The sequence below is a fragment of the Microchirus variegatus genome (assembly GCF_963457635.1).
Source record: "Microchirus variegatus genome assembly, chromosome: 7".
NCBI lineage: Eukaryota > Metazoa > Chordata > Actinopteri > Pleuronectiformes > Soleidae > Microchirus > Microchirus variegatus.
Genome location: NC_139808.1, coordinates 10,344,132 through 10,447,738, shown reverse-complemented (window position 1 = coordinate 10,447,738; position 103,607 = coordinate 10,344,132). Strand labels below are relative to the sequence as shown.

At 41.0% G+C, this 103,607-nt stretch overlaps 4 protein-coding genes across 4 annotated transcripts in view; 2 read left to right on the top strand and 2 right to left on the bottom strand.

Moving 5' to 3' along the window:
• Window positions 1-7,978: 7,978 nt before the first annotated feature.
• anks1ab (ankyrin repeat and sterile alpha motif domain containing 1Ab) lies at window positions 7,979-29,620 on the top strand (the record flags this gene model as incomplete). The annotated part of the gene is made up of 11 exons (XM_083892649.1): window positions 7,979-8,185; window positions 15,269-15,367; window positions 17,502-17,648; window positions 20,448-20,555; window positions 21,093-21,263; window positions 24,037-24,174; window positions 24,366-24,437; window positions 24,528-24,611; window positions 24,798-24,935; window positions 25,485-25,661; window positions 29,501-29,620. The coding sequence occupies 11 exons, from the start codon at window positions 7,979-7,981 to the stop codon at window positions 29,618-29,620; spliced, it is 1,461 nt and encodes a 486-aa protein (XP_083748775.1).
• Window positions 29,621-32,682: 3,062 nt separating this feature from the next.
• LOC310930051 (T-complex protein 11-like protein 2) lies at window positions 32,683-42,777 on the bottom strand. Its single transcript, XM_083892945.1, has 10 exons — window positions 42,734-42,777; window positions 42,566-42,656; window positions 41,667-41,796; window positions 41,438-41,558; window positions 39,322-39,542; window positions 38,990-39,126; window positions 38,569-38,750; window positions 37,717-37,898; window positions 37,121-37,293; window positions 32,683-35,753 (listed from the first exon to the last, which is right to left on the bottom strand). The coding sequence occupies exons 2-10, from the start codon at window positions 42,642-42,644 to the stop codon at window positions 35,515-35,517; spliced, it is 1,464 nt and encodes a 487-aa protein (XP_083749071.1). The 5' UTR covers window positions 42,645-42,656; window positions 42,734-42,777; the 3' UTR covers window positions 32,683-35,514.
• A 2,090-nt stretch (window positions 42,778-44,867) lies between these two features.
• phc2b (polyhomeotic homolog 2b) lies at window positions 44,868-72,137 on the bottom strand. Its single transcript, XM_083892340.1, has 15 exons — window positions 72,007-72,137; window positions 62,857-63,202; window positions 61,121-61,282; window positions 60,912-60,986; window positions 60,350-60,511; window positions 59,558-59,689; window positions 58,726-59,023; window positions 53,350-53,657; window positions 52,332-52,725; window positions 49,905-50,116; window positions 49,032-49,161; window positions 48,465-48,570; window positions 48,263-48,377; window positions 47,251-47,578; window positions 44,868-46,933 (listed from the first exon to the last, which is right to left on the bottom strand). The coding sequence occupies exons 2-15, from the start codon at window positions 63,142-63,144 to the stop codon at window positions 46,779-46,781; spliced, it is 2,865 nt and encodes a 954-aa protein (XP_083748466.1). The 5' UTR covers window positions 63,145-63,202; window positions 72,007-72,137; the 3' UTR covers window positions 44,868-46,778.
• Window positions 72,138-95,743: 23,606 nt separating this feature from the next.
• slc2a1b (solute carrier family 2 member 1b) overlaps window positions 95,744-103,607 on the top strand; it is a 19,219-nt gene continuing 11,355 nt past the window's right edge. Inside the window, exon 1 of the mRNA XM_083893079.1 lies at window positions 95,744-96,167. Coding sequence (XP_083749205.1) covers window positions 96,153-96,167 — 15 coding nt within the window. The 5' untranslated portion in view covers window positions 95,744-96,152. The remainder of the gene's footprint in view (window positions 96,168-103,607) is intronic.

The following is a 103,607-nucleotide window of genomic DNA, read 5'->3' as shown; positions in this document are numbered from 1 at the left end:
GTTCACACCAAAGTTTTGAAGTATGTGACGTCACACGCTCTATGAACTATGAAAGAAGAAAGATAGGCCACCTTTTTGACACCAAAATTAGCAGGGATACACAGGTTTTTCATGGGCATGGGACGATGCCACTTCTTTGTGTCCAATACCGATATCACAAACTAATTTTTAGAACATTTATGAACGATGAAGCTGTGAACAACACATTTGTGCTAAGTCATGTCAAAGACATAATTCTCAGATTGTGTACCAAATATTGTGCTCCTAAAAAGAAGAAAAAAACAGCCTGAACATGACTCAGCTGATTTTTATTTACATTTTTCTTTTACCAGCTAAAAAGGTATAGGTCTCGGAAAGGTCTAAGGAAAAGGATCAGGATTATAATTGAAGGTGGGTTTGATTCAGATTATGATTAAAATGCAGTAGTTTTCATGCATTTTCTAAATCAAACACTAATCATTGCATTGACCACCATCTTCATGTGCTGCTACTCAGTTATCCAGCAAAAATAATCAGAAGCAAGCAACGTGGAAATGTCTTTTGGCTTTTCCTGGAAACACAGGAAGCCCCGTGAACAAGTTCCTTTATAATCTCCAGCATGCAGCATTGTGCTCACTTAACCTTGCAGTGCACTGCTTCTTTATTCTGAGAAGCTTAAATAATACAGGTCTGAAAGGGCAACTGAATGGTCACTAACAGATCTGAATCTTTTGTGACTTGTGCAGCCCAGACTTCCTCCTACGGGCCCTCAATAATTTGGGGCTTTCAAAAGCATCTAGATTGTAATTCAACTTCTCACCCCGCTGTGTGTTTTCGCTGAGTGTTGGGTAAAGGCATTGGATTGTTGTCCGCGTCGGACTGTTGCTTGTAATCCATCATTGCAAAGGAGCCCACTGCTGTCCCAACACTCCCAGCAGCAGTTCTCTGTAGTAATTCTTCACCCAGTGCCATTATTACAGCCTTTTCTGCAGTAAAGTCTGGATACAAGTTTAAAGCACATTTTACAAAAAACACTGAAAACACATTTCTAGTTGATTGTATCTGAGTGCCGTCCATTTTTATTCTCTGAAACAGATTGAGAAGATCATGAACTTGATTGGAGCTGGCATCGAGACGTCCAAAAGGAAACAGCCCACAAGAAGCTCAGGTAATGCTTCCTCGTCCCCATGATAGACAATGATTGATTTAAATTGTAATGTATTTGTTGTTTAATGCAAAGTAGAGCTTAGATCGGGCCAAAAAAATCAAGCCTGACCCGAGCCTGTGCACGTTGTTTCCGAGCCCAGCCCGGCCCAACACATTAACTGTAAGCCCAAGCCCGATTTAAAGGTCACATAGAGTGGTGTAGCACATATGGAGGTCTACTTACATATATTAACTTGTTTTTATGGTCAAAAACCTCCTAGTTGCTGGAAATGAGTCCTTTTTGAAGCACTTTTCAGCCACGCTATTTCAGACATAAATCTCGCCTGAGAAGACTGTGTTGTGATTGGCCCGTACCCAGGAAGTGACATTCGGCACACCCGTTCTCAGAAGCGCAGCTCCCCCTTCTGGAACGGTGAATGCACTGCTCCTCATTATCAAAACATTGTTTTAGCGACTCCCCGCCGCAGTCCCTTTTATGACTTTGACCCGGAATCAGACCCCATGAATCTCGCGGACGAACTGACACACAGAGAACTGGAGAACTGTGGCTGAGGACATGAATCTTGTTCGCGCTGTCACTCACTCAATGACCCGCGGCGCGAACGTACTGCACTCAGGGAGGACGTGAGTCACGTAGCAGGGCACTGGGCTTCTGCTAAGCACTGAACGATTCTGTGAACGAATCTTTTGAACGAATCATTTTAACGAACTGATTCAAGTGATTCAGTACACTCAAATGAACTGCCGATCCCATCACTAAGCAAAGTAAGAATGAGATACTTAACCATTAGTGACGTTCTACATCCACAGTACTGTGCTGCAAGGCTTTGTGGGGCAGAATGTTGAATGCAAAAGTTCCTACTTTGACTTCCACCCCTGTTGTCACTCTTATTACAAACATCCTTGCTCTTACTTTTTCGCCGTTGTTGTCTCTCGTCACCTGGTATAATGTTGATATGTGGCATGTTTTCAAAGGAAACACGGATACGCGAACAGAAACAGAACGGCCCTGGTTGAACAGGGATTTGAACCCAGAATGTGAAACACCTGCTGTCATCCTCTGACTCTGCCTGTGAAATTCACCAGACAGAAATATTTTCACTCCCTGCGAATATTCCATTCATGTGCTCGCCTGCTGAGAAGATGGAGGCCATGTTGTCCCTATGTGTCACAGAGATACAGGCTGACGTGTGTTTGGCATATCAATGTTACTTGTTTCTCTGCTTTAGTGAAAAATCTAATTGTACATTCCCCTCACTGTCATATTTTCATTAGTTTCCGACGTTACTGTATCTCGTTGCCGGGGCTGGACTGACAGTGTGCCTCCTCATCAAGAAAGCCCGAGGCAGTGCAGAGGGGGAAGCCAGCTGGCATCGTTTCACTTTGTTTAGATAACACTCCTGAGTTGATGCAGCGTACACTTACCTCCATTTGATGCTCTGCCATAAGGCGGGTTTCATCATACATGATTGTGTAAGAGCTTTTTCCTGGCTCCTTACATGATGCATTTAAATAAAGTTCTCAATCTGCTAACCTCAGCGTGGTGTAACACCACTCAGGCTGCTTTCAGAGCAGGGACAGAAAAACGTGTGACTGTGATGATTTAAAGAAAGGATGCTGGGAAATGGAAAAGGAAACGACATTGGGATTTGTAATTAAGGGTGCAGCGTGTATCACAGCGTGTGATAATAAAACAATTATATATTATAAAGGCTGACAGTGTCCTTAATTAAAGAAAAATCACCATTCGAAGCGATTAATTAAATTAAACACTGAGTAAGGACATCTACACATTTAATCACTGATACATTTTACTTTAACACTTAAGGAGAAATGTAGATGAGTAACATAACTATGGCCATTCTCCAAGTTGAATATTACTATAATAAAAGTGTGCGTATACTGTACTACATGAGACAGAGTGCCTTTCAAAATAAAAGACAAAGTAAATCAAGTTTAAAGGTACCTTTTATTTGTTGTCCAGCCAGTAGTAAACACACAAGGTCAAACGATACAATAAAAATCTAAATGACTTACTTTTTATAAGTAAGATGTTACTCATCAGCAGTCCCATAATTATAATACACAAAATACACACTATCACTAATAGAAAAGCAAAAAACAACGTGCAGAGTCACGCCGTGGAAAAGCGGCAATATCAAGCGTAAAAGAGGTTCGGGTGAATAGTGGAAGTTGCGGCGTTCTCCCCATTACAATTTCCCCCATTATTAAAATAAAACCTTTCATAGTGAAGTTGCATAGTGTTGTTTTAAAATCGCCACTGGCAGCAGGGCTGAATAAATAACCTTCAAAATGTGTTAGTTCCACATCTTGGCAGATTGTATCTGTGGCCAGAAGGAAGCAAGAACAATGTTGAATTATCCACGATTTGGCCTTTTTTGAGCTCCTGACCACGTATCATTTACATTTACTTACATAACAGCCTGTAGCTGATTTTCATGTGGAGGACAAAATGCGGTGGACGATGAGTGAATGAACGTAGCATTAAAACAATGGAATAAAATGAATAAATGTCTAATTATGTATTTCAAAATAATTCAAGGATTCTTTGATGATATAGCAAAGCAGTGAAGCCAGTTTCCATGGCAATCGCTCAATGTAATGTTCTTAGATTAATTGCCATGTTAACAATATTATGACCTGAAGTCACGTTGCATAAAAGGGAAATATGTTGTTTGTTTTTCACATTTAAGCGAGCGAGCTATTCATAGACCTCATCTGAAGGAAAGTGTCCCGGATCGAGCTGAGTCACACCGTCGGAGGGTTGAGATTCTATTCGCAGATTGTGTGCACAAAATAGTTTCCGGGGGTTACAAGGCTACATTCGTCGCCGTCTTTGTTTGCGTACATGTTGGCAAATAAACGAACAGGTACCATTCGGAATCATCAGCGGCGGGGGCGAGGGAGGGGAATGAAACAGGGATGAAAAACCAATTTGTAGCTCTTCAACCGACAGTCTATTGTGAAAGAAATCTCCCCCCACCCCCCTCCTGTTGTCTGTTCCTCTCTTATCAGGAGCCAAGGACACCACTCATCCTCAGGAAACAGGTTCCTCACCATCACATTTTTGTGACACCACAAAAAAAAAGTGAGGTTGAGTTAATCTTTGTGCCATTTTTTGTATGGTCACGGACGAGACTGTTTGTGCCGCGCGTGCCCATCACTTGTGCCTCGATTGTGTGTGAAAAGAGGTGCCGAGTAAATTGGCTTAAAAAGGGAGAGGCAGAGGAGAGAGAGAGAGAGAGAGAGAGCTCACAGCACACAGGAGGCATCAGCTCGGTTTGTGTACCAGCACAGGTTGATGTTCAAAGGAAAAGAGTCCGCTTTCAGTTTCCCTGAATAAATTCAGCTTTGCGGCTCATTTTCTCTAGTGCTTGGGTGTGCTGACAAGGTGCTCGTGGCTTTTCTCCTCGCTCCGATAAAGAGGCGCACTTTTATCCAGGCGCAACCTCAACCTCTTCCTCTGCAAATAGGTGTTTCTCTGCGACCACGTCTAGACCTACAGCAGCACTTCAGTGGTTGAACTAATCCACCTTGACGTAATTTGACGGCTTGGCCTGTTTAACAGGGGGGATAAGACAGTGACCCAGTTGTGTTGGATGTTCTGACCGTCAGTAATGAGGTCCTACTAACTGTGGGAGGTGTTGCTCTCCCAAATGTATACTAGTAATTGGATATGGTGGCTGGTATTTTATTTTTAAATAGTCTTTGGATTTTGTGACATAAGCGCAGAGGCCCAGGAGTGAAAACGAGTGAAGGAGGAGTCGGAGTCGTAGTGAATCATAATTAGTCCACTCCTCATTTCCTGGAGATAAGGTTGTAAATTTTATCGCGTCCATACGTTTCATCGCCTTCGCCTCCATTAGTCGTCTTATCTGTCTCCACGCTCTCTCCTCTCCTCCGTCTTCCCCATCGTTCTTCTGTTCACTCGGAGCGAGTCTTGACAGCAACGTCTCTTCCTGTTAGCGAATGATGAGCACCTATCGCTGCCGATGACTGACGGGTCACGGAGAACCCGACCTGGCCTTTTACCTGATCGTTAGCGCCACAGAGCAACAGAGGTTGCAGGCAGGCAATTACGGAGGAGGTTTAATCAATAGCCCTTCACTTTGCCTCCCTTCTGTTGGCACGGCTTTGCCCTTACTGGCTGGCTGACTACCCGTTTGGGAGTGTGTGAGGTGATTGCAAGTAGCTTGAAAGTCTGCATAATTAGCAGCCGTGAGAGTGAGCAACTCTCTGCACAGGTAGAATGCATGGCATGTATGGCAATTCTTTTAAAGTCAAACTGCAGTGTACGCCCTTTACCCGAAAATGTATTCAAGTTTTACATCATTGCACTTGTTTATATGGGATTTTTTTTTTTTAATCCCCGCAAGCGAATTGTGCTGTGCTCTAAAAATGGTTGATGTGACACGAGCATCTGGAAGTACAGTACATAATGGAATTAGCCTCTTTTCTGTCATGCTCTATGACTGTGAGAGATGGAGATGGATTTGAAGTGTCTCTTCCTCTTCTCTTCTCCTCTTCTCTTGTGCAAGTGCATCAGAGACTTCTGCTCGCTTGAATCAATGCTGCCCCCCCTCGTTCTCTCATCAAAGTAATGTGTAAATGAAGTAAAGCTATCTACTAATAAGCAGGGGCTTTGTTTCAATATTATGTCAGGCTAAAAAAAAATCCTCCTGCAGAGCAGTACGCTTCTCTGTCACTCTTCCCTTTACATTCTAGTCATTCGCTGCAGAGGGACTGTGATTTTGGGCTCTAGGCTCAAGTTGCTTGTGTCTGATAGTGGTGTCCTTACTGCACTGTGAGTGCCGCTGTGCAATTCTAATCAGTGCAGCAGTCGAGGAGGGGGTTGGTGGTGTTTTTGGTGGTCAGGGTGGAAGGTTAGAGACAGACAAACACGGAGGATCGAGTATGAGTGCATTTGAGGGGACCAAGAGTGTCGGGGAAAGAGGTAGAGAGGCTAACGGCGAGGAAAGAGACAGAGTGTGTTTGCGTCTGTCTGTGTGTTTGAGAGCGAGAGGCGAGGAGCGAGACAGAGTGAGGGAGAGCGCTAAGGCAGAGGGAGGGGAATCAAGATAGTGGGAGAGAGTGAGGGAGAGGTGGTTACGTGGAGCAGCACCCCACTTCATCAGGCAGCATACGGCAGCCCTGCAGTGCGATCAGAGTGTGGGAATAGGGCTATGAGATTGAGAGTGAGAGAAAGAAAGAAAGCACAGAGGGATGAGAGAGAGCGAGGAGGGGGGGTTGGTGGGTGAAAAGAAGAGAGCTTGAGGGATTTGCACAGATGAGAAGGGGTGAGTCTGTTGGCTGTCGTGGACGTGGGGAGGACGTGGCAGCAGTGGCTGAGGTTGAGGCAGATCTGAGGTCTCCTGTGTAGAAGTAGCCGGCGTCAGGACGTTATGCCGTGTGAGCACTGAGGGGGTAGCGTGTGTGAGCCAGGAGCAGCTGCTGTGACTGCATCTGCACTGCCTGCATGTCTCAGACAGGCAGGGGATGCAGCAAACCTCTGCCCTGAGCACAGAGGCTGCTAGCTGCACCCAGCAAGAAGAAGGACCAGGTGGACTAGGGCGGGAGCAGGGGGCGCCTGCTTTGGGAAGGAGCTGGCTTAACCTGCACCGTGGTCCTGCAGTGATCTTTGCTTCAAGTGCAAGAGGCTGCACCTGCCATTGGATGGATCTGATCCTGGATTTACTGCTTTATGAGATGAGAGGCACATTTTCTGGCAGAGCCGCACAGCCAGCAGCCTGCTGAAGAGCGTGAATGCTGGGAAGCACTGGCACCACCAAGGACACCAAGCCTTTTCCCCCTGGCAGTCAGCTTATCTGGAGATCTGTCCTGGAATCTTTACCTGGATTTGATCATAATTTGAGGAGTTTGGAATCAGCACACTGTGGAAATTCTTAGCCAACATTTCTTCTTCTTTCCCCTCCCTTTCGATATAGGATTTACAATATGTCCACCTGACTGTACTTCATGCAGTGGCTCTGGAGTAAGACGGAAACATGATTTAAACAAATGTGTATTCCTTGATCATAAATAACACAAGTACCTCAACAGTGTATTAGAATGCTGCTACCTTCGTTGTATGAGCCGCATCCTAGCTCTCAAAGAGGTTGACCAATGAAGCCATGGGACTCAGCCAGAGCTTTACAAGTATGTGGTGAAAACGCTAACAAATTCATTTTGGGGGTAACTGAATATTTCTGTTTGACGCCCGGATGGAGTAAGAGCTGAATTTTTAAGATTAATTAAAATAAAGGGGGTGGTTTAAAGACAGAGTAAATGATGTGTGATGTGTGAAATGAAAATGTGTCATCTGTTGATAATTAACTTTCATTTTACCTCAGCCTAAAACAATGCCTATAGTCTGATGACTTGTTCAGCATCGTTGTATTTAAGGACTAGCTTTTCCCACTTGTTTCTACACTCGCTTATCTGTTTACTGAAGGAATGTTTAGTGCACCCTGTTTGTTGGAGGATGCTGTAGTGGCTCGGTCCAACATCACTCACAGCACCAGTCTTGAGATGGGCTTCCTTCCCTGCACTACCTCCACCCTCACCTGAAATTCCAAGTCAGTCACACTAACACTTGTGGGTGTATATTAGCCTAGAGTCAGTCCCCCCCCCCCTGCAGGGCTTGAGCTGGCCCTGCACCACTTCCCCCCTTCCTCCTCCTCCTCCTCCTCTGTTTGAGTTTAGCCGGGCCCCCGCCTGTACCGTGGGAGCCCCTCACCCCCCGGCCTGGACCCTGTCTCCCCCCCACCCCGCCTGGTGCTGCTGCACTCGGCTCTGCCTCTGCTGGCCGAGGATGATGTGGCAATGCCATGTGTCGTCCTCCGAGTGCCGCTGCTACCGGCTGAACGGCTTCTCACTGCTGAAGCGCTTCCCTCTCTCGGCAGATGGGGCCTGTGGTAAAGCCCTGGACCAGCCGGTGGGAGAGTGGCTGGAGCACGTGGGGCTGCCGCAGTACGAGAGCAAGTTCCTGCTCAATGGTTTTGACGACCTACGATTTATGGTGAGTCACCTGCAGCATGTCATCCCAGGGGTCACTTCCACTCTACATCACTCCGCCTCCGCTGATGTCAACAGAGCTGCATTTGTCTTTTTATGTCATCACACTGCTCTCTCTGCCCCCCCCCCCCCCCCCAACCACGCTTGTCTCTCACTTCCTCCCCTCCTTTCCTCACCCTCACTCATTCACCTCTGTGTGATACATGACCCTGCCAACATTTATGGCCCCCCTCACTGAATCCCTTTAAAAGAATATGGGCTGCAACCAAAACCCATTCACTTTCCCACCTCAGCATTCCCAATCATGCCACGTCATTCAGTGTGCAGTCACTCACCCCTCTTCTTGTACTGATTTACAGCTACTGGACTTTAACTTTGTGTAGAAACATTCAGATAATCCAGACAAACAAACCCTTAATCTGAATACACTTTGCATGGTTGCTCATGAAATCTGCAGCCCCCATTGTCTTTGGCCTGCCTGAGATGCTGCAGTAGCATGCTCTTGTTGTATAATATATACTGTGTGATGACTGTGTTTGGATTCCCATTACATGCAGATATTCATTTTGGCGACAGATTTATTATTAAATGTAAAAGTAGAGGGAAAACTACTACGAAAAAACCTGATTTGTCGACTTTTGCAAAGAAAATTAGACAGATTAGTGACTCTGGGAATGATAGAAAATAATTGGCATGAATGGTTTGCATTTTTTTTTTAAACACCTCACTGTCAGATATTGATAAAGGGATTTAAGTGCAGCTCGAAGGATGTTTGCTATTGGACTGAAGGCATTATCATGTTCCACTGAAATGAGCATTACAAGGAAACTTGATACAGCCTTTTTGGCGATGATTGTCGTCAACATCATCTATGTTTTCCAGTTCCCGGACTTGTGAGTCTCTAAATAACCATCCTCAGAGGCTAAACTTCGACATTTGGCACGATGAGTTACGTGTTACACCAGTTTGTCACAGCTGAGCTCAGATAAATGGGACCAGCAGGCTCAGAGGGAACGAGGGTCGCGTTCGCAAAGGGATGGCGTGGATTCATGCTCCCTCACTATGATGCAGTGTGTGCACATAGAAGCCCGGTTTGCATTTGCTTAAAAGGTGACCCTAAGCTTAAAGGTGCACTGTAACACTATATAACACCATCTATAACAGCAGATTTGCACTCATTTCCATATTGCACATAATGTTAGACAACAGTTAACAAAACAAGATAGTGAGCATCGTGGTGACAGTAGTGTTTTTAAATGTATGTACAACTAAGGGTGAATTTCAATTCCTTGCTTAACTCTCAATCTTAACCCTCAATCTCAAAAATGCACGCTCCCTCTACTGCAAGTGCTGCCCTGATTCTCAGAAAAATTAAGTTGAGGGGTAAGTTTAAGGGCTGTATCACCCTCAATATTGAGATTTTCCGAGACCACCCTTGGGAGCAAGGGCTACCCAGAATGCATTGCGTGTTTTCCCATAAGAAAGATGGCGTCGAAAGCATCGAAGCGAGTGCGATACAAATGAAGTATTTTCTTTGTTAATAGAGATATAAAAATGATGAAAACCATTGTATTATCTTAGTTTAGGCCCATATTATGGATTACTGACGTCATCGTTGCGTAACATTTATTTTCATTTTACGATCTTTTGTCAATAGCCGGCCGGTGCGGACAAGTGATCGTTTGCGATCGTTTACTTTTCAATAAACTGTGGTGTGTGGTAACTGTCAGCTGAATATGTCCATGGTTGTGGTATTTGTATGAGTATCATCTTATAACTAACTGACAACCTAATAACTTGACTGACAAACGGATCGTTATAAATAATCGTGACGTAAATGTGTTCTTCTTCTTCTTTTTTGGAGTTGACAGACTGGACGCAGCTTTCGCGTTATTCTGCCCCCTGCAGTCTGAAGACGTATCTGCATTTAAGGGGTGTCCTATTTCTAAGTGACAGAATAACCCTCAACACTTGGTTTTGAGGGCCAGTTAAGATTAAGGGTTGAGCTTGAGGGTTAAGACTGAGGGTTAAGATAGGAATTGGAATTGGCCCTAAGTGAGACGATCACAGAAGGCAACAGACACAGAAAAGAAAGAAGTTAATCATCAAGATATAAACAAACAAGGTCATTTTCTGAACTAATATTCAGAATTCATTTGAAAATAGAACCAGAATGGTGTTAAACTGATCACATAAAAGTGGCGAGTTGTCTGCAGCGATCCAGTTTTACCGTCGACACGAGGACCGGTTCTGTAATGCACTAATTGTGTGGGCAATTCAGAGAACCACTAACTGCCAGGATGGAGTTTATTTTCGGTACTTTCTCAAGCTGTCTCAATTTAGGGTCTGCCTCCTTCAGAGTGTGCATGTGAAGCCTGATTCAGGTACAGTGGCCATCCCACTTCACAGGCTGCTACAAAACAAACAGGGCTTTCAAACCCACAGCAAAGAACTATGCAGTGGGTGTTTTGTTCCTGACCCAACTGAAGTGACAAATGTTTTCGAAAGAAGACAGAAATATCCGGAGAACACATTCAGTTCAATTAACTCGCGAAAACTTGATTTTGTACTCATATTTGCAACCTAGCAGATCAGTTGCATCAGATCCAGCAAAGACCAAAGCTCAGTCTCATCGCGGTTCAGCCTCTGTGGTCCTCTGTTAGACCGTGACCTCAGAAGGAGGCAGCCTCTGAATCGAGACACGGCTGATAAGTGTTCATTACGAATGTTTACAATAACATGTTGTGTGCTACGCGTGCAAAACTAAAGCCACATCATCTAATAATACACTTAAGAAAAAAATCACCCCCCAGAGGCATACACATTATATGTGTGTGTGTGTGTGTTTGTTGAACAGCATTTGCACACGGCAGTGTGATGAGGACTATGGGTCATTAGACATTTTGATGTTCATTTCCATGCTGCGGCTAATGTGTCAGCTGGACTTGATGGATCAAGGAGATAAATCATTAGCTTCACAAGGCAAATTACCCACGGATATTTACAAGGATGTGGAGGTTACAAACAAGGGAAAGGTCAGCGTAGTCAGCCCAGACATTGTGAATGTTTAATATTGTGCCCTTTGAGATTCCGCTATAGCCTCGCTTCACATGTGATCAATCTGACTCCAACTTGAACATTAAACATTAGTTGTGGGATCCACTGCACAAAGGTCAGTAGAGGCAGTGTACTGAGACTTAGTGTGTGAATAAACCATATTTTAAGCACATTTAACTTGTTTTACATATCAACCAAAGTTTGAAAAGCGATAATTTCTTATAATACTTGCTTAGAGATTTCATGAGTGTCATACCCCATGCAGACCTGGTATTAACTTAGAAAGATACACATTCAATGTATCTTTATTGATCCCAAAAACTGGAAAATGTCCTGCCAAGGCTGCAAAATTCGTCCTCTGAAAAACACATTTGGAGGTGGTTTCAGGCCACATTCCAGAGCATGCATGAGCACAATCCATACCCAGGATGCATTAGAGACACAGAGTCTCCTCAGCTGCCACTGCAGTTAATCACCACCCATATGTTAATTTATGTGTAGCCACTGCCACAATAGTAAGACTGATCACCGTATGATTTATTTATTTTCGCAAGAGTTAAATCCTATTTAACGTTAGAGCAGCCAGAGTAGAGCTTTGATTCACTCAGCGGCCTGTTGTCTCTTTTCTCTCTCACTGTCACTCACGTAGAAACACACACACACACACACCCACACACGCACGGACAAAAATATACACATGATGACATTAGACACATCTCATTAAACATCGTTTTGTTCTTGCGAGCAGTGGCAGTACTATCCACATGGGATTGGATCACTGAGGGCAGATGTTTACATCAGGTCTGAACAGGACCTCAGCGTCAGGGTCTGCAAATACAAGTATGGCGCTTTTCCACGATACAGTTCTCGCGCGACTCGACTCGGCTCGGCTCGACTCTATGCGTTTATATAGTCCCTGGTACCTGCTCTGACAAAGTTACAAGTGAGCTAAGCCGATACTAAAACCTGACATCGACAGATTATCATGACACTGGAGGAGCCATGAGCGCAAAGTCTGACACAAGAATCAAACCAAACAATGCCGAACTGTAGATGTTCATTAAAAAGACTTAAAAGTCCCAATAACAGGTTTTAAAGATGCCATATGTAAGATTGTGGCCAAAAATGGTTACTACATTCAAATTCAAAATACCAAGGTCTTTTAGTTTTCGTTTTCTGACGTAACTGGCAACCCGTGGTTGCTCGGCAGCTGAGACTCTACTGACTGCAATGATTGGTAGACGGAGGTAGTAGGTGGCGCCACATGCCAAAACATGATTTCAAAACATAAACATGATTTGCAGTCTGCAAAATATTTTTTTTTAATGCAAATATTTTGGTTGTACTGTTGTTGTTGGTGAGTTCAGTTTGTTATATGAACATTATTCCTGAGTCTCTGTGACATATTAGGAGGATTTTTATGGCCAGTTTAGATTTATTACATAATGCACCTTTAATCTCCGACATTTAGCGAAGACAATCTCAATAGTCTGCTAGCGACAGCACTCACCAGATCGCAACCCTTTCCGCCATATTTTAGTTCAGTGACAGGAAGTCATGCAGGAAGTACTGAACTAATCATTTTTTAATTCACTGATTCTAATGAGTCAGTTCACCGAAAACAACTGCTTTGTTCGGCACAGCAGTTCCGTGCAGCCGCGCTGACGACGTGCTACGACTTTATTGTGGAAAAGGGCCATTAGAATAACTTTCTGACTCACACAGCACTTCATCCAATCAGGAGCCCTCAAATAGGTGGTCCTTGCTGCTCATAAGGTAATGCATGCTGTGTGTTGGTAAATAAATAAACCAATTACAATGAGGTTTCCCTACCGACAACAAAAAAGATAGGGTGCATCACATAGCATTTATTCCAAATTCTCAGTCCCTAACTTTCAAATAAAATACAAGGAAGATAGAAATTGCCGGGGGGAAGCAAACATTGAAATATGTAGCCACATCTATTATCCGTCTTTTCACTGTGGAGATATGAAAACCCTCCACAGTCTAATTCTGCAGAGGCAGGAATATGGTGCACACAGGGCCATACTGTACCTGCACCACCACCGCTGCTGTCCTGTCACTAGCCGAAGATCTACAGTGCAGCTTGGAAAGTTTCCTCCGTCCCGCCTCTAAGAGCAAGAGAGCGGGCACACTCGCAGGAGTTGGCACGGCTCTCTCTGCGTGCGATGATTGCTCTGAGATGCAGCTTTTTGAGGGATCATAAATTATGCGCAGCTGTGAGCCCATTCTCACCGATTTTACACGATGATTATCGTTTTTGAGCTTCTTACATTCTGCCACATTTGGGGGCACCCATATGGCTTTTCGTTACACTGGCCCTCATGCCCACACATTTAATTTTATCACCATTTGTTTTGGGGCTTTTTTTGCCGCTCTGATGACCAAACTAATGTGGCAATGAGCCATATTGTCAAGCAACATCCCAGAACTGCTCCATCATACATTTACATCGCTCCTGCATGAATATTGCATCCGATTCTGCAGACCCCCCCTTTTTCTCAGATGCTATGTTTTCTATTTGGAACAGAAAGAACATACTGTAGCACTTGAAATACGTACAGTATATATATATATATATATATTTGTTTTTTTTGACAGATTACTGTTATGTCAGATAACACAATTCGATTTTCCCATCAAATGCAATTCACTGTTGCATTAACTGAGTGCATTAAACGAGATAAAGGACTTATGCCATGGCTGCATCTGCAAGTCATTCCAGATTAAATCAAACTTCCATAGCTCATAAGCTATTTAAGAACTGAACCATGCATCCCTGTCACATGTTTTAAATGCAGCATGAAATAATAACTTTACAAGGGCTCCCGGTGCATACTTAAAAACTTCAAACTGTTTTAATAAAAATGAAGAATCTCTTTCGGGCCTCCTGCCTCATATCAGACCGCAGCTTTATTTTGACCTTTATTCGAGCAATCAGCAATCTCAACCTCACCCTGACACAGGCCTGAAGAATTCTGCTGCATCGTGCTCTGAAGCCAGTCCAGTGAGAGCCGACTGACTAAAGACAGCCGAGCATTTTTTAACCATCTCGGCCAGAGAGAATTAATCTGCAGCGCTCCACCGAGGGGAGAAAAAAAAATACGCTTAGCTCCACATTTTCAAGGCTCTCCGCGTGTCTTTATTACCGCCGTTAAATTGGAATGAGACGTCAAAGACGGGAGCTGCGAACATGAAACAGACAAGAATCTGCTCATCGGTCACGATTACAGGAGGAGGGGAAATCGATGATTGTGCTTTGTTTCTGTTTCCTAAGTTGAGAGAAATGTCAGCGCCTTCTTGGAGTTTATGCCGTTTCCTTTTGGTGGAAACGCAGAAGCAGAAGGGGTTGTGTGTGTGTGTGTGTGTGTGTGTGTGTGTGTGTGTGTGTAGATGCTGCTGCAGCTATCAAGGCTTTGTTCACGTGGAGTCACACCACATCAGATTGATAACTCTTGGCAGGCACAATTCATTTGACTTCATTGTCCTCCCACTCTGCCGTTACTGCATGTGTCAGATATCTGTGGGGCTGTGCGGGGGTGCATGTCCTGTGCTTCATGTGTTTTATGCAAACTGGACGTTGCGTTGCATGTCGTACTATGTTGTATCCTTTGACGTCGTTGTGTGTCCATTCAGTGTCTTTCGCGAATACTTTGTTCGTGCCAGTGTGAATTAAAAACTAGGGATAAAATGGCATTAAATGCAGGCACTGATGATTATCTTGGCTACGTGAACTCTAAAACTCTAAAGTATTGCAAGTTATATATGATTGCATTTTTGATTTTTTTTCAAAGATTTAAAACAAACTGATATCTGTGTCAGCCAAATATTGGTGCATCATTACTAAATGACTTCATTATTGTCCTCTGTTGCATTGTTCTATGTCCATATTGTATATCTGTATATGGCTGTGTGTGTGTGCGTGTTTGTCTGGGTGTGTGTGTGTGTGTGTGTGTGTGTGTGTGAATGTGTTTATTTGTACTTGTCTCCTGTGTTTGTGCACACGCAGGGAAGTAACGTGATGGAGGACCAAGACCTCAGAGACCTTGGGATCACCGACCCAGGACACAGAAAGAAGATCCTCCACGCAGCACGCGGTTTGCCAAAGGTAAAGAGGATGCAAAGTTACTGAAAGTAGTTTGTTTGATAAGCCAAAAACATTTGGTAGGTAGGTATAGATATAATATGCACACACTTTCTTAGGTATTACGTATAACAAAATGACTGGTGTGGTCTTCTGCTGCCGTAGCTCATCTGTTTCTAGGTTCGTTACCTGACATCATCTCCTCTGACCTCTGGCATCCACAAGGCCAGAGGCGCAGCTTGTGAACAGGCAAGGCAGGCAACTTGCTTGGGGCCCCGAGCTGATAGGGGCCCCCCCCCCCCCGACACTCGGAGCTTGAGGGCTGTTTTTACTGAAATGTGCAGTGAGCAGCCGCCTCCCCGTCCCCCTTAAACAACAATGGGGGCAGTTTGCAATGACATCTCAGTAGGAAACCTCCCTAAAGGGGCCCCACCTCACTTTAACCTGTGTGAAGTTATCGTTCTGCAAGTTTTTCAGTTATTTACAGTATTTTATTGTTCTATATATTTCTATTGTCTTATAATGTGGGTTCTTTACAGTGTAATGTATTTTTTTTTTACTAAGTTTATATAGTTTCTGAAAAGTTATTTACAGTATTTTATTGTTCTTTACATTTTATATTTTCACATACTTTTTAATTACAAGGTTTTTCCATGTTATTTCATTCATTTTGAAAAAAAAAACAATTTTGAACTCATACATTTTTAGATTATTTGTAACATAAGGGTGATGAACACTGGTTGGAAGGGCCCCCTGGGAATTTTTGCTTAGGGCCCCCTACAGACTCTAGAATCGCCTCTGCACAAGGCATTCTCACCCAGAGAACTGCCACTCACCGGATATTTCCTCTATTCTTCTCTGTAACACCGAGATATAGTTGTGTGTTAAAAAATTCCCGCAGATCAGCAGTTCCTGCAATACCACGCCAAATTCAAAGTCGCTTCAATTCCTTTTCTTCCACATTCTCGTGCTCGGTTTGAACTTCAGCAGATTGTGCCTGACATGCCTGAATGCACTGAGTTGCTGCCATGTAATTGGTTGATTAGATATTTGCATTAACTTGTAGTCGCACCAAAATAAGGGGGCCAGCGAGTGGAAACAGCAGAAGTTCACGTGGAGTGCATCACAGCTAAAGTAGCAAACTTCTGCAACACAGAGTAAATGTAAAATCCTTTTGCTGTAGAATTAAGTCACAAACACATTACACTATACTGGGATAATATTTCCACATGGACAAAAGCGAGATTCAAGGACAATAATTACAGTTATCAAACCTGGTAATGTGTTGGAAAGCCCATCCGTTCATTAGCTATATTTACTGCTAATACTGCTAACACAGATAACAGAGGGGTCAAAGGTGGAGCAGGTTCATGGACTGTATATCGGTAAATTATGGCTCACTCATGCTCACAGTCACACACAATGATGATGTAGTGTCTATCAACTGTATTTCTGTTTTATTGCGAGGGGAAATTATGTTGTTGAATAGTTAGGGCTGTGGGAAAACCGCTGCTTTAGCCTGTTAGCATGCTAATAACCTGATGGTTTCTCTATAGATAAGCTAGGCCAGGAATATATTTAATATATTTATAGACTTAAAATATCTGTAGTGAATTTCCAATACAGCAGCAGTACTCAAATAGCAGTGCACAGACTGTTTTTTTTTTTTCTCCACGCTGCCATCATGACCTTTTCTTCTTCCTCATCTTCTTTCGGCTTCTCCCTTTAGGAGTCACCATAGCGGATCATTTGCCTATCTATCATGACCTTTTAAGTTTTTTAAAATACAGAAAATATGTGTGCAATATTAAAGTAACTACTTCTACAGGCTAGGTCACTTGAACAATAACAGGAGCATGGCTCTGTTACACCTGGAGTGGAACCCTCATTGAAACCTGTTTGTTCTAATCTTTAAAGCTGAAAATGGCTGCTGTAAATCACTGGACATAGATGTGTGTGACGGACTTAAAATCATACTTTTACATCAGCACAGTCAACAGCAGAGCTTGTGCTGCCTTAAGACGTTTGCACATGTACTGTAGATCTAAAGCTACAATTACAAAAAAAGAGAATTCCGTACGCCGTTTGTTCCTACTTGAAGTTATTATCTTTGTACAAATACCTGGTCCTCTTACATTAGCTCTTTTCCTCTCCGCAGGTAAAAGCACTGGGCTGTGACGGCAGCACGTCTCTCGCCTCGTGGCTGGATGGCCTTGGCCTGCATGAATACCTGCCCAACTTCCTTTCAAGTGGCTACCGCACACTCGAGTGTGTGAAGAACCTGTGGGAGCTGGAGATCATCAATGTAAGAAGCAACACCTTGCATTATTGATCTAATACATTTACTTTTATCTTATTATTCTGGGCTCGTGCATGAGACGATTATTGCCCTGATGCATGGGCACTGGCAGATTTGCTTGACTTCTATACGAACAATCATTTTTCTGCATTGTTTTCTGTATTTATGTGTGGAGCATTGACTGTGGATGTAGTCTTCTGGTTGCAGAAGAACCCTATTGTGAATCCTCGACAATTGCGATGTGACCAGTGCGACATTCACAGACATGACCTGCAGCAGGCGCCTATTGGACAATACCAGCTGTGATTCAACGTGTTTACATGCTTGTCGGACTAAGACAATAATTCTGTTTTCTTAATGTCATGTGTCAGTTAGTCTGACTCAAATCGAGCTCGTCTTATTCGGACTAACACGCCTGGACAATGCGATTCATAGTCCAGTTACTCTGCATGTATACGCTTATGGTGCGTTCCAGAGCCCATCCAAACCAGTTGGACGTGGGACTTATCCTACCTCCAACTTCAAAAAGTGCACTGGAATGCCTGTCGAAGTGGGTCCTCCTACCAGCGAAGTCGGGGCTGATCAAACTACCCCCCACATCACCAAAATTAAGTCGGAGTATAATGGCGGCGCCCATGGAGTCACACGAATAAGCTATAAATTTTACTTGTCTGCGTGTAGAGTTGTTTTAAACACAGCAATTTTATCACAACTTGATTTTCATGTTATGGTGTGATATTATGTCGTTGTTATCTGTTAGCATGAAGATATGTAGGGCTACGGTAAAAGTATACTTACATATAGATATGTATCGCTTTTACATAGACGGCTCGCTTGTGTTTGTACGTAGACTGAATTGCTGACAGTCAAAATGCCTCTTCAAATATAAAGCGAAAAGCGCCGCAATCGCCCATTTTTTCTAACATTCGACTTCAATTGCCTGGAAACGCTTTGGAGTAGGAGCTAGTACAATTGAAGTAGGATAAGTCCCACATCCCATTTGGGCTCTGGAACGCACCATTAGTCGGACTGTAGTCGGACTTCTGTGCATGCACCAAAATTTTCTCCCCGATCTTTGAATCCTGACGTACAAGGAGACGGCGTATAAACTGCAGTACTGTAGCCGCAAAAGAACAAACAACACAAGCGCAAAAGCTACAGAGAAGACCCACTTTTGGTCTGACGGAGAGACCAGATTTACGCTTTAGAACCACAGCACTGTTTGTTTTTCCTCAACAGGAAACGGATTCGATACGCGTTAGCTTATAGAGGGAAATACAGCGCCACCTACTGAGGCGGAGTCAGTAAGTCAGACTCGACAAGTAGTCCGATTGACTGTCTTAGTCTGACTACGGCCTTAGCTCGATTAAACTGTGCATGTAAACAACACTCGTATGTGCCTCTATTTAACTCTAAGGGGGAACATCATTAGTTGCAAATCAAGTGAGAAATGAGTTAAGACCACATCCATTCTTTTATAAAGAGCCTTTGCTGTGCAATACAGTTAAAAAAAATGGATGTTTACTATTCTCATATTTTCCCCTCCATATCCATGTGTGCTTGGTTGTGAGTAGTGCAAATGGAGGAGGAACCGGCTTCAGCCGCAGTAGCATGAGCAGCTGCAGGAGAGCAGCAGCCAAACATACTGTAGTGTATATGCAGTGTTTGAGCGATGTTGTTCAGCAGACTGCGATGCAGCACAGAGAGAGAGAGAGAGAGAGAGAGAGAGAGAGAGAGATGGGTGTGAGTGCAGGGCACGTTACTTTCAGTGTGCAGAGTAGCAGAACTCTTGCCTCTGAGCGTCTTGGCAGAACTCACTTTGCCCATTACATTTCCTACATCCTTTTCAGCATCTTTTAGCGAAGAGTGTCAAACATCAGGAGGATCTACGAGCTGGTTTTCATTCCTGTACATTCCCAAGGCTCTTTATTACAATTCAGAGCTTCTTGGTTTTTTGTTTTTTTTTAACACAGCTCAAGCTTCCTGGTCTCTCTGGGATTTTTGTACGTGAGAATAATGAAAGTGGCATGAGGAATCCAGAACACAGACCAGTTGCCTCTTCTGCCTCTCACTGGAATAAATAATTGAAGCCGTCATACAAAGAAGCACATGAGCCCCGTTGTAGGAATATTTTTGTACCAGCAAAGTAATTGTAAATTCAACATTTATCACTCGATGTCCACCTTTACAGGACGAGTACGGCTGTTAATAGCCAATTATGCAAATGTACAGTAGCGAGATAATGAGTTTTGTCCGCATAAAATTGAGCTGCGTGTCTCCGTCCCTCTGAGGATTTTAGCCACGCCACATGAAAAGACATTTGTGGAAAGGTTTAGACACCGACACCACAGATCAGTGTGCAGCAGGTGTTGAAACACTGCCAATTTAAAGCATACATTTAAACAGTGTTTCCTGCAGATCATTTATTTGTTTTTCTCACCTACTACGGACCCTCTTGTTAGTCTTTAATGAAAAATCACTTGCTTATTTCAATTTGATTGTAAACCAGTGTTATTTAAGCATTATATATATGTATATATATATATATATGTATATATATAGCTTCTTTTAAAGTGGATTGTGAATTATGCAATGACCTGGGACGAAGACACTGAAGTACTTTAAGCTTATGGTTCAACAGATTGAAGCTGAATTATTGACATTTTTTGTTGGCTCGTGGACGGCGGCGGCTGCCTCCGAGCGCTGCATGATACCGACTCTTTGCCAGTGCGTGTTGTACTCATATAATATTGCACAGAGGAGAGTTTGCATCATCATAATGTGCTCTGATGCTTTGCTCCTCAGGTTATTAAGGTAACCGCTCTGGGCCACAGGAAGAGGATCATTGCATCTTTAGCAGAGAGACCTTATGAAGAAGCTCCCACCAAGTCCCGACGTATGTCCCCAATCATGGTAAGATTGTGAATAAGTGCACTTCACTTTTCTTCGACTATTTATTTACTATTTACTATAGTGTAGTACTATTTATGTTATTTCTAGTCTCTTTTGTAGGCAGTAATAGTGTTTTCAAATAGAATTTTAGCAAAAAGTGGCAGTATAATGACATTTAATACCCGATATATAAATATAAATTCTGTGTTTATGTGTGTTGCAACACAGTTCCATTGTTCAGTGCAAACAGAGCTTAAAATGGAAGTTAAACAGCATCACGTGGCACTCTGCATTCATATGCCAAAAATGGATCCTTTTCTTTCTGCCGCAGATTTTTTTTAATTTGGAATGAATACTACGATGCTCACAACGGTGAGATGCTGATTTACCAGGCAGATTAAACTGGGCTTTAAAAAAAAAAAAAAAAAAAAATCTCCATGGAAGAAGCTCTTTGTCGAGGATTAAGCTTGGATGTAGATCAGGGAAAGCGGCCAGTGAAGACAATGCCGTACCAATCGTTCATCTGTACTGTGTTTGTGTCCTTTTGTGTGTTTTCAGTTCCACGACCTCCTGTCCCAGACCACGTCCCCCCTCAGTCAGATGGACCCCTACACCAGTCGCTCCATGGACATGCTCCTGCCCCTGACTGAGTCGGACCGGAGGCGGCGAGGAGCGGACCAGGACTGTAGCGTGTCTCTGCGGTCGTACAGTGAAAGGCCGCGCTCTGTCGTGAGTTCCTCGTTTCACTTTTAACAACTTCAGGGAAACTTTGTTCCCAGTGCTTGTCAGTGAGCGACGACATGGAAAACAGTCCTGTGGCTCCATCACAAACTTACTGGTTGAGTTCAGATTTTATTGGGCAGAGCCAAAAAAGTATATCAAGAAAAGCATTGGACTGGACTGGAGGCAGGAGACAATAACAACAAGCAATAATTTACTGTTGAATGACCTTGTGAAACAATATGATTTTGTCAACCAATCCGAGATTTTTCTGTATCTTTTGTACTTTTTATCTCTTTTGTTGTATCGTAGGAATGACTTTGGTTTAATGAAATACATTTAAACGTACATTTAAAGAGGTCATTGATATTCTAGAACCTATTAGCATTACCCCTGATTAAAAAAGTACATTGTTCAAGAGACATTTTAGATTAGGGGTCTCAAACTCAAATGACTTTGGTGCCATGGAGCCTCTAGTCTGGCCAGTAGGGGGCCAGTCAAGTGTAAGAAATTACCAATATGAGCTATAAGTGTCTGCACTGATACAGAACAATATATAGTTTACAATACAAATGTATTTGAGATGCAAAATTAATTTATTACATAAAACCAGTCAGTTGTAATGTAACAAAGTACAAATACTCCAGTACGAAATGTATGTATTTGTATTTTACTTTGTTATTTATATTTCTTGCAAGTTTTACTTTTACTCCACTACTTAGTCGTTACTACCAAATAAAATCAGAAGAAGAAGAGTTGGCAATCGTCTGTATTTATATAGAGCTTTCCTAGTCTTGCTCAAGGACACACATTGACTAGCAGAGCCAGAAATTGAACCCACAACCTTCCAGTTGAAAGAAAACGTGCCCTACATCTGAGCGACCATGCCTAAATCCTAACTCTTAATACATTTTATGTCAGAAAATTACTTTAGATATTTAAGTACAGTAAATATATATATTTGTAATATTTAATATATTTTAAAGACTTTTACTTAAGTAATAAAAAAAAGTGTCTCGCACGTGTACCAAAGTCATTTTCTGGTAAGATACTTGATACAAGACTGAAAAAACCCCATACAGAAATAACTTTTATCTTGCTATAAGGGCTACGGGGCTGTGAGTTTGAGACCTCTGTTTTTGATGTTTAGCTAGTTAGCCTAGCTAACGACCCGAGGACAAAATATACAATATATGCAAATTACCGACATTCAGTTCAAGTGAAACTGAACTTTTGCATTCATGTTCAATACTTTATCAGTTAATGAAGTTTTACAAGAAACACTGATATACGAGTGGATTTTAAACCTCAGCGAAATAACACAATGACGTGTGACGAATGGTAAACATAAAACTGTGTCATGCAGTCGTCTTTCACTGACATTAATCCGCTTCTTGTGCGTCTCGCTTTGTCTGTAAAAGCAAATGAACTTGGCGCGTCTGAATGATTACATTTTGCTTTTCGCTGAAGGTCATGCACACAAACAGTGAAGTGATCGCAATGGCGGCGGCTTCCTGATTCACTGAGGCCAAAGAGAAAACACAAATGTTGTACGAGCTGCCCTCCAGCATCCAGGATACTGCATATAAAATCAATACTTATCAGGTTTTATTTCTAAACGTTGGCGGATTGTTGTAATCATTATATTTTACTCTGACAAGTGATTTATGGTACAGCTGAGCACAGTGTACATTGACCTGAAGGCACCAAACCGCAGCATGAATATTTATGTGTGTATCAGCAGATGACACACAGGGCTAATAGAAAATTGCCGAGCAGGCGGACTTCACTTACATTCATGCTAATTTACAGCAGTCACAAGTCTTTTACTGCGCAGGCTCGACTGGAGCGAGACTCCTTTCCAGTTCTGGTCCAACGTAAAATATACTGAGGAAAGTCTCTCTTTGAGGTCATGTAGTGACCGAGCTGTAAAAGCTTTGACAGAGAGGAGATCTGACACATATAAATCAGTTCTCTGTTGCTCTGTAGAAGAATTTAAAGCGGACCTGGACCGGATGTTCCAATTAATGCTGTTTTTTTAGTGCGTCATCACCTTGTTTACAAAGTCCTGAAGTTTCGAAACAAACAAAAACCCGGTCCGGTTACTTAAACAGCGGTTCTCCTGAACAGCACTAGGAGAAGTGCTCCGGGCACTAGTCCGTGAACATCCGGTTGCGTACATTGAAGCGCAGAAGAAGAATAACGTCCGTTGTGGAGGTGTTTCACGAGCGACAGTGTCTTCTGACTCTGGGTCTGACTCCGGGTCAAAGTCATAAAAGGGACTGCAGCGGGAAGTCGTGAATAAGCTATTTTTAAACATTGTTAAAACAATGTTTTGATAATGAGTAGCAGTGCATCCACTGCTCCAGAGGGGGGAGCTGTGTGCTTCTGAGAGCTGGTGTGCTGATTATGTCACTTCCAGGTATTGGCCAATCACAAGACAGTTGGGAAGGCTCTATGCTGGCTGGCCAATCACAACAGAGACTGAGATTTCAGTCTGAAAATGTGCGACTGACGAGAGCTTCAGTGAGGAGAGATTTCTATCGGCTAATTTTCAGCAACTAGGAGGTTTTTTTTTACCATAAAAACAAGTTAATGTATGTAAGTAGACCTCCATAACTCACATATATGAGCGATAGGACCACTCTATGGGAGCATTAAGTGCGTTTTCAGCGCAAGGAGCATGAGCAGGGTCTGTCATTTAGAGTTAAAGAGTTAGAGAAGAAACCGGACATCTGCAAGTGCTGCTGTTCACCACACAAATGATTTTACTCCTCTGCAGGACAGACAGAGCGAGCGACACAAAGACTCTCGTCTAAACCTCCGGCCGCCGAGCCAGTCCGCTACCTATGCCACGGTGTCTGCCTGGCATCACCAGCCTGAGAAACTCATCATGGACTCCTGTGGATACGAGGCCACAGTAAGTCACGCTTGACTCTTTTTTTTTTTTTTTATTACATTAGACTGTTTAAAATGGACAGTGACAGTGCTGCTAGATATTTAGCATGAATCAAATGTCAGGTCAGGTTACTTTTATTTATACCTGTAGGTACATCCAGTTTGTCCTTCCAGTTTGACACAAGCCTGGTGTGTATTGTCTCTTTCTCCCAGTACCTCGGATCAATGATCATCAGGGATCTACGAGGGATTGAATCCACACAAGATGCCTGCGCTAAAATTAGGGTAAATATTGCCCTCATCAGTTCCAGTGTAGGTAAGAGTCTTCTTTCTAAACTGCAGTGCACTGTGCTAATTGTATTGTCTCCACTCCAGAAATCGAAGGATTCAAGAAAGGGTCCAGTTGTCATCCTGTCCATAACGTACAGAGGAGTTAAGTTCATTGATGCAGCCACAAAGGTAAAGGGAAAGTATGTTTGTGTGTGTGTGTGTGTGTGTGTGTGTGTGTGTATGTGTGTATGTGTGTGTGTGTGTGTGTGTGTGTCTCTGCCTTTATTGTTCTTGAACGTCCCCAGTGACTCTGTCGGCCTCCGTTAGCGGTCTCACATTCCGGTCAGCAACTCACTTCCTGCCTTTGTCCGTCAGACCATCGTTGCAGAGCATGAGATCAGGAACATCTCGTGCGCTGCCCAGGACCCAGATGACCTCTGTACTTTTGCTTACATAACGAAGGATCTAAAGAGTGGCCACCACTTCTGCCATGTTTTCAGCACTGTGGAAGTGGTGAGTGATGTTTCGTTTTGCAAAACTGAACGAGAACCTTGTCATGGAAATCCTTTATATAACCGTAAAGACTTGCAGTCCTGCAGTCAAAACTGCATGGCGCCTCAGACAGACGTCTTCTCCTTGATTGGCTTGATGAAATGGTTTCACTCCCCTCCTGCTATGCATGGCATTTCCATGTGCAGGCCACAGATCATGTAGTCATTTGCAGCTCAGCTTCCGTAAAAGGTTGATTACAGCGTTTCGTCTCTGACGGATTGGACGGCTGTGGAGACACAATTAACTGCAGGGAAACTTTGCTATAACTGAGCAGTCGACAAAAACAGTCGCTTCAGGAGGAGGAGGATGAGGTCTTTTCTATCTTTTCCTGGATAATTGTAAGTAATTATCCAGACAACAAGATCAGTACTGTACGTTCATATGAAAATTGTAATTATTGACATCAGCTGAAATATAAGGAAGTGGTTAAATGTTTGCTTCCGTGATTCTAATGAAGTGTTTTGTATTTATTTTAACAGTAACACACTCTTCTACTTCATCTTCAAACAGACTCAGACCTATGAGATCATCCTCACCCTGGGACAGGCTTTTGAGGTGGCCTATCAGATGGCGATGCAGTCCAGGGCCAGACACTTTGTCCCGCCTTCGTCGATGGTGTCGGAGGTCGTGGAGACCAAAGCCAGCCGCCCGGTGTCTCAGTCGTGGAACAGCATGCGGAGATCAGCAGTGAGTACCACCCTGCAAACAACCACAACACACACACACACACACACACACACACACACACACACACACACACACACACACACATGGTGACAGTAAGGACAGGAGAAACACAGCACTGTGCAACTCCCATTCAGAAAGTGATGAGTCAATACTGAGCTGCACATTTCATCTTGCCCACACCCTCCAACTCTCTTTTTTGTACATATGCATTAATGTGATGATGAATGAATTGCTGCTCACACTCAGGTGTGTGATTTCCTCTGGGACTTTTTTTTCCCTCTGAGCTCCGTCCCCACTGGACCCATCCGCCACTGATCGAGTGCGTCGCGTTGGATGTTCACGTTTACCCTGAGCTACGCGTTAATGCATTGACCTCTCGGGCTGCATGTAATGAACGTTCACTGCTCACTGTCACCAGAGAAAAGCTGCACAGCCGGGAGCTTGCCTGCCTTGCTCCAGGACCACATGCTTATGCAGAGGCACAAATCACTTTGTTTTACTACCTGCCTGTGAGAATAATATATGGAGTAATCACAGAGCGGCATAATGACTGTGGCTGTTTGTCAAGGTTTCAGATGAGATGCGGGGAGACATATCTGCTGCAATTTGTTTCACTGCTTATTAGCGCTTTGCGAATGCCACCAAATCCTCTAGTTTTTTGGTTATTTTTTTTTTTTTTATAAATAGGGAGCTTCACTAAAGTTTCCACAGTTTATTGACTCTTCACTGAGCCCTCAACTCCACACCTTATAGTTACACCTGTTGAGCTTTGAAATCTCGTCTTTTCGTTTAAAGTGATGTGGCAGATTTCCTATACTCTTACTCTCTTCCTAAACTTTTTTTTTTTTTTTTGTATTTCAGGCACAAGTAGACACAAACAGGCTAATCAATATCTCATTTTGAGGCCCAAAATGAAAACTGTTGCAGTCGTTTGATCAGCCCACCATGAGGTGGAAAGGGTACTGAGGTATTCTACTCAAGTAAAAGTGGCACTATTTTCAAAAAATTTACTCAAGTTAAAGTAGGGGAAAGTAGCTTGTTTAAAATGTCCTCAAAGTAAAAGTTCAAATTAAAGCGCTGACAAAATAAAATATGTAAACCATCCATAAGTAAAAGTAAAATTAGTACACAAACAAACCTACTCAATTACAGTAACGCAAGTAAATGCAATTCATTACTTTCCACGTCTGGATATCGTCCAGTGGTTTGTGAACTTGCTGCTTTGAAGTCTTGAGCTCGGGATTTTGGTCATTTAGGGTTTAGAGAGCAGTAGTAACCATATTTGGAAGAGAGGGGGTGGAGCCTGATCAAGAGCTCATGATGAAACATGCAACCATGTAAATCAGTGGTGTCCAAACATTTTTTTTTTTTAACCAGGATTATTAGAGTTGATAATGTGAAGATTTAAAAAACAAGTTTTTATTTTTTTTGCAAGGAAACGGTCTATCTTCACAGGAGTGATCCTAGCTGGAGAAAGACCCAGAGCAAAGTGAGCCCTCCACATTTATACCTAAGCAACTCCCCTTTCGCATTCCTCTAATAGGCAAGGAGTCTACCTTTCCATGCCATGTTTTTACACCTCTTTGTCCACTGTAGACACATCGGGGATCCAACTCCCTGCGGATGCTGCAGGAAGGTGCAAGTTCAGGCCAGACATGCTAATTACACAATATACAATACACAAAAGGACCTGTGCTGGGCAGGTATAGGGTGATGAGCTGATGAGTCAGAGAAATTGAATTTACCATTACAGCCAATGGTCCATTCAGACCCCTTTTTCACACTAAAAGTTGCATACAAATGCACTGTTTTATAATTATTTTATTCTCATTGTCACAATTGTCATTTTTATATGGCAATGTAGCCAAATCTGAGCCACACTGGGGTGAAAAAATCAGGTCGACAGATATGTTCACAGTCTTTGGCTGTACATCATAATTTATAAAATGGGCATCACACTGTACATACAACCTGACAATTTTTTGGAAACCAGTGGAACCGCCATCCTGACGGGCAAACCAGAATCTCTCTTTTATTAGTAATCCACTTGCTAATCCAGCTTGTGGTTTTCACATACATGCAAATTGCAGTTAATCTTTCAGCGTTCACTTCAGGTCCAAATCCTGACTCGATGCTCTACAACACCATGTTTACCCACAATCCAAGCGAGGGCAGAAAATACTCCACAGGCAACAAGGGAAGCTTATGTTGGAGCAGATAAAGATGCAGTTAAATCTCCTCCTCACACTTTGTGTGTATTTATGCATCTGCACCTGCGACAGTCGTGGCTGGAGGCGTTATACGCGCTACGGTCGCTCGTCCATATGTTCTTTTGTAGTGAACGCGATATCTCAGGAACATCTTGAGGTAATCCTTTATAGGGATTCAAGGATGAAGTGGGTAGATTTTGGGGGGTCAAAGGTCAAGGTTGCTGCGATATCAAAAACTAATTTTTCATTGTGAATGTTTCCTTAAGGCCTTGGATGAATTAACTGCTTACATTTTGGTTTCCACAGGTCTAAGTGGCCTTTTCTGTGGTCTCTTCAACGTTATATTCCTTTAAAGTCAACGTGCACATGTTATACGAGGAAAATGACACTCTGAATCTCCCGCCTTGTCGTAGCTAAGGTTGCTAAGCTACATTCGGACAATCAGTAAAGGTTAGTTGTAAACACCAGAAGATAGAATGAATTCCCCCCCCCAGAATAATTCACCCTCGGATCGCTTTGAGCTGGTGAAAACAATCGCTGCCGCAGATATTGTGTCCGTGCAATGACTTTAAAATGCCTCTGTCCCCTCTCTCCCTTCTCTCATTTTTTTTAACATGTCTTTGTTCTTGTCTTCTTGGTCCTCCTCCTTCCCAGGGTGCACCTCTGCTCGAATGCCGCTGCTGTCACTGTCACACGTGTACTACCCACCGTCCTTCCTTCCTACCGTTGCACTCTGTTAGCCCTGGAGTCCAGGTCCTTCTCTTTCCTTTCCTCTATTTATCCCTCGATCATCACACATCTGCTTACACACCACTCCCCCCCTCCCCCTCCCCCCACCTTTCCCCACCCACCCCCTTCCTTCTTATCCGTCTTATCCGGGTGCTGCTAAGCCCTTTCTCCTCCCGATCTTTTGTGGATCTTAATATTTCAGCCATGAACGTTCTCCTCATCCCTTTACTTTCCCCATCTCTCATCTTCATCTTCCATATATATTTTTTTTAACCTTTTAAGATGCAGTTAGTTTGAGTTCTGTGGTTAAACACTTTTGGGAAAGAGTGATTAACATTCTCGTTATGAGGACTGTTGGCTAAATTGAGCCAGTGAGGTTTATTCCATGAATAAGATGGTTTAAGTGGTCTTTGTTGGGTTGTTTTAAATCTTCTCCTTTTACCTGATGTAATCACTGTTAACTTTTGTTTAAATACATGCTGAAGCAAAGGTGTCATATTCATGCAGGGAATGTCAAATGTTAGCCTTTAGTCTAAACCTTACGTACAACAATCAGCGTAAGTGGTGTGAATCGACTGCTCATGTTCTGTCACTTGCTGTAGTTTTGTGTTGTTTTTGAACAACAGTACTAATCAGTATCACGTTAAGATGGCGTTAGCTTTGGTTTCACTGCTGCGTACGTGTGTGTGTGTATTTCCTGTCAGACATCATCCATGTTGTGGGTTAAACCCCCCCGTGATTATGCCATGATCACTGGAGTGTTGCCTCTAATCCACATGCACGTGTGTGAGCTGAGGACGTGTCCGTGTGGCGCGATGTGGCCTCCACTGCTGCCCGTCTCACGTCCTCCTCTCGTCCCCCCCCCCCCCTCCTACCCTACCTCCCCCCCCTCCTCGGCAGATCGACCCCCTGGAGATGGACGCAGACATGCAGTCCCTGGGCAGCACCACCTGGCTCTTGGACCACCGGGACTCCAACAGGCGCCCAGTCAGCACCAAGTACGAGACCACCATATTCTGAGGCCGGAACCCCTACCCACCCCCTTTTACCGCTGCCCCTTTGCACCCCACTCATACTGCCATCTTTACCCTGGTTCTTCATTTATCTCTCTTTTACACACACACACACACACACACACACACACACCTACATAGAGTATATGTATACATGCAAGCCCCGTGCCTTCTCACTGTGATGGTATAGCATCCCTCAGGGCTGCCCACTCCCCGTACCCTCTCCTCTGTCCCCGCCCAGCAATCCACGCCAAAAACCTCCCACCCACCATGACAGAACACTCCTGCGGCTCCCCCCCCCCCCGTGCCTCCCCCAACAACCCCCGCCCCCCCACGGCAGCCTCTCTCACCTGTTGCTGCTGCAGCCAATGGCAGAGCACTGGAACGGATGATCTCGGACCGATCTCATTTTACAGTGGCCATGCTCTCTCAACCAAGCTGCCTCTTCTTCCTCCTCCTCATCTTTCTCCTCCTCCTCCTGACAGCTTGCATCTGCCTCAAAAACCTCAAAACCTTTTTTTTTTTTTAACATTAATACATTAATTTGATTGGGATTTTGAACAGGCAAAACAAGCATGATCTTTTTTTTTTTTTTTTTTGCTCTGTATCTTAACTATCTGAAGCTTTTGCTTTTGCTTCCCTGCAGAGAGTTAAAGAGAATGTTGATACCACAGTCAAGTCTGTGCAGCATAAAGCAGCTGCCGTCTAAAAAGGTCAATAAATAAAAGTAAAGATGACAAAATTGTCTTTATATGGAGGTTTATGCTCGGAGCCATTTGTGAGATTGCAGCTCTCCGAGGCTGCATATTCCTATATTTTTCAGAGTCAACGCTATATAACCTCCTGTAAAATTACGACTTTTCATAGACTGTGTCTAAAAAGTGAATTCTCATTGCTGATTTGACTGGCACCATGTCAGCTTTCAAAACCAGAAATTCAAAGACATCAACTGAAAACGGGCACTTACTAGACGATACTACGCGTCAGTCACACTAGCGTCCACTCTTATACGCCGTTTTATCGTTCGGTGATATCACGTCACGTGCTCCTGAAACTAAAGACTGAGACCAATAACTCCACAGTAGAATGTTTACTCTATATCAAGTGAGACGTGGGCTCATTTTCCCATAGACTTCAATTGAATTCGAGTTTTTTTGTTAGCTGCCTGCGGTGTCGCCCCCCAGTGGCTAGCTGTTACTCTCGTCTTACTGCGAGGGCTTTACTTTTCAAACCAGAAGACTAATACACGGTCTATGCAATTTTAGGAGCTCAGATTCAAGAGAATTAAGTTAATTGTCGAGTTTTGCAGGTTTTTTGTGAATATTTTTGTTACTTTGCTAAGTTAGCTAGCTAGCTACAAACTAGCTGTAGTTTCATATCCGTGGTGTAAGTGTGCATTGGTTATTAAAAGTTTCCTTTAATTTTGTGCAAGAAAGCAAATTAGCATTCCCCCCCCAAAATGATCAAATCATAAGCCTTAGCAGACCTTCATAGACCTGTGTTTTAAAGCTTCATCTTTTCTTTTTATTTATTTACTGGTTTACTTGATTTTTTAGGGGCAGGTTTTTTTTTTTGCCTCAAGACATGATTTTCCCCCCCTCCCTTTCTCCATCTGTAGCCTGTCCTGTCTTACCAGGCATCTACCACTGTGAGGCTCTGTGAGGAGGCTGCTTTGCTAGCATGGGAAAGATTGCACGACAAGGACAAAACTATCAGTCAAGGACAATTCAGCAACATGCAGCAAAACGACCCTTTCTTTTTTTTCTCCCCAATTTTTTTTTTTTTTTTTTAAACGCATTTGTACAGAACTCATGATCACGACACGACGGACGGGTCGTGAATTTATCACTGATGTCTGAACTCAAACAAATCCAAGAATTACTGAACACTGCTACCAACAAACACACACACACACACACACACACACACAAGGAGGACGACAACACTTTACCAAGGACAACAGCAGCCTTACTTCATTACGGTTTATCTATAATCCAAAACAAAAAAAAAGAGAGAAACAAGCCTCCACCTTCCCCTTCTTCTAAACTGCACGCCTTCCCCTTCTTCTACAAGACTTTGAAAAAAAACAAAAAACTGCTGATTTCCTGGTGTATTACAGTGACAATGACTGACTGGGACCACGTTTCTCTCTTTTGATGGTAAAGTCTGTGGCTCCGGTCTTCGTTCTGCCCTGTGCCTCTCAGCATTCACGGTAGCACCGAGAGACTGCAAATCACAATCTGCTTCTTCTTCTATTTGTCTATTTGAAAGAAAACACTGTGTTAAAACATGGCACTAACCCTTTTAATACTTTCTGTTTTTTCTCCCCCCCTTCTTCTTCTTAAGACGCAAATAGGAAAAATAGTGGATTTTGTGATACTTTTTGATAGATGGGGGGGGGGGGGGGGGTCACGCAGGGCATGAATGCAACCATAGGAAAAAAAGTGTATTAAAGGTGCCATATGTAAGAATGTGGCCAAAAACGGTTACTACATTCAAAGTCAAAATACCTGTGGTTGCTCGGCAGCAGAAACTCTACTGACTGCAATGATTGGTAGACGGCGGTAGGTGGCGCCACATGCCAAAACATGATTTCAAAACATAAACATGATTTGCAGTCTGCAAAATATTTTTCTTAATGCAAATATTTTGGCTGTACTGTTGTTGGTGAGTTCAGTTTGTTATATGAACATTATTCCTGAGTCTCTGTGACATATTAGGAGGATTTTATGGCCAGTTGCTTTAGATTTATGACATAATGCACCTTTAACATTTCACAACTTAGATTATCTAAATAACGAACTAAAAAAAAACACATCCTCAATAAGATTTTATTCAACCCAAGTGTAATAACAAGCCTCGAGCCCAATTTAGCGCACACTTCCCAACACTGCATCCTATTATAGTGATTACACGGGGAGCTATCCTGCTTCACGCCAATTCCGAATTAGACACACGCACACGCAAAAGTATGTCACATGGAAATAAATAAAAAAAAGAAGGCGGACGAGCAGATTTTAATTCCACGACATATAAAGAGTAGAGTCTAAACGTTGCTCTGGTGTGATGTTAATGCCAATGGATTTGTTATGCTGAGAACGTGACACTATTTTAATTTGATTCATTTTGTTTTATTCTGTTGAAGAATCTTCCACTGCACTGTGACTGAGAAATGCTGGTTGTGGTAGTCCATGCATATCTGTGCGTGCCGTTTGCCTTGTTTCTCGTCTGTCCTCATGGGAGTTTTTTTGTGGGACTGTTGCCGTTCCATCACTGGGGCCACTTGTCCTTGTCTGTGTGTGTGCGCTATAGCTGTAGGAGACACGAGGGTTTTTTTTGCGTTCGCCTGCCGCGTCTGTGGAGACTGTTGAGATGTGTACCGGTGTGTGTGGCTGAATCACCGCCACTCTGTTTCCGACTGTTAGCTTCCACTGACGATGCATGTTTGGCAGTTGTGTTTCCTCGTACCTTTTCGATGCACTCGGCCTGAGCAGTCGTTGTATGTACTGTAGCAGTGTCTCGTCTTCCGCTCACTCATCTGCTTTTTGTGTTCTCCCCCTCTACGTTACACACAAGGACACAGCACTTTCATCATCATCATCATCATCATCATGCCTCGCCCACCGTCATTCCACTTTTGTCACTTGTACTGTATGTTCTTCCATTCTGTGTGTCACCAAGACGACGTGCTCTCGTACGGATGCACAATGGAAAAGCATTACACTTTAATGAGGAGCAGCTATTTTTAAAAGCAAGTTTTGGTGGCATGATATTGGCTGTGCATGTGTCGTTCTATTTTTTTTTTTAACATTGGTGTTTTCCTTGTGTAGCTCACCCCAGCGTTCAAGTTTCCGGATACCAAGCTGTGAGTTGAAGGGGAGCAGCCCATGTGAGTGTGTTTGCGTGTCTTGAGTTAGTGGGCAGAGCAGTGGATTCAGACAAAAAAAAGAAAAAAAAAGATAAAGAGAGGTAAGACTTTTGCAACGTGCAAGGCAAACATTTAGATCTCTGTTTAAAACCCTGCTCCTCCACTGCCCCCCCGATACAAACCCCAACACACAAGGCCGACCTGTTGTCCGACATCACTGGTCAAGTGTATTTCCCTGGCCTCCATGAGACTCTACAGATCTTGCCATGTAGGTACTGTAATGTTTAGACCATTTAATTGAGCATTTCTATTGATTCCGGTCTATCAAAGAAAGAGAAAGGTCACAAAAACAACGCAGAAAGTCGGGGGAGGGAAAGAAACTGTACCAGCATACGATGCTTTGCCTATGTTTGTGGACAAAGTGTGGTTCGTCAATGAGAAATGTGATCCTGTCTCAAATTTCAAAGCAATATTCTATATTAATGATATTAAATAATACAATGACAAAAAAAAAGAACCCCTTCTCGCGTCTGTTGTCAGCGCTGATTTTGTTTTATGGTTGAGTGATTAAAAAAAAAGAAAGAAAAGAAATATTACACCAGCTGTTTTCAAAAATGAAAGTGACAAATGTAACAATATAGTGTACGGTTATTATATACTCGTCTTGTTTCCCGCTTTAAATAGAGATCAGTGAGGCTCGGACCAGTGTTATGTTACAGTCAAGACACGGAGCTAAGTTTGCAGAATCCACAAAAACTAAATCTAAATATGAAAATATGTTTTACATCACCTAAACTTGCATATTAGACTCCCAATATATGCTTATGTCGAATATCAATATTTATATTGAGAATGAATCCAATTTATACAGATTTTTCCAGCAATTCTGCTCACAGGTGATGCTGATAACAGGAATCGGGGACATTTTGTATCCTTCAGATATACAGATTAATGATGATGATTTTGCCATATATTGATTGTCACAGAATTGCATTGTCATGGTTTTGCTGTATCATCATATTGAGTTGCCCTGAAATAGCTAGTTCTGTTCCATTTATGAAACGAGGAACACGGAGATGAAGACATGCAGTTTTTTAAAAATGCTTAGCTCTGTAAAAGTTAAGTTTTTTTCCCTGTATGAAAGAACACATTTTGCCTCGAGTTAAAGGAAACCACTGGTGACCGACTCCATTTCAGTACAATGTGAAAACAATTCAGGGTGAAACTAAAGGAGCGTTAATAACGACTCTCCGTCACAGCGACTCTGCATCAACTGTCCGACGCAGAGCAGACACTTCTTATATGTTTGTAACAACAGGCAGCGGACGACAAAAGTGTAAATATAAATGTTCTCTGCGATGATTTTAAAACGTACGGCACCTGGGTCAAGTCCAGTTTATATATATGTAAATGACTCCTGAGAATTTTTCACATTGTATCAGAAATTAATGGAAACCAGTTCTTTAAAACATTCACTTAGCCTTGCTGATGATGACTATTGTGAGGGGGAAACAAAAGAGTATATTTTTGGTTTGTGGGGAAGAAAAAAACAAAAAAACAAAACGTAAACCGAGAGCAAAAAAGTGCATAATGTGTTGGTTTAAGTTCTACAGCATGAAGATTAGAATGCAGCTACATATAACATCTTCAGTATTATTTACAAAGTGAAGTCTTTGGAAACCTGACAAACCCAGACAAACAATTCCAGATTTGTTCCCACTCCTGCGGCATTTTTTTTTTTCTTATTCACTGTTCCTCCTTGTCTTTGCTTTCACACAATCTAATGTTTGGTTGTTCAAATGTTCTGTAATACTTCTGATAATTAAGTACCTGTGTTTTACCAAACTGTAATAATAATAATAATAATATATATCTATAATAATCTGCCTTTTTTTTGGTGTTGTCGCCTGTAACATCTCACCACTGGGTTTGCTTTCCACATTCTCACTCACTGTATTTACATTCAAGTTCCATGTTTGATGCCGCACACGGCAGCTTATGTAAAAGGACACTTGAGGTTCGGCATCGTCACCCTAGCGTGAGTCGTCGCCGGGCGCCGTCGCCTCTTCTGGCGAGAACATGAGTTTCCTGAGGATCGGTGCGTAGAAGGGTCCGAAGACGGATCGATTGAAGTGGACAATTCTCTCGAAGGCTGTCGCCAGCTCAGCGAGCTCGGTGCTCACCAGCCTCAGAGGACCGGCCAACTGTACACTCCCTTTAGCAGCAGAGCCTCCTTGCAGCGTCGCCCGGAAGAAGCCCTCTGCCCTTTCTCCTGTGTTTGATCGAGAGGAAGAGGAGCAGATAGAAAAGGGGAGGAGAAGTCAGCTTTCTGCAGCAGCACGCTTTTGATTAAAAAAAAAAAAAAACAACCACGTGTGGACAGAGATAAACCAAAACTCAATGACATTATAACATGTGTTTATTCGGACGGAAATGAGAAAAATCTTGATGTGAATGAAGCTGCACAAAATAAAATACACTATTTCTAACCAAAATTACTTTTAAGCTTAAGTTTTTTTTTGTTTTTTTTGGCAATTAACCTGAATTTGTGTCATCTTAAAACTGTAGTACGTAACTTTTAGTCTGCTCAGTTTAGACAAAGGATGCAGAATATGGTAACACTTTAGATTAGGGAACACATATTCACCATAAACTAGGTGCTTACTAACATATATAAGTTACACACTAGCCCTTTATTAGTAATCATTAAGCATGTATAACACCTTATTCTACCTCTATTACGACATGAATTAAGATTTTTCCTACATAAGGAGTTAATATGTGCTTAATATTTAAAAGGGCTAGTATGCTACTTATATGCATGTTAGTAAGCACCTAGTTAATGGAGAATATATGGGCCTTAATATAAAGTGTTAGCCAGAATACAGAGGGTTAGGGAAGCTTGAATACATGCAAGACAGTGGGGTGCTCAGGACCAGGATTGAGAAAGCCTGATCTAAAGGCAAATATTAAAGTTAAAGGTCCCATATTATGCAAAATCAACTTTTTGTTATCATTTAAATCCATTTTGTGGTTCTCCTCAGTCTAAGTACAGGAGATAAAACACGCGAAGTTGACTTCCACTTTGTCTGTTAAACACGCGAGAGTGCTGGCGAGGGCAACGGTATCCGGAAACTGGAAGTCCGCAAAAAGTTCTATTCTTGGCTGCACAGTGCAGCACAGAGTTCTACACAAACTTCCAGCTTCAGAGGATTTATCTGTCCAGTGGATACATGTTATTTATGATGGCAATGTGCCTGCTAGAGCCTGCAAATCATCACTTTTGTAGCTGATGTCATTTCCTGTGCCTTAAGTTTACTTTTCTTTTTTTTAAGGTGGACCTAAAGAGATACTACTTAACCGAGCTTTCTGAACAGGGCTGTTTTGTCAGGGTGATTGAACTGCTGTGGTGCTTCATCCTTATGGTATTTTGACCAAAGCATGTCACAGACATGTTCATTAGGACACCAGGGAGCTAGGTTAACTTGGAGAAATAGGGTATAATATGGGACATTTAAATACATGCAGAGACAACACGTAGAATAGCTCAGAAATAAACACATGGGAATCTGAATGTAAAAAGTGGATTTGTAGCTTGAGTGAATCATTTGTGGAGCCTGGTTGCTCTCCTCTCCTGACCTATGAGTGTGCGGACAGTGTTGTTGTGCCTCCACAGGTCCGATATTTGTCCCCTCAGCAGATCTTGTCTCTGCAGCGACAGCGCCGCTTCTCCCCGGCTGCTCAGCGCCTCGTTCACCTGCTGCACCACCGTCTCCCCGAGCCCCAGCAGCGCCCCCTTCAGGTCAGCCTCCCTGCAAGCACCAGAAAATGCCATTAAGACAAATTACCCCTTCATTAGAAGTAGATTAGGTCACAGGCAATTTGTCAGCCACGTTGAGTTTTGGTACTCACAGAAGTCAATAAAAAAGGTTCTAATAACATCCAGAGGTGTAGATGAAATAAAATCACATTTTAATAAAGGTGATTAGGGAAGAAATGACCTGTGCGCCATTATATAGCAGTTCTGATCAGAAGTGTGAAGAGACGTTGAATATCACAAGCTGCTGTCTCACTCGCATCTCTCCACTAATCATGACTGGGCTTCTCTCGTACAGAAAGAATGAGGTTAGCTGGAAGCCGCTCTGACAGGCTTCTTGGCTCCTGTCACCTCCCTTCTCCCCAATCACCTGTTCTCCTTGACAGCCAGTACACGCATCAGCACGTCCTCCTCTTACCTGGTGTGACTGCCCTCCAGCAGGGCAGCGACGGTCTGCCTGAGTTTACCTACAAACCCCCGCAGGGAGAAAACCACGTCCCCGCACTGAGCGTGGGTCAGGAGCAACACGGACACCTCCAGCACCAGCACGCCGAGCCGCTGACACAGAGCGTCCAGGCGGGATCGGTCCATCAGGGCAGTCTGTGGAGAAGATAGATCCGGGTCAAAGGTCACACGGTTAATCCTGGCGAACAACTCTCCAAAGATAAAAAAAACAATGGTAACCCTTTCTTTTACCAGGTTTTTACCTGGTAAATTCATAGTAACACAAAAGTGTTATTAGGTAATAAAGCATTATTGGTAATAACTACTGGTGATAAGTAGGAAAATAAAGCGAATCTACAGCGGAAATACTAGGTATTCATCTGGTAAATTATATTATTGTGTATTAAATTGTATAATACAGGGGTTCTCAAAGTTTTGGTACCTGAGGGCCAATTTAGGAACCCAACATTAGACTGAGGGCAGCCAAAGGGAAAAAAAGGGGAAAATAAGATAAATAAATACCATTTGTAATAATTCTAATGACCATATTGCAGTTCTACAGTTTACACTTATTGGTCTGTATCCAGTAATGTCCAATAAACATTTAACAAGCTTAGTAGCTCCTGGGTTAAAACGATCAACTGTGATTCATTGCGGGCCTCCAGAAATGTTTCTGCGGGCCGCCATTGGCCTGGGGGCCGCACTTTGAAAACCCCTGGTATAATAAGTACACACTATTAGCATTAGTTAAGAATGAATAAATATTGAATTCATCATTGAAATATCAGTCAAATCCTAAAAAGTGTGGTGTGTTGATGCAGCCGACCTCTGGATATTTCTGGTCCTGTGCGTCCCAGTTTAGCAGACGCATGTAGGCGCGGTTGAGGACAGCTGTGACGCTGACGACACTTCGGCTTTCAGGAGCAGAATATTCACACTGAGCTCTGGTGACAGACGCCTCCTCTGCCACTGCTGCATCAAGCCAGGCAGAGGTTTTATCCAGAAAATCTGAGTAAAAAAGGAAAATAACAAAGCCAGAAGACAGTAAATGAAAACCAATATGATAAACAACTTTATTGCACCACTATAATAATTCTGGATTAAATTCTGGGTTAAATTCTGATTGAAATGAAAAGTGGAATGCTCATCAGTCATACATTTACAAATTCACATGTATTATCACTCACACATGAGCAGTCAGGACAGAGATTTAAACACACCAAAGTGACATTGTTGTTCACACTCACCCGGCTGCTTGTCCAGAATCTGCTGGAATTTCACCCTCTCATAGTGCACGGCCTGCTGCAGCAGGTGAGGCCTCAAACTCTGGATGGTGAAGTTAACCATGTCGGTCTTCATCAGCTCCAAGACGCGGAAGATGTTCCTGAAGGAAGAGACAGAGCAGACTACTCATACACAGAGAAATAGAACGTGAAAAGAAAGTAAACATTTTGAGCAATAAACTTCTTTTCATGATAGGTTTGAGCATGAAGACCGGAAATATAAAGAGAACTTTACATGACAAAGATCTGACACGGGTGAAATAACCTGATCGTCAGACATCTGATCTGCTCCTCACCTCAGGAGCTCCACAGGCTCCTTGAGTTCTCGGAGCGCTCTGACCTCCGCGTCACGCACTGGCGCACACAAAGACCCCATGGTGTTGATGATGTACCCGGCCAGTCTGTGAAGGTCCAGAATGCCATGGTTGACCTCCTGGTTGATCAGATCCATGTCAAGGACTTCGTCCAACTGGGATTTCAGTCTGACGTGACCAGGCAGGAGCAGGGACTGAAGCATCTGATGATAGGACACATGAACATACAGGAAGTTCCAGTTTGTTCTTCTTGGATTATAGAGTCATTATTAGAGTCCATCTTATACCGCTTCACACAAAGAGACAGGAAGATGTTTAGTCTAATGATATGGTACTTACTTAAACTTACTAAATTGCTGTCAATTAAATACTTGCAGTACTTACAATAATATGAGCAGTAGTGGAATAGGGTGTTTTGATGCTTCAGCTGAGAATTTCATCAATACATTTTTCAGATCTTGTGCTTCCTCAAATTGGAGTCCCGAATTCATGTATAAAGTTTGGTTTCGATACATGAAAGCATTCCTGATATATGAGCTAACATCCTGTTTGGTGGCTGTGACCGCAGGGTCTCTGCAGGTTTCAACAAGTCAAATTTAGTTACTACTTTAGTTCCGTGTTGTATTTATGTTATCGCATCCTCAAAATAGAAACATTTTAAAGCGAGACTGAAGATGATGCCTGTTTAAAATAAAAGTAACGTTAATAGATTTTTTTGCCTTTCAGCAAGCACACTTATTAAACTCTCGGAAAATGACATTACTATCCCAAAATTTTTTTTTTATTTATCGTCCGATTCACTCAAATCGGAAGTGGCGAGATGCAATTAAAATGGCCGACCTGCGAGGAAGAGCAGGAGGATACAACAGAGAAAATAAGAAGATTGCAAAGATAAGTGGGGAAATTAATATATCCGTAGGTGGAATTGCGTGAGGGATAACGACTGCTGGGAAATTGCATCGTCTGCCGCCGTGTTTTCTGTGCTGGGCACGGCAGAGTCTATGATCTCAAACAGCACGACTCCGGAAGAAAACCGCATGAGGGACGAGAGGCTGTGGAGAACACGGAGAGGGAGCCCCTCCTAAAGATCCTTCATTATTGCTGTTTTGCACAGTTTGAAGTGAAGTTTGCACACAGAGAAGATTATTTGTATTTAAAAAGGTTTGCTCTCCTTTCAAAACACTGAATCGTAGCGGAGTTGACAACATTTCTGCAACACAGAAGCTAAGTCTATACGCACATACAGTTCATGAACATACATGAACATTGTCCAACCACCTGTGTTATTTGGCTAATTTTGCATTGTCGGTGAACAGAAAGTGAAAGTGAAGATGTGTCTGCTTTAGAGCAGCAGCGAAGAGTCTTCACACGATGTGAGGAGAAGACAAGCTGACAATAACTGGCTGCAAAAACATTTCAATATCAATCAATGATATGTATGAGAGAGAGAGAGCATTAGCTATCGTTGGCTGTTTTATCCAAAAATCTATATTTTAATGCATCACCACTATAGAGCCTTGATTATTTTCTCCTCTGGTTGAGATGCTTTTGAGAGGCATACTGAGGCTTTTGTAGGTTTCTAAATAATAGTTGAAGCTCGCTGTGCTTGAGTAACCACTCCGGCAACCCATGAGTCGCAGCCCTCAGGTGAAAATGTATTTTGTGAATATACTGGCTGCACCATATTACCTAACCCAGTATCAACTATAATGTCAGAACCATTTTGATTTTGATCAGATTGTTGGAATACAAAAGATACTCTGCAACTCACGACTATTTTCTCGATTAATCATTTGGTCCATAAAATGATTCAGTTTTAATGATTTCTTTGTTATGTGGAGCAAAGAAATTAAGAAAATATTCACATTTAAGAAGCTCAAACAATCTGTTTTAATCATGAAAAAAGCTTCAAACTGATTATCGAAATAGATGACGATTAATTGTTTCAGCTCCATTTTCAATAAAAGAATAATGGAAAGTCATAATGAAGTTGTGTGCTGGTTATTCAACATATTATTCAAGTGTTCAAAGCATCAACTTGTGTTTTTAGACTTTTTAGTGCCATCTAAGGTTCTGTGTGATTGAAAGCCTGACTTACTGTCTTGACCTCCTGTAGCAGAACAACAGCCTGAGTGTAGTTGGGAGGGTGACTGTTCAGCTGCTCCTGGAGACTGTCCCAGAACGCTCTGTGAACGATCTGCGTCACTCTGCCCTCCAGACTACGGAGAGGAAGGAAAAAAAGAAAAAGAAAAGGTGACTGAACCAACAAATTATTTTGGACACAATCACGACCATTAAGTTGTGGCGGACAGTTTTATTTTCCTTGCCTGTCTGTGCGAGGCATCTTGGGGGTGAAGCAGAGGTCACCGTTCACTATTATCTCGTGTGCCAGGCTCAAGTTGGAAACACAATTTCCCAGCTCCATCAGACTGGATAATGAGGCCGTGGGTGGGCTCCCTGACACCACAGAGAGGACACAGACACAGACACACACACACACACACACACACACATACAAATAATTAAAAGTGCCACAGTGGTAATAATTCAATCACTACTGGTTTGTGAACATGCACCAAAACAGTAACAGACACTGGAAAAACATAGGAAATGTATTGTTGGACATGCCTCTAATAAGATAAGATATTCCTTTATTAGTCCCACAGCAGCAAAGCCAGTAAATATAAAGAATATAAATAATAATAATAATAACATGCATTTCGACATGTGTGAAAGTACAATATAAAGATATTAACAATTCACAAGAAATAATCCATTATTCTCACACAAGTATGCGAGTTCTGCTTGCCGCTCTAGTTCTCCTTAATTATTCCTTTTCCACTCCACCTCTTTTTCTAATACGTTTCTTAAAGAACACTTTACATGACATGACATTAAAATCAAAGGGCTTCGTCACATAAAATAGCAAGGCTTGGAGCGCCATCACACACACTGTAACATAAAGCAACACACACACAAAGGGAAAAAAGCTTGTACCTAATTTACTTAGCTCCTTAAAGCCAGGGTAATTAGCCGTGTTAATAAATGACATTTATACAGAAACGCAATCACAAAGCAGTCACTAATTTACTCAAAGGTCCTGTGTGAACACACTCTTTAGGTTCCAGTCTAAGTCTTTAAGCATCAGGTGGCAATTATACAATCATAATGGTTCCTGAGTGAGCCAAAGAACAATAACGTTCACAATAATAAGGCTCCTTCATACCTGTAGGAGAGTCCAGTTTTTCCAGACAGGGCAGGTCAGCGGGGAAATCATCAGACACCTTGTCTCCTTGTTGTGACATGACTATAAATATCTAAACATTTTAAACACACAGTGGTTAATAAACACAAAAACACTTAATAAAATGTATCATTTTCTGTTAAAAGTTACCTTGAAAAGGAACCAATAATCTTACTTAATTATCATTCAACCCTTGGCAATCAGAACCAAAACAGCAAAAGAATTACACATATTATGATTTTTTAAGTCGTTTGTTCAGCAAAATTAGATATATATATATATATATATATATAAACACACACACACACACACACATACATATATACGTATATTATATATATTTATAAACATATATTATATTATAATTATATTATCAAACAAAAAAAGAAAAAACATACCTGTGTCGAAATATGAAGAATTAAACGCACATACATATATATGTTTTTTACATAAATACATACACACATATACGTATATTGTATACACATATATACATACGTATATTATATATATTTATAAACATATATTATATTATAATTATATTATTAAACAAAAAAAGAAAGAACATACCTGTGTTCAAATATGAAGAAATTAAACGCAGCGTACGAAAATAACAAGTCACTGTAAAATTGTACGGTTTAAAATCCACAAACATGAAGGTGAAGTTTTAAACCCGGGCTAAACCATTCTCGCGGACACGCGGGGGGAAATGTAGGAAGACCAAGAAATAAACAATTAGACAACTTTCCAGCATATAGTAGAATCGGTTATTGCTCGGCACACATCGGGTGAAGTGCTAACACGCGTAATAACGGGAAGTTTGCGCGTTTGTGAGAACAAAACACTTACAAATGTGGTAGTTTGCGGTGGTCCGCTCCGTTCTTTGAATCAAAACAATGGCCGCGTCAGAGTCAGCTCCTGTTCGCCCCGCCCTCACCGTGTCACTCACTGATTTTGAAAAACTCAGCTGTTCTAGATCATTCTTCGTGTGTTTCCGGGTAAGTAAAGTAAGTATGAGACACAATGCTGCGTCTATGTTAACTCCAACAAACTAGTAACTTCTAGAAGCAACAGAACCGAAAATCGTTGTACAGGGCCGGCCCAAGCCTCCATGGGGTCCTAAGCAAATTTAGATTTTGGGGCCCTCTGTTACTGACAATAATAACGATTATTGATCATTCACACACCTACTTTAATAAAGGTATTCTACTTATTCTACTCTGTCACGAATACAAATACACTTGTAAAACTAAATGTGAGAACTTTTTGTTTGACACAAGATTTGCAAATTTACAGAAAAATCTTTCTATTAATGTTTGGCAAAATCAGCAACTCCCCCTACTGGCGACACAGAGAATCAATACATAAAACCAAAGGGTTTATAAATAAAATAATAAGATATTAAGGTCTGAAAATGTAAAAATGTGCACAATCTCTGGAGGGAATTCAAAATACACTCCTGTAATACAAAGATTTGACTTATATACGTAAAAAACACAGCATTAAATAAAATAAACAAATACTTCAATAATAATCTAAATCAATAAAGGCACCCGGAACAAGGTCATAAAAATGGTTTATAAATAAAATATAAAGTTAAATAATCACATCTGTGAAAAAGCTTTGGTAAAAATGGGTAGAAAAATTCTCAATATACTACAGCAATCCAAACTTTTTTTTTTTGAGTTAATTGCTCTTGGGGGCCCTCTAGTGGTCAGGGGGCCCTAAGAAGCGGCTTAGTTCGCGTATGCCTTGGGCCGGCCTGTGGTGGTCAGTATGGATATTAAAGCCGTTCATACTTCACTTACCTACATGTTCTTTCACGGCATCTGCAAAAGCATTTGTGTTATACATCTCTGAAATACAGTCCTCGTGCAATACGATAATCAATACACCAGGTCATATATAGATATTTTACTGATCAAATTAAGGTGCTCTAAACTGGCAGGGCGTCAAAGTTACCTGACCAAAGAAGAGGGAGTTCACAGCAGGATAATAATGGAGAAAACTGTCCCACCCCATCCTGCACTTTTTAACTTTTCACAGACGTGATGTATCGCTGTATGTTGTCTTGCAATATATTGACCATCACAGAATCGCGATATTATTGGTATCATGGACCATGGTATCGTATCTTGAGATACCCTGCGATTCTCATCCCTAATCCAAACACACGCACACACACACAGACTGACAAAAAATGTCCAGAGACATAAATGCACTGCAAATTATTTATAATTGCAAAATGTTGTGTACAAACTGTTTTGTTAAATATGAGCATTGAACAAAGCATGATCTAAAAAAATGACCTTTCATCACAAACACAAATAGATATGATCATATTTTCATTAGAAAAAAAAAACCTTTAAAAAAAATTCCCCTGGCCATATTTATATATTTGCATATTTCAACATATTAAACACCATTCAATTTATGTTTTAAAATGACAAGGATAACTTAAAAAAAAAGAAGAAGTAATTTTAACACTTACCATATCTCTCCTTACTTAAGCTGCTATGTACATATAAACTTTATTGAATTACTGCATGCAGGAGCACAGAGGTGCCTCAAGACATTAAAGGAAATGGAAAAGAAAAAATAAGTGCCAAAAGCAGAGTTCTGCAGAGGGAAGCAAAGCTGCTCCCAAGATAATTTAGTGTCCTGTGAAACCCAGACAAGAAATCAATGTCATGTCTTCGTAAATCATAAAAAAAAAAAATATGTAAGTGAATCTGCAGGTGAAAAATTTCATGTTTCTCATGAAAGACAAATGGATGTCACAAACGTGCTGCTTCAATCGTTTCTCTTCAGTCGAGCTTTGTATTCGAGTCTTATTGTGAAAAAAGGCAAAGGGGGCATCTACTGAATTCACAGCCATGTCTCCCAACAACACCGTCTAATAATAAAATCACAAATCCAGATTTCACTCGTGTGTTTCAATGCCGCAGTTCACCGATGACTGTGCTGCAGCATGACCCAACCCCATCACAACAGCTAATGTATTTTGGCACTGCTTGTTCTTTCAGTCTGTTTTCTCCAGTGAGTTAAAATTACACCTACTAGTACCATGGTAACCTAACCTTCACCTGTTCTATAGCCTCTGCTGCCTGCATCCACACTTGTGTGCTGCTCTCATCCTAATTCTGCCTCTTTTATGGTCCAATATAAAAATGTAAAAAGAGTATACAGCAAGGCACTTGAAAGCAACGCTGTTGAAGGAGTTTTGCTCATTCTTTTTAAGAGTTTAACTTTGTTAAAAGGTCCAGCGAGAGTCAAATTTAGGTGAAATTACTTTCAATTGCTAGAAATTTAAAATAATTGTTATTTTGATAATATGAATGGTTCATTTCCACTTCCCCAAAATTAGCCTTTTATATTTAGATCGGATTAGATCAGGAGCCAGGTCAGCTGCAGAGGTCGCCATTTCAAACCACCATGTTTTTCAATAGCCCAGAATAAACAACTTCAACATCTCTGAGTTGTGATGCTAACTGAAGGCTAACACCTGGAGGGAAAGGTTGAGGTGAGGCATGTTCAGCTGCTTCTCCAATAAATGTTATTAAATGTTTACAAACTGTACCTTGTTTCCACATTAATACATAAGAGAAGCACTGCGACTATTGCTAAAGTTTTCTATAATTTTTACATTATATTTTAACTTTTTAACTGTAAAAACTTGTTGCAAGATGTAATACGCTATGTGCATCGTACCATAAGCAACGCGTTGGAAGAGATGTGTATCTACTGTGACTACAGTGATTAGGCAACACTAGAAAATAAAGGGCAGGACGACATGGTGGACACAGATTTGTTTTAGCCCTAGATGCTGGTGTTTCTGCGACATTTACTAGCAATTAATATTGTACTTATAACCGTTTAACCATAGAAAAAGGTAACGTTTTTCAAGTGCTCATTGTGAGACCGCCATCAGTTCCAGTAGCCAAGTTTAAATAATAACATGGTTTATTGAGCTGAACATGTGGGTCAAGTCCAGTTAAAGGGGATCCTGGATATAAGGGACCAGAGAAGACAGGGTCATAGTGCAGTCAATACTCTGTGCCGTCAGTGCTACAATGAAGATTTTTACACGCCGATCTTTGCACATACGCATACACATAGGCGCGCGCACACACACACACACACACACACACACACTCGCACACACAAAGACAAAAACACACACACACAAGAGCTGCTATGAGTCTTTAAGCATGTTGATGCGTGCAAAGATCTTGAGTGCAGGCCCCAGTTTAATGTTCATGGTGCTCATGAGGTGGTCCTCCTTTAAAAGGAGCAGGGCCTGTCCGTCAATCTCCTGAGACCGAAATTCATCTGCTATCTCCTGACAACCTGCACGAACACGGGAGAAAGAAGTATACACTGCAGTTAATGGGTAAAAAGGATACACAATAGACATAAAATGTGGCTGAGAGAATTAAGCAGTGTACTACACTTAGAAGAACAGCGATATCAAGCAAGCAAAAAGACAAGGACATTACCCCCAAGACCTGTATGGTCAATATGGACCTCTAATTTTTGACTTTCTGAGTATGATATAAAGTCTATGTTCATTATCAGTGGTGCAGTGGTTACACATTCAAATTACAAATAAACACATTCTAATAATAATAATAAAAAAAGGATAATGTGAAGTTTTCTCCGCTGACCTTGCAGTGAACGGATGAACTCATAAACTTCCTCCACATTCCACCTGGCAGGGTCATTTGATATGAAATGATGCTGACTGAGTGAGGGGGCATCTCTCCCACCGGAGCCCTCCTGGTCCGAGGCTCTGCTGGGCTGCCTGCGGACAGGGACCTGAGCTGGGGCTGGGGTAGGAGCTGGAGGACCTGAGCTGGCAGCTGACATAGGAGACGGTGGCTCCTCATAGCTGGACATGTCCGAACACGGACTGGACTCCTCCTGACTTGGCTGTGAGGGATGCGGTGAGGACACGGAGCCAGCTTGAGTCTGCTGCGGGCAGGGGGACAGCTTCTGAAAAAGGGAAAACGTTCAAAGTTCATCATTTGAGTATTGATGGCTGATCACTGCTGACTCGATGGGATGTTGGATTGATAACAAAGCCTGTACTATTTATCTGTCATAACACTGAACCATCTGGATAATAAATCTCACTATTGATCCAATCGTAAAACCCCCCCCCCCGACTGGAGATTTTACACCCAACCTTTGGGCCATTATATAACTCAACTAAAAGATTGTTCTTGAGGCAAAAAAAATTATTCATTTCATATTGTAGTGTGTCATGTCAGGCTTTACTAATACAATATAGGGGGAAATTACATTCAGAGATAATCCACCAGTTTTGCTGGTCATCAATATAGGTTGACAAGCATCATGGAGCACGTAATGATGACCCTTTAAAAGCAGAGGGAGATCATCAGGCATTAAAAGGCATGAGGCATGAAAAGTGCAGTAGAAGCAGAACGTAATGGAAGATAAAATGTTGATGAGGATGTTTTAGTCGCGAAGGTTTTGTGTGTGTGTGTGTGTACTCTATATAAGTATGCTTGTTTTTTCCATCTCAGTAGGGACTTCAAGCAGAGTATACACAACTAATGGGGACTTGCATACAAGAAGCTCTTTGAGGGTTATAATAAGGTTTAAGTTAAGGTGAGGGCTGAGGTTAGGATGATTCACGTGTGTGTTTGTGTGTACCTGCTTCTTTGCTTCTATACTGGAACGAGCCTGAGATTTCCTTCGCCAGCGATTGGTTGGTTTACTCCTCTCTGGACGGAAAAGTCCTATCCTCTTTGTGCAACCCACATTGTACCTGTTCACAAAGGTCCATTGTTAGGGCTGTTATTTACAGGGGGTAGCTAAGCTGTTTAAATAAAAAAAAAACTAAAATGTGATTCACCTCTTTGCACAAACCATGGAGCAGAATCTTTTCGAGGCCTTGAAGGTGTAGGCAAAGTCGACCCAGCCACAGTATTCACAAGTCAGCTTTGGTTCTAGTTCTTTTTCTGTTAAAGAGGAAACGGCATAAACGTTACACAAACACTAACACCACACGTCATCATGTGGATGCTAATGACAACATTAAATGTTGCTTTCTGTATCATATAAGTTGTATTACGTTACACATAATCAACCAAGAATGTTTGTGTTTGATCCATTCTGCATGTGTTCTACTTCAATGTGAAAAACAAAGTGGTGTGAATCATGCAGACTCTTCCTTAATACTTATAAATTACGCATATATAGTTAATCAGATACGTCTCTTAAATCAAATGCAATCCATGAGTCATGAGAACAGAACAGTGTGCTTGTCACTGTGTTGTGATACACTGCCGTTTAGCATTAATGATAAATGATAATACAAATAAATGATTACATTTGCAGTGGAGTATCCTTGCCTTCTTTACGACCGTCATAATCTGACATAAAACAACCAATTGAACGAGTCACATTTGTTTTGGCCCACCTGTCAGGTTCATGTCCTCCGTCTCAGAGTCGCTGTTTGCTGCATTGCTGACTGGAGTTTTGTCAGGATCTGAGGAGAGCTGACGGTCCAGTTTCTTTGGGCTGTCGATGAGAACGGGCAGACGCTCCACCTGACGTCGGGTAGAAAACACACAAATGTGTCAACATGCGACAACAAGAGTACAAGAAAAAAACCACAAAAGCAACAAAGATGAACTGTAATGTAGCTGGACCACATCCATCTGAGCAACATTACAGCAACAAAACTAATCATTCATATTTTTTAGTGTACATTTTTTTAAACATTGATATTATTTTTTTATTTTTTTACAGATAATTTACCATTCATGTTAAAAAATAATTAAATTTGTCCAGCCATTAAAAACAAGTATATAGTCAGCATTTACACAAAATGTCCAGAGGGAGGCAGAAGGAGGCTAGAAATAATTATGCCATAGGTTAACAAAACATTTAATTGAAAAGTCTTGATTTTAATGGCTAATGATGATGGTGCAAAGACAGCAGGCATACAGATACACTGTCGTATATTTTGTTAATACAGAAACATATAAGATTAAAGGGGGATGACAGATTAAACAGATATTTTGATGCCTTGAAATGGCATAACTGATACACTGAAATTAGGCTCATTACACACACATTCACCCATTTTTTACAGCCTCAGCTCGACCTCACTATAACTAATGACTGAATCATGTGAGCACAGTGTGAGCCATCACTACTGGTAGTAACAGAGGGGTTTGTATTTGCCAGCTGACAGCTCCCTATGGGCATGTACACGGTGGAGACGTGCGGCAGACCTCGGTTGTTTATCACGTTTCTCTGCTGGGTAAAGCTGAGATCAGGCACTTACACAGACTGGGAAAGGCTCGGCTCCCTCCTGGATGACAAAGCCTTCGATGAGATGCGTGAGGACCTGAGGCTTGACAATGGCCTGGGGCGGTTTGTTCTCCCCGTTCTGCGGCACGCTGCCTGTCACGCTGGGCACTTCGCTCTCATTTCCTGAGGTCATGGCTGGAGGTGGAGTCACAGGTGCAGCAGTCGGACTCTTGGTTGCGCTCCCTCCTGACCAAGAAATGAAAACCTCAGCATTATGACATGAACACAAATCCAGACAGTATCTGAGAGCATGTTCTCTGTGACAAAGGGTCACTGCTGGGATCAGTTATAATGACATTAGGGATTATTTCACAATCACAACGTGTCATTTTAAAATTAAAACCCTTATCTTTCAATTTCCCTAGATTCATATGAAGTAAATATTGTCTTTTAGACTGTTAGTGGGCAATCGGTCAATAAAGCCTCCTGAGGTCAGCATCCTGAGATAAACTGTCTGAGTCATTTATGAAAATGATACCAAACATATCCAGTTTCACCAGGATTTGACTTTTTCCCCAGAGTTCCCAGTTTCTTCTGTTGTGGCTGCTAAACAGGTCCAATGTCATACTGTGAAAGAGACTCAAAGATGGCTGTGAGATGACTTTTTCTCCAGTTAGACAATATATCGATTATCACAGAACCGTCATGATAACATTGTTATCGTATCGTGAGATACCCTGTGATTCTCACTACTAACATGTATCTACGATTATTGAGGTATCAATTAAGAAATAAATTATTAAATTAACAGTTTAGTACATTTGAGACAAGACATTACCAGCATGTAGGAAGTGCTAGTTCACTCATTTCAACTATTTTATTTAGTTTATCCTCATACTTGAACTGGTAAAAACATAAACCTCTGAGAGCCCAATCGGATAAACAAAGCTACAATATAGCACAAAAGCATAAAACAAAACAGGTACAACATTAAAAAAAAGGAAACAAAAATGACACCGACATCGTAATAATAATATCCACGTGTCGCTGATGATCTAACGAATAACTCACTTATAATTACCATCAGGATCACTGCCGTCTCACCAAAGTCACAACAACGGTAAAACAATCACAAAGCGAAAGTAAACATCCCGTCGCCATGCTGCGTCTCCGCCGCTCAAAGACACGTTTTCTTACCGCAACAACTAGCGCTCCGTTCACAATCAAAACATGTGCGGTTCGACTCGATTCTGGGCGCTGAGACAATCTGACAGAAACACACACACCGACCACAAGATAGTGTGTGTGTGTGTGTGTGTGTGTGTGTGTGTGTGTGTGTTGGCGCCTGCCCCGTTTTCCTCCGCACGCGCGCGCGCACACACACACGCGCCAGGCTGCTGCAGCTTGTTTACAAACGTAAACACCACACAGCTGAAATGTTTTCTTTATGTCCCAACGACCGTAACCACGTTTCCTTTGACGTCACGTCAACGCAGTGGCGTAGCACAAAAATGTGGGGCCCGCGAGCAGACAGTTTGAAGAGAGTTTTGGGATCTTACACGCGCACATGAGTTCAGAAGAATCGACGTATCAGCTTTTTATCCATGTGGAACCTTTTGGGAGCACTGAAACCCTATTTTTGGAAAACCTCAAAAGGCCACCCTTGTATTTTTGTTTGCTACCTGATGTGGTTCATTCTGTTTCTGTGATTGTATACATCAGAGGTGTATATTTGTTCAAGGAGGACCAGCTTTGATAATGTGAAGATTCCCGGGGGCCAATGGAGAAAATGGATTGTTTTATAATAATTATATTTTCATTGTCACAAATTATCATCATTATCATCTAAGCCACACAGGAGTGAACAAATGAAAACACTGCACATGCTCAACATCTCCTTTTTTTCCCATTTCCATTTTTGGTGTATTTCTGCAGCAACATTACAGCGCCACATACAGGCCTGGCATATACTACAGTGTTTAGAGCCTTTTTGGGGGGGTTACGCTCAAGGAAAGATGACATGGTCAAAACCAAATCAAAGAAAGAGGGGTCCAAATATTAGTGTACATTGCTACCTGTGTGTGTGCAGCAGTCATTAGAAAAGCAACAAACATGATGCAGAAGGGATTCAAGAAGATGAGAACTAGACAGGTACAGCCCATGTGTAGTCTACATGAAATGCAGGTACATGATATGTATCATACAAACTGATATAATCCCAAAAGCCTTACTACTTTCACTAAGCACAGGCAACACATTTAAACAATAATATAAATGATCTGTGTGAAAAAGCTGCAGCATTAACATTATGCTAATATACAACACCAGCGGTGATTTTATTTTTTCCACTGAGGATTGACAAAATCACGAAGAGTAGAGATAAATTAATAGTTTCCACGTCACAATATTTTTACTGCCAAAGAGTCATCTAGCAGATGAAAAAAATATGCTGAATCATTACCTTGTGGCTGAACAGCTGGGGTAGTGGGGTCGACCTTGGGCTGCTCTACAGGCTTGGCAGGTTGTGATGGGAGGGGTGCAGGATGATGCTGCTGCTGCTGTTGCTGCTGCTGTTGTTGTTGTTGTTGCTGCTGCTGCTGCTGCTGCTGCTGTTGTTGTAGCTGTAGTTGCTGCTGTTGTTGTTGTTGTAGTTGTAGTTGTAGTTGTAGTTGCTGCTGCTGCTGCAGCTGTTGTTGTTGTTGTTGTTGTTGTTGTAATTGCTGCTGTTGTTGTAGTTGCTGCTGCTGCTGTTGTAGTTGCTGCTGCTGCTGCTGCTGCATAGAGGGTGTCGGACACGTCTCTCTCACCACCAGTGAGGTTGGCTTGTCTTTACTGTCCTGAACCAGTCGGGAGGCCTTAGATGGATATTAAGGAGAGAAGGCGAAGGGGAAAAATGTGAGAAAGTCTGATAGTCGTGATGAAACGCACCAGGGACTGTTAATCCTTTTAATGTCAGTGACTCACAAACTGAACACCGAAAGTCCGGAAAATAAAACACAAGTAGGAAAATGTTACACCAGAAATCCCAAACCCAGAAGATTCCATTTTAACATGTATGTCTTGGAAGTGAATCCGATTCTGTGGGCGTTGTTGAAACAGTAGTTTTTGTTTTGCTGGTTACTGCTTGTAAAATACAAAATTTTAGGTAGGTGGTCAGGATAATAAGACATGCATCATTAGAGGGCAAAGAAAACGAATGATATTCAGTCATGGAAGCATCTATAATTAACTAAATAAATAGTTTCCTCCCATAGTAACATTAAGGTTATGTGAGGTACTACAGTTCTACATCATCATCAACAAAAAGGATAAATTAATGTTTTCATTTCATTTTACAGCCTTTTTTCTACATAATAGGATCATTGTACTCGGAAGTTCCTGGGAGACTACAAAACATTAACTCTCTAATAATATTCCAACTCCTTGTGTATATTAATACCGCTCCAAAAACACCTGTCTGTGAATGCAACTGTACTCACTGTTGGCTGTATTTGAAGGTTGATCGCAGTGAGCTGGACAGGCTGAGCTTTGGCATGGCTGAGGGAGGAGTGGAGGGCGTGGGGGCTAATGGTGGAGTGGAAGATTGTGGCCTGCTGGCTAGGTGTAGAGGACATGTGTGGAGCCGGTTTGGGCAGCACAGGGACGGGGTGCTGCGACGGCTGAATGGAAGCTGTCTGTAGCAGCTGCCCGGCTGACTTCTGGGAACTTGGACTCTGATGGACCACAAACTGCTGCGGATGTTGTTTATGCTGCTGAACCAGGGATTGTGGCTGAATCTGTGTGTAAGCTGGAATGAAAACAACATAAACATACATTTTTAAAAAGATTTCAGGAAATAACTGTAGAAGGATGAGTTCATTTGTGCTGTAACAATAAAACAACCTGCAATAATGGTACCTGCAACCAGGCTTTTAGCTAGGCAGAGACGTCAGATATTCCACCAATAACGGCGCCAGTCCACGCCGCGTCACGGAAAATTGACCAATGTTATGTGAGATGTGAGCCAAACGCGACTACGCGAGATTTAATCAGAAAACAAACTAACATGGCGGCTAGACTTCTATCTAGCAGGACACCTGGACACCCTGCTAGCTAAAAGCCTGCCTGAAACAAAATAATCACTAGCTTTCACCCTGTGCAGAGCTCATAACCTGCCCTAAAGCCCATGACATCAATCTTTTAAAGCAGGATCTCACTGTGAGCTTGTTTTATGGAAATGACTGACCCCCATGACCTGTAAGGATCTTTAGTGTTCTGTTAAAACCATCTCCCCGATTGTGCATCAAGGGGCACAAGAGCTAGCCACCATCTTCACATTTTATAAATACAATCAGCAAATGTCTGACATATTGCTTGGTGTACAAACATGTCTGTGGATTTGAACAGTGAGAGTTCTTGCCAACACGGTGTTGTTATGAGTCGGACTGTTGCATGACAGTATTGTGGGACCTCTATAGAGCAGCATCTGAGTCGGACGAACATGGAGGTGTGTGCTTGGTGGTGTTCATAAAACATCCAATAAATCCATGCATGGAAAACTGCTGAGTACATCGGCATTTGTCTCACACCCCCATCGTTCCCAGTCCCTCCTCCTATCCCTCGTATTTTCATGATGTTTTGTGTGGGATAGGCTCCATCTGGTTTCAAAGTTTCCCTGTGAGACACTTACCACAGTCTGTGCCCTGCTGTGGAAAATGTAGATGCTTATTTACCCAGCAGAGTTTGTATGTCATTAGTCCCTTACAGGATCTGCTGAAAAATGTTTGCTTTTTCACATGGCAAGACACAGAAAGAACCCACCAACAGAAACTTTGGTTTGCACACACGAGGCCTTCAGATAATATTTACAGTTTGAGGATGAATATGAGATTTGGATGAGTGGGTATAGCCAAGCAGTGGGATAATCTATAAAATGTCTCACAACAGTGGGGTCATAAAAAAAAAATACTGATTACATGTATCATGAATAATCTTTCTTGATATATTCAACATTAATAAGCAATTCTTTAATCATAACTTTAAAGTAAGGCTATGCAACCTGTAAACTGAAAAGTATGCATACTAAATAGCAGTAAATGTTGTTCATGATGACAAGAAGGAAAAAAACACTTCCTTGGCATCAGAAACAAATGACTTGAACTTTGAAATGTACATTTCATGAGACTTGAGCCAAAACCATAACGAAAAGTTATGTGATATTGACATTTGGACTAGAATGTTGAAAGTTGGGCTTATAAATTAGCAAGTTGTCATGGAGTTTAAAATCAAGTGTCAGCACAGGTCACACTTGATACTCGACAACCTGTAGAAGCAGTTATTCTTTTAATCAGCAACTATTATGGCAATTGAATATTTCAGTCATTTTTCTCCCTAATTCATTCGATCGAGAGTGAAATCAAGAAGTTTGAGCACAAGATGAAATGTTTCTAAATAAAGTTACACCCTTAAGCTGTTGCTTTCCACCCTAAATTGGCTGTTTTTTCCAGAACTTTAAACTATATCACATGGTCTTCATCAGTAGTTTGTCAGTTGGCTTCTTTGCTTGCTAACAAAAAAAATCAGCTTGAAAAATAACAAGACCTTGAGTCCACAGCCATGTCAACAGCTGTGAGGTTGTACAAAGCTGCTGCAGCAGTTTGAACAAGTTTGCCCTGTTGTCTATTATCAGTATGAACAAAGTGCAGTGGAGTTGAAGGGGATTTAAGTGTAATTTAACAAGAATGAAGAGAAAACACAAACAACAAAGTCCTGAAAGAGACACAGATGAAATGTCAGACAACAACTAACCAACTACAGAATCTGATTGCAATGCTTAGTTACAAATCCTGAGGACATCTTCTTAGCTTATACTTGTTATTATGATATTCAACGGATTGCACTGTGTTGTGTTGATAGAAAAACAAAGCCATCAATGTTTATATTGATCCCTTATAAGTCTCGATCAAAACATGATCAATATTTTTTTTTTTACAGTATACGGAAACCCCTTATTCTGAAAGCAAAGCTTTAAGCCGTTTACCTGGTTTATATTATTATTATTTCCAATTACGCAAGTTATAGTTTTAAGTATGCATTACACATTGTTACAAAAGCTTGTGCTAGTTCAAACAAAGCAGGGCAGCTTATTCTGAGGAAAAGTATCTGCATCCTCATGCCATCTGGCTACTGTTTTCATTGCAGTGACAAAATAATAATGCACCTGGAATCACTGGCAACACAAACGTTTTCTTTAAGATTGACAGAAAGAATGAATGAATGAATGAATGAATGAATGAATCATGAAATTTAATATGTAAATCCCACTGCTATTCTTTCCCCGTAAACCCATGTTTCTGCTCAGTTATAGCAAACAGTAGTACAGCATAGTGCAAACAAGTACAACTTCACCGCATTGCAATAACACACAGAGAGATCCACAATTGGTTTGTAACTGAACAGCAGCAATGTGAATTAATGTCATTACACTGAGCTAACGAGGGGGGGATTTCTGAATTAGCACACACCAACATACAACCAACCTACTCCTTGAATCCTGACAACTTTCTAAAACCCCTAATGAGGAACAGAGTCTTGGAAGAAGAGGGTGACAGGGGAACTCATGGAACTGCTATTACCCCTAAAGGTCTTGGGATTAAGGACTGGAATGACTCAGACCCCCTCACGCCCACATACATATTATCTGCAGTTACTCCCCCTGTATGTGCAGACATCTCTTTGTGTATAGTTGTGCAACGTTATGAGGCTGAGGACATTATATGCTCCCACGTTTGTAGCACCAGGCCCTGGAAAGTCCCTGAGGTTCCGTGTTCTCACTGGCTGCCGCTTTGGTTGCCTATCATGAAATGCATTCCTGCCTTAAACAACAGAGCAACATCAGTGCTTAGGGTAAAAAAAATCAGGTTAACAGATACAAAATCAAATAGAGATTAACCGAAATAAAACCAACAACATGGTTGATTTTAAGTTGAAGTAAAAAAATTATGTCATACTTCAGTATTTCTCTTGCTTTTCCAGTTTATTTTATAATTACTTAAACGACAACTGATTGTTGCTAACGGTCCCATAGCTTTGCCAAGACCCAGGCATCATGCTCAGACCTGCCCTTTAATTGTGTGAGCCTGGGTCTTCCCTGCTGTGAGTTTTGTAGTAAGAAGGCTCGTTTCTGCTGCCAAGAGGCAGTGATCAAACGCTGAACTGCAACAAGCCAGATTCTAGCCCAATTTCTACTATTCAAGGGAAGTGACTCGCTTTCAATGTTTTGTGACTTCCACTGTAACAGAAACAATGCTCCATAAGAGTCAGCCATCTTTTAAATAGATAGAAGAAAACTACAGAGGACAATTAATAACACCTTCTATATTTTTGGTTCAAGCTAAACCAGTCACTGCTGAATCATGTTAAGTGCGGTTTAAAAAATATATATATATATATATTATGTTGTGTGGTTTGTTACTTGCAGATGTTTATGAGCATCGTCAGTAATGCATCAGCATTTTATTAATTTAGTTTTATTATTTATCCCACACGGTGGTTGTACAGATCCTAATTCAAGCAAATAGTTCTAGACGATAACTGTAGACCAATGGTTTTCTTCCATTCCATTAGCCTCATTTCAACCATGACAGAAGTTTGTGAAATTCTGAATTTAAAAAGGGTCATTGTAAAGTCTGTAGAAACAAAGCAGTGATTCTAGCCTAAAAATCAAAGCGCATATAGACAAAGCCAAGGTGAATCCAAGCATTAATGAAAATCTTATGAGTGAACCATTCTGCCTTTCCTCTTCCTGATCCACAAGTGAGTGTTTTAACTCCATAGCATCTCATATGCACACACCTGTCCCTCATAAAGTGCTGCTATGGCAACACACGTTAATTTTTGCAGCGCACAGCCAGACTTTCTGCTTCCATTCTCGCTTTCATTTTATGTGAACCCATTACTGCAACAAAGCAAGACACAGTTGGGCACCAACACATTCAGATTTCCCCTTCTTTCTCTCTCACACACACACACACACACTTTTCAATGGGTAGACAAAAACAACAGCACACATTTTAAGTATTATGCAATGTATGTGGTTTAAGGTTACGACACCCAGCAGATATGAAGACATACAGATCATTCATACTCATATTTCTAAGCTTATGTACTATCCACTTTATATGAGCTATCTTTTAAAGTGTCTTATCAAGACCCTCCAAGGATGAGATAATGCATCTGAAGGGACGTATCCTGCAAATAAACTGGATGTAATTTAACTTCATAAGCTTGTCCTGCTGGCATACTCTCAACATTTACATAATAGAAAAGAAAAAAAAACAACAGCTGCTGACTAACAGTTAGAATCTTATGTACCATTGAGCCTTTCATGGCTTCTAGTTCAGGAGCTCAACTGTTCCAGACACAACAACATCTTAAATACTGCTGGTTTCACCCCTTTAGAGAATGAATGGGTTTTTGATACAGGCTCTGACATGTCACACTGCCAAACCCCCCAAAAAGCTATTGAAAGTGCAGAGTGTAAAAACTCTTCCCCCATCTAAGCTTTGTGAAAACACAAGAGCACATTTCTATAGTATTTCCATCAGTGGCTTGAAGCCACATGTTTATTTTAAGGTTTGAAAAGTAAATGTGGAGCTGGGGAATGATTGGCAGTTAAAATGTATCTGCCCCTCAAAAATAAAAACATCTTTCTACGGAGCACAGAAGTAAAAAGATGAGGAAAATGAGCAAACCCTCATAGACAATAACTATAGAATGTATCAACTATGCACATTTCAGAAATGGTTGGTCCTGATATTCACAGGGTCAGCTTTGAACTTTCAAGGCAGTGTGTTGTGTTTACAAGCGTCACTTACCTGGAGCAATCAGAGGCTGAGCACTGACAGCTGTGACGCTGCGGCTCATGTTTATCGCTCTGACTTCTGTGACTGCTGCGCCGTCTCCTTTCTTTCCTCCATCAGAGGAAATGTCAGAGGAGAAGCTGGCCTTCCCTCCTGTAGCAACCTGCGTCCCCTGGCTGGGATTCTTAATCAGTGCCGTGGGCTGGATGGGCACGGGACTCTGCTTCAGACTGAGAGCCTGCAGAGTCTGAGTCTGAGAGGAGGATGTGGTCGCCCCCTGCTGGCCACGGATGGCGAGGTTCTGGACCTGATTCTAAATAGATGGCACACACACATTTTTTTTTTAGAATTTGTAATGATCAAATAATAAATAATAAATAATAATGCATTGTATTAATTGTATCCTTTAAGACACCCAAGAACACATTCCAGAGACAAAATATTAAAACAATAACAATAAAACAAAGCAATTACAAACTAAATATCAACAGTTATAACTGTATAAACTGTAAAAGAAAGGCACGTTTTGAGGGGTATTTGAAGGTAGGAAGAAAGACAATGCTATGAAGGTTTGTGGGAGAAAGTTCCAGAGACATGGAGCTGTGCAGGTTAAGGCTCTTGAACCCATAGAGAATGACATACTAATGAAGAACGTAAGGATAATACTGTTAATGTAAAGGCCAGAAGAGCATTAATCTCCTTGTCATTAATTATTGGTCAACTAAATATGTGAAAACACAACACTTCTTCTGGGCAGATCTGCTTCCTGGGTCCAGTCCAAGAAGTTATCACTACACTGAACATCATAATTGCAGTTACAGGTGGAAAATAATACCACCAAGCTTACCTGTGAGGAGGCCTGCGTGCTCTCTGACTGGACAGCCGTCACCGTGGCTGTTGGAGTAAAGATGAGCTGAGGGGACAGAGGAACAGCTCGACCAAGGCTTCTGGCCACCTGTACAAGGTTACTCTGCTGGGCCTGAAGAGGATCAGAGAGGAGAGTTCATGGGTATGAATCTTAAGGTTTAAATTCGATAGCACGTACATGTACATATTTTTTATATATCCTAAAAGGTTTGTTGTAAATCATTCAAAAAGATGAAATGAAAATTCATTTAGCACCTGTTTAACACCTGAAGACTTCACTACAATTAAAAGCCACAACAATAGAAGTGTTTTGCTGCCTTTCAAAATGATGAAACACATCCGACAACGGTGTGCACTCTGTCACGATGAGTTAGCAGGAACAGTCTGTATGCACAGCTGCACAATTGACAGCAAAATAAAACCAGGACATTAACCACAGCCACATTTTCCAATATAGACCAATGAAGATTTAATAGTCATTTAGCAACAACAGGACCTTTAGCTACATCCTAGGGAACACCACATACCCAAGAGAATTGTTCTGTAAAAATGCATCTCCTTTGTGTTTGTAATAAACCCTCGGGGGTCAGACAGATCATCCCAACTATCTACTCTGACTGTAAAATGAGAATAAAGCACACCTATTATAATGACATGCTGAACATTTATGCCAAGCACACCAGTGAGAGAAATCTGTACGGAGTGTTCTTATTCACTGGAATAGTCAGTGTAAATGCGCTAGTGGCTATGCTCCTGGGGTTTGCGGCCTCACCATCTGTGCACGCAGGTACATCTGTGCCTGGCTCGCTGTGAGAGTGGTGTTCGATGGACTGCCCAGCAGGACAGCCTGCTGAGAAATACTGGTGGGGGTTGAACTGATGCTCTGAGCGCGGCTGATCAGCTGAGCGGCTGCCGGGGAGGTGGTCAGGTTGATCTATAGGGTTTTTAAGATGAACAGAATAATTAGATTACACACCTGTACGTGCATGCCGATAGGTATACAAATGTAAATATGTTTCCACACTTCTGCATAAACTTGAAGGAATTTTTCAATGGTCTTTACAAGGCACTGTTTCCTTTTTTCAAATGTACAAACTTTCAATGGACCAGTGGATCCCTGAAATCATTCTTAAAAACACACCTCAAATATTCAATGCTTTTACTTTATTACAAAAAGGCATTTAAGAAAAAAATAAATAACTCGGCACTGCTCTGTGGGAGCTCAGTTTTCCCCCAGTGTCTTGAAGTTAAAATCAACTTAGATGTATGATAATGTTATAAAGACACTTGATGGGCTTTTCGAAGACATGCCATACACTCCAAACTGCACTTACCGTAGCCTGAGTAGATCCTGTTTGAGATGAAGTGCCATTCTGTGAAGAGCTTTGCCGTCCAGCTGCAATACTGGCCTATTACAACACAGGGGAGAGAGAGAGGCAGAAGCAGAAATAAGAGCGAGACATATTTTGCAGCAGGTTGGCACCAACAGCAATGATTTTCTCTCCACCACACAAATGGTTGGTTCATGGTCTGGTTCACTGACTTGTTGTACAGCAGCCAGGCTCTGGAGCTGAGCAGTGCTGAGGTTGTGCTGCTGCTGGAGCGCTGCAGTTTGTAGCATCAGATGCTGCTGCTGGGCTGCATACATCTGCTGCAGGTACTGTGCTGCCGTGTTGGGCTGTCTGTGTAGAGCCTGCTGGAACACCTGAGAGCAAAAAACAGAGAAACACAAGACTGTACTGCAGTCTGCAAAGAGAGAGTTTCCACTACTTGCCCCTTTCTCCTACATTTCCCAGCTATTCACATCACTCTCACACATAACAACTAATGTACCACATGTTCAACACCAGATTATATCGTATTGTATTTGAACTCTTTGAAATGTGCAATATGATATCATAATCACAAATGTCAAGGGAAAATGGGCACTTCCAGTTAAACTATGGCTAGGGAGAGTCAAGACAAGGCAAGTGCCTGTAGCAAGAGAAGCAAATGGAACTATTGATGAATCAAAACTGTTAGTGAAGAAATGTACTGGCTTATTTACAGGAATAAACATGTGCCCACACATTTGTTGTTGTTGACAATACCAAACTATGTACAGCACCAAGTCAGCAGCATTTAAGAGAAAATCAATCCACCCTTTATTAAGGTACCACTGATTATTTCAAATTAAAAACATTATCAAAACAATAACTTGTTTAAAGTCTTAAAACTTCTAAGCATGTATGCAAGTACCACAAATGACCCAACATACCCAACGTACTGTTTTTACTTGCATCACATCAACATAAACAGAAAATGTTTGATGAACACCTGTTATGATATTAGATGTATTAATTACCATTTCTTAAGAGAGTAATCAATAGTTGAATCAATAACAAAATCAAATCATATCATGTCAATCAAACGGTTGAATCACATTGTATTGGTTTATGATTTATTTTATCACCATTGTTTAAGTCAGTATTGGATTAGATTATCCACAGTGAACACATTCTTGCCTCATCTTTAAGACATAACTACTCCAAAATATCTTGTTAGAGTTTATCCCCTCAATCACCATCAGCAAGAAAACTCAGTGGTTCTTTGACCCATGTATAATGAGACTAAAAGTCTGCCATTGGGGATAAGGCCTCACCCTTCACCTTTCAAAGTGCTTCCTGCCTGGTTGCCCGGTAACCAGAAAGGATGGTGACCTGTGGTCTGTGGTGTCAGTGGACCATACAGACCAACAGCTCTTGGAATGAGGCCACAATTAGCCGAGACACACCACATACACACATTTAGCTCCCATATGACCAGCAGTCCCTTAAGTTCAGAGGGCTGGGTTGATGTCAAAAGTATTTGCCTTTTAAATGTCAGCAGGATGAGCGTGAGGAAAGGAGAGTTTAACGGTACAAAAACCCTGCTGTCAAAGCATCAGGACTAAAAGTTGAGAGGACCTCATTCAGGGAGGGTAAGCCTCTGTACAGGCTCATTCTAGGGTCACCGGGTCAAGACCACTAGAACCGAGAGCATTCCATACTTAAACTTGAAAAATGTATTTATTTGAGCTTGAACTGACATCAGAATATTGATCACAAGTAAAATTACTCTAATTTAATTCACCATCTCTGATGAGAAAATGAACAAAACATAGTTTTAGGGGTACATCAGAAATGTACGTGGCCTTGTATTCACCAACAGAGGGCAGCAGAGGAGAGGAAAGTATGCTACATTATTTGCATCATCTTCTGTGGAGTTAATATCAATATGTTTTATTAAAGCCAAACTCACCTGCACTGTTTGTCGGTCAGGTATCCCACTGTAAACTGATATCTGAGGCACTGTCTGTCTTCCTGTTGTAGTACTGCCACTGGCACTACTGCTCTGTGTACTACTACTAATGCTGCTGCTGCTGTTACTATTACTACTGCTGGTGGAAGCAGTCGAAGTAGTAGCAGTAGTGTTAGAGGTACTATTACTACTGCTGGCAGCTGTGGTGGTGGAGGAGCTGGTGGTGGAGGAAGTGGTGGTCCCAGTGTTGCTGGCCGTAGAGGCTGGGGCCCCCGGCTCACTCTCCATGGTGCCCTCTGCTCTTCTCACCTTTGACCCTCGACTCTTCTGAATGGCTCTCCTGTGCCTAGAAGGGAGAAGAAGAAGAGGAAAAAAGACACACTTTTAAAAATTCTTTGTATCCAAACCCAAATGTCTTTTGCACAATCTATCCAACTGCATCAAAATGTGACATGAAAATGTAGTAAGGTTGAAATAAATTTGATCTAATAAATGACAATATAATCATGTGTAATCAATGTAACCAAAAGGACCAAACAAAGTACATTATTAATTAAGATACATTTTTCCAAAGGTGTGTAGGATTTAGCAGTATCTATTGAAGTTGCATGTTGCAGAGGAATATCCCTCACCTCACATCACCATTGCCTTTCAAGCATGAAGGAGAACCTATGGTAGGCTTCAGATATCATTAAAACTCAAAAAAGTATTTAGCTTGTCTATTGAAATCATGGTGGTCCATCATAGTGGCCTCAGTAGAGCTGACCCACTCCTGGTGTAAATATATAATAAAGGGCTCATTCAGGGGTAGTGAAAACAACTATTCATACATTCAGGTGATTGTACTATACTCAAAAAAAGTGAATTAAAGTCAGTATGATTGTTTTATATACCATTCCAAGTGTAATGTCACCAAACTCTTACACACTAGGCCTTTAACAGTAACTATAACAGTTACTTCTTCAGCTAAGCTCGAAGCATGTGTGGTGCAGCAGTGAAAAGGGTCCCCCTGTCGAAAAGTGTTTTGTTCCGTTTTTCATATACTGGTCTTGCAGTATACGAAAATATGTATATCATAAAAAAGAATAATTACAGTATGAACTGGTTTACTGCCCAGCACTACTTCACCCTAACAAATAGTTTGGCAGACAGAGGCACACAATAATGTAATTTGGGCAGCTAATGAGATCCAGTGACTTTGGCATAAAAGGGATACAGCATCGTTAGCCAACATCAGTCACTCAACATTACATATTTAATACTTGAGGGGTTTCACTCTAAGAAGAGCATGCATTTGTTTAAAGCTTAATAAAGGCAGCAGTGGCAAAGTCTGTTCTCAATAACACAAAAAATATAATGAGCCAAACAAAACATCACAACATTGCGGTATAAACCTATTTTTCAAATTACTCTCATTAGACTCTTGTCTTCTTGTCTCTACAAAACTACCACAGCAAAAACATGTACAGGCATTGTCTCAGATTTCTAAATCCTTTTGTTTTAGTCCATTATGGGCATGGACCAAAAAAAAACCAAAAAGCACAAATGATTTAAGCTCTTTCCATAAAAGCCTTTTTAAGGGTTGGTCCCCTGATGGTTTGCCATCCATTAGCATGAAATGAAAAGGTTCAGAGCTCTCCACACAGATGAGACAGAGGGAGAAGTGAGAAGATGCAAAGAGGAGGAAAGTATGTTTCATTAACAGAGCCAGAAAAGCAGAGTACAAAAGGACAACAACACAATTAAGTACAGATAACGCTTTTGAGATTCTGTTAGAGGGTGGGATTAATGCAGGGGGGGGAATTCAAACAACATGACAGCTGATGGAACAGAGCTGTACAAAGTGTCAAAACAAGGAGGAATGAGTTTTTAGTGATTAGAGGTGTTGGAATTTTGAGAGGATGCCTAAAGGGCGGAAAAAAAGAACATGCTGGGGTCAAAGGTTGGGTGAGTATGTCAAGGATTTTAGACGAGCTGGAGTAGGAAGAAGGTGTGATGGAAGTAATTAAATAAGGAGCAATGCTGTCGCCAAGCCGCAATTCTTAAGCTATTTCCTCCCCCTCATTATTCCTTTGAGCGGATTAGGGGCCAAAGCAAAGCTCTATAGCCCACTGTTGCAACAAAGCAGACTTTGAAACAAACTGCAATCTTACTAAACCATATGCTTTTCTTTAAAATTGGCAGAAAATCCCTAAATAGCTGTAACATGTCTAAGTAAACAAACCAGTAACTGAATGAACTGCATGTGTTGAAATGAAAACTAAAGATGACTGCATATCCAAATTTCAATTACAAAAATACAACACAGGAGGAATTCTACATACATTAGTGGAAGAATGTTAGGGGCTTATTTTATTGTATCAGACAAATGTATGAGATGTAATTCACTATTCATTTTACACAACTAAAAAATCTCATGTAAATTCTATAATTGCACAACACAAAACAACCATCAGTCAAAGACAATTCAAATCTACATATTTGGGGTTGGTGAAAAAGCTGGAATCCAGTCATGCAAAGTGGGTTCAAGGTTGTAAACAAAGCACCACTTCTGCCAAAGCCTGCCTGCCTGTATGCAGTCATTAGCCTACATCCCAGAGTCTGTCCTCCCATTGCCTCCCTGTGCAATGACAGGAGGGAATCCCCTCTGGTAATAATGCCTCCACTTCAGCCCCCATCTGTCTGAATCAGTCATCCATCAGTGAAGGAGTATGACGGAAATAACATACACTCCAGTCCTTGACCTCACAGCTATGAATAAAGTCAAGCTGTATGTTGGTTTTAGAAAAAAAACCTGACAGCCATGCAAAGTAGTAAAGTCAGTGTTTCTGAGGGCAGATCAAAGCAGTGCCAGCCACGTGCATTACATGGAAAAGAGCCGGTCGACACCACAACAACACTCTCAGCATCCCTCACAAGAGAACATATTGATCTACTCATGCTTGCATTGCAAGACCACAGGAACTGACTGTCAGACTTGTGTCTGGAGGATGTGCATAACCTACAGGAAGAAGGGAGCTGCTCAGGGTCTGACAGACAGACTGGCTGTCTCTTCAAAGCTTAGATCACAGTGAGCAAGTGCAGGAGCCTCAATCGGCACATAACATTAAGTCCACACAAGAGAAAATTGTGATGTCCCACATTAAAAATACCACAAGAATACATTTTATCAACTGTAAAAAAAAAAAGAATATATGAATGTGTAATCCTTCATATGCATGTGTGTGAAGGGGTTCTCTGGTGCTGCTGAGACAAAGCCCCCAAACGCTGGTGTTCCTACCTCCTCTGGCCCCCCCAACGTGATGCAGGAGTATGATGCCCCATCCCCCGGGAGTGTGTTGTCCTCCTGCAGAATATTGCTCCTCTTTGTCTGCCTTACTGAGTGGCTGGCTGAGTGAACGAGTGAGCGTGTAAGAGTGCGTTTCCGTGCTGTATCCAAACCCCCAGTCCCTCTCTTCTACCCCCAACACACAGCAAGCTCATCGTCCCAGCATCGACACCCCACTCCACCAACCAGGCCACAGCCTGCCTCCTGATTATGTGGTATCCTAGCGACAGCCAACGGGGTGCCTATGGATTCCCCGTGCAAAGCAGCATGCGGATTGGACAACGGGATTCTCCCTAATGAAGATGATGGTAATGATTTTACTCCGTCTCTCCCCTCCCCCCTGCTGCTGCCTGAAAAGTGATTTTTTTTAGGATACATAGTCCTAAAACAAGGTAGACCTTAATCATCACAGAAACTATTATGAAAATTGAGATTTAAGGTAATGAGGCACTTCATTAAAATGACAGCCTGGAGATAGCACATTCTTTATCGGAGTTAGTCTTGGTCTGGACAGCTGGAAACTGAAGGCTCCATTTCCATTTTACTGCCTCAAATTAAGCCATTTATACAAAAGCACCATTTCACAAATAACCTGCAGCTCACAACTGGCCAATTAAGTATCATACCATTCAGCTAAAGACAGGAGCAGTGACTTTTGCCCAGACTGAACCTCTAACCCATTATCTCATAGGAGGACCATAATCTGTGTCAATTTTGTGACAGTCTGAGTGTTGAGAGTAAAAAGAAAAGTAACTCAACCACTCAGCAGCCATGACCAATAACTGCCCTCTTTGAGGTAAAGGTAGACTATATATTTCACAAAATGTGCCTACACCTCCTGAAATAGCGCCATTTAAGCCATAATATTAAAAATGAGAAACCAAGCCCCATCACAACAGGAATGCCTCAAACCACCTATTTATCTCCAAAAATTAAAACAGGGCAGCTTTGCATTGCATTTAAACCTCTCCTTAATGACAACAGAATTCATTTGCATGCAATAGGAGAAATAAAACCCAAGGATAATAGCATACTTATGGTCTGCCCCAACACATTAAAACACCACCCAACTGTCTAGCTGTATGAAATGTAGCCATTTGAAGCATTTGCTTCTCCAATGTGGTATTGATTGGGGCCAACCATGCATGAACCTCATTGATTATTATCTTGTCATTAGCATATAGATTAGCTGGCGGAGGAGCCAGACACACAAGCCTCGAGTCACACACTTGGAAAATGAGCTGTGCAGCAGAGGAGGGGGTCAAGACAAGACGGGAGGAACAGTGAATGGGGTCGCTTAGCTTGATGTGAGCCGCTTGCTGATGGAGCTCAACATCTGACAAATGAGGACCCCTAACTGCTCCAAGATACAAGAATAAACACAAAGTAGTTGTGTAGTAGTCTGTGAAGCAAGGCATAAGGGGCTTGAAGGAAAACAAACCCCACCTTTTTTCAAAGGGCATTCATGCTTGTAATGTTTGTATTTGAACACCGACGCCTTACATGGCTTTTTGAGGTGCATAATAAAAATAAATGAACTATGCCCCATACAAGCTTTCCTATTTGATTTGAATATCAAAGAAACTGCCAAACGCTGTATTAAAATATATCAACTACATACTATAGGTTAGGGCTGAATGATTTTGAATGAATATATGTGATATGTATGCAGATCTGTGACAAACAAAGATGTTACCTTCAACCTCAGGGTACCAAACAAATAGCCATCGATTGAAAGATTCACTGTCCAATGCATCTTGATGAACATCTAGCATTTCATGATCCATAATAAAAATTAACAGATGTGGTTACCCCAATGTCCTTTTATCAATGCATTATAATTGGAATAAAATACTTCTGGAAAAAAAAGCATGAAAACAGTATATTTTAGTTAGTAGTATTTTTCTATGTATGCATGTACAGGAAAATATTAGGCACAACAAAATAATTGGCCAAGATGTTTGTGAATACTTAGACATGCTGTCCTGCAGTAACAGAGCATCGACAGAGAAAGAACCACTGATTTTAAGGGGAAATTATTCAATAAGATAAGCCTGTATTAGAGCTCTTCTTTATGAATCTGTGGACATATTTTATAACAATGAAAATCTATAGCTGAGACAGGACAAACATTATGTCATACTGAAACAGTAGAGAGTAGGAGCCTTGATGCAGCGATCACTTGTTGAGTTCCCCCGCTGATTTTGTTGGAAAATAATACAGTTGATTCTATCTTATTTTGTAAATCCTTAAAGTATATTTAACTTACATTTTCAATGAGTTATTTATCTGCAGTGATTTGTGTTAGTTAAAGGCGGAATAACTAATGCTAATCTTCTATTGCATCTAAGCATTTAGTTATTTTCCCATTCTTTGTGTCTATACACATTACTGATGAGCCACTGAAGCAATGGTACACACTGGTAGAGCAGGTGTATGCCAAGGTCCCTGTCAGTGGGATGGGTTTATTTCACAACTTAAACATGTTATCAATCAAAAATACCTGAAATGGACAAGGAAACCTTGACATTTTCTGAAATGTAACGTGAATGTCAGTTTCCACATCCTACGCTCTAAAAAGCAGCACAACCTCAGTAATGCTGAGGGTCAGCCCCTGAGGCTGATAATGGTTGATGGGTCTTGTCTAAATAGAACTGTCAAGACAGAGCCATTGTGACAATGTGTAAGACATAGATACCCTCTGATCCCAAGGCTAGATTGTTCAGCTAGCCATAATTGAGCGACTGGACTCAGACAGACCTCATCCTCCACAGCTGAGTAGACCCATACAAAAGAGACACTGGCGTCTCTCCAGGTCAAGTGTGCCGAGCATGTGTGTATATGACATTCAGGCACATGTAGCCTAACACTGAAAATCCAAAACACTTTCTCATGAGAGGCCTTTTTTTTCCTTCTGGTGTCTGACAAGACCCTCACCTTCCAGGTGGAAATTACTCTATGGACACTAAAAATTGCCTGGCTGGTTATGAACTCAAAATAAATATGAAAATGAAGGGCACAGAAATGGGGACAGAGAGGGAAAGTAGACTAACCGATACAATGAAAGATTCTCACTCTGAACTATAAATACCAGAGTTAAATAGTTATGGCAAAGCCTGCAGATTAGCAGCACACTTTGAACCAGACTCTTCTTTCAAAGCAGTCTCTGAGGCATCACTCCTGGATGTCAATCTCACCAAAGAGGAAAATAGGTCATGTACGAGCTGAGATGAGCAGCAGCAGCACAGAGAAATGTGCTTCACAGTCTTCTTTTGAAAACAAGTGCTATATATTGATTTCAAGGCCAGTGGACCAGCCATCAACACTTCAAGTAGCTTAGGAAGCCTAATTTTAATATAAGCGCATTATCTCAGGGCCCTTAACATAGTAAGGCCAAAATCTTACAATATTATTGGGAAAATTAAAATTAAGCATCTTCTGTGGACTAAATTCATGGTTCTCAAACTGTGGTGTGCATACCACCATTGGTGGTAGGAGTTGAGGAATTTAGACCAGAGTGCACAGAACATTTTGAAAAAATTATATATAAATATATATAATTCACTTATTAATGAATTAAATGAAAATAATTATCTCTTGCTCCATCTTAATAACATTTTTTTCACTGATGAGAGAGCAAATTATGTTATTGGGAATAAATCTGCCTCCTGTGAAAATTCTGTGGCTGACTATGCTCAGTGTATTTACGCCACTGTATTTTTAACGCTGGCAATAATGTTGTTACTTTGAGAGCTTGACATTTTCTCAGGTGGCACTAGGTATAAAAAGGTTAAGAACCACTGGACTGGACAAATGTGCAAAACAAACACTTGTTTTTTATGAGGTTCAAATTTAAGCCATCAATTTGTTTTTATTCCTGATAAGATTTACTTTCATTTGCCCCTTATTTACAATACAAATCTAATAGCGGTAACCTGATTGAAACTTCAAAATTAGCTTCTATTTTGAAACCCATTTTTATATGCAGTCTATGGCAGAAATATTTGCTTAGCAGAAGAATCAATATGAGCACCTTCTCTCTCTCTGAATTGTCCTTTCATTGATCAAAGTCTTGCCAAAATTTCAAAAGCCTCAAAACAGAGCCCAGAGGAGGTGCAGCCCTGTTCTCTCTAAGACCACTTGTCTTGCATTATGCTGAAAAGGTTACTATGGATTTATTTTGTTCAATACGGCCGAAAATATGTTGCCTATGCAAGAAGATGAAAACCACAACAACACAGTCACAATTATAGTGACAATTACAGTCATTAATTTATTGTATTTTTTTTTACCTAGTTGCCTTGTTAAAATGCAATGACAAATAAACAATAAACAGTAAGTAATAAGATAAGTATACAGAGTGTTGTCCCAAGTTGTAAAAAGTAAAGTTGCCTAAAATAGCAGCTTTGCTAATGACCAGTACATGAATGCACATCTCAGTGTTGCACCAGAAAAGATGCCAGAATTTACATCACTACCAAAAATGAAGCAGACAAACAAGAAGAAATATGCGTGTTCTCCCAGGTCTTGCATTCCCACTAAGGTCCATTGCACAGTGCACTGTAGAGTCATTTGACCTGGGAGTGAATGCATATTTAACATATTTCCACTGTCCAAAAACCAGTGAGAATGTGGTATATAAACTGGATTCAATTCCCTCCTCCAAGAAAGAGTTTCTGCCCATTTGTTGTATGTATGTTTGTGAGCAGCATAACAAAAGTAAAACAATACTTATATAATTTTTGAATATTTATGCTGACTGAGTGCTTTTAGTAAGTGCTTCAGTAAGTCTTACGGTATGGTCAAGCCAGCTCTTACTTTAATTCATTGATTGAAAGATATCAATTATTTAGACTGAACAACTGCTTATCCTTTCACTAATTACATAATATATAACATCTGGCCTCTTTGCTACAATTATACGAGTGAAATGGGCAATCTGTAAACAAAATAATCCTTTAATCCAGACCATGTGGGCCTCCACTTAATATCAAGTTATAATGAGTCATTTCTGTATTTTTTTATAGATTCATAATTGCACAATACATGTTTATATTGTAAACTAGTTATCAAAACAAACACTTTTATTTTGAAAATCATCATAAATATCGCTATTTCGATATCTTTTTCTCAAAAAGTTGGACTTTCTTTAACTTGACTGGCCCCCTACTGACCAAACTACGACACTCAGTGGCCCCAAGTCATTTGAGTCTGAGGCCCCTGTGCTACACACAAACACGTTGAAGAGACGGAAGTGGGGTGGGGGTGGTGGTGGTGGTGTAGCATTGCTTTGCCCGCACAGGGGTCACTCAACGGCCATGGCCACAACAATTCCTGCTCTCGCTAAGTGTGAGGACTACGCACGGTAATGACCCACAGTTGTCAAAATACTTGGCCCGTAAGTGTGTGCCCAAGGTCGTGACCTGAAAGTTGCTGAACGAGACACCTGGATAAGTTTAGCTACAACTATGTCAACTGAGGAAGCGCACTCACGTAGACGCGTTGCACGCTCATAGCTAGATTATAAGCAGCATAAGTGCCACTGAATTCCGTGATAACATCATGTAATGTTGTCATTCCTTTCCAAGTGTCGCTTCTTTAGACTTAGTCAACTTAGCATGGTAACATTAGCAAGCAAAGCTAGAACCAAACGCTGCTGCGTGCTGTTGTTTTGGGGCCGAGGAGACGTTAGCTTGTGCGACTGATTAACCGTGTGCGTTCCGACACACATACACACACACACACACACACACACACACGGCGCGACCCGCGTGCCAACCCTGACACCCGGTGCCAAGAAAGTAAAACAGACGTCGCCTTACTTTACTGTTGTCGCGGCGTCTCGCTCTTCTTCTCTCTGCCCCTGCGCTCCCTCGTCGTTTCCCCCCTGTTATTCTACACCATTTTCTGGATGGTGGCTCGCCGTGTCAGACCAGCGGCGGCAGCAGGAGCATAAGAAGAAGAAGAAGAAGAAGAAGAGCGGATAGCAGGGGCGGGACACAGCAACTCTTTTCATTAGCATTCCAAACTGGTCACGTGGCTTACATTGGGCCAATGAGCGCGGGTTTTGTATTTGTGTCCCGCCCACTCGACTTGTCAATCACCTGCGTCTGTCAAGGCGACCGCTGTCTTGGTCACTATGGCAACAAAAGGGATTTAACCCTTGCCCTGTAGCCTGTTCACATGTTTAAAAAGATGCTCAGGGCTCAGAAAAGAATCACTTGTACAATATTATTTTAATTTTACTTGAGTATTTTCATTTTTATGCTGCTTTTTTGCTTTTTGCTTTACACTTTGTAATTTATAGTAAAAGTTTTACATCAACATGTTTATCTTTAAACCTATTTGGTGTATTTTTACCCATAAAAGAGCCAGAAAATGTCCTGTGAGAAAGAAGAAGAAGACTCATAACTTGAATCTGGCATTATTATTTAGAATTATGATTTACAAGAGTGTATTAACAATTTCCCTTTAAAAAAAAAAAAAAAAAAACAAGATTTGATTTTAGAGTTTTATTTAGAAAATCCACTTTGTGATACTTTTCAGATGAGATTTTAGACTTTTTGGTATATGAATAAGCATGGATAAAATGACTGTGTCTCGTCATTTTAATAATAATAAAAGGTATGTGGATCGTTTACGTTCAGCACTTTAAGACGCAGCTTTAAGAAAAATACTTTCCAAACGTTGATCTAAAAGGAAAGGAAGAGAGCCTCGCCCAACTATCAGAAATGAAAACACATGGGCTTGGCGTGCACTGCCATTGATAGATCTTCCCCGAGAGCTGCTGTTTTTCTAACTAAGGTTTTCTAATACATTGTATTACCCATATTTTAAATTCCTAATGTCTCATAAAAACAAAAAAAACACTCCTGGAATATATTTTTTCCCCATATTTGGTTCTCTCTCTCTCTCTTTTCAATTTTCAAATGAATCATTGAATTTATAACAAGTATTCAGATGGAAATGACCAGGTATGGCAATGAAAAGGACAGCAATGAATTGCTAATGTTCTCCACTGAGCTGTTATTGTGTTGCCCGGCGATACGAGCAGGGAGTGCATTCATCTGCCGGGGCAAATATTGAATAATTTATCAGTGTATGACTGATTTGCTTGGCCTCTTGAGTTAATTAGCTGCTCTTTCATAGCTCCCTTGATACTGCGCTCGCAGCATCAGCACGAACACAGTATCGTTCCAGTAACGTGGTTAATCCCCAGAGGCATGTTGTGGACTCACGGGCCAGCCTGAGTTTGATGTTAATGTAATAATGTTGTGGTAAAGGTGACGCTGAGAGCCAGAGAGCATACTTTCATAGTGGTGTGTCTGAAATACCACAGGCCAAATGTAATGGTGTGCAGGTTATACATCTTAATGGAATATGAATGAATACTGTTCCTCATGCTTTTCCACAATGCAGCTTCACTGGCATTAAAATAAAACCATAAAAAAGGGTTGTTTTGTTAATTTGTGAGCAATGACCAAGGCAAGATGTCTCAATCCTGATCCCACCCACTTAAGTTATATTCTCTATATAACTAACTTGATATTTTTATTGTGTCATGTCATTTTTGTAATTTTCCACAATGCAATTTTACAGGTAAAGCCCTTAAAATTGCCTTGTTGTTTGCAGTACATGTATCTTCTAAGTTCTGAGGATGTTTTGCAGTACACTCTTAGAAATAAGGGTTCCAAAAGGGTTCTTCTACAAGGGCTGAGGTTCTACCTGGAACCATTTGCGTCTGAAAAACCCTTTCCAGAAGAAAGGGGTTTTCAAGGGTTCTTGGTAACACTAATGGTTTCAGTAAGAACCATTTTGTTCCAGAGAACCCTTTAAAACTCCTTCGCTGAATAATGGGTTTTAAAAGGGTTCTTGTTGGAACCCTCCAAAAGGGTTCCAGGTGGAACCAAAAAGGGTTCTCCTATGAGGACAAGCCGAAGAACATTATATGGTTCTACTTAGCACTTTTATTTATTTACAGACTGTCAAATTAAATTTGATATTAGAGCCTAGCATTTGGAGTATATACTGCGCACAACACATTAATAAGACCCTATGACAGCTTACCATACGAAAACCAATCATACTATTATTTATTTGGCAAATAACAAAATTAATTCACATTTTTATACCCAAATGTGAGCTGGCTCACTGGGCTTCTTCTTCTGAGCTGTCAGAAATGAATCATGAAGCATAAACATTCAACCACTAAAATTCAATTTTTCTGTTCAGGAATGCAAGAAATTAACAATTTTCTGTTTTTTTTTTTTAAGTCAGTAAAGTTGAAGATTAATATATAACCATACTAATTATATTTTGGCATTAAAAATATAATTTCAGTTAAAGAGCTACACACTGGTGTATAAACCATTACAGAACCATACAAATGATTTTGATAATTACCAATTCTGTTAATTAGTTAATTTAGGGCAGCAATTTGTGGCTTTGGGTGGTGGCCTCATATGTATATGTTGTTGCTTATGTCATCCACAAGAGGGCACCATCATATTACCATTGTGCAAAAAACGACCAGCTTATAGGCACAACTATTACTAAACTAAACTGTAGAAGACAATACAAAAGAGGAAAACATAATACATAAAATAGTGATACAAATGATTTTCCCAAATATCATTTTGTGTAAATTACTTGTTAATATTTTACTAATAATGACCTTTTTACTATTGGAAAATGTTTGTTTGAACATGATAGACAAGTTGAAGGTGTGGACAAGGTCGATTGTTCCCCTGAAACAATGAAAATTCCTGGAAGCAAGTTCTGTTGCGTTTGCTTTCATCATTTTCTTGAAAGAACATCCAAACCACCACCTTTGTGATACTGACTTTCTTCCCCCCCCCCCGCTGCAGGAAAGAGGGTGGGAGCGAGGGCAAGAGTGGCTTCTGGCATCAAAGTTTGCTTATTAGTTCAAGAATTTCTCTGTTTTCTTCACATTGTTGATTTGTTGCACTGTGTGTTTGTACAGTGGCGATGACTATTGTGAGGAAGGATATTTAGTCTGATGCAGCGACAGCAGACATCCCCTCCCTGCTGTAATACAACAGCTTTGGGTTTGGGTATGACAGACATCCTGTATAGTGACCTCAATGCTGGACACTTCGTCGTGGCGCGCATGCATCACTACTACAAATATTTACACGTCTTACTGTTTCATTGTTGAGCAATCAAAGACCGGCCAAGCCCACACAGATAAAGAGAGGTAGACTTTTCTCCGAGTAATAATTGAACAAAGAGATGACCTTGTGGTCTGTGACATTAGTCCTCTTCCAGTTAGAGCTCCTGAAATGTCAAAATGTCAGGAGAATGATATTCAAAAGGATTTCCCCCAGCTCATATCTGCTCTTGAGCAGTCTCTTTTTTTTTCCTTTAAGAAGACCACGTGGTTCTGCAGACCTGAATTACAGCAGCTTACAGTGTCTCCACCTCCTCAGCACACACTGAATGGACAAGCACACGCTTCAATGTGCTCATTACTTCAATTCCCTCAAACGCGATCAAAATAATAGCATTTTTTTTGCCACTGACATCCCAATAGGCACACTGGGTGGTGGGCAGTGATGTGTGGTGAGGAACAAGAGCCCAGTGATTTTTAAGGGTGTTGCACTGCCTGTGAATTAATGAATGAACGGCCCATGCATGTGTATTAACTGAGGCCTCCTAAATTGGACTTTTTTTTTCTTTTCTCGCCTACTATCACCAATTTCCTCTCAGCTGCCAGAAAATGTGTCATATGTTCATGTCGTATCAGTTTTCAGGAAAGAAGACGTGTTTTGAACTATAATTCCTGCACAATTCTGCCTTTTTCTCTCTCAGAATTTGGGCTTTTTACATTTTTTTTTTACATTTTGTCCAGATGTGGCCCTAAAGTGGACCCTAAAAACATTTTAAATGAAATGTATTGTCCGTGTTTAGATATATTTATATTTATTTTACTTTGCCGCCTTTTTATTAATAATACAAGTTTCCTGCCTCTCCTTTCACAAACAGCTTCGTTCCGTATGATGCAGCATGGTATTTATCTAGTCATTATTCTTTTGCATTGGAGAGGAAATACACTCTTGGGAAAAAAGTGCTAAGTAGAACCATATAAGGTTCTTCGGCTTGTCCCCTTTTTGGCTCCAGGTAGAACCTTTTTATAAAAGTTCCACCTGGAATCCTTTTGGAAGGTTCCACCAAAAACCCTTTTAAAACCCTTTATTCAGGAAAAGGGTTTTCAAGGGTTCTCTGGATCAAAATTGTTCTTACTGGAACCATTAGTGTTACCAAGAACCCTTGAAAGACCCTTTCTTCTGAAAAGGGTATTTCAGAAGCAAATGGTTCCAGGTAGAACCACAGCCCTTGCAGAAGAACCCTTTTGGAACCCTTAGGGTTAGGGGTTAGGGTTACCTAAGTTACCCTAAGAGTGGTGGGTTACCCTAAGAATGTACTGAACCTGACAATAAGCTCACCAACTCTATGGAGCCATCTTTAATTAAATGTGAAGATTTAATTGTGTAAGTCTTGCTATTTTGTAATAGAAGGTAGAACAAAAATGACCTTAACAGTAACAGGTTGTGAAGACTATCAGATAGTTTCTTGAGAAAGTGCAACCACCTGGAGTATGAAGAAATATGAAAGAAGGTAAAAAAAATAAAAATGTCATGTTTTGTTCATGGCCCTTTATGTTTTAAGGTTAAGTCACGTTGTCAAATTTCTAACTAAAAGTGTGTCAGCGCTAGAAATGATGTCAATCAAAAGTACCCCAGACGTCACAGGAAAATATAACAGTTATTATCATCATTATTGCTACTTGTGGGGAACAGGTTTGGCTCAAAATATCAATTTCAGTACTTGCAGCTGCGCGTGTGTGTGGTTAAATGAGGTGACTTCAGGGGAACTGTGTAGGCGTGGACATGAAAGTGCAGCGCTGCATAACACATGCACATGTCGCACAATGTCTGGGTTTGACCTACAATGAAGACTAATCCACCTCATGTTGATTAAAAACATGATACTTGTTTGTAAACAAGTGTGTGAAGAAGGGTTTCTCCCCCCCCTTTTTTTTTGTTACAATAAGTTTTACAGTGGCAGGTCTGCTGAACGAACCTCATGTCCGGCTGCACGCACACATTTCTTCTATTTCCAGTCAGTGCGAGAGAGTGTTGAGAGTTTGAAACCACAGGGGCTTGTGAGGTGTGAAGACGCAGAATGTGATAAAAAAAAGCTCTATGGTCGTCTGGTAACCCTCAGTGACTCACAGAGAGAGAGAGAGAGTGAGGCAGTCAGAGCTGGTGCACGTCCACAATGGAGGCACCAGAAAGTGTAATGGAAGAGGAAATGTCTGAGCCACTAAATCTTTGAAAGGATGATGTGTCAGAAATGCCACTGAATTAGTAATAATGACCTTTATAACCTATTTTCTGTCCACTGAATCTCTCCAACATACACGTGTAGTAACAATGTTTTTGTCTGTATGGACAGTCATGGAGAATTATTAAAACTTTGGGTAACACTTTATATTAAGGAACACATATTCACCATTAACTAGGTGCTTAATTACATGCATATAAGTAGCATACTAGCCCTTTATTAGTTAATATTAAGCACATATTAACACCTCATGTTGGAAAAATCTTAATTCATGTCATAATAGAGGTAGAATAAGGTGTTAATATGTGCTTAATGATTACTAATAAAGGGCTAGTATGCGACTTATATATGTTAGTAAGCACCTAGTTAATAGTGAATATGTGTTCCTTAATCTTAAGTGTTACCAAAATTTCAAATAAGTTTAAATTATATGAACTTTAAACAACATGTTTTCATTGTTGTGACTGATATGTGTATTTTACATAACCATTTTTTCATATTTGTTATATAATCATTTATGAACAGTGTGTTTTGTTATTCACATAAGTCTTACACTGAATGTACTGTATGAACTTTTGGGTTAAGGCCCACACAATGAAAGACTGACAGATTCTCATTTTGGGAAAATTGAGATTGGATTTATGGAATTATGTCTACCGTATCAACCTACAATAATCCCTCCAATCCCTATTAAATACTGTAAAGTGAAAGCTGATATTTTGGATAACTGTAGACCTTGTCACCAGTCTGCTGTGAGATGTTTAATTTGGTTCTGATTGGAGAAAGAACATACTTTAACCCCTTTAACCCTTAGAACACAATTAGGCTGTTTGAACTTGTGAAATTTGAAAATACGTCACAGCTCAAAGTTCGCTTGGCTCGTTTTTTTTAATGAAAGAAATTAACTAAAAATGGTCTATTATGTGACTTCTGCACAATTTTCACTACTATAATATGCAATATAAAACGTCTTAGTCTCATTCACTTCATTTCACCCATTCTCTGTTGGTGTCCCCACCTAGAATGGGGTTAATTGAGTGTCCAATTAATAATGAGCAATGGGGATTGGGTAGTTCTTGACCTGTTGAGATTCAAACCGGCAACCATGTGGTTACAAGACAAGTTCGCGTTCTACTCGGCCGTGTCCTGCTTCTACCATTTCGTTTTAGAAAAGGCTGGAGTGAAACTGGAGTCAGCAAAACTAGTCTGAAATACAGCAGAAAGTTTTTTGCAATTATATTTAAGAAAAAAATCACCACAAACAGTCAATACCCGTGCGAGCTCGAAGGCCGGGCAGCGCAAATATCTCGTGAAACAGGTTATATGAGATGTGACTGGAGTGACACACGAGGTGTAACGAAATTAACATTCAGGCCTCGAGTCAAGACAAATAAATAAGAGCAGGACTCACCAGGACAACGAGCAGCACAGTGGTGCAGTATGCCAGGGTGTGAGACGGTTAACATGCCAGCCGTGGTCACACACGGCTTACTCAGTCTCATTCACTTCATTTCACCCATTCTCTGAGAGCTTGTGAAACCGAACGTTATAGATAAAGCACGGAGGCAAAGAAAAGGTATGTGTGAAGCAGAAAGGTCAAAACTCGCTCATAACATTTGCACATTTTTTATCTTTTACTGATAAATGTTTACTGGAATAATCCTCATTCTAAGTTCAATAGTCAGGGTTACTCGGAAAATAGCAGATTGTTGCAAAAATACTTGAGGTTTCTCGGCAGTGTAGGCAGTTATTGCCAGTGCTGATATAGAGATCTGTTTAAAAAAGAGACGCATCCTCTCTTCCTCTGAACTGACCTGTGATAGGTCAGTCTCCTGTGATGGGAAAAGATGAGTAAAGGCTGCAAACAGATGCAAATCATTCAGTGCTCGGGAGGGTAACAGACATTAAAGGTATTTTTCTGATTGTGGTTATGATCAAAAACAAGTTGCTGGAAGTAGAGCTTCTGCTGTGAGTGACAGAGATGCTGTTGTGAGGAAGACACATATGGCGCTTTTCCACTACATTGTCCCGACTCGCCTCGCCTCGCCTTAGCATGGTTTAGGTTTTTTTGCATGAGTACCTCCTCGACGTGGGCGGAGTCATCGCAGCACGGCTGCATGAAACTGCCGTGACTTTGCTATACACGCGACACACACAATCTAGTGACTTGTAAAGCAGGTGTTTTCAGTGTAACTGAATCATTAGAATCAGTTAAGTAAAAAGATTTGTTACGTACTTCCTCCATGACCAGAGCACAGGCTCCGTCTGACACAGTGACTGAACTGAAATGCAGCTTGCGATCACATGATTTCAGCACCGCTGTCGCTAAATTCAACAGAGTCCTCTGTTAAATATTGAGATTTTAGACATTTCCTTGCTAAATGTTGGAGATTAATACATTTTCATGATTTTCAAGTCTTTTAATTGATCTACAGTTCATAATTTTTAGGTTTGATTCTTGTGTCGGACGTCTTGTTCATGACTCTTCAGGTGAAGGCTCTCCAATCAGTGGCCGGCAGTCTGACATGGTATCGGCTCAGCTCGCATGGAACCTCGCAAGAGCAGGTACTAAAAAAAGTACCAGGTACCAGGTACTATCGCTAATGGAAAAGCAAAAAAAACTGTGCCGTGTCGAGCCGTGCCAGGACCGTGCAGTGGAAAAGCACCAATAGAGACTGTAGGGATGATAAGGGTTATTTTCCATGAATGGCGTTTTCAGCCAGTTAGGCAGGCAGTGACATTAGGGGAACCTGATGCCGCCTCACTGTCTCTCTCTCTCTGTTGCTCTTCTGCTTCCAACTTCCCCCAGACAGCGGTGATGTAAAATGCGTCACTCTTTGAGCAGGATGGGAATGTTGCTGGGTGACGTGAAAACAAGTACACTCTGTACTGAGAAACACAGAGAGAATGCATTGTATGAATTCATTTGACTGTGGTTCAAATGGAACCCACATTTATCCACATTTTTTGAAAAAACTACTCGTTATAACTTAAAATGATATGACGTACACTTGTTGCCAGTATCCTCCTCACCTGCTTTGACACAACAACAACTGTGGTGTGACTGTGAGTGTGAATTTTTCAGGGTGCCAGGGTGTCAGTTGGAATGGCCTTCAGCTTTGAAGGATAAGCTACTGTCATTATTTATTCTTCCAACATACAAGATCAATTATTTTATTTTTGTTAAATCACGCAACAAAAAAACAACAAAACAATTTAAATTAATGTATCATAATCTGCTATATTTAAATATTGTGGAGGAAAAAAAAAAAAAAAATGCCTGTTTATATATATACGTCTCTTGCTTCCTTTCCTCTCTCTCTCTGTGTCCTCATTTTGCAGGTTGCAGGATCCAGATCCAGTTACGAGGCTACTACTATTATTATTATTATTATTATTATCATCATACATATCATTACCATAATTATTATGTTATAATTAAAAGTCTATGTCAGTATAATTGTTGTACACTTGCTTATACAAATGACACTGTAGTTCTATAAACATGTCATCACTGACTCTAACTGTCCTATAACTTGATACAGTTACAGTTGTATATCTGCTGTATATGCACCTCTCTCTCTTCTGTCTCTACCTCATCTCTCTCTTGTCCTTTCTCTCCCACTTTCAGTCCCCCTTTTTTCCTTTCACCCCAACCTGTCGAGGCAGATGGCCGCAACATCTTTAAATCTGGTTCTGTCACTGATGCCTAGTGCTTGCTCATTAAGAGGACCTTGGGAAAAACTCCAATACTAATATTTTTGCATCCTGTAGCTTCAACACTGAGTCTCTGAAATGAAAATGTAATCTAATTATTTGTCATGTTGTACTATAAGAGGAGATTACTGTGAGAATATGGTACCACCCATACCATAAGGAGTAACTCATACAACCAATGGCTCCAAGTATTGATCCAACTTTAGAAAATTGTGGACTCTGAAAGACTCCAAAACCCCACCAGAGTGGACCGGCCGGTTCAGAGGAAGGCCATTCTTTGCAAAATGACCTATGCCCAACAAGGTCCTGATTCACTGCCCCTGTCCCCCATAACTCTGCCCATGCAGTGCCCCAACCAAAACCCCTTTGACCAGGCAGCAGGGAGGGCGCCAGACAAGGCTGTCTCTGTCAGCTAAATTGCTGACACTCTTCTTTCCTTTCTTTGCTGTGCCCATAGAAGGCTGCACCCCCTGGTGCCACAGTGCTCCTAAGTCCATCCTGATTAAGATGCCCCGTGAGGTGCGGCGGGGAGAGCAGTGAGCTGGGGAAAAGCAAAAAGTGTCTAATCCCACAGTAATTAAACAGTCACCAAACAAAGGCGGGCGGTATGAAAAGTTAGACTTATATGTAAATGTTTAGTGGGAAACTTTCCCATAACTCCTGTGTCTCTGTTTGACTTTGTCTGTGACTTACTGTTCCCAACACGATCAGTTAATGTTGTCACCATTATACAAATAGTTGGAAGAGATGAATTTAAACCAGTTGAACAGATGAACAGTGTAGCTCTAACGTATCTGGATACTGTATGCTAAGACTTATCAAGTGCTGGGGTTCGTAGAGGGAAGGAATCAGCTATAGAGGCTTGTTATACACTCTTTGTTATCTGGAGCAAAGAAACGAAGAAAATAGTCACATTCAAGAAGCTAAAACAATCAGAAATCTTGTTTTGATCATGAAAAAAAAGCTTCAAACCGATTAATCGATTATCAAAATAGTTGACGATTCATTTAGTAATCCATTAATAATTGATTCATCGATTAATTGTTTCAGCTCTAGTCTGGATCAGGGGGATTGTGTAGGTACAGGCACGTTTCTAGCCCTTGTTACATTTCCGTAAATGTTTATTGGGGCGTACACAAAAAGTTGGGGTAACACCATATTAAGGAACACATTTTTATATTCACATTTAACTAGGTGCTTACTAACATGCATATAAGTAGCATACTCACCCTTTATTAGTAAATATTAAGTATGTATTAACACCTTATTTAGGAAAAATCTTAATTCATGTCGTAATAGAGGTAGAATAAGGTCCTGTAGAATAAGGTGTTAATACGTGCTTAATGATTACTAATAAAGGGCTAGTATGCGACTTTTATATGTTAGTTAGCACCTAGCTAGATTAAGTTAATCGGCTAAAGATTGGCTAAAGTAACTGAAATTCAAGGTGCCAGTGAAATGTGTGTTTTGAATTATAATGTGATATTAGGTTAATATCATGATTCTTCTTGCAAACCAGAACCAGTGACGGAGACCAGTGAGCTGGTAACAACCTCAAACAGGGAACCCACCTCCATCTTCCCTCGTCATTATGCCCAATTAGAAAAAACATCACTCCGACCGCTGACTCCAGTACCGTGCAAAATAGAAAAACAGATTGTCACATGGCATCAGTGCACTGCCGCAGTGTTAGCTGAAATTCACTGGAGCATTTTAGAGGTCTGCAGCCCGAGCCGAATGAGGTAAGAGTGGAACGTTGCCAAACAGAGGGCACGCAGGCAGTCTGCCTTTGAAACTGCCTTCAGTGTGGCTAAAACTTTACAGAACTTGATGAACTCAATAAACCTTGCACTATTTGTAAGTGTAATAAATGTGCAAATATTTGGAATGGAAATAACATTTACTGTCCCCACATGGCTCCAACTTGTGGTCCACATTTTAAGCGAATCCCAAGTTGCCAAGCTACTGGTGTAAAGCTGTGCATAAACACCTCTGACAGCCTCCCAGAACAAAGAGGAAATCATGAACTACACCTTGATTTTGGGTCAAATAAGGTAGCATAGTAACCCCACCCCCCACTCCCAAAAAATTTGAAAAAAGGATCTGTTTTCCATTCTTGTATTACTTTATTCCCCCAGTGCTGACTGAAATCAGATGCAGCATTGTTTTCTACACTGTACATCAATATAATTGATGAGGACTGTGACTTTGTGGACCTCTGCATTTTTGTCATGCTTTTTAATCACAGCTCCACCAACACAAACACACAGAATATTCCATATTGGGTCATTATTTTACTCGAATGAGAGCTCCTTTTGTCCATATATCAACTCCTGGGTGGGGAATTATTCAGTATGAATATGTACTGCACAGATAATTCACTTCTGCTTGTTTGTTTTGGGCATTGCCAAAAAAAAAAAAAAGAAGAAATTCTCCAGAAACTGGTGCGATATGACGTGAAGTGAAGAGATCCTCCTAGTAATACTGAAATAGCACTTAGTGAGCAAATTAATCACAGTGGTTAAGAAAAAGTTGAAGGGGAAAGAAACATGAGCAACCACATGACCATAAAAGGTTACTGACAAGCCCTCTATTAGAAAGTACACACTGTTATTCACTTCTTGGTTTGACTTTGATGTATAACTATATATTTATATTTTGCAGTCACAAAACTTTCTACCAATAATCAGGCGTACTATAGCTTTTGTATCGTCACCATCGGATCTTGTGTTTATGCTGAAATACACATATTAGATTTATTTGACCTTTATTTAACTTAGGTAAGTCAATGGAGAACACATTCTCAATAACCTGTCCAAGAGGCTGCATAGAAACAAAAAGGAATACATCAACAACAAGACAACATCAAACCATTCATCTATCTATAAAGCAAGTTGCGTCTGTCTATCTGTCTGTCTGTGACGGGCATATCTCACTGACCGTTAGTCAGATCGCCCTAAGACTTTGGATATGGGTTGAGCATGGCCAGATGGTGTGCATCCTTGATTTGAATTCTTTTTGGAGGAATTTGAATTTTCGTTGATTTATCACGCTACACCAGGCAGGCAGCGGGCTCATCAGCAGCAGCTGCGCTGTCTGAAGTAGGGAGTGAAGAGGCTGTCCTCAAGGTGAGTGAACCCGTCATTTTCACACGGTTCAACGCAGAACATGTTGTTATACTGAAACAATGAAGTCCATTCACCAATACGCGAGCACATATTTTGCATTAGCATGCTACTACTTTTCGGCTAACCTGTTTCCAAAGGTAAGCTAGTGAGGCTACGATTAGCATTAGCGTAGGGCTAAAATAATACAAACACGCCAGTGGCTGACAGTCACAAAACAGCTAGCTACGCTAATGCTACTCGAAAATGAAAACATTTGCGTTGTGCCTAATGAGGCTGCACAGTATTATGTTAGCCTTTATGTTCCTTATCGTGCATTACCATAACTTAAAAATCTTCTTCAGCTCCCACTATAGGAATACATACTTCCTACGGGCACTGCACTAGTAATTACAATTACAGGTATGAAGTGAAAAAGGATAACTAGGTTTTTAAAAGAAGAGAGTGGAACAAATGAACAGAGTTCTAGTGTGTGTTGCAGATGTTTCCAGTAATATGCAGCTATAGATATTGAGTAATGAGGGAATGTGGAGTTTTGCCAATAGGGGTTTTGTAAATGAACAGAAACCAATGTGTTTGTCCTCGAGAGTAAAAGAGAGGGCCAATTGACCAGGGAATATAGACGGCGGTGGTGTTTCAAAAACAACAAACACTGTCCACGGTTATATTGGTTCCCGATCATTCCCAATGTTATTCTCTTGGCAGCTGAGACAGTGTGGATCCAAAGGACGTTCTGTATCCAAAATCTATCTTTATCTGTTACCTCTTTAAAATCACCAACAGAAATAATTGTCCAAAAACTGTGAAACTTGTGCTTAACATTTAAGAAACCACATGAAATCAACTGAGGATACAACATCCTGAGTAGTGTTTATGAAGATTTTTGTTTTACCCTTCAACCACTAAACACTGACAACAATATTTATGGATAAAGGAATGCATTTGCATTTGCTCATTGGATTAGAACTAAACTAAAGCAACAGAAGAGAAACCTGAGGCTGCCTGTGGTTTTATAGGATGATAATGAATTATTTAAAACATTAAAGGCAGGGTGCAGCAGCATCCAGAACATTCAGGACTACACCGGTTCAGCCTCTCTCACTGACATGTGACAATGACTCATCACATACTCTACATGTGCTCCTGCATGTGGTGTTCATCCCTTTTACGGGGTTTCCCCTTTATTTACTTCGCATCACTTGCTGTCTTAAGTGATTGTAATAAGTGATTTTGTATTTTCCCTGTGATTTTACTTACTTTTTATTGTGGCTGCATGTTGATAGAGAGTATATCATTGCATATACGTCTTGTTTGGTTATTCACACGTCTATATACTGTATGTTTTATACAAATGTTTTTGATTAGAAAAAGACCACATGGAAAAAAAAGACAATGACAAGGAAACCTTAAAGTCTCTTTAAAAATAAAATATATATCAGAATGAATAGTTCCCATTTGGATGGAAAAAAATGGTGGAAATATAATAACAGATAAATAACAGAAAAATTACATTAAAGCTGCAGTATGCAATGTTGGGTAACACTTTATATTAAGGAACACATATTCACCATTAACTAGTTGCTCACTAACATATATAAGTAGCATACTAGCCCTTTATTAGTAATTATTAAGCATGTATTAACACCTTATTCTACATAACCTTTTTCTACCTCTATTATAACATGAATTAAGATTTTAGGAGTTCTCAGTTGAAATGCAAGCCTGACCCAGTTGGGGCTTTACCCAAACTGAACCAAACTGTACCATGATGTGAAAACAGCATTTTAGACAAACTTTGGAGAACATTCTGTCTTTTAGCCTTCCCCTCCCTCCTCCCTACTTCAACATGTTTGCATGTTATATATTTAGTGACCTGAAACAGCATTTAGTGACTTGAGAGGACCAACTCTTTTTAGGAGTTCTGGGTCCTGATTGGATAAAATGATTCTGGATACTCCATAGCTTTCTTTCAGTCTACCTGTCATAAACCTGCGAATGAGAGATCCATGTCACACATTAGTTTGAAAAGTTCTAGGACTATTGAAATATATTTTAACAAGAGGATTTCAGATACCAGGCACCCCTTTGTTCCTTTACTGCACAGCCATTAGTGCAGCTTCCATCTACCGTATCTCCTGTATTATGGGTCATTCACCTCCTGCAGTGTGTGTGTGTGTGGGGAGACAATTCATATACAGTAAAACATGTCTCAAAATGTGCGAGGACAAAGACCGTCTCTGTGTTAGTGACATAAGAGCTCAGCAGACTGAAGTAAACAAATACAGAAACAATGGCCAACGTGTTTCCACACGAACGCGACCATCGATCCACCCTGCACGTACAAGAATGCGGAATTAAAGCAACCAGCCATACCAGAATCTATCAGGAAACAAGGATTCTTTGGAAAAACAACTACTAGATCACATGACCATAATCATTACAATCATATTCACCTTTTAAAATGGCTTGTAGTGAACAGCCTGGCTCATGTAGGTTTAAAATCCACACCAGTTAAAAAGTTCCCCACCAATAATTAAACATGATTCCTGCAAAGTGCTTCACAAATCACAAGTAAAGTAACACTATTTACTTGCAGTGCAGTACTTCCCAGAACTAGTGCTTGTGATTTACTGGATTATCACATGTGTCTAAATGCAACCAAAAAAAAAAGTAACCATTTTGGGAGTTGTTCTGCATTGGATTTGAATGACGCTCACGTCTCAGTGACGACAGCTCATAAAGCCACGGCATAAATTATCATCTGCACCTGACTGATCCTTGAATTTGCAAAGGCTCCATTTCAAAACAGGCAGCTGATCACGTGACTGCGCAGTGACCACAAAGACACGGTGTTTGTTTTCATCTAAATTGGAGCGCAGTAACTCTGCCAAATAACAGCTTCAGCCCTCTTATGTCATCAACACAGGGGGCTTTGGCACAAGCCATGAAGACTTATTCATGAGTGGGCAAGTTCGTGTTCCAACTTTGGACAGAGGCTGCTCCCTGGAAACATACAAAACGCATGGAAATTCTGTGAAAAATATTTCCATGGAAACAAATCACTTTCATATGAAAGGAGAAATTATAATCAAAAGGTTAGTAAGTTAATACGCACTGTTGTTAATCCCCCAACCGGCAAATCTTTAAATCTACATTATGTGCTGCTGTGTATGCCAACGTAACACGAATGAACATGTGCTCACATTACTTTTGTGGGCGTCTCTGAATTCCTCCTAAATTATGTAACATAGTGTTAATCAAACAACTTGAATGAAAGCAACATGAAAACAAACAGGTAAAGCAAGACTTAAAAAAAACAAAAAAAAACGAAAACTACAGCTCTACTTCCTGATCACTAAACAAACCTGTCCTCACCAGCAGAATCACCTTGCCGGCTCTTTGTCACAGTGTTGTCAACTGTCGTCAACGTGGCTGTGAAAGGGTTCTCAGAAAAGAGCCACAGTTTTATAAGCAGTTGAAAGCACTTGAGACGGATTCAGATTTGTATGCCACAGCTTTAGAAGATCACAACAGAGACTCGATTGTATGGAACTTCTGAGAGTGAGGGATTAAATCCAGAGATTGATTTGGGGGGGGGGGGACAAAAAGCTGTGAAAGCATAACAACATTGTCAGCTGAGGCCAGGGTCAGAGGCCACGGGGTGAAAGGTTATCTGTGGTCACCAGTGCGCCAGCATATCAAATAAATTACAACAGACTCCAGCTTACACAAAACTATAGTAGCACACAATATTTTAATGATTTTTCTATAAAACAAAAGGGTAAACGATAGCACATATTTTTATTTTTTACTTTTGGAGTGAATTGGCTGCTGAGGGCATAATGGTTTCTCAGTCCTGGTCCTGGGGAGCCACTTTCCTGTAATGTTTCAGATGTTCCCCTGCTCCAACACACCTGATTCAAAATAAATGGGTCATTATCAGGCTTCAGCAGAGCTTACTGATGAACTGACAATTTGAATCAGGTGTGTTTGAGCAGGGAAAATCTAAAACATTACAGGAAAATGGCTCCCCAGGACCAGGACTGAGAAACCATGCTGTATTGAGACTGTGAGTTGATTGGTTGAGTAAAGATGCTGTAAAAACAAGAAATGGATGGTCAGACATACTGGGAATGGCCTCCAGTTTCACAGCTAGGAGACATTTTCTGCACAGATTCGTCAATCACACAACCTCAGGAGTTGCTCCTGGTCGTTACTTCATTATTACATTTTGCCACAGTGACACAGCACAAAGTTTTGGATCACCATAATAAAATAATTCAGACACGACTGAGTGCATTGGCATTCTCACCTTGACTTTGAACATTATAACTACGTCTTTCATAACCTTTCTCTCTTTACCATCCTCGTTCTTTGGTTTACGTCCAAACTCCCGTTCGCAGCAAGTCAACATGCTAAGCATAGAAGCTACTAATCATCTGCATGTCACTGTTTTACAGCATGATAGCACAAGCACATTTGATATCAGCCTCGTGCCTGACTCTAGACGAGTTACGTAGACAGAGACGGCAACAGAATATAATGTAGAATAGAAACTTTCATTGACTGTACTCAACTCTGACTTGAATTCCTGTTGACTGTAGATATCATCAATTGTTTCACATCAAGATTATGTGGCAACCAAGTTGATATGTTTATCTTTTTTTTTTGTTACAGTTTCAATGGGACTGTGTCACTGTATGTGTGCAGTCACACAGTATCAGTCACCACCGATAGGCAAAGCACAAAAGAGATTATCCAAACAGATGTCCCAATTTTAGACGTGTTGACATTGTTCTGCGGCAGCTCAAGTTTCACAGCAGAGGGAAGGTGACCGAGGTGACAGGGTACGACACTGAAGTGCATCGTGGGCAGTGGACGGTTGATGCTGTACGTGCTTGGCAAAATTTAAAGCGGTACAAAGTGGCGGACGGACTCACTGTGATTTCCCATGCCATGCTTAAAAATGAATGCTTAAAAGTCAATTCCCCTTTGTCCCAAAATACATTTATTTAGATTCACTGTATCCATGGTCAGTGCACCCAGGAGTAATGGATACTACTACGCAGTCCCATTCAGTGGGTTTGGCACAACCGGCAGACGAATTAGGGCCCAGGCCAGCAGTCGATCATGTTGACCAATGAGATTACAAATGCTTACAGATGAATGACAGGTCAACCGAAGGGCCTTGGCCTTCCAGGCACGTAAGTGATGAGCCAAGGGAAAACTTTGAACAAAGAGACCAAGTCTATAACTCTTTACCGGTGACAGATAATAAAGGTCCATCAGTGGGTCTCTCTCTCCAGTACAAGGATGCTGTGTTCACAACAATCTGTAGACACCACCAAAAACACGTTTTATGTTTACAGAGCTAAAATATTTATTTTTTAGGATGAAAAACAAATCAGTAATCAGTTCTAAATTAAAAGATTAAAATACATCCATGTGTGGACGGCATTGGTTTAAATGTGCACTGCACTGATCAATAAAGTATGGAATTTTGCACATTTTCCAGTCCTGTCCAGAAAAGTCTGGGATTTTGTGTGACTTTCTTGAAAAACTACTAGTAATTTGTCATTAATATTTGACTTGAATCCTTGAATCATAGCTCATGTATTTAGATACAGTATGTAACTCAATCGTCCTTTCAGGATCTACTTTTATGATTTGAAACTAAATAAAGTTCTTGGTCTAAACTGTATTAGTCCTTTAGGGATAATAAAGAGGGCAAAATACCAAAAATAATGAAGGAGCCAACAGACACCAGTGATGCACCATTGTGACCTCACGATGAAAGCAGGCCTTTGAAGCGTTTGTGTTTTGCAGGGAGCCACAACCCAGGAAACAAATTTGGTTTTTGATACAAGTCCAGACTCTTTGGGAGTGTCTGGGTGTTTTTCGCCTGCAACTTCAGTTTACGGAAGAGCTCCAGCAAAGATGTTAAAACCTTCTGAACAGGTGGATGGCGTCATGCGCATCCTGTGTCGCATGTCCGCTCGCAGTATGAATACCTTATCTCAGTACCAGGCTTGAATGACGTCACTAGGAAGTTTTTCTTTGGAGAATGAAAAGGCTATGCAGAGTTTGAGGGCATTTGAGGGATATTTGCTTCTTGTCTTTCCATGCCAGCGAAAAAGGTCAATGCCATCATATTTGAACTGTAATTATGAAGTTTTTGCCAGTTACTGATTAGCTTAAACTCGGCACAAATGCTTGGCTCTTTGCAAAGTAAAAAGAGAAGTTTTATTTGGACAAAATTGGCATTATTTCTTGAAGTCACAGTTTGATGCATTGCAGTTTAGTTTTTTTTAACAACTTCCTATCCTAGGTTTGCAGTCATAGCGTTCCCAGGACTTCATCACTTGTACTGTCCCCTCCGTGCAAAGCTTGGCTGAAAAGGCATTTTCTGTCGAGCTTTAAATCTCTAAGCGGTTTATAAAATTATTTTAGTCACTGAAGAGGGCATCTTTGGGAACTTGCTCTGGCCTCTAGTATTTTAAGTTGTTCATTCACTTAGCACTGAGCACATTTCCTTTATTGTTGTGTTGTCTGTCTGTAATTGTTGTCCGTTCAAAGGTCTCTCATGAAAATGAGACTCAGTGGGGTAAACTTTAAAAGGTACTGGTTTTATTACCTCTGGACTAATATAGGCTTCCTGTTTTTGCTGTAGCATAATTATTAGCTTAAAAAAAACAACTGTGAAAATGAAAATTAAATGCCTGTAATATTCCACTGGCAGTTTATAGTCCCAAGGCCCTCCCTGTCTTTTGTGGCTTAACTGCTGCAACACCCTACATTCGGTGCCCTACCTACTTGTTTTGTATTGATGGGTTTTGGCATGTGCAACTTGTTTTAACATCAGACGGGTATTGTTTTTGTTTTTAGATTTTTTTTTAATCTGCAGATATTTATTTTGTACCAATTGTTGCATGTGAGTATTGAAGCATAATAACACCCACCTGAGTGTATGACACAATCAAAATCCATTTGGAACCCTTCACTTTGAAAGTGACTCAGCGTTTAAAGGTGTAGGGGCAATGTCTGCCAATTTTACAAGTAGGTCAAGCTCGCTTTTTTTTGCCTTCTTAACAACAGAGGAGCCACTGAAAAGCAACAGAGAGAAAACTCTGAGCTCCCACAGCACTGAAAGCTCATCCTGAGAAGAGAGTATTAACAACACAAAGGCGAGTGATAGACAATGACCCGGGAGAATAACATAGCAGGGGGAGCCTACGTGACCATGGGCACAGGCCCAGCCCATGGGCTCTCATTGTGACCACGAGAATTTGAGAAGCCAGTTGACTTGTGCAAAAAATTGGCCGGTAAAAAAACATTGGCAGCTTCAGACATTAAAATAAACAATAAAATACTTGGGCTGATTACAGATGACTATGTTTACGTTCACACCTTAAACTAAAATGAATTGCAGAAACAGGTGTAGAATGTCAAGTGGCGTTTTAGTCATCACATTTTTTGGTTTAGTCCACAAGCCAAAGATAATGAGTTTAGTGTTCCAAAGGAACACAGACACCGGGGGAATACTCATACAAGTTTTACATGTAATACAATACGTGTTTTTATTTTCATCAAAAGAAAACCACTAAAACTGATTATGAACATATATGCTTTGAAATACACAACAAAATGCTTCAAGAATGTCGTTGGTCTTAAATAAAGTTTACGGCATTAACGAGCAGTGCATTAACCTTTACAAAAATAGTGATTTTTCTAATAAGTGTCAAAATATTAGTCTCAACTCACTTCTTTAAGATTATTTTTGGCTGGAGGCCCAAAAGCATAAAGATGAAAAAGGACTCTTTTTTCAAGCAGCAGCTCAGGATTGTCATACAGTTCAGTCAATAATGTCATGTACAGATCAAACCTTGGACTTCTTATAGCTGGCATCCTGAGCAGTGATTTAGTGCACAATACCATCGTTCAGAGCAGCCGCCTGTGCCTTTGTTCTAGAAAATGTCTGTTATTGTTTTTTGTTGGGCTTTCAAAGGAGTTTTAACCTAACAAAGTCTGCTTCATGTGTCACTCTCTTTCTCTTTGTCGCCTTGCAGACGCACAATTGCAGATGCTCTTCCTCTTTTACGATCATGAATCATTTCTTTCCAAAGAAAACAGTAGGCGGTAATTACATGTAAAGTCGGGATGTCATATTTGCGTGTGTATCGTGGCCGGGGAAGACAACATGAATGAGAAATGTCCATTCATTCATTCATTCATTCATTCATTGTCTGCTGCTTTATACTATATATATATGAGGGTCACATGGAGCTGGAGCCATTCCCAACTGACATAAGGCGAAAGGCAGGATACACCCTAGACTGGTCTTCAGTCCATTGCCAAAAATTATTCCATCTCATATTCACACCTACTGTCAATTTAGAATTTCCAATGGAGACGGGAGAATCTAGAGAAAAATGACATGCACACGTAAAACATGCAAACAAATGCGCTGATTCAAAATTTAATGCATGAATTTACGTCTGGCCCTTACGATGAATGGAAAAATGTCTCATTTATAATTTCTACACATGTATGACTGATAAACAGTAAATGGCATAATAATGATAACTAGAAATATTATAGTTGTTTTAGTCCAAACTTAATTTAATAGTTAATAAATAAAGTAATAATTGAGGTTTTTAATTAGATTTTTTATTATTATTATTATTATTTGAATTTGAATTTATTTATTCAGGATAGCCCCTTGAGATGTATCATCTCATTTCTCCAACAAAATGATACACATAATACAAAATATAGTGAAACAAATTACAGGACTTATACGTGCACACCCACACAGACACATACTATATATAATAAATAAATAAAACAAGAACAAGGAGTTTACAAAAGGGTTTAGAAGTGATGCTTTGAAACCAAACAATGAACAGAAGTAGAGGACCTAAGCTGGCATGGGAGAACGTTCCAATCAGACGGAGCTTTGAATTGAAATGAACGACGAAGTATTGTATGAGGAAGTGACACATGATGACTTATCCATGAGTACACATGGAAAAACAGATTTGATCCACTTAACAAAAGGCACATTCATAAAAAGTATGCCAACTCTATTGTAGCTTAAGAATAATGTTTGCGACCTTATCTCACCATTAGACAACCGATTTTAAACAGTTCACTCTCCTGCAATGGATGTGTGGCCTATACTCCTGTGTGCAATGAAGTAAAATTGCACGTCCTCGACAGACGTGCTACATGAAGTGAGCGTTAACAAGGTGACGAAGGTGATTTCCATTTCCTGTCAGTAAGCAAAGTTTGTACCATAACTGTTCCTTGTGTTCCAGGTGGCAGTGTGTGTCACTGAAACTGAAAATAGTGACTTTCAATACACCATGGCACCTTACATGGCTGGGTTCCAGTGCAGCGAAGTCAGAGCTTATTACATTTTTGCACCTCATACAACCAGACTTCAAAAACCTGAACTATTCCTTTTAACTTAAACCATTCTATTTGTTTTTATTTATCTTTTTCAGACATTGGGTTAACCTGGTCTTTCCATTTGGTGTCTACGCTCTTCCTGATTACGTCGTTGTTATTGTTTTCCAGAGGTTTCAAAAGCAGCAGATGAAATATGAAGGGAACGTATTTCGATGTATTTTAGCCGGGTACCCTCCCCTCGCTCCTGTGCTTTCATGTTCTGTGCAAACAACTGAATTTCCCTTTGGGTGGGCATTATTATTATTTTCTTTTTTTTTTGGGGGGAAAACACTCGAATTGACCAACTCCCTTCAATCCCACACAAAAGGTAGCAGCACGATCAGTCTTTAAATTTGTTTTTTCAAGCCTTTGAAAACAAACACCCTCAGATCACAGGAGCGGGGCTGAATGAGGACAGGCATCTCAAATCACCCTGCTGGTGAAAGACCGATTGATCAAATGTGTGAGCGGATTCAGTCACTTTATGTTTCATTTGGCAATCATACATAACCCATTAAAACTGTTACTGTATATACAGCGGGACTGCATAAGAGTCAGCAGAGTCTGTCTGCACACTAAAACAACAACAGCAGCGATGAGGAACTGAACACTTTTTCCTCATTCTTGCTCTTTTCAAAAAGGAAATAATTAACTTTTAACTGAAATATACATTTCACAGCTGCTTGAGATCTGAGTTTCTCAGAGTCCAGTTCAAAAGTTTAAAAGATGTCCAGTTCACTGTGGAGAACCTTCTTATTTCTGAGAGTGTATGTTAAAATTCATCATAAATACAGAGGATTAGGATTTATGTGAACACTACACATGCTCCGGATTGCAAAACTGCTGTTGACAAAACTATGTTAAAATAGCCATAGTACAAATACATGTTTATACCTAATATCTACACTATATTATGCTCTTTTATTCAGCCTGTTTCTTCAGGTTGTGGGAAGTAGTAATTCTTTCTTTGCACATATTATGTTAAAAATGCTCAGTAGAAAAATTGTACATTGAGTTTTACACATTATGTTGCGCTAAACGTAGTTGAAAACACTAGTTGAATTTATTTAGTAACTATGGGAGAAACATGTATGTATGCATAAAACATTTTTATGTGTAAAATCCTAATCTAAAGTGTGGCGTTCAGAGATGGTCCTCTGCAAACTTTATAATTTATTAGAGTCCCTCTTTCCTTTCTATCATTTTGAACCAGTCTGGCCCCCCTCGTCTGACCTCTGGCTATCTTTGCTTAATATCTGTTGCTCCCTAGATATTTTTTCGGAGCTATTCTCTGTAAACCCTAGGAATGTTTGCCCATGAAAATCCCACTACATCAGCAGTGTCTGAAATACACCAACAACAACGCCATGGTAAATCATATATTTCCCATTCTGAGGCTTGGATTGAGCTTCATCTGGTTGTCTTGGCCATATAAACTAGGTTGCTGCTATGTGACCAAATTGAGCAACATTAAAAACACACCTAAATAACTGGATAAGTAAACACTGGGGAAATTATATGACTGACACTTTGCAATGCCTTTTATGACTGTCTGTACTTTATACAGGTGTCTGTGAGTGTGTGTGTGTGCACTTGTGTTCATGGTCAGACAGTAACCTCATACGGAAGCTACAGTCTGTTATATTTAGATGTGAGTGCTCATCAGTGAGTATGAAACAAATACATAACTATTAGTGTTAACGTGCAGTTGAGCAGTTGTGCCTAATAAAGTGGCTAGTGGGTGGAGACAACACCGACGTGTGCGGCGGGTAGATAAAATGAAGAGGTTGTGATTGGCTGCTGAGACAGGCCCTCCAGAGGAGACGCGCCCACAATAAGAATTGCGTCAGCTAGAATATAATGTGAACCGTGAACCAGTTCCAGCACCGTTTCCATAAAGTCGCCGAGCAGGCGGTACTTCCTTAAGTGCCGCACAAACACATCCCGGAAGAGGTTACTCACCATTAGCAGCAGACCGGAGCTCCGACACAGAGACCCTCGCGGAGACCCTCGCGGAGCCGAGCACCTCCTGCCGAAGCTGCCGGGCTTCCCGACACACTACCCGTCCCAGAAAGACCAGCAGACTGAAGACGTCGGTGTTAACAATACATTGCTGAGTTTTGATATCAACTTTAAAGATGACCTACGTCTGAGCGAACGCACCAAGAGGACCACCAGCACCGCCGCTGCCTTCTCCGCCGTCTTCCCCGCCAGCCTCCGCTGAGGGAGAAGCTGCTCCACGTATCGCTTTGACAGGAGAACCGAAGACAGAGTAGAAACAAGAGACTCCCCCCCACTGCGCTGCCGCCATGGAGTCAGAAAAGGTAATTTTAGCGATACTCACTTTACAACATTAACAATTTACATTTAACTTAAATGTATTTTGTAAATAAGAAACCTTTGTGACCGGTAAGAGATCGAGGTGTCTTGTCGTAAAATGCCCCCCAGAAACCGGCGCAATATGTTCCGCGCTGTCCCACAGCAACGAGTTCACCGAGTTCATCTCGTTTGTAAGTTTATTTGTTAGTTCATTTGTTAGTTCATTTATTTATTTATTTATTTTATTTATTTTCCACCTCTGAAAACGTGATATATAAAAAGATAAATATAAATACAGAGTATTGCGCAGTTTATGTCAGTATTGTACACATAAGTGTGTTATTAACATAGCATCAAAACACGTAAAAATTGTTTTTTCCAACAGAAATTAAAACAGAATTTCGATATATATCGATAAAGCTGTACATTGTGCAAGCATACTATGATATATAGATATATCTATATATCTATAGATATATCTATATCTATAGATATATATATGCTATCAGTATTATTATGCTAACTCTATTGCACTCAAACAGAAGCTACATGTAGCACTCACTAGCAAATGTTACACTCCTGAAACAAATGCCTGTTATGAAATAGTCTGATTATTCTTTTGCATTGAACTGAACTGGGGGAAAAGCCAATGATATGTTTGCCTAAGTGACAACTGCCTGCAGTTTACTTAGTCTGTTGCTGTTGGAGGTTATATCATTTATTTATTTAAAGAGCCTTAAATGTCAGTATCTAAGAGCCGCTGAGGATGAATCAGTCTGAGGAACTGTTAAGTAGATATAAATACAATGTACAAAGTTTCTATTTAGAAAACTCCCCATCACCCTTTTTATAGGTAAGGAAATCAGCTGGAACCATCTTAGGTTCGGCATGTTATGCCGAACGTAAATTATTATTTGTGTAAATAATAATTTACACAATGTTTAAAATAGAAAAATATTGCCTTTCAAAAGTACTGATCATTTCAACTGCCCTGTTGAAGCCGTCGATAAACAGATTAGTATATTTTCTTAACACTGTTTCAATTACCCACAAGGTTTTAAAAGATGTTATCAAACATCTTTTAAAACCAAGAAATGGTTTCTTGAAAATGATAAGAGTTGTTCACGTATGCTCCTGCATTCATACGTGACAGGATTATAACAATATCAAATAAAGACGTCAGTCTTTACATTTCCCCCCAGACTCTACGACTCATTGTCCAGAAAGTGAACATCACTTCATCTTGCTTTTGATGAAGCTGTTTCTATTCTGCAGCAAATTGTGGTCACTTTTTACACACACAGACACACAGCAGAGTGAGGTACACATGCCATGATACCAATGACCTCATTCCTCTCCCCACTTCCACTCTCTCATGGCTTTAATATGAGTTTAACCCTGTGGACCATCACAAGCCAGCTCAGCCTGACATTGTGGTCAGAAAATGTTTCTCTAGCTGTTGTTGCTTTATGCCTGCAGACTGTCATGGCTCTTCAGTTGCACGTGTTTGCTGTGGACGTGATGGGAATGGTTTTGTCTGTTCCCACATTTGTGGACAGAGCCCACTGAGGGAATACACAGTTGTCATCCTCCCATAGAGAATTATGTGCCTTGAACCCTTCCATCTGTGGTTGCTTCCCTCACTCCCCGTGCTGTGTTTTGGTTCTTCCACCAGCTTTGTCAGGTGGAAGAGCGGTCAGTGTTGTGATGCAATTTCACAGAAAACTCCCACCAAACTATAGGAAATGATGTGAGTTGTAGTCGGTTGAAGTACAATTGATTCCTGGAAGTTTTAATGCTGCAATTTAATTTATAGTGCTTGCATTAAACTTTTCCCTAGTAATCATTGTTTCAGTAAGGTGTGGCCCAGTCGATCTCACACTCTAGTCTCAGGTCTATGTACAGAGCACAGTGCAATCCTATTTTACTTTTTAATGTTAGGTTCTCTCTAGGTTTACAGTTAAATTACTCAGCTTCTCCATCAAACTTTTTTTTTGCCCTCTCATAGATCTTAGCAAATAATTACCAACAACAGAGAGCTTTGTTTGTGTCTGAAAACTCACCTCAGCTCTCTAATGAAAGAATGAAAAATACTAATTGGGGTCAAGCGAACAGCTGACCTTCTCAGTTTTGAATAAAACTGCTCATAAATACTTGATTCCTGCCAGACTTGACAGCAAAGGTATTTTGATTGGGGGGTCCGGAGCCAACAACAACCAGCTCATGCTTAATTCTCCGTCCTCTGCCTTTCATAGATCTCTTCAAGACAGTGAGGCCCGCAGATTAATTTTCATCTGCATGACTTGCTTCCTTCAGTGTGCTTTTTAGAGTGCAACTGACAGCCATGTCCTAATGAGGCCTAATGAGGCTTTGCTGCAACGTGTAGATAAAGTGATCCTTGGGGGTTCAGTTGGGAAGACAAACTAAACATAAACGTCCATGTTTAATTTGCTTTCTTGAGAAAATAAGTGTTTTTGCGAACACTGTACCGCACTGTACCAACCCGAAGAACATGTTCATGAAAAAAAGCATGTATTGGTCAACGTGAGTTGCTGATGTGGCAAATGACAAATTATTTTGTACTAACTGGGCTTAAACCTAAATAAGGTATGGTATGGTCTTTATTGTAATGGACAGACCCATCACTGATGTTAAAACATGCAGTAAAACTACAAGTTACATGTTTCCATTACTCAGGGGATTTAGAGTAATGTGGGGTGAGGTGAGTGAGTTCTGTGGGCGCATATTGGATTCCCTTCAGCTGTGTAAGCTGAGACCAGCTGCGAAGTGCGTCGAGAGGGACGTGATCGTAGCAGCATAGGCCATCGCCACAAGTCTGGTTGTTGAAAATGAACCAAATTACAGAGAAGTGCTTGCTTCTGCTTCAACTTTTTATACAACGACATACTGTCTGACCTCGTACAGGGAGAATCCTCTCGAGTCTGGCCCTGATGAAGGAAATAGTCTTCAACTAATTTTTCTGTACAGTTTGAATTGTTTATCTTGAACCTGTGCATTAGTTATCTTATTTTGGATAACACAGCCTCCTCACTTGGTTTCACTGGTTTGACATTGGCCCAATTTATAGTTTCACGCTGAAGTTATTCCTTTCTTTTATCTGTTGATTATGTAGCTCATGAACAAGTATGTGTAGCACCTCTTATTTTCTGTTGATATTTTCTGTTGTTGTGGCCCAGCTCTCACTTTCTTGAAAGAAAGTGCACTGCTATGTAGAGCTGAAACAATTAATCGATGAATCAATTATTAATCGATAACTAAATTAATCCTCAACTATTTTGATGATTGATTAATCGGTTTGAAGCTTGTTTTAGCTTCTTAAATGTGAATATTTTCTGGAAATAATTAAAAACTGGATTATTTTGGTTTGTGGACAAAACAATTTGAGAACATCGTCATTTCCATGTTTGACGAACTCTGATCAACATTTTTTTAGCATTTTCTGACATTTTATTGACCAAATGAATAATCATGAAAATAATCACAGATGAATTGATTATGAAAATAATTGTTAGTTGCAGCTCTACCGCAGTGTGTACTTGCAGCGCTAGGAAGACAGGATGGAGATTGTGTTTCCTGTTTGAGTCTCGTAAATTATTAAAAAACTAGGGCAACATCAAATAACTCAAAGGTACCACTTCAGCATTGGTGTCAACTGCCTCTCCTACAAAACAACCCTATAAAAACCGCAAAAGAGTCACTTGATAAACGCAATAAAATGGTGTCAATATTGGTTTAGCGTTTAAGAAATGGAGAGGCCCATTGCCTTGGGTCACCGGTTGCATTTGTCTGTGTTAATGTGGTGGGAGGGGCTCAGCAAACCCAAAACATTAGTATCCGATCAACACCTGGGGATGAGACTCGGGGGGGGGGGGGGGGGGGGCGGGGGGGGGGTGGGGGAGGGGTCATCAATCCAATATGTTGTAAGTGTTGGGGGGGTAAAGATGAGCCTGGCGGGATGGGGTGTGATCGAGTGGATCTTCTGCTAGATTTGGTGGCCTTATGTGCTTTATGAACTTGCCTTTTATCTGTCCTGTTGGCTGCAGCTGCCACTGTTTACCCAATAAGAATTAGGGAGCTGTGGTGCTGAGCAACTGAAGCCACTATCAACATTGCAAATGCTGCATCACAGCGATGATAGACTAGACTTTACTGGCTGAGTGCAGACACACCACATCTCATATAACTCTTCCCCTGTTAAGTGGACACATTTGCGTCGGTGTCATAAGAGACATCTATATGACATAAAGAATGGATATTTATTTAAATGACTACTATTAAAATCTTCCTTGCGTTTAGTCTGGAACCTACATGAGCAGCGCAGTTCTTCATTGATTTAGTCTTGGAAGAGGAAAAGTTGTTTTTAGGAGTAGACCGGGAAAGCGGCAACAAATTCTGGTGGATTTTGGCAGCCGAATTTTTCTGCTTGTCATTTTAGTCATAATATTTTATGTCTCTCTTTTACATCACAGTGTAGAAGATGAATTTCGTTGAGGTCTGTGTAGTTGCGGGTTTCCTTTGCTAACCTCTGATGGGTTTGTGAAAAGGAATGTACGGCAAGCTACACGTCTGCTAAATGCAAAGCATCGACACCAGTATTTCAACTCTAGCTCAAAGACATCTTTACATGTTATTCAGACAATAGCAGTAGTTGTTTGGTCTTTCAAAGCTGCTTTATCAGGTTTAAAAGTTTTATCTTTCTTACACAATGAAATCCCACTGCTCTAATCTGTTTTAAAGCTGCGTGTAGATTAGTATGGCATGCAGTCTAATGCCAGGTCCTTGTGAACCACGAACATAGTCAGCATATGTATGTAAACAAGAACTCTATGAAGAAATGTAACCATAACTGGAATATACAGCTCAGCCAAACAACAAGAAATAAGTGAATGTACTGTAGAGAACCAAGACACCGGATGATGACTATGACTCACGTGTAATAACTTCAAGGCTGTAGTCAAAAAATATTTTTTGCGGGAGTGGCTTTATCATTTCCCTACTGAGTGGATCACCCATTGTGCTGCTGTCTCACATACAAAGAGCTGTGTTATCGTCACACTGAGGTGGTCTTACTTTGTGTGGCCGAGGTTAAAGTGATTTATTTTAACTGTCGCCAATAATCGAGAACACTGAATTCCTTTAGTATTAAGATAAAAGCTGTACATTGGCCTGTAGACCTTCCCATTGTTGTGCGTCACTTCAGCTATTTGTTTCCTTCACATACGTTTGCTTACTTGATAATGTCATTTTGGATTTGTTATCGTAGTTTTGAATGTTTTTACGACATTATCAGGTGAGCAAACAGGAAACAAATATACCTGAAGTGCCACACAACAATAGGAAGTCCTCTAGTTATTGTTCTTATGTCTGTTCTTTTCGACTTTATTGACTATAAACGTATATTCAACAGACCGTCTGGCACCAGAGAAGTCACTGGGCTATCAAAACTTTTACAGTGATATTAGAGAGGCAAGAGGAAGTGGCCCCATTAAAACTTAGCAGGATATTTTATGTTTTATATGATTCTGTGCTGTCGCTTAGTGTGGACATTGGGTTGGGTTTACTGACATCACTGTCAACATTTTGATAGCCCAGTGACTTCTCTGGTACCAGGTGGTCTGTAGAATATATGTGTATTTTCAACAAAGTCAAAAACACTTTGGTGGCTTCTTCAAATTTAAGGCTCCTCAGCCCTCGGCAGAGGAAAAAGTTATTTCGCATCCTCATTCCCGTCTTTTTTGTGGCAGATAATTAGAACATTACGTTCCATTAAAGCCTTTCACTTAGGCCATGTGTTACAGCAACCCCTGACTGCACATACTGTACGATTGCACAAACATAATGGCAGCCTTCTACTTATACTTATTTCTGCCAAAAATAAAGTCTATACATACTGTTGAAACTGAACTGAAGCCAGGCTAAGGGAGGTCTCCTTTTTGTGGGTTAAAGGTAAAAATGACACACGTGTGTTTGATTTCACATGAATACACGTTGCTCTCTCCCTGTTTTTGCATCTGGATTTAAACATTTACCTTTAGGAGCGTTTTCATAAATAACTCCAGCTCTTCCCCAGAGGTGGTGAGACCTACATTGAGTTCACTGTTGACTTCTAAAGCCCAATTTATACTCCTGCGTAAAGTGCTCTGCGTCGCTACGCAGAGTCCTCTGCGTCGACGCAGAACCTGTCGAAGAGCCTCTGCGTCGTCTCCGGGTGCACGGAATATTTTTTAAGTGTCCGTCACTCCGTCAAGGGACTACGGAGACGGCAAGAGCTGCGATTGGTCCTCAGGACAGGCCGAGCTAAGCTGCTCTGTGCCGGCTCTCAGTGCGCTCCGGGCGTCCTGACAGAGGCGGAGCTGATCCCCGCCGATAACGCCGCTGCCGAACTATAAATACGTCATATCTTAACACACACAGCACATGTTTAGACTCTAAATGGCCAATTTCTCGCCTCAAATTATCTTAAAACTGCGTTCCGTGACACAGAAAAGTGAGAAACGGCCACTTTTTCAACAACAGCAGTCTTTCTCTCTCTTTCTTTCTCGGACGCCATTGCTCACTGTAGCCAGAAGCACAACAACCTTGCGCAGCGACCCCTACTGATCGGGCGGGAAATTGCAGCGAGTGTCCGTCACCACGACGCAGAAGTATAAATGCTCGAGGCGTCTCCGTGGTGACGCTGACGGATAACGCATACGCAGTCGGAGAAGTATAATGTGGCCTTAAGTGGGGACAGATGGGAGTTTTTTGTGTTTATATTGAGGAGCCGCTGGTTGTGTATTGAATTCTCATCAGGAGTGGATCTTTGACATCAGTTGTGATTGGTTTTCTGTTTTGGCAACACGGCTCCTTTAAGCCTTCATGCCTGAAAAGTAAGTATGTTTACTTTCTTTGACTAAACATTCTTGTCATGGACCTAATGACCCTCCCTAACTGGAACCTTATTGGCTCAGAGGTGTAGGCGGACCTTAAAGTCTTCCTTGTTCGGCCCATTTTTAGACGGAGCATGTTGATGTGACAAAAAACACACAGAGAGTTTTTTTCCCTCTTGGCTCTCCTCCCTCCATTATGCAAGTGAAGAACTTTGGGCCACACAAAAAAGGTTTTGAACTCCACTTGGGTGTAAGCCCAGCTGGCTTCTCTCACAATGAACACTGCTTTTTATGAAGTAGTTTATGTCTCTTTTGAGATATTTCTCTCATATTTGTTGGCGGAAACCTGGTGGTAGTGTTCTTTGTTTGTCTTCTTGTGAAAACTGTAATGATTATTCCCTAGACTTTTTATTCCAATTGAGACATGAGATTGGGTGGTCCTACTATGTCCTAAATGTGGCCTCAGATCTGATCACAGAAGCCACATGGGGAGGTTTTTATGAGGATGCATTTGTCTCGCTGCCTTCTCAGCTGATATCAAGTAGTTTCACAGTT

Coding starts and splice junctions, on each gene's coding strand:
- phc2b (XM_083892340.1), bottom strand. CDS start 63,144: ATGGAGAGTGAGCCGGGGGCCCCAGCCTCTACGGCCAGCAACACTGGG. Junction 61,283..62,856: donor CTGACCGACAAACAGTGCAG/GTGAGTTTGGCT, acceptor TTTTGCTCTCAG/GTGTTCCAGCAGGCTCTACA. Junction 47,579..48,262: donor GTATAGAAGCAAAGAAGCAG/GTACACACAAAC, acceptor TCCCTTTTTCAG/AAGCTGTCCCCCTGCCCGCA.
- LOC310930051 (XM_083892945.1), bottom strand. CDS start 42,644: ATGTCACAACAAGGAGACAAGGTGTCTGATGATTTCCCCGCTGACCTG. Junction 38,751..38,989: donor GATTCTGGACAAGCAGCCGG/GTGAGTGTGAAC, acceptor TTTTTTACTCAG/ATTTTCTGGATAAAACCTCT. Junction 35,754..37,120: donor CACTGTCCGCACACTCATAG/GTCAGGAGAGGA, acceptor GATCAAACACAG/GAGAAAGGGCAGAGGGCTTC.